Source organism: Centruroides vittatus, unplaced genomic scaffold, assembly GCF_030686945.1.
Source record: "Centruroides vittatus isolate TY-2023 unplaced genomic scaffold, ASM3068694v2 contig_904, whole genome shotgun sequence".
Classification (NCBI taxonomy): domain Eukaryota; kingdom Metazoa; phylum Arthropoda; class Arachnida; order Scorpiones; family Buthidae; genus Centruroides; species Centruroides vittatus.
The window spans coordinates 954,489-1,098,667 of NW_027122594.1; the positions used below are offsets into that span (position 1 = coordinate 954,489).

The 144,179-nt window shown below is 33.4% G+C and overlaps 7 protein-coding genes across 8 annotated transcripts in view; all 7 read left to right on the plus strand.

The window, feature by feature from the left end:
* Positions 1–651: 651 nt before the first annotated feature.
* On the plus strand, positions 652–11,932 carry LOC136984103 (E3 ubiquitin-protein ligase RING2-like). The gene is made up of 2 exons (XM_067281028.1): positions 652–1,548; positions 11,676–11,932. Exons 1-2 carry the CDS (start codon positions 711–713, stop codon positions 11,900–11,902), a joined length of 1,065 nt encoding a protein of 354 aa, XP_067137129.1. The 5' UTR covers positions 652–710; the 3' UTR covers positions 11,903–11,932.
* Positions 11,933–17,760: 5,828 nt separating this feature from the next.
* Adsl (adenylosuccinate lyase) lies at positions 17,761–25,542 on the plus strand. The gene is made up of 11 exons (XM_067281051.1): positions 17,761–18,026; positions 19,035–19,238; positions 19,325–19,369; positions 22,334–22,413; positions 22,521–22,692; positions 23,935–23,981; positions 24,054–24,144; positions 24,564–24,781; positions 24,851–25,031; positions 25,102–25,278; positions 25,361–25,542. The coding sequence occupies exons 1-11, from the start codon at positions 17,793–17,795 to the stop codon at positions 25,445–25,447; spliced, it is 1,536 nt and encodes a 511-aa protein (XP_067137152.1). The 5' UTR covers positions 17,761–17,792; the 3' UTR covers positions 25,448–25,542.
* Positions 25,543–27,958: 2,416 nt separating this feature from the next.
* Positions 27,959–30,159, plus strand: LOC136984135 (protein FAM200A-like). The gene is made up of 3 exons (XM_067281071.1): positions 27,959–28,123; positions 29,559–29,864; positions 29,977–30,159. The coding sequence occupies exons 1-3, from the start codon at positions 27,959–27,961 to the stop codon at positions 30,157–30,159; spliced, it is 654 nt and encodes a 217-aa protein (XP_067137172.1).
* A 3,011-nt stretch (positions 30,160–33,170) lies between these two features.
* On the plus strand, positions 33,171–94,536 carry LOC136984108 (UNC93-like protein MFSD11). The gene is made up of 13 exons (XM_067281032.1): positions 33,171–33,596; positions 50,140–50,201; positions 50,322–50,429; positions 53,372–53,451; positions 57,562–57,658; positions 57,739–57,906; positions 63,681–63,718; positions 64,137–64,202; positions 73,418–73,540; positions 73,631–73,799; positions 83,688–83,751; positions 94,087–94,158; positions 94,240–94,536. The coding sequence occupies exons 1-13, from the start codon at positions 33,504–33,506 to the stop codon at positions 94,417–94,419; spliced, it is 1,320 nt and encodes a 439-aa protein (XP_067137133.1). The 5' UTR covers positions 33,171–33,503; the 3' UTR covers positions 94,420–94,536.
* A 10,996-nt stretch (positions 94,537–105,532) lies between these two features.
* On the plus strand, positions 105,533–128,333 carry LOC136984146 (RNA-binding protein with serine-rich domain 1-like). 2 transcript variants are annotated; one of them, XM_067281081.1, is made up of 7 exons: positions 105,533–105,599; positions 111,530–111,564; positions 115,102–115,224; positions 121,982–122,179; positions 122,282–122,523; positions 124,143–124,287; positions 127,978–128,333. In XM_067281081.1, coding segments are annotated over exons 2-7 (840 nt in total). In that variant the 5' UTR covers positions 105,533–105,599; positions 111,530–111,562; the 3' UTR covers positions 128,108–128,333. The 2 variants fall into 2 exon arrangements, with proteins under 2 accessions (XP_067137182.1, XP_067137183.1); XM_067281082.1 differs by having other exon boundaries at positions 121,994–122,179.
* Positions 128,334–133,228: 4,895 nt separating this feature from the next.
* Positions 133,229–138,268, plus strand: LOC136984132 (CD9 antigen-like). The gene is made up of 7 exons (XM_067281067.1): positions 133,229–133,343; positions 135,303–135,509; positions 135,813–135,890; positions 135,971–136,045; positions 136,154–136,246; positions 136,499–136,582; positions 138,163–138,268. The coding sequence occupies exons 1-7, from the start codon at positions 133,299–133,301 to the stop codon at positions 138,205–138,207; spliced, it is 627 nt and encodes a 208-aa protein (XP_067137168.1). The 5' UTR covers positions 133,229–133,298; the 3' UTR covers positions 138,208–138,268.
* A 3,887-nt stretch (positions 138,269–142,155) lies between these two features.
* LOC136984136 (meteorin-like protein) overlaps positions 142,156–144,179 on the plus strand; it is a 5,311-nt gene continuing 3,287 nt past the window's right edge. The window contains exon 1 of the mRNA XM_067281072.1: positions 142,156–142,247. Coding sequence (XP_067137173.1) covers positions 142,156–142,247 — 92 coding nt within the window. The remainder of the gene's footprint in view (positions 142,248–144,179) is intronic.

Sequence of the window (144,179 nt, forward strand, 5' to 3'; positions counted from 1 at the left end):
GAAGTGCGTAATTATGTGAACTATTACATGAAAGTAGGATTAATGCAGTTAAATGCGCTCTTAAGCATTTCATTCAGTTTTAAAGAAGAAGAAACAATTTTTCTTGTCTAAAATTAATTAATTTATTTTTATATTAAAAATTAAATATATTAAAACGCATTTGAAAATAAAATAAAAATGATTTCATCTGTTTCTGACACGAAAATTTTTGACGAAATATGTTTAATATTGCACAAATTTTACTATTTTTGAACGTACTATTCGTATGGAATTAAAATAATATCACAATATACAAAAACAAAGCAAAATTTTACAAAAATTCAAAATATATAAAATTTAAAAATTTAAAAATAGCGCAAATTTAAAAGTATTTTGAAAGAAATTATTTTATTCGTCGTAACAAAAATTTTATGTTACGTCACATTCAGATTGATTGTAAATTCAGGGAAATTCCCTCGAGAAAGACAGCTTTTACTACATTTTCCGTAGAAAGGGAAAAAAGTAAGGATTAAAAGGAAAAATTTTGAAATATTTCATCGAATTATATTATTTTATTACCAGCCATTTATACAAAAATTATTTTAAAATAATTCATTTAAGTCTTTTATTCATTTACATTTTTATTTAAGTGTTACGTTTTGACAAAGATAGGAATTTATCCCTACAGATAGGGAAATACGATAAAAACATTTAAGAAGAAACAGACAACAATGTCGTGTTCGGATTCGCAATCGTCCAACAAAACGTGGGAATTAAGTCTGTACGAACTGCATAGAACTCCTCAGGATTTAATTACAGACAATACAGAAATAGCAGTGTTACCGAGGAGTCTTCGTACCGAGTTGAGATGCCCTATTTGTTTAGATTTATTAAAAAATACCATGACAACCAAAGAGTGTTTGCATCGCTTCTGTCAAGAATGCATCATAACAGCTCTGAGAAGTGGAAACAAAGAATGTCCGAACTGTAGGAAAAAACTTGTTTCGAAAAGATCGTTACGTCCCGATCCGAATTTTGACATGCTTATCTCGAAGATTTATCCCAGTAGAGAAGAATACGAAGCTCATCAAGAAAGAGAATTGGCAGAATTAAATGTCCAACATAGCCAGGCTGTTGCTCATAGCATAGAAGAAGGAATGAGAATGCAAGTATTGAATAGAACAAATCAAAAAGTTAAGAAACAGTTCGGCGAAGAGAACGGTTCCTTGCCCGTTCCGCTACCCGTTCCGGCGACCAAGCCGAATCCCACCGTTCCCGTCTCCATACCCGTTTCCATTCCGGTGCCGGTCTCCGTCGACGGCGCGTCGTCGCAGCCCCGTAAGAAACAGAAGTTGAGATTGGAAGTGGATTTGCCTTCGAGAGAACGGGACGATCACGACGGCGGAACGGAATCCGAGACCTCGGAAGCCGTCGGACAGGACGTGGAAATCGGTCCCGGAGCGCCAAACGAAATCGAACTCGTTTTCAAACCCCATCCCGACGACGTGGACGATACGGATCTGAATTTATTGCAAGTTAGATATATCAAGACTACTGCAAATGCTACAGGTAAAATATATTTTTAAATTATGTAATTTAAAAATTTATCTTAAAAAGAGAGAAATTAATTAGGAAGGTAAATGTGTTGGCGTCGTTTGAAGAAAAGGATAGACTTTTCCGAGATGTATTTTACAGAATCAAAAATTCAAAGTTATCAAATTCTTATTAATAAATTAAACTTTAAATGAATTTTAAATTTAATTTTGAATAATTGTTTTAGGTTTTGTCAGATGGTTCGTGGTAAATTATTTGCTGCATCTGTGAGGGTTCCGAATTGAAATCCAATCCAAACTCTTGTGAGTTTTCTACAGACGTTTTGGTTGCGTCGCTCTTCCTTCTCGTTAGTACTGGACAGTTTCGTTACTGGTTGGGCTCGTTGATAATGGACAAAACTACTACCGGCCAGAAAAGACACAATATACTAATAAACATTATGTATTAATATTAGTTAATATAGTTGCCAGTTATGTAATATTTGTTAATCCACAATATAGTAAGTATGGATTTCAAAATATTCAGGATTTGCAATTTTTATTATCCTATCTTGACTAATTGAAGAAATTTCACAAACAACAAAATAAGATCAAAGAGTAATTTTGATTTTATTTTTCGTATTCCATCTCGAGAATAATTTTTCTCTTTTTAAAACTAAATTCAATAAAAATCATATTAAATGACTTCTAAATGACCACTAATGAATATTATGAATTTATAACTATTATCAATAATTTCAAAATTATTAATATTGTATTTTGGTTGTTAGATCTTCTATTTTCTTAAAATATTTAAATTGTTACAGGCTTGTAATCCATATAGGCTACTCTGATGATTTAATGCTTATAAAACATATATAATTGAATTAAATACAAAATAAAGAAATAAACTATTGTTTTTTTTAATAAATTAATACATTTCAAGGCATTAAGCATAGGCGTGCCAGATGTTTAAAATGTCAAACTAGGACAGGTGATAGAAGCACCTCTCATCACTCATTACAATTCAACATATGTAAATTTTTTGCAACATGAGATTCTGTAATTATGATGAGAAAGCATTATGCTTACATAAAGAATAGTTAGCCACTAACTGACTTAATGCATATAGTATACTCTGAGTTTGAATGATTCTTCTAAGATTGACTGTGCATACAATGAAAAAATGCATTGACTTCTTAAATGCCATCTGTTGTGCATCTGAATCACCTATCACTCTCTTCTATTATGCTTGTGAGTTCTTGCTGTATTTGGTTATTATATATACAGTATAATCCCTACCTATTAACCATGGCATCCAAGAAGAGTGTGAAAGCAACAAAGCTAAGAGAAGATTGTAATATTGACGATTGAGGTGAAAAAGAAACTTATCACAAAGTGTGAAAGCTATATATATGTGTGGTAAATCTGGCGGCCACATTTAAGATGCCAAAGTTGATGCTGCGCATCATTCTTAAAAATGGGGAAGCAATAAAAGCAGCAAATATGGCTAAAAGTGCGACAATGTTGACTTCAGGAAAATTGCATGGTAGAGATGGAAAAAACACCGCCCAGTGTGGATAAATGAGAAGAAATTGGCTGGTGATTGCATTTCCGAGAGGATATTTGTGAGAAAGCCAAGCAAGTTACGTAGTGACCTTAAGAAATGAGATAACAGCACTTGTCACAGTTAGGATAAAGTTATACTAAATGCACTTTTTATTTTATTATGCAGTATTTACATATTTGTTGTTTGTGTTTTCATTTATTGGGCTGCAATTTGAAAAAATTGCAGACTTGTACAATCCCACTGTCATCTGTCCATCTGTCTCAATCTCAAGAACAGAGTTAGATAGATGTAAAGCTTAGGGATAGGAAGCTCCAATTAACTATATACGAATTTGTGATGCAATCAGAAAGTCACATTATTTCAATTCAAAACTATTCTCCTGAAAGTAGTTAATAGATGGCCAGCATGACACTGTTGCTAACAGGAAAAGTGTGATGTACAGGGGCAAGATACTACTAATTTGAGGTGGAGAGCATATATTTTAAATTAAATTAAAAAATTGCAGTCTGGCATTGTGACAATGCCACAATAAATAATCTCTAATTATTTATAGCATTTAATTGCATTATTTATACCTTAAATTATGTGTATTTGTTGTTTTAAGTTTAATAAAATGAGTATTATTTAGGTCTGAAAATGGATTAATTCACTTTCCATCATTTCTAATGGAAAAAATTGATTTGTACTTTAAAGCAGAGTTTGAATGGCCTCCCGAAACTAATTGAATTCAAAGTATTAGGCACCACTGTTTTTAAATGCAATTCAATATACAGTTTTTTTTTTTTTTTTTAAGAACCTTTTAGCTTGGACGCCCTTCTGCAAGAATTTTGCTTATAGCCAACCATTACATAGGTCAATTGTCTACTTTTTAAATGAGATTAGCTATATAGTTTTCTTTTATTAAGTTTATTATTCTATACAATTGAAATTGAATATTTGATGATGATCATCTTTATTTTTAATCTATATTAAAATTTTTTTTCACAGTGGCTAAGATTTAAACTTATTTAAATACTTTTACAACTTTTTATTACTGTAGTACTCTTTGTAATGTAATTTCCTGTGTATATCATAACATATTTATTAATATGGCAAACTCACTTTAAAACAAACACCAATAAAGCAAATTTTGCCATTACCCTGCAAAATACCATTGTCACAATATTAATTTTAACATGATAAAACAAACAAAGATTTTACTAGAATTCATTAAACCAAATTGTAAATTATCTTCACAACCCCCAAGAAATAACCCTATTTCCAATAATGATTTTATTATTCATGTTGAAAGTGTAAAAAGCAAAGTGGTACTGTAATAAATGTTTTATTTTTAGTAGAATAGAATTTATCATGATAAGAAAGTGGTAGGCAAAGAGAAATTCTACCTCAGATTGCAGAGCAATTCAAACAACTGGTTTTAGCAGACCATTCTATGTACTCAGAAAATAGGGGTTAAAGTTTAAAGACATCCACCCCTTTAACCCATTCTCAGTCATTGTCTTATCCCATACATCTATATACAATGATCACTTTTTTGCTTTGATGTAGGCTATACGTAAACAACAGTTGTAAGAGCTAAGTTTTTGCATATTTTTCATAAAAATTAATTATATATCAAATTAATATATCAAAATTAACTATATATCAAATCACTGACAAAAAATTGACAATTTTTGAATGATAAACCTGAAAAAAATTAGACCGAGAAGGAACCCATTAAATTGATTCGGTCTCATGCAAATATGTGATAGTTTGTATATCGGAGGGATGCAAAAAGTGATGCCAGGTCTGGCTACTTTGCACAAAATTTGGCTCCTATCTTATTCTTTTGGCACCATAATATATTTTCTATTTCTTCAAACAATCTTCAACAGAAAAATTATGGATTTCTTTTCATTTTGTTTTGTTTAACCGCTCTGATGTACTGCTCCACACTTAAACGGTGAATACTGTCCTGTCTCCTGCCACTAAACTTTTCATATGTGGTCTCGGCTTTCCTCTACATTCTCGAGATTAAGGAAGGATGGAAGATGACAGTGGAAATACATACATACATTTGTTACTTGTAAATGAAGACATGTCAAATCTTGCCCATGTACTCAAAGCATATCATTTTCATTTGTATTTTTTTTTCAAAGGACATTTAATATTAAAATATAGGTCTATTGCATGTAGATATATAGAGTGAAAATACTATAAAACTTAGACTTAGTGCCACCATTTGTTTACCTCTGAAATTAGTGTAAAATTGAGTATGGAAATATTTTAAAAATAATGATTATATATAGTAATACCATAAGTACACACATTTGGAATTTGAAGGTTGAAAGCTACATGATTTAATGTTAACAATGTTATCTGTAATGCTAAATTTATCAAAATGAACTACTATTATGGAGGCCACAGAAAAATATTAAGCTCAAAAAGGTCAAAAAAGGATTGAGAAACACTGCACTAAAGTGTAGAAAACAAGTGTAATGTGAATGGAAGTTGATTCCAAAACAGCAGTAGGCTGTGACATCTGCTTTTTACGATATCATCTACATGTGAGAAATGCTATTCAGAAAATTTTAAACAAAGAAACAGCGGTGGATTTAACAGCGTGCGCATTGGGCACATGCCCTGGGCCCAGACTTCTATTAGTTCAAAAATTTATGATTATTATTATGTTTTGTTAATTATATTATACATATATTATATTCAAATTTTATTGGAAATCAAACATTAATAGTATATAACCATATTTTTAAATAAATAAAAAATATTAACATGTATTTTTATTTTCCCTGTCTCCCTGAAAAAAGAGAGGCCTTCTGTGCCCAGGGTCTTAACCGACCTTAATCCACTCCTGAGAAGAAAGCCTGATAAAAAGTTTTTTTGCTATGGAGTTTTCGTATTTTTTATTTGTTAAATTTTCAGAGGATATGCACATTTACTTGCAAAAAGATACAATCAGTAAAATAATGAAAAATTTGATTAAGAATTTACACAGTTTTACATTTGACTTTTGTATTTAAATTAACAATTTTTATTTGATCAGTGCTTTCTATTGTCAATAGTTTCTAAAATTGCCTTTGCCATCTTTGCAAAAAGATACATTCAATTTATTTATGAAGTTTTTAAACAATTGTATTTATAGTTTTAAACCACGTTTTTCTTTAAATGTAGTTACTATTTATATATTTATAATTTAAATTTGGTTTTAGCTTGTTAAGTTAAATAGATATGTTTTTAAAATATAGGAAAGGCAAAGGACTGATGGATTGTGAAAAAAGACAAAATGATGACTTAAAAGATGATGGCAATTTATCAAATGGAAGAATTGTATTAAAAATATGAAAATCTTCTGTTGTCAACAGGTATTTAAAAACACTAAAAATTATGGAAAAAAAGAAGTGTGTTGGATGCCCTCACTCTGTCTTCATATGATAAATGCATCATTCTTTGAGAAATTTGACAACCAGGATCAACAACAAACAAAATACTAACCTCTGCAGAAGTCCCTTGTTCTTATTGGATCATTTATTGAGTTCTTAAGTCATCTTGGAATTTGAATACACAAGAAGAATGGAACAACTTGCTTGGAAGCCCCACCATATCACTGCTCGTGTTGATTTTGCATGACAACACAGTAAAAACCAGATTAATTGGAACACAATCATATTTTTTGATGAGAAGAAGTGAAACTTAGATGGTCTGAATGGAGTTCACGCCCCATAGGCACAACCTTAGATATGAATTGCAGTTATTTAAAAAACAAATTCAAGGCTGTGCATCTATTATGATTTAGGCTGGGTTTAGAAAAATTGGATAAACTGCCTTGTTGTTAATGAGAGAATGAATTTAAAAGATTAAATAAACATAATGGAAGAAATATTACTGCTTGGTGAAAGTACTGGAGATAAAGTTTGGATGTATCAATAGGATAATGCATCTATACATGTATCTAAGAATCTAAAGAGTAGTTTAAAATATTAAACTATAAAGAAATTATAGTATTCAAAACAGAGTTGTTCTTTAATGGATACTGATGATGACTGAATGTCCTATACAGGATGTTTAAAATGTTTTATCAATAAAAAACAAGCAGTTCTTATATTAAGACTGGTTACTTGTCATAATTTTATATGGTGCTGTGATTTACTGATTTTAAAGATATTAAACTAGAGACCAGTCAGCATTGAGTCCAGATCCAAACCTGATAGAAAACGTTTGATGAGGTATTGTTAAAGATATTTTATGGAGAAGGGAAATAGTTTCAAGATGTAACAAGTGCAATAATGAATGTTCATAATTCAATAACAGTTGAAACTCATCACAAATTAATTGATAGCATGGCTAATCTTATTAAACTTTTGGAAAGTGGTGGAGAGAATTAACATACTACAAAATTAAATCATCTATAAAATACAACCTTGCCACAACACCTGAGCATTTGCCATTATCAGATTCATAAGGTACCATAGGCCATTATCAGGTTCTAAATAAGTTTAAGAAAACATTCCACAATACAATGTTTTCTCTCTGCTGACTACACATGGTATGAATCTTCTGCAGAATTGGATTATAATTAAACATAAACACCTTCCAAACCTTGAATCAGTCCAGAGTCTTGAATTCACTTCAAGAACATTCTCAGAGAGTCTTCTTTTAAGATCTGTCTCAGGTTGAAATTTCTGGGATAGAATGTTTCAGGTTTAACATTCTAAAAAAGAATGCTCCTAAGTGCATTGACTTAATTTCTGTGACAGACCAATTGGATGTGTCACTCTTGGTTGATGTAATTGAGATCATAAAGATATGTTAGAAAGGGTTTGCCTTGCATAAAATGTGTTTTTTTGTTTTTAAAGTTAATGCATTGCCCTTGCTGGTCTGCTTTAAAAATTTCCAGTGCTTCCAGTTCTTTTATTTGGTCTGTATGCGCGCAGCATGTCTTACAATTGTCAACTGATGTAACTTTGCTTGTATGTCATTGTCATAACCATATATGAATGATAGTGGATTGCTTTTTGTGCTCTGCTAACCATTGTTATGGGCATCTTTTAGTGGAACCAATATTGATCCAAATCCATCTGGAACCTGTCATCCTGTAGTGGGATCATATAAACCCTGGTGCCCTATCAATGTTGATGGGGTCTTTTCCATTATGTGAAAGCTTATATATATAGTTGGATTACATCTGTTTGCATCTGTATACATTTGGGTGCCCTAAACTTTGCTATTTTTTTAAATATAGTATGACATAGCTTATTATTGTACAGTCAGAAATAGCCATACCATCCTCATTTCTACTTGGGCAACTATTCACATTAGAGTCAATGCATCCATGTTTTTGGATTACAGTAGACCCCCCTATAACACGATAGATACGTTCTGTGTTATATGAATTCCGTGTTGTACGAGTCACTTAAATACACGAGCCAATCACAGCCTGGCACGTGTGCAGTTTAGGGGCTACGGCTGTTTGAAAGGTTTTTATCCATAAAATTTATCGATTCTAGACTAATTTGACTCAACATTTCCAAATCACATATAAATTTTTGGGAATAATCCATATGAACTATGCTCAGCGGCGTAGCGTGGGTGTCAGCTGCCCGGGGCGGAGGAAAATTTCGCCGCCCCCTTATTTAGGTATTTTTACAAGATATTATTATTTATTGTGAAATTTTGCCGCCCCCTATAAGTGCCGCCCGGGGCGGGCCGCCCCCACTACGCTACGCCACTGACTATGCTATAAACAAAAAATTTTAGGATTACTTACCGAGTGTGCACTGTTCGACGACGCCATTGCTTAAGCTTGTTTTTATCACAGAGAGGCTCATCGAATGGCGAGTGCGCGTTTCCCGATAGGTTATTTTTCTGCGAAAAATTTGCCGAACTTTGGAGACATCATTAATATAAATATAATTTTTTATGGCCGTTAAATAATAAATGGCCGTTTTAGTAGGTCCGCTGCTCGTTTAAATTCAACGGTTTGTGCAATGTCTGCTATTGGTTCAGATTCAACCAATCCTGTCGTGACAAGAGTTGGCGATGACGTTTTACCGTGTTATGAGTCTCTTTTAGCGTGTTATACAAACATGATTGCAATTTTTTCGCTGTGTTACATGATTCCGTGTTATAGGGGGGTCTACTGTATATAGCTATGTGCTAGTTTATAGATTAAGTTGTTATGGTAGCCATGTGCACATGCCATTCCTGCAATTTGACGAAGTTCTATTTTTGTGTCCACTAGGCTAGTACAATGTGTGTGCGCCTTTTTTTCTGATGGCTCTAAATGCATCACTTTTGTAGCTGTATGGGCCATTACAGTTGGCAGAGATGTATATTGGGTGGAAATGTGGCTTATAGTATACTTTAGTATTAACATGGTTGTTAAGAAAAATTATATTTAAAGTCATGAAATGGACTTTAGTGTTGCTCATCTCGTTCATCTCAAATACTATGCCATAAGGGTTTACTAATTTACTAATGTCAGGTTTAACCTTCCAAATGATACAAACATAGACATTTGTATCATTTGGAACTGATCCACCACCACTCTATCCATATATGCCTATGACAGCAACATACAAGCAAAGTTACATCAGGCAACAATTGTACAGCATGCTACATACATAGACCAAATGAAAGAGTTGGAAACTGTGTTGGGGGAGTATGGTTAAAGATATTTATGGAGGAGGGAAATAGTTTTACAGTAAAAACCACTTGTAGTTGATTTTTGCATCACTCTTGGAATGTTCACAACTGCTGTCCACCAACATCCAATTATTATTTTTCTGCAATGCTACAACTCAATCATGCAGTCACAATGATGTGTTCTTGATCTATGACAGATCAGCAAGGGTGATGCATTAACTTTAAAGACAAAAAAAAAACATTTCATATATGTGGCAAGTCCTTTTTGACACTTCTTTATTATCTCAATTATGTCATTTGTGAGTGGTCACATCTGATTGGTCTGTTGTAGAATTTAAATTTAAATTAAGTTGATGTTAATCAACTTAATTTAAATTTAAATTCTTTTCTGAGGATGAATTGGCTATGATAGCTGTATCTTTTCTGAGGATGAATTGGCTATGATAGCTGTATCTTTGGATGAAAAAGAAAAATAAATGCAATCAAAAAACTGTCGCAAGTGGGTACATCAAGCATGGACAAAAAATATCAACAGAATGGGAGTTTCATAATCTTTATAAAAAACATTCTGTTTTAGAACATTAAACCCGAGGCAGATCATAGATCATCAAAAATCTTTGTGAAGTGAATTATACATCTTTGTACTGGGCTAATTCAAGATTTGGAAAGTGTTTATGTTTAATTAACATACTAATTGTTGCATTTTGGAAAGTGTTTTTTTATTTTTTTTATTCGTTTGTTCAATTTTGATAATATATATTAATAATATTTGCCTTGAAGCTGAATGCTATAGAAGATTTTTGATGATTTACATTAAGGAAGAAAATAGTTTAATTCAAGCAGTGAAGAATTTATTGTTGAACAATTTTTGTGATCTTTTAGAAATGTTTACTTTATAAGAGAGATTGTTATAATATATTAGTTTATATCTTTACAGGAAAAATTAGCCAAATGATCATGCTATAAGATATGCTGTTTTCAGGGATCCCAAGTTTGAATTAAGTTGAAAACATTATAAATTTATCATAGATAGCTAAGGTTAAGGCATTATTACCTATCCCTCATCTATCTGGCTAACCCTGTTGTGTATCAGGCCTGTCTGTAATAAGCATAATTGAGACAACTGTACAAACTATAGTGTTCGGGTGTTATGTGAGAAAAATTCAATCTGTCATCTACAGAAAAACTTACAATATGATTATTACAAATGTAGGATTATGATTCATTCGGTTATTTTATATTATATATTATTAACTTTATGGGTCCGTTTACGCACAACAGTGACGTGCTGGTACAGTGATGAGTATTTACACACAACAGTGACATGACCGTGCTGTTGGTGAGTGGTCGTGGACTTTTCTGAGGATGAATTGGCTATGATAGCTATATCTTTGGATGAAAAAGAAAAATAAATGCAATCAAAAAAGTGTTGCAAGTGGGTACATCAAGCATGGACAAAAAATATCAACAGAATGGGAGTTTCATAATCTTTATAAAAAATTGAGATGACGAATCTATATTTTTTGAATATTTTCAAATGACCCAACATGCATTTCATATTTTATTAAACAAAACAGAAAAATATTCATTTTGTACCCAGTGTCCATGTATTTCGAACGAGATAAATCAAATAAAACAGGGTGTTGATGCATGATTTCAATTAAATGTTTGTCATCCATTGGAAAATAAATTTACTATCAGTGAAAAAAATATCATTCCTGTCAAATATACTTTCACAGTACGGTCACGCCACTGTGACGGATGAGTCTGGACGGGATAGTTTAAAACTAGGTCAACGATTTCTCACCGGCAAAAAATCACTGAACTGAGCAGGCACTGCACTGTTGTGTGTAAATAGACCCTAAATTTGTTTCATAACTTATATATGTACATTATAAGAAAAATTATATTTTTATGTATGAAAGTAATAAATTTATCTTTTTTATTTTTTCTAGTGGACCATTTATCCAAATATCTTGCAACTAGGATAGCACTAGACAGAAGACAAGATGATCCCGCTTCCAGATTATTATCCGAGTTATCGCCCTTTTCTATTTTTATAGCAGTTTCTCACGGGCAGTTTCACCTATTGAAGGGAAGCTTAACCTTAGATCAAGTAAATGAAAAATATTGGAAAGTAAATAAACCTTTGGAAATGTACTATGCATTTAGAAAATCTTGAAATAAGTAAAAAGAAATCAAATTCAAATAACTCTATTTATTTTGTTAATACTTCATTATTCTATATAATTTTGCTATTGTCATATTCCAGTTTGATTACAATTACAAATTGTCTCCTTTAAAGTTTACAGTGCAAATATATTACAGGGTTCGAGTAGTTTGACTACATCTAACAGCTTATTCTTATAAAAATTCCATTAATAGTTTGTGCAAAAGTTTATTAAATCTTTATATGAATTTAAATCTTATTTTAATAATACAGAGTAATTTATAGCTGTATAATATCATACATTGAAAAATAAAATTGAAATTTAGAACAAAGAGTCTAAAAGTAATTAAGAATATTAAGAATACATAATTTTATAGACGATTCTTAATTATATTTTAAGAATATATCATCAAAGTTTTCAGTATCTCTTGGTTATCCGTGATTGCAAATTAATTGGGATGTCGAGCGAAACAATATGTGGCCGAAAGTAATTGAGATGTTGAAATAAAGACCGAGCAGAATAAGAGTAAAAAATATTATACAGAAAACTCTATTCTGTAAACATATATTTTGACCGTCCTGCTAATTTTTTGAAGGAATTCTGCAGGTCTGCACAAGTGACAGGAATACCACTAGTTGTCGACAGATGGCTATTATTATGTTCATCCAAAATGTGTCAATTTTTTAAGATTCCAGAGGTTTTGCTGCATTGGTTGGGCATGATGTTTCAGCACATCCCTTAAGTATTTGAATTGTTTAAAATCAGGAGAGCTTTGTAGCACTGACAGAATTACTAACAGTTGTGTTCTGATGCAATTTTCAAGTGACAATCTGCAGTTTGTTTGTTTATTTTTTTATCTGTCTCCAAGAAAATAATTGCAATTCTAAAATTAATTTATAATTTAAATAAATGTTTAACATGCTAAATTAATAAGTTTTATTTAAAATAACACTCACTTTAAGTGTTTGAAGCTTAGTTTTGATTTCAAAGCCTATAAAATAATATTAATTACTAAATGATTACACGATTTTTCATTAAGCTATATTCGTGCTATATAGCATGAATGCTGTTTGGTAATTCTAATACTGTATATTGGACATGTAAGTTATCTGTTAACCATAGTTATTCTGTAGTCAAACTCTTAATTTTGCACACTTCCATCAACAGAATATAGGTGAAGTATGTATGACTTTTGGATAAGGCCAACCCATTTGTTCATGGTCCATTTTGTCATTTTTGCTTGCCAAAGGCATCAATGTCAATAAACATTTGTTAGCATCGTACCCAAGAGAGTCTTTTGGTAAATATGACCAAATGCGAGAGTGTTTACTAGCCTGTGAACCATTGTTGAAATCAGCAGTCAGTTGAGCATTTGTTCACAATAACCTACACTGACCTTGTAACCGCGCAATCGTCGACAAGATGTGGATATCCAATGCCTTCTTATGTTTGTCGTTTGTCCATTTTTGCATCACTCTCGGAACGTTTACAAGCTGCTGTCCACAAACAACCAATTATTTTTTTTCTGCAATGCTACGACCCGGTCGTGCAGTCACGACGACGTGTCCTCGATCAAAGTCAAATAGATCTTTTCTCTGTCTTACACTATAAATTGATTGCACAAATGTCACGTAGAGTGCAAAAATTCAATGTTTGAAATCACTTAGACTTTTTCCATTATTATTTTATTTTACTTCATTAAGGGAATTTTTTTATTGTTATTATAAAAATAAACATTTGAAAAGTGACATAAAATAATGATCTATTATGAAGGAAACAACTAAACATAAAGAAAGTCCAAGTGATTTCAAACATGAATATTCGTTATTACAGACATTTGTGTGGTCTGCACTAGTCTCTTTCACTATTCAATTTAAATCAATTTTTTGTCATTTGTGTATAAATGGAAATTTTTAGTTCATTTTTATGGCATACGAGTTTCGTCGCAACTATATGAAATACATATATAATTTTTACAGACATCTCTTTGTAAATTTAACTGTATTTCCAAGAACATCATCTCATTTATAACACATTGCTTATAGAAAATATAACAACTCAATTAACAGTGGTTTACAGGAAACATTTAATCATAAAAATAGTTTTTCTGTATATAGATTTATATAGCTTTAACACAGTGGCGTGCCGTCATTGGAAGCAATGGAAGCGCGCTTCCACCTTCCGATGATTTTATGCAGATGGCAATTTAATAATATAAATTGTTTTTATATTCATTTTAGATAACTGAAATTTTATCAGATATATATGTTTTTTCAAAATAAAAAGAAATAATTAGAATCTTATTTACCGATTATCGAAAGTATATTGGTTTAAGTATATTAAATAAATCAGTCCCGACGAGATAATAAAACAAATTATTAGGACATATTCTCATTTCATCTGTTTATACCTGCATTATGCAGAAGTAAAGACTCCATCTTACACTTTGACTAACTAGAAATCTATTCAAACAGCCCGTACACTTTGACTGTTTTACATCAACTACCGCTTCATTCCATTTTTCAGATTCTCGTTTATGAATTTTTACAACTGGCTTATTGGTTAAGATTAACAAATTACAGAACTAAACCCCTCTTACTAACAAATAACAAAATTCTTTAATGGAATTTAAACTACATTATATATTAGTATTAGTTTTAATTGAAAATAAGAGATGTGAGAAATATTTGAAAATAATGTAATTGTAAAAAGTTTAGAAATGAATATTTTGTTATAAATCATTGGATGATTATACTTTATGGAGATCTAAATTAGTATATTCTGTTAATAATAATTTTACTTGAATTTATGTACATTGCAGAAGAGAAAGGCATTTTTGTTTAATTTTCGGAAAGGTATCAAGAACATATTTGAAAATTTTCCAGTCTGAAAAAATTCAACTATGATGCAATATAGTTATTTGTATGACAATACACTGTACTTAAATTTCTTTAGAGAAAAACTTGTTTACCATGTCGTGCATTGGCCGAAATCATTTCAGAACAGCAGCATTTATCCCAAAATTTGCTGTTTCTCGTATTTTTCTAGAGCAGTCTCCGTTTTCATTGTCTTAGTAACGTTTAAGGTGTTTTGCCTTGCATATACGAATGTTGTTATCACATGTTGCTGTGCTTTTTGCCGACTAACTGGGTTCATGAAACTTGATAACCTGTTTTTTTCTGTTAGAGACAGTTCTGTGTGGTTTGTTTTGAGCCATAATATAGGGCTGCAGAGCTGTAGATGAATAGATCTAATATTAGTTCAAATACAGCAGAACCTCGATTATCCGGATTGTTCAAAATAAAAATTTACGAATTTGCTGATTTGCACTTGGCGAATTGCGACACTGTTTATGTACAGTACGTGATGGAATACATAACTCGTGTTCCAACAACGTCTCACTCGGCACAGTGGTTGTAAAGTTTGCGTCGTAATAAAAATATAACTTGACATACATATTTATAAATAATTTATATTCAAATTACATCATTTCTATGGCCAAGGGCAGTGTAAGGCATGGGCGACGTGAGCCACCGCCTACGGCCTCGCGGCGAGGGTCCGAGGGGTCTCGCGCCTCGAAGGTTTATGCATTACGGTACTTGAAAGCCGTGAACGAGACGAAAAAAATTTACTCGTCATAAAACGATAAATAGTTTGCATTTTTATGAATAAATATTTGACAGTTTCAACTGCTTTTTATTTTATAAAATCCGTCTTCTTGCAACACCAGAGGGCCTGGCGAAATGTACTTTGCCCAGTGTTTAGATTCAGTGGTTCCCAACCGGTGTTCCGTAAGCATCTCCAAAGTGTTCCGCAGATTTAGTCGCAAATCGGAAAGTGTACAATCGTATTCGAGCCGCCGAATATCAAAAAATTAAAATCATAAAATTTTCATAAACTTAAATATATATGTACGACTCGTACTTATGGAGTGTACTACTGTTTCGAATAAGATAAAGGCAATGATAAAAACCGAATGAAATGTGTAAAAAAACATCAGGCACAAGTGTCCCATTAATCAAAAACTGTTGGTTTAGCTCTACTCTTGCTTGTTCTCAGTAGATAAAGAGAGCTTTAAATTATCAAAATGGAAATATAGTTTAAATTTCTTTTAAATTACTGTTTTTAAAATGAAAAAATAAACAATTTATTAATATTTAATAATAGAGTGTGTGCTGGACGCCGGAGGTGTGAGTGGACTTTTGCTGAAGATCAAATATTGGTTTTATAGCATTGGAAGGCCAGTATATAACGAAGAAAAAAAAAACGGTTTCGTTGGCAAGGAAATTCTCCAAATAGGGCCTAACTTCGTTCCGGGAGACGAAAACTCATGGCAAATTTCAATGGCGGAACTGGAAAAACGAATCTCAGAATTCAATGATTTAGAAAGGGATTTCTTCGAAGATTGTTCTCAAAGACCATGTCCGTAGAACAAAAAACATTGAAATGAAACAGCTGAAGCACGCAAAACAATGGTTAAATGACAATGATTTGGTCCTAACACGAGTTGGCAAAAGTAAACACCTAGTCATCATGAAAAGACAAATTACAACAAATCTTTAGAAGACGTTAGAAATTTGTTGCATCTGGGGTCGAAAACGTTAATGTTTCTTTAATAAAACGTTTCTCAGCATCAGGTGTTGGAGGATTTATTAAATATTTAAAGAGCTGAATAAGATATTTGGTTAAAAGAATACTTGTATTTAAATTTGCATTACGAAGAAATTAATAATAAAAAAATAAATAAATCTATGTAATGTGTTATTTAATACGCATCGATGTAGAGATGGCGCACGCAATTCTCTTTAGAATATTTTTAAAAACGTTCCGAAGTTTGTTCGTTTTTGCAGATTTTCGTTGTGTTCGAATTTTTTGGATATTTCCTGAAGAAGGTCGTTAAACACGACCGAAAACGTTCGTTTGTACCGAATAAACACGGCTGCAAATTTATAAAGTGTCATGAGTGTAGTGTTTTAATAAGATATGCAGTCTACGATGAGTTATAAATAAATCTATTTTTATGATATATTTTAATTTCTAATTATAAAAGTTTAATAGTCAATTTTTATTTTTTTTTATTAGCTCTTTCCCCGCCCTGTGGGCACTAAGAGGGCCTTTTTTAGTAGGCCCATTATGGGTTCGGCCAGGCCCACAATGGGACGACCGGGTGGTGAGGGACGGGGCCCGGCATATCCGAACGGACCACCCCCCGAAAAATTCCTGGGGATTATTCGATCCGTTCGGATTCGATCCCGGGTCCCCCAGAGCGGTAGGCTGCCACCTTGACCGCTCGGCCATCCGGCCTAATAGTCAATTTAAACTAATTGCTTTTATTAAAATTTTTTAATAAAAAGAATTTGTTATTTATTAAAAAGTTTTTAACAATTTTTCGATCAAAAACGCATATCATTTTTTAAAAATTTGTATGTAAAGTCTGCGAACAAAATCAATTTTTTAAAATTTCATCTAGTAATATTCTCGACTGCATTCTCTATGTACAGTTTAGGTGCAATTAGGTTAGAGAAACTGTATTTTAGCTGAAAGAGGGCGTAGGGCATTGTCTATTCTCACGTGATCAGCTTCTATTCGGTTAGCGTAAGAACGAAGACCGATTGTATACATGAGCGAAAAGAAAGAACGCCAAATTTCGAAGATCATTTTGTTGTAAAAATACATCAAATCGTAACGTTACACATATCATTATATAGAAAATGACAATATTTATCGGAAATCGAATAGTTTGGACAGGTGAGTGTCGATTTTAAATGAACCTAGTAAGTGATAGAGCACCTAACGAAATGCAGATGTCGCTTTAAAGAACTATAAATATGGGAGATGCACTGTGGGGATCATTGTAGTGGGAGGCGGCGCGTTGGAGTGCGTCATCGTATTTGTTAGGAAATGTCGGCGACGGACGACGAGACGCGTGCGGGGCATTCGGCCGACAAAGGTCTTCCGAGAAGCGAAGAAGCGGCGTTTTTGAACATTCCGGACGACGTGGATGACTTTCATCGCCGCTATCAATCTCCTCTGACGTCGAGATATGCCAGTCAGGAAATGGCCTACAACTTCAGCGATCATCGGAAATTCTCCACCTGGAGGCGACTCTGGATCATTCTGGCCAAAGCCGAGCAGGTAGGACCAACTGGTTAAATTTTCCCTAATTCCTTCCTTAAGCGTCTTGTGGCACCCTGTCAGAACTGTTCGGAGCGACACTGGGGCCGGGTCTGCCACCGTGGTGGTTCGGATGGCCGCGACGCTGGGGTCGGGTCTGCCACCGCGGTGGTTCGGATGGCCCGGCAGTAAGGTAAAATTGCTGATGCAAACAACGTCGTTGGGACCCAAACGGTGCCCTAGAGCAGTGTTCTGCAACCTTTTCCTACTTGTGGCACACCCATGACTCAACACTGCACACCAAAATGTTATTTCTCTCAAAATCATATGATATGATACTATTAATAGAATTACAAGCCACTAACCTATTGTTATCATTATTATTAAACAGACAACAACACCTGTGAGCAAATTTATTTTACATGTAATTTCTTAGAATACATAAAAATGTATGACATGTAATAAAGAATAAACAAATGTCATCTTATTTCATCAGTGCTGCAGCAGAGAATGAAATACAAGCACCAAGAAACAACAATGGTGATAAACATATGTAAATAAAACTTGAAATTAACAGAATATGTAAAAGTTCACGTCACCTTTCGCCACGTGATGGCACACCAGTTGCAGAACACTGTCCTAGAGCGTGTCCGTAGGACCAAAAAAACTAAGCGTACCTGTAACTGTGACCCTTGGCAAGATTTAATTATATAAATAACTTGTTTAATTATTCATATTTATATTTTATTAGCAAAAACTATCCAAAACACGAACAATGCTTTGTATTTGCATATTGTAATTGCATAGAATTTTTTCTGTAGATTGCAAAATTTAGGCACTTTGCTATGGGTGGTCCAGAAGGACCCATAGCAAAGTGGGAAGGACCCACTTTGCTATGGGTCCTTCAGTTTCTCGGATGCTTAGTCTCGTAAAGTTAGTTTTAAAGTCAACTGCTAAAATTATAGGATAAGTTTTCATTTATTTGAATTTAATTTTAAATTTTTTAATGTATTAAAAACTTGATTATAGAAATTAGGTATTCCCGTCACCAACGAACAAATTCGAGAAATGGAGAACTTTGTTGGCAAGATCGACTTTCGGCAGGCGGCCGAAGAAGAAAAACTGACCAGACACGATGTCATGGCTCACGTTCGCGTGTTTGGCAAGTGCTGCCCGGCGGCGGCTCCAATCATTCATCTCGGTGCCACGTCTTGTTACGTCGGAGATAATACGGTTGGTTAAAACATAATTATTTTAATAAATATTTGTTCATTTGCTGACGTTGTTGTCAATCAAAATGTTTTTTTTTTTTAATTCAGGATTTAATAATGATGAGAGATGGACTGAATATTTTGTTACCAAAAGTAAGTCTGTTCTGTCAAAATACATTTTTAATGTAAATATATATATATATATATATATATATATATTTACTATAAAATCAATATTATATTAGAAAACTTCCAAAACACTAATTCAAGCTCAAATTTTAAGAAAACTTATTTTATAGGAGTGACTTTAAATACCTAAACACTCTTAAGTCTATCTTATTTAACCCTAAAGAAAAACATTAAATGTTAATAATGACCTTTCAAAGTAATTAAGTTTGTGAAAGCAAGCAAAAGAGGTTTGGAAGCGTGTGTTCAAACATTTAAAATTTCTCTGACAAAAGCAAAGAAGACTATATTATTGATTTTGTATAATATGGTTTTGCATATTGTTTCGAATACTCGATTACTTGTCGGTCAATTTGATTAAAAATCCAGAAAATTCTGATGGTTTTCTGGGTTGGTAAGTGGCTGTGAAATCTTTGATTTCTGATTCAGACTGAATAGGATGTATAAAACTCTTCTCCTTTTTGATAGTTTTTAGTTATTGCATTTATATAATTATAAAAATTTGGAACTGTAGTTATTCATAATTTAATATATGTACTGTTTAAGAAAGCTAATTTGTGTTATTTACTGAAAAAGTATAATAGAATTTATAGACTGTAGGAAATGTCTGTACCGAGCATAGCCAATAAGTCAATTCTGATTGACTGGTCAATCGATGCACAATTTTTGATAAATCACAGATGATTTGGTCAGTTAAAATATGGAAAAAATTTTTATTTTCTGTGGGAATATAAATCGTTTGGCACTAACAGCCCATAGCAATAGCTAAGGGATGTTGGTTATGTGTCGTACGAGATAATGTGGAGTAGTCTTTGTTTCCAATTGCAATGTGGCAAAAAGCTATGTAGATATTGAAAGAGAAACACAGAATGGAACACACACACTTTTAGTTGTATGGTGGTCTCTTCAAATTTAATTTGTTCCGGGAGGCCATTTGAACTCTGGATTGTTTGCAATTTTGCAATCCAAATCAATTTTCCTCATTAGAAATAATGGCAAAAGATTTAATCCATTTCTAGACCCCTAAACAATTCTCATTTCTTTAAACTTAAACAGCAAATGTGCATAATTTAAAGTAAAAATATTACATGGCATTTAATTGCAGTAAAGTAAAACAAACAACAAATAAAATACATAAATGCAACTCATTTCATTATACAGTATTATTTAAAGTTACTATGCAGCTTGCTTGGCTTTCTCACAAATAATACTGTTGGAGGTATTATCACCAGCCAATTGCTTCTCATTTGCCCACATGGAAGTTTTTCCATTTTGGTAACATAATCTCCTAGAGGTCAGTTTTGTCATACCTTTAGCCATATTTGCTGCCTTTACTGCTTTCTTGTTTTTAAGAATGGCACACTCCATTGACTTTGGCATTTTAAATGTGGGCACCAGATTCACCAAATGTATACAGCTTTCACAGTTTGCAATAAGTTCCTTTTTCACCACAATCATGGTTACTACAACCTCTACTTAGGCCCTTCACTTTCACTCTTCTTGGATGCGATGGTTAATGGATAGGGATTATATAATATATAACTTAACGCACCAAAAAAAGCCAAAGAAGCATTGAAAAACGTGTAATGCAAGAAATACTTTTGCAGTGGGAGACAACTGACGCACAACAGAGGGTGTTTATGCAGCAAATGCACTTTTTCACTGCATGCACAGTTCAAAATGTAAAAGCATTGTTCAAATTCCTGGTTGAATTTCTTTAGAATTTGGCATTCAAACTCTGTACTTTGAACATTCCAGTGGTACCATACTTTGATGATATGGTTAGTTTAGAAATTGTCATCTTTTGTCTTAAATAATAATAGTTATGTACAAAATGATTACAAACAAATCTTGCTTCTCTTTGGTATAAAATGAATGGAAATAAAATTTGCTTTATTTTAGTGAATGATACAATTTGTTGAACTCTTTTTTGGTAATAAAGCTAATCTGGGATGTAAAGTATCTTGCAATAAATAAATACAGTAGAGTGTCGATAAGTGGAACCAATTGGGGACTGGGGTCCTTTCAGTTAATGATTTGTTCCAGTTTCCGACTTTGTACGAAAAAATACATTAACCTGTCCGATGTTCAAATTTTTCTCCGTTGCGTATCGCTTCCTGTTGAATTTTTCTCCGTTGCGTGTCGCTTCGTGTTGAATTTTCGTCGATTTTAAGCCTAACGAAAATTTTTATAATAATCATCGAGGCTATCGTATCGTTAAAAATTATTTCTGCATTTTGTACAAACAAAATAAATATATTAAAGAATATAAAAAACATGAAAATTATACTTTAGAAGTAAATTTAGTATCAAAAACATTCGATTCAGCACGACACAGTCCGACTGAAAATCGTTCCACTTTCCGGCCATTCCACTTACCGACGTTCCACTTACCGACGTTCCACTTATCGACGCTCTACTGTATAACTTTTTTTATTTCATAATTTTATAAGAGCAGGTTAATAGACTTTTTATATAGAATAAAAATATGATAGATTGTGTGTACTTTTGAATCACAAATTTTAATTATATTCTAAGTTGGCCAAATCTGGTGTACACCATGTTTAAAATCCAAATGATTAAAAATTCAAATTTGATAGATTAATACTAGATAAAGTACGATGAAAGAAACAAAAATATTCGAAAGGTGTGTATATTTAATTAATCTTTCTGATTAAATATCTAGTAACAGATTTAATGGACATATAAAGTAGTTTGTGATATATATTACATTCTCATACTTTTAATTTACTGTAAAGATTGTGTAAACTGAAAATTGTGAGGTCGACATTGTTTAAATAAGATACATTTATTATTACGTAATTATTTTATCAATATATAACTTCTTTGATTAAATATTTTAATAACATTAGCATGTTAATAAAATATTTAATTATAAAACATAACATATTTTTTGTTTTATTTGTGTAGTTAGCACGCTGCATCCACAAATTGGCAAAATTTGCTGAAGATTACAAGGACCTACCAACTCTTTCCTATACACACTTTCAGTAGGAAATCTTTATATAAAATGTTTGTTTAATCAAACATTAACGTAAATATAAAATTTGGAATTTTTTTTCTTTTTTTTTTTTTTTTTTTTTTTTTTTTGAATTAGACCGGCTCAGCTGACGACGGTCGGCAAACGTACCTGTCTCTGGGTGTCCGACTTACTCGCCGATCTCAGAAACTTAACCAGGGTGCGCGACGAATTAAAATTCAGAGGCGTGAAGGGAACGACAGGAACTCAAGCTAGCTTTCTACAGTTATTCAATGGTGACGAAGCAAAAGTACGTAAGACATTTCTTATTAGAGATTTTATAATCTGTTCTTAATATTTAAGTACAAAATTAAAACATTACAAAATTTTGAAAATGCACATTCATTGAAATGTTACAAAAAACTGATTAGGTTATAAATACAAAATAAAAACAAATATAATAATACAATATAATAAACAAAAAAATAAAATATAAATATAATATAATAATAACTATAATAATAACAATAAATATAATAAACAAAATAAAATAAATACAAATTAAAAACAAAAGCAATTTTTTATAATTTTGAATTTTTTTTGACATTACGTAAAATTGCAATGGTATTAAAGATAATTTTATTTGAATATTACATCAATTTCATATTGTTTCCATATTTTTGTCTTGAAAGTGAATTAAATTAGACATAAGTGTACGTACATCATTCCAACAAAATGAATATTCAAGATAGCTTTCAATTCTGTCATTCGGTATAATGTCACATTTCAAGATGTCAATTTTATATTAGATTAGAACTTATATTTCATTGTACTTTGTCACTTGAAGAATAAAAACTACAAATAAAACTTCATCTTACCAGAAATATCTTATTGTCTTTATTTCACGCTGGACTAGATATAGAATCGGTTACTACACTTTTTTTCATTTCAATTACGAAATCCATATCTATAAAATAACTGATATTTTAAAAGTTTACTTTAAACTTTATAAATTACAAGTTTTAATAAATTCCCGAATGAGTAAAATTATCTTAATGTTTAGAAGTAAAATTAAAATTGAAAATACCAGAATTTCCTTTTAATTTTTCAACTAATACCAATTATACACGACTTCAAAATTTATAAAAAGTTTGCATTTGTGTTCTGGACTGGTATACTTCTAGAAATGAATAATCTTATATAAAAATGTAGTAAGAAATCTTTTTCTATTCTTGAAATGTTTTACCTTACCAACTTCCCTTTCGGTATACTATATTAATTTTTGATATTGCGTTCCGAGCATTATTAAATAATTGAAATCTGCTCATATCTTGATATTTAATTAGACAGAAGTATCGTACTAGGAGAAATCAAAATCGGTTATCGTGTGCCTGCGGTTGAGATTTGCTATTGGGACAAATGTGGACGGTCAAACTCTAATGCTATGCAATGATATTTGATGATGATAAAAATGACATTTTACATCTAATTCATTTTTATAATTAAGTTTAAGATGAAAACAAAAATTTATTTTCAATTGATCAATTTTTAGGTCAAAGAATTGGATATGCTTGTGACAAAAATGGCTGGATTCAAAAGGTATTAAATCATTTTAAGAATTTTATAATATATACATTTTCTATAATACGTGTATTTATTTATATCGTATAGTTGTTATAAAATATGCGGACAGACATACAGTCGGAAGATCGACGTAGAAGTCCTTTCTGCTCTGGCGGGTTTAGGCGCATCGATTCACAAGGTAAATTGCCTCACTTAACAGGCTTTTCATCGACGAATTTATCTATTTATTAACGTATCAGTTTAAATAACAAAAATTAGTCAATACATCCTTGAACTTTGTTCCAACCAGAGATTTCCCCCTACTTTTAATCATCTTCATCTCATTCTTTTATAATATATATCAAACAAGTTAGACTTTGTCCAGCGATATCAAACAGCTTCAGAAATTTAAATTATCTTTTTTTATAAATTACTTAATATAATTTTTAATATGTGAACTGATAACAAAATAAGAATTGCAAAGTTTATTAACTGAAATTTTATTAAAGTTTTTAATAAGATTTATTTGTGTTATTTTACCTCGAAGTAAATGATAAATTATAGCGATTTTCATTACAAAAAAGTAAGTGTTTTTAATGATAAAAATTTTCATTTAAGATTTGTACAGATATTAGACTTTTATCGAACTTAAAAGAAGTAGAAGAGCCTTTTGAGAAAACACAAATAGGCTCCAGTGCTATGCCATATAAAAGAAATCCCATGCGATCCGAAAGATGTTGTTCCTTGGCACGACATCTAATGGATCTGGTCATGAATCCTTTGCATACGGCTGCTAATCAGTGGATGGAACGAACATTAGACGATAGCGCAAACAGGTATTCGACATAATGATTTAGAACTACTTTCCGAAAAAATTTGAGTTTAATAACGAGACTAAATTTCAGGCGCATTACTCTACCCGAAGCATTTTTAACAGCAGACATCATATTGCATACCCTACAGAACATATCAGAGCGTCTGGATATACATCCTATGGTAATAGAGCGACACGTAAATCAGGAATTGCCGTTCATGGCAACCGAAAATGTTATTATGGCAATGGTTAAAGCCGGAGGAAATAGACAAGTATGTGCCGTTTTGTAAAAAAAGACAAATTCTATACGTAAATCTCGACTTAACGTTTGAAAATTCACAGGACTGCCACGAAAAAATTCGAGTTCATTCGCATCAAGCCGCTGCGGTTGTGAAAGACGAAGGAAAAGATAACGACTTGGTAGAAAGAATCGAGAGGGATGCTTATTTTGCACCGATTCATAATGACTTGAGAAACCTCCTCGACCCAAAAACGTTCATCGGAAGAGCTCCGAATCAAGTAATTTCCAAAAAAAAAATAATAAATATATTTAATTCGCACCGTTTGAAGTATTAAAATATTTTAAAAAATAATTTTTTAGGTCAAAGAATTCTTGGAAGAGGAAGTGAAACCTGCTTTGAAACCATTTCAACGACTCTTAGATGCCCAAGCCGAATTAAATGTCTAAAATTTCACACCAAATTTCTTTCCACACGTTTTGGTACAATGAAATAATGCTTGAATACGAGAGAATAAATTTATAGTCTTTGGAATTCTATCAAATTTTGTTGTTTCTTCTTTGAATTTTCACTAGACTTTGAAATCGTAACAAATTAGAGCATATTACTAATATAAAAGCGTGTGTGTGTGTGTGAATTCCTTGACACTGCAATTTTTGTCCAATCCAGACGAAATTTTAGTTATATTCGTTTTGTTCTGACGGAAAATATAGGCTATTTATTTTGCGGAAGTATTAGCTATAGAACAGACGTACCGATTTCGGATGGGCGATGGCAGTGACGTCGGTGACCACGCATTAAGGGAAATTTCCCTCGAGTTGCATTTTTAAATATTTTGGCAAATGGCATATTTTAAACCTACTTCATTAAATTTAAACTTTAAAATGATAACACATCGTGTCACTTCTATAACAAATTTTTAAAAAAACTTTCCATAGTGATCGGGTGACGTAAGGGGGCGAGCGCCCCACCCTGGCTCATTTAGTCAAACGGAAAATTATAGGTCAATAGGTTATAATAGTATTGAGCGACAAGAAAGCTTGTTTGAATAGTGGCAGGAAGACGCTATCGTGTTGGTCTGTGACTGGAGCGCGCTCTGGTGAACCAATGGAGAACTGGCAGTTTAAGGTCTAGGTGACTCGATTGTAGAATGTTCGAGGTTCGGATTTAATGAGAAAGTTCTAGTACCGTCTGTTCCCCATTTAAGCGCCGCGATCAGGGCAATTGAGTCAATCGAGTGAGTTGACGCATTTGAGCTTGTTCAGAACACCTCGAGCGAGGTTTGTTTGAAATGTCGTTGCGTCCATGTGCAATACTGGATAAATTAATAAGTACTAAGCTGAACTTTGGCACATTTTTTTTTTTCCTTTCCATTAGTTGTACCAAACGCCTAACTGAAGGAGATAGCTGCACTATTTAAAGAAACGCAATCGTCCTATCCTACCATAAAACGGGCGCTACTTATCTCACTTGCACAGCCCTGCACAATGTTCACTGTCGAAAGATCCTTCAGCACCTTACGCAAGGTAAGAACTTGGGTACAGTCAACAATGACAGAAACTGCTTGTCGGTCTTTGTATGATAGGTGTGCATAAAAAAGGGTTTTGGGAGCTAAAAATAAATTTTGACAAGACTTAGACAGAACTCCCATAGGCTATTGCTGAAATAAAATCTAGATAGGTTGAAATAGCATTGCAACTAATTTTAGCGTTTTCAAATTTTCAAATAACGTTGTTTATTAAATAATGGTTTTATCTTTTTTTTTCTCCCTGGAGAGAATCCTGACTACGCCCTCGGGTGACGTTCTATTATCTAATCGGATGTAACAATCTAACTAACCCGTTATTTAGAAAGCGTTATCGCTCATGTAATTAAAGTATGTACAATTCATCTTTGTTTTTATGAACATAAAATTAAAGAGACACCTGTTTTCTAGGGGGGAAAATGCCTAGGGGAAAGTGAAATTGGTCAGGTAAATTCTAGATCTAAAAGAATAAGAACAACCTAGACCCTTAAAGTTCTCATCCTTTTTTCATTCGGGAGTTTCGGGTCCTTTATGTCCACTTAGAAATAGCGCTAACAAATGTAGATTACATCTCAACTTCCCCTGGTGACGACGGAAAAAATTGCCATATTGTCCTATGGCAATTTTGTTTTGTTTTTTTATTTTTACAAAAAATAAAAAATATAAAGACTGTCGTTCTAAAAAATTCTTAGGCGGCGATCATTTTATTTTCTTCATGTTCTAGAACAAAGTTTAGACCAGTGACTCTCAAAGTGGAGGTCGTAAAACATTTTTGAGGGGTCGTAGAAAAATTGATGACAGATCAATTGTTTTTCCAATATTTTATAAATTTACTATGGATTCATGTTTAGAAATAGTAGAAATCAAAAATATATAAAATAATTTTTACTTAAATAAATTGCACATATAAATAATAAACACAATATGAATATTTTAATACGAGCCTGAATATAACATTCAAAAATTTGTGCGCTATTGGGGAATCCCCCGAACCTCCCCCGCCTAAACTATGATAGAACAGCGTTGGCTAGCGGCACTGCATCTGTAGGCACGTGGCGTTAGAAATATTTACATTCCAAACAAAGTGCTTACTAACTAAACATTTCCATAGTATTTTATTGCTAATAATATATCAAAATAAATGTAATTAAAGTATTTTTATTTCTTTATTTATTTTTATTAGGAAAATTCTCCGTTGCATGTGACTCCATGTTGAATTTTGTCGATGTTAAGCCTAACGAAAATTACACGTTTTTTAAAAAATGTAATCGTGGCTATTTTATCGTCCGAAATTGTTTTTTTTTTTATTTTTCATGAACAAGATAGTTATAAAAACAAAAAAATTATATTAATATATTTATTTCGAAAGTTCGTTTTAATATAAAAATTATGACGCATAGTGACATCTAGTATAAAAAACGTTCGATGCTTAAATATGGATAAATGGTTGAAAAGAAAAGTTACGAGCGTAGATGCTAAAGATCTTGCTGAGGCGGGAAGCAGTAAGAAAACAGAAATGGAACCAGTGTCGGGACCAGCTCATAAAAAGAAGAGAACGTATAATGAATCATATTTACAATATGGTTTACATTTTCTGCCGGTAAGCATGACGAACAACTAAATTTATGCGGTTAATGTTACCTATGGTAGCGAACATGGCGGCCTTTCCGACTGTTCGAGCTCTCGACGGACTCCTCCCGGAGGGGTGCCGCCGGCAGGCCGCCACGTGTTTAACCCTTTCGCGGCTGGGGTACCGATCTATCGTTACCCTAATTGTTAAGCAAAAAGGTCAGGGTACCGATTGATCGTTACCCTGTTAACAATCGATTTTTATAAAATTTATCGACAACAGATGTGAGCACTTGACGGCATCGTCTGTTTCACATATTTTTGTCCAGGTGGTGTTTTGTTGACTTAAGGGAAAAAAACCGATAATAACAATTTTTTTAAGTTTTCATTTTCTGATAATTTTTTATTTCATTTATAGCATATTCATGCAATAATATTACTATAATAAGTTCATTCATGCTATAATAAGTTTATTCAGTTATAATACGTCAACGTGTTATAAATATTTAAGTTGTGACCTTCAGTTTTGATATTTTATATATTTTTTTTAATTCTTAATTTATATTTTAATCGAAAATATCAGAAAATGTTACATCTATTGCTACTGGTAATCATATGTTTATTACAAGAGGATATAATTTCGTTCGATATGACGTGAATAAAGTATATTAGTTTATTCTGCTATCAACTAATATAATGAAGTTTTGATTTCAAACAAATGTTTGATATAATGTGCGATAATTTCACAACAAGTAAATGTACAGTACATGCATAAGTGTTATATCGAATTGTACAAAACAATATTCTACATCGTTCTGGCTCAGTGCCAATAACAATGAAGTAACCGGACAATGTTGATTTTGACAAAAAGTAACAAATTTTCAAGTTTGAATGTCAGTTATGATATATATAATTTTTTTTTCTTATAAATTTTTCTAATAAAATGTATTGAAAAATATCGTATTTGAAACTAAGGATATTACTAAATGTACCTGATTTTTTTCATATAAATATAATGATAATTTAATTTTTGGTAAATTTTTAAAGTAATATTGCCTGATTCACCTATTTTGCCCTTGGCCGTTTTACAAAATAAACGTAAACAAGAGGGCGTAGGGTTAACGTCACTAGTTATTGATTCACGGTAGTTCTTGAACAAACTAAAAAAAAAAAAAAAGAAAGAAAACGTCTACTAAAAATATAGTTAATCTAACGGAAACGAAACTAACCTAACCGAAGCGCCACCATGTTCGCTACCATAGGTAACATTAACCCTTTATGCTTATTATGCAATGATATTCTGGCGGCTGAAAGCATGAAGCCTTCAAAATTACTGAGGCATTTCAACACGAAACATGCTGCTTATTCAAAAAAAAAAAAAAAAAAAACCTATAGAATATTTTCAAAGTTAATTAAAGTCATCAAATCAAAGCAAATGTTTGTTAGAAAAGTATGCCTTTACTCAGGAAAAATATCTTTTAGCATCTTACCAAGCATCATATTTAATAGCAAAGGCTAAAAAGCCATATACAATTGGAGAAGAACTTGTTTTACCTACTGCAGTACAAATTACAGAAACTATTCATGGTAAAAAGTATGCAGATGAATTGTGGAAAATTCCTCTGTCCAATGATATAGTTACTAGAAGGATTTCAGAAATTAGCTGTGATCAGTTTCAGCAACTTATACAAAGAATTAAAGAAAGTCCGAAATTTGCAATTCGGCTGGATGAATCGACAGATATTACAAATTTAGCTCAACTCTTAGTCTATGTTCGATATAGCTACGACTTTAATATACATGAAGATTTACTGTTTTGTCGGCCAATGAACAATCGTACAACAGGCGAAGATATTTTTTTTACAAGTTAATTATCTTTTCAAGGAAGAAGGATTAGACTGGAATAACTGTATTGGTGTATGTTCTGACGGTGCAGCAGCGACGAAGAAACAGCGCGTAGGATTTCTAGCAAAAGTTAAATCTATTACAAATGGACATATCATTCTTACCCATTGTATTATTCATCGAGAAGCATTAGTAGCTAAAAAAAACATCACCAGATCTTAATGTGGTCTTAAATGATGCCATACATATTATAAATTTCATAAATGTCGTGCACTTAATAGTCGTTTGTTTGCAAATTTATGTAAGGATATGGGGGCGGATTACGAACAACTTTTACTACATTCAGAAGTAAGGTGGTTGTCAAAGGGACGAGTTTTAAAACGACCAATAGGGTTAAAAGATGAGATAATGATATTTTTATCAGAAACAAAGTCCGATTTTTAAATCTCTTCCATAATGAAACTTGGGTTGGAAATCGCTGAGAGACCTGCACTGACGGATATTAAACCCAGGTTTAATTTATTGTGCCAAAATAAGCAGCCTCACCCATCACATTAAATTTAATTTAAAATATGTTTAACTTAACTAATTGAGTTTACTAATGTGGAAACATATACAGTACTGTACATAGAATATTTTGTTCAAAGATGTACCAAAGATAAGTTATTAATTTTTAATGATAGTAAAAATAAATCTGCTATTAAAATTATGAGTGTTTCAATGCAATTAAACAAACGAAATTAACTCCTCCTAATTTCCCCCTCTGTGATGTCTTTCTACACACCCATTTTCAGGGGTCCTTTGAAATTTTTAAGTGCAAAAGGGGGGTCGCGGACCAAAAAGTTTGAGAAACACTGCTTTAGACGACCAGACCTTCCTTTGTAGGCTACTTTTTTTTTAAAACTTTCCGCCCTGTGGGCACTAAGAGGGCCTCTTTCAGAAGGCCCATTATGGGTTCGGCCGGGCCCACAATGGGGCGACCGGGTGGTGAGGGACGGGGCCCGACATATCCGAACAGACCACCCCCCCGAAAAATTCCTGGGGATTATTCGACCCGTTCGGATTCGATCCCGGGTCCCCCAGAGCGGTAGGCTGCCACCTTGACCGCTCGCCCATCCGGCCGTCTTGTAGGCTACTTAGCCGTCCAGTTAAAACACTCCTTAAAATGGTGATAGTCGTTTTAAAAATTCTTAGGCTGTCTTTATTTTTACAAAATAAAAAAAAAAAAAATTGCCATCCGACGGAACTTCAAAAATTGTAAATTATCTGTTTTTGTATCCCACCATACTCTTGTACGCCGACGGCATTCAGCGACTACTTCTCTTGTGTAATCAGTACTTGTAGGTACTGTACTCGGTAACCCTGCCCGTTTAATGTAAACAAAATGTGACAGGGCAGTTTGTACATTATCGGTCCCGGGATCGTGCCAAATTTACTATCCGCTCCTGAACTGTTTAATAGCGAGGTTGAAGCCGAAGTTTTAACGTGTACGTCTGACGTTCAGCGCCGCTTTCCTGTAAGCCTAGAAGTTTGATAATGGTGTTTGGAAAGTCAGTGTAATCATGCTCGACGTTCCAAGCGCCATTGTCAAACTTCTAGGCTTACAGGAAAGCGGCGCTGAACGTCCGACGTACACGTTTTCGCGTTTAAAACTTCGGCCTCAACCTCGTTAATATAACTCTAACCGTAATTTGCATCTAGCTGAAGCATTTGCTCTGTAAAGGGTAAACGATTTGCTACGCCTTCTGTAAAGGGTAAACGAAACCCTCGCGGTACCCTACCTGTATAATGTCCGGCATTATATAACTGTCATGATCCAACGTTAATTTGTAAACTACGCTGTTCCATGGAAATGGATATCCGGTAATGAAACCTTACGATCATCATACACCCTGCTGGTAAATATAGGCTAATGCGCTATCTGTGGTCGCACCCGTTTGTCTATGTATCCCCACTCCTAAACGCCATTTTGTAATTGTCATCATATTCAACACTTGTATTTGTAGCTATTCTGTTACCACATACCTTTTCGTACATATGTAACACGCCATAGCTATCTGTACACTTATTATTTCTGTAACCTTTACATGTATTATTCTATTCAAATTGCGATGGTCGCGCTTATGATCTCTCCCATCTTCGCCACCTTTCCAATCACACTTTCACCCGACCTTATCCCTTCCCCTTCTTACTCTCCTTTTACACCTTAGGCGATACCTCCGAGCAGTCTTGGTCTTCCATCCTTTTCATGATGTAATACGTCCGTAATACGGTACCATCGACCAATCGGGAGTCTACGTCATCACGACATGGTGAGAAAATTGGCGGGAAACACGGTTTTTCGTACGTTCTCGTGCTACTTCATAAAGACCTAGAATATATGTGGAAATATTTATCAAAAACGTTCGAAAGTATTCGCATATCTACAACAAGAGCAGTTGCGTGGCGCCCGGTGCACGACACTTTATTGGCGACCTCCCCCCTCCAAAAACACATATAGTTTGTCTTGGAGACCATTTGGGCGCCCGGTGCATGATACATTCATTCATTCATTAAGTTTATTTAACGTAACATTTGTTTGTTACATGCCCTGATATCGCATACATACATACAGAAAACAATGGATACAATATACATGAAATTCTACATAAGATTGAAATGTATTTAAATATAAAATATAACAGTATAATATTAAATACAGTATTAACAATAATACATTCAAAGATGATGCATAGTACATAGTGTAGCATAAAAGATGTCAAAATATCACAATAACTAAGACACCGGTATTACAATAAGCAAGTACAATAAAACAACTTTAGTGGTACAACATACCACTAAAGTCCTGCTGCGCGTCATAGACGTAGCGAAGTGACAGGGAAAGTTTCTCTCACATCACTAAATCTTGCAGGTGCACCAGGGGGTGCACGAATACACCACCCTTGCACCCCATCGCTACGCCACTGGACAAGAGGCATCTCCATTATAAGAATGGATGCCTAGAACCAACGATATAGACGGCCATAGGAAAATCCTTCAGTTTTGGTGACTATATATATATAATAAAAAAGCTAAGCATAATAATGTGACGTATACAATCCCATCATGGCCGTAAAAACTTCGCGAACTTTACCCGAATCCGATTGAAAACGCATGTAGGTCACGTGATTAATTACGGCCAGTGTTTTTACGAAAGCGGACAAATACGCGGTAGCAGGTACGCCATCTGTCGTTAATTTCTGCAGCGCCTTTAAACTTAGTATTATTCTGGTTTAAATTATTCGCGGCATTAAAATCGTGGATTTCTTTAAATTTGCTTCCGTTTGGTATACAGACTCGGTGGAATACGCGTACATCTGATTACGTTCTTAAAATGTTTACGGAAGTGTGTCAGTGGAACCGCTGCTATTGATTTAGTGACACATGGCCCAGTTAGCGGACTAGGGTAGAGACTTATCGTCTGGTCGTATCGGCTATCACATGTTACGCTGCAAATCGTACTATAAAGATTGCGTACGTCGAGAAAATCTGCTTTGATTTAAGGGCCGAGCAAAGAAAACGTCGAAATGGGAATCAATCGTCAATTTCTTAATATCATAATTCTAGGCTTTGCATTTATGTTCGTTTTCACCGCATTTCAAACCGGAAGCATGATTCAGGTACGAACTTACTTCGGATATTTCTTTAGATAATTCCGTCAAGATGTTCGGCTCGTCAGATATTCTGAAATTTGGCAAAAAACTGTTAAAGTTTTCGTACTTTGGCGTGAACGTCCGTTTACGTTAATTACAAACGAATTTGTTATAGTTGTTACCTTTCGATTGTTTGCGTCCGTGTAACGGAGGTTTCGTCGGAAGTAAACGTTCTCTGTACCGTGGACGGGTTACAGATGTGTCGCGTTGATTAATTAGTTCGAGGTTTTGTGGAAATTTATACGTTTTCGTAGGCAACGTGAGATTGCCCGTGACATTTAATGTGTTCGTTTGACGAGGATGGTTGCCGGTGGCTAAATCGTTGGCGATGTTTGTACGATTACCGATCCGGCGCGTCGATTGTCTGGCCCGCTCTTGCCGCCCTGCTTCCCTTTCTGCAAAATCGTTGGCCGTGTCTCGGTATTTTGCCGGAGTATGGAGGCGCGTTCTTTTTGTTTCCGATCTGTTTGAGACCCGACGTCGGCGCGGGACGGACGTCTCCGGAGAGTCTGGTGGACGGGAAGAATTCTGTCTTCGACGGACGTCGTCCGCCTGTTTGAAGATGGAAGACCGCCTACTGCCGGTCCCGGTCCCCCGGGTCCCCGGGACGGAGAGGGTTGGAACTCTATGGAGCCGACCGGAAGACCGTCGGCATAAACTGTCGGGGTGCGGAAGGTGTCTCGGACGCGCAGAAGTCCCGTTTAGAAATTCGATGACGATGTCGTCTTTGGTGCGCTCGGTCTCTTTCGCTCCATTCGTATTCCATCTTTCGAAAGTTGTATATTCCATTTTACGTTTCGTCTTTGAACGCATAAACCCGATGACGCACATCAAATGTGGTCGAAAGGGTTCGTCGGCATGTAACGTTTTCTTGGTTTTTTGAGACGTTTCTTTTACCGGGTTTTGTTCCATAGCGTGTCGGTGTGCTGTGTTGTTTGGCTTTGAACCTGTACGCTCTCCTAACCCAGCATGTTTTCAAATCTAATTAATTAGTAATGCTATATTGTCTTTGATCGATGCTAAATGTACACTGCATTGCTGCTTATGGAATTTTTATATCGTATTTTTCTCGGAGGTGAAAAAGAAATGTCGGTGGTGTCAAAATAGCTTCGAAACGGAACGGGACCGAATTGAACTGACTGTAATTATTGGGTAAAAAAGAGCGACTTAGAATTTTATAGATGAGATTTGACTTTCATATTTCAGAGTCGGTCAGACCCTCGTTTATATAAATCTGTTTCTCGTCTCGTTTATAGAAGCCCTCGAGTAGTTGAGCGGATAAATTGTCAAACTTTGGTAGTCAGTTGTGAGTTTGCACCGACGGCCTGTTGGCCATCTGTGTGGAGTTTTCTGGTTTTCCTTCGTCTGTCTAGCACAGTGATTCCCAATCTTTTTCAATCCACCGCCGCCTTTGTTCCATAAAGGTATACTCAACGCCCCCTAACTCATTTTCTTATGTGTGAGAAAGGATTGGAAATATTATTAGGAAAACTTTTTTATGAATCTCACACTTTGTGCCCTTACCGTACATTGTTCTCAACATCTGGAAACCATTAAACACAATGTTTCCTCTTATCCGTTTAACAGAGGAAAGGGAATAGCTGTTAGTGACCCCAACTTTTGCCTTTGGTCACCGTTCACTACCCTCCCTCCAGCGTCTCCCTAGATTTACTTACTGCCCACAGGGGGGCAGTAGCACCCACTTTGAGAACCACTGGTCTAGCACATAAATAGGAGCTAGTTTTCCGTAGAAAGTCTCGGGCACGACCCTGAGTTATGTTGCCTTATCCAATTAAACCAAACCGTTTTATAAAAATATATTTAATTGCTTAATCTATAGTTTATTTGATTGTTTTGTCCATTAATCTATTCATTTTTAATTTTGATTATCAATTAAATATTACATATTTTAATTTCCAAAAAACACTTTAGATGGCTTAGTGTTGCAGTATTCGCAGGATATTTGTTATACAATTTGATATTTATCTAATAAATTAAGTAAATATTCAGAGAAAAATTACAAATTAAAGAAGTAATATTTTTGCTGGTAAAAATATTGTTATATAAATTTTAAAAATGTCAGAATATAATGTAAAAACCAGTTAGAGACTATATACAGAATTAATCTGTTTATAGCTTTCTTTTATATTTATTTTTAACAAAGATTTGAATCATCTACTGTTATAAAAACTAACACAATATTTTTTTCATACCAGCTTAAATAAACAAAAAAATTTAGTTTCTTATTTAAAATGTATTATTTCCTGTTCATATTCGAGAAAATATACTCATATTATTCAAAAACACTTTTTTTTCTGATTACTTTTAAATACTTGTGGCAAGAAGTAATTTGACTTTTATTAATTGCATATTTTATCTCGTTTTCATTCTATTGATGTTATATATCTTTCAATGATAATAATTTTATTTATTTGTTCGGTTTTCGTAGACAATAACGAGGTTGAGGCCGAAGTTTTAAACGCAAAAACGTGTACGTCGGACGTTCGCCGCCGCTTTCCCGCAGGCCTAGAAGTTTGATAATGGTGTTTGGGATGTCAGTGGAATCGTGCTCGACATTCCAAACACCATTGTCAAACTTCTAGGGTTACAGGAAAGCGGTGCCGAACGTCCGACGTACACGTTTTCGCGTTTAAAACTTCGGCCTCAACCTCTCTAACGTATCCATAATTTTTGCAACTCCTAAATAACAGAACGGCCCCAAGCCACGAGAACAAAACAGCAAGAATATTTTATGTTTTGCCTCCATCCGACGAATAGTAGAGCCGTTTAAAAATAAATTAACATTTAAACAAATATAATCATTTATTAGTCAAAGAGAATGCTTAATTTTATAATGGTTGAATTATAACAATATTAATGAAGTGAAATACGGTATTATGATGTTATTTTTTAAAAATTTTTTCTGTTTGTTATATATATATATAAGCATGAACTTAAAAAAATATTTTGTTAGTTACATTAAAGATTATAATTATAATATTGTTAAGTTAATTCTATTCACATCTATATCATATTTAAATTTAAAATGATTATAATTCAATGGGCATAAGAGACAGGTATTTGAATATTATAAAAATAAAATAAGCTAAATATATCTATCCTGAAAGGTATTTTGAAAATAAGAAACTAAGACACAATTTTTATTTTCATCATTTTCTCTTTTTTTAATTGTTTTATTTTTTGTATTATTTGATAAATTACGATTTTCAACTAATTATTATATTTACTTTTTTTCATTTAAAAGGAAAAGGATTCTTATTGAAGATATTAAATATAAATTATTGTGATATATACTTTTAAGAAACTGATTTCTCGAACAGTTTTGTTTTGGACCTGCTGTAATATAGGAAGTTGATTATCTTCCAACTTTGTAACCAGTTTGGTCTTTGACCCTCCTAATCAGAAACCTTTAAATTTATTTTAAGAAAACACTTTTAATATTTTAAATAATTTAGGTTAAATAATTTTAATACAATTGCTCTTACTCAAATGTAATATATCAATAAAATTAAAAACAATTTTTTTTTATAGGATGTCTGTTTAAATGTTATAAAGTGTAAAAATAATTGGCATAATCTGTCAAAAACTCATACAAAAAATACCTTTTCTCTTCCCTGCAGTATTTTAATAAAAACTAACATTTTCGGTCTCGAGTTCCATAATCCAAATGTGGAATGTTTAACATATATAGAATATTCGGTTAATGTTACCGTAGGTATACAAAATGGCGACTTGTCTCTGACTCCAGCATACAGAAGCGAGGAAACGGTGGGGACGCACATTTTCTAAACCTAACCTATTCTAATAAATTATCATAATTATTAGCAACTAAATTATTAGAATAGGTTATGATTAGAAAACGTGCATCCCCACTGTTTCTTTGCTTCTGTATGCTGAAGTCAGAAATGAGCTGCCATTTTGTATACCTAAGGTAACATTGATTGAATATTCTGATTTTTAATTTAAACCAATCAGCATTTTGTATTTGGAAAATTATCTGTTACATTCTGTTTTTGATAACATGATATAGTATGTGAGGGAGTCTGCAGAGTCACTTCAATGACTCTCAGTAGACTAAACGCACAATATAACATCTTAAAAAAGTATCAAAAATGGCAAAACTTTATTATATCTACCAGCTGCAAGTACCTACCTATATGAGAAAAAAGATCAATGTTACCCAACAATTGGTTAAAAATATTTCCTTATGTAACAAAAAGTGTTATAAAAATACTGCCTAAAAGTGTTAAATATCCCTGACAAAAAGTAACAGTAAAACTATGATTTAAGGATATTTTTATATTGCTTGTTAATTGGCGTCTTCTGTTATGATTTGCATCTCATTTATTTAAATATTTGTGTGTGTGGCTGTGTGATTAATTCTTACCCTCTTACTCAGAACTATCCAGCAATAGAAACCAAATTTTTAATATTGATATGAAAAATCATCCCACAAACATGTTTCTGGGATGATTTTTTTTAATCAGTTTCTGAATTGGGAACATAAATGTTTGTGCTTATAGCTTATCACTTGTAATTACGAGTTGAGCAAAGAATGTCAGATGGCTGATTGTGATAAGTGATTGCAGATCAACTGCAATTGCAGCAGCAATGTGTTCTCACTTGTACTTACTGCTCTTTTGCATAGCTTTTGGGCTTCAATTTCCCATTGTCTGTCCATTTTTCCTTAATTTTGAGAACAGAATTAGATAAATGAAATCTGAGACCAGATATGGAAACCTTAGGGGCAGGAGACACCAATTAACTATATAAGAACTTGTGATGCAAACCAAAAATCACATTCTTTCGATTCAAAACTTCCTCCCGGAAGGTGTTAGATAGATGACCGGCACGACTCGATTGTTAAAGGAAAAGTATGGTGTATGGGGGGCAAACCACCACTAATTTGAGGCGGAGAGCCTATATTTTAAATTAAATTAAAAATATGATTGTCACAATGCCGGGCTGCAATTTTTAATGTCACAATAAACAATTGTTTGTTCTCTTTTCTTTTGCTTCAGTCTGCATCAAGTTGTGAAAAGTTGGCAATCTTATGCAATTACAGACTTTTGTGATAAATTGCCCAAACAAATATTACAAATAAATTTTAATAATCAGTTCACTGAACTAAAGATATTTTAGGAAACAGTTCGGTTCTGCCAAATAAGTGTGTGGACCGGCCAAATCCCACCACTTATTATGGTTTCATACCAAATGCTGTTGGTTTGCCATTGAAACCTTGCATCAAAATCCATTTACCAATAAAGTATATTACTAGCATTTTGATAGGGACACAAGGGAGTGCCTTGACAATGCTTTCAAAAACATCATTAACTGTGCAAAATTTTGTAGTCATTCTATAAACAAATTCTTGAGAAACTGCTTGATAATGGGAAATTTACAGCCACAGAAATATTTGCGTAAATTGGATATTAAACTCATTAACTCAAAGTCAGGAGTTTTTTACCCTTTAAACTTTCTGTGTAAGCCTGAATACAATCCCTGAAAGATGTTGAAATCATTTGCTATTGTGTATTTGAAATTAAAAACATTATCCTTTTGGAAAAGTAAGTTTATGGCATGTTAATACATAGAAGTTCCAGTTTAGGAAGTACAGTCGATTCCGCTTAATTGGGACATTTTGGGACTAATCCATTTTGGCCCAATTAAGCGGCTGCCCCAATTAAATGAACTAATAATAAATTCTAAAATAAAATATGTAATACGTAGGTAAATAAATAAGTAGGTAAAAATAATAATTAGGTACCTTTAAAATAATAATTAGGTATTTATTAAACCAAAATACAGAATATATTTGTATTATAAATTTGCCGATGATAGATAACTGATTTGCGTCACGCTAGTGTTGCCAAATACAGTATTAGTAGTGACATCAAGGACGACGCCAACCAATGGGTAAGGGGGGGGCAAGATGATGTAAATTGATAGAGGATATGAATTGTATGTAGGTAAAATAAAAACGATTCATAAAGTTTTAATCATTTACTATGTACCGGAAAAGAAATATCTCAAATAAAACATTTTCTTTAACTTATAAGAAGCCTAAGAAGATTATTTTAATTAAAACTTAGCATTTAAATAACTTTTTCGAATTTCTAGGGGAGGGCAGCTGCCCCTCCCCCTGGCGACACCCTTGAGTGACGTACACAAGGGTTGACCGTTCGATTTGTTCCTGATCGAATGATTTTTTCTTTCTCCCTTTTTAGTTAGAACATGTTCTAACTAAAAAGGGAGAAAGGAAAGGGTTCATCCAAATGTCTCCTTACAGTCTTCCTTTGAGCATAGTTTCCTTTGTTTGGAAATGGGCCACTTTGGCACGAGCATCCATAGAATCCACCAGCTGCGGATGCCGGTCTGAACAGTCGGATGGCTGTTGTTTGAATCCAGACATAATTATGTACACTACCTTCCAAGGAAACTCTAGCTGTCTTCCAACTCAGTCGAGAGACCTTGAAAAATTGTCTGGGAAAAATTGTCCCTTTGCTTTTAAAGGGATCGTCCGGTCCATTCTAGAGCGGGTCAGTAGCTTGCATTCAGGTCCATCTCAGACGGGATATGTCCTGCTAAGGTGACTCTCTCCGGAAAAACTGAACTGCTTGAAAGAAAGACAAAATTGCTTTTTCTCCACCAACCGTTAGGATTACGTTTTCAGAAGATCCCTAAAATATCAAAAATTGCTAAATTCCTTTTCTGCTACTGTCCCAATTAAGCGATTAAATTATGTATTAATTTATTAGCTTGGTTTCTCTTCTTTGGGATTTGGCCCAATAAAGCAGCTGCCCAGACTGATCAGTGGCCCAATTAAATCGAATCAACTGTATTTCGAGGTTGTACCACATTTTTAATATCAACATAATAAATGCTTTAGTTAAAGTGATAGAAAATTATTTCTTCGAACCTGTAGATGACTGTTTAAAACAGAGGAAAACATTAGTTTTTGCTTTATTTAGTTATTTATTATTTGCGATTATTAGCTATATACATACAGCTGTGATTATTTATCTTAATAATGCCATTAGTTTGGTAGAGATGCGATAGAAAACTTTATTGGTATTTATAACTTTGAATTTCATTTTCACATTACATTATAAATGTAATTTGCATATATTTAGCCATATTATGTCAAAAATGAGTGTTTTCGTTTCCTACAGAAGCTTGCTTATTTTATATTTTGTAAATAAATACTTATAACCTGTAAAGGATGAAAATTTATTTGTAAATGTTATCTATTTATGATTTCTTATAATATTGATTAAAGTTGATTATCAAGTGTAGATTAGAAAGTTGTACTTTTGTAAATATTTCAAAACATATTTAAACTGTAACAAATTGAAAATATATTTAAAAAGGTATATTGCTAGAAAAAAGAAAGAAAGGTGTTGTGTAACTTAATATACACAAAGGTATTCAAAGATACAAATGCGCCTTTTTAAATATATTTTAATTGACCTCCTGGAAATTACAAGTCAGAAAATATATTGTTTTTGTATTCGTTATTTATATAGGCCTAAATAGCGCACAATTTTCGTAGCTGTGGTGTTTCTTTTTACTTTACCTTGTTAAGATTTTTCCAATTTTGAAGATTTTAATACATTTTATCCAGTAGTAAATTACAATGAATTGACATTTTTGTTTATTTTAACTTATTTCTGAATTTAGCATCAAAATTGTTATTTAAATCTAAGTTGTTTCTTTTTGAAACACGAACGTTTATAACAATTTAAATTTATTATTTTTCATAGCCAAAATTTCAGAATTCACTGAGGAAAATGTAAAAAGAAAAATAATTAATAATAATAATAATAATAATATCTTCTCAAAACTGTCTTTTTTAAATTAATATTACAAATTTTTCATATGTTTTAAAGTGTTAAATCATTTTATTAAAAAAATTTCATTAATTTAACTGATATAGCGAAAACAAAGCCCGGTTCAGAGGTCGCCAAATGATAACTAAATTGCCGCATTTTATCAAATAAACTCCGATAATGAAATCAGAACTAGAGATAAGCAAAGTCATCAATCTTGTGATAATTTTAATAATTACTTTGTTACTTGCGAATAATGAATACTCATTTTAATAATGAACGACAAAACCACAGTTTAAAATTTAAGAACTGATATTAATTTCAGAAGTAGCCTATTTTAGAAGTTGTCAGTTCGCTGCCATTTAGCTTATACAAATAAATTAGAATGAAGGAGTCGCTCTTCATTCTGATTTGTTTGTACAGTCGACGATGAACCGATAGGTACAAAAATGTTTACGAAATGAAAATAATTTGGTGGTGTGTCAGAATTTGAGTTCTTCGAAGGAAAATGGCACTAATGCCGATGAAAATTTTAAAATAAATTAATATGCAATTATTTTTACATGAAACGACTCAAGCTATCTCATGTTTTAATGAATTAAAATGTAAGTTTAGTTCTTACATTTCAAACTTGGGTTTTTATATTTTTAAAATTATTGGATAATAATTTTAGTTATTGCGTAGTTATTTTTTTTACACATATTTACAGTTTGACTTCAAAACAGTGTCACCCTTGTAAAGTACAAATGAGTACAGTGGTACCTCTTATTTCGAACGTTTCACAGTTCAATCTAATTATTTATTAGCCTGTGTGAAATTTCATAACAATAATAATGATTAAAATGCATTCATTATTATTTTATTACCTTTGTATGCAGCCTTGATCCATTGTTGCATACATTTTTTACGACTGATGAAAAATTGCCATTCATAATTATAAGAAATGTTTTTTTTTGTTTACATTATCTTATAATATATATATATATTTGTTGTTATTATTGCATGCAACAATATAAAGAATGATTACTTCAAAATATTGTGAAAATGAATAAGAGATATGGAAATTAGCAAGAATGTCAAAAACACGTTACTTTTTCGCTGTTATAAATAATAGCTGAAAAATATGGCAATTGGTCAAAAAATAACCCCCTTAGATTTTTTCATTTTTGGATTTAGGACCTCGAAACGTCGAGAAATGCAAAATAATTCGGGGGTTTCTTTTTATATGTGTGGACATTAGTGTGTCTGGAGAGCAGGATTTTGTTCACCCACTTTGAAGCTTAACATCTCCCGTGTTTTTTATCAGAAGTTTCTGAAATTTCACGTGGAGGTTTGTGTATTAGTGTGATTAATACCACTAAGTTTTGGTAATTAAAGGTGGAGGGAATGGGAAGATAGAGGAGATCACGTCGCGTCTCCGGTAGGTTCAGACGTTAATGAAAATCTTACTCTATTATAAATGTTTTGATTTGAGTTTTATAAAAAAAGATTATAAATGGATTACAATTTATAATTTTTTTATAAAATTCATCTCTACCCTGAAGATTAAATTTAGTTCCATTTTATACTAATTAATTACATAAAAAGTTTTTAAAATAAAATATCATAACAGATGCTATATTCGGCAAAAATTCACTTTGGAATTTGAACGATGCTTCACAATTCAAACAGTGCGCTCAGTGAAAAATGCACTCTAAGTGAAAAATAAGATTTTAAACAAAGAATATAATCTCAAATTAGCAAAAATATGTTACATTTCACACCTGTTGTAGTGTAGTTAAATCACACATCTATAGTATGTTAACTAGCCACAGCTGTTAAAAGTATGCAAAAACTTTCTATTTAACCCAATATCATCTTAACTTTATTAACCATGGCATCAAAGAAGTATATGGAAGCAACAAAGTCTAACAAGTAAGAGGAAGGCTGTAATTTCAGCAATTGAGGTAAAAAGGGAACTTATCAGAAAGTATGAAAGAGGTGTGTACACAAAGAGAATCTGGCAGCAATGTTTAAGATGTCTAAGTCAATGGTGTGCGACCAGTAAATGCAATTTTCATATTATTATACAATATTTGCTTTAAAAAAGCCTTCTAGATTTAAACAGTTTTAGCATTAATTGAGTAAAGAGATCAAACAGTAATGTACATATTTATTATTCTAACAGAGAAAAAAAAAGTTTGTAAAATACTGGAAACCAATATACTAAAAACTCTACACCTTATATACTTTTCCAGCAATATTTTAATATTTATATCAATGAAAACGAACATTTTCAATCCCGTTCAGAGGTCTCTCTCGGGCTAAAAGCATATAAATTACAAATTAATTAAAGAAAAAAGAACTGAGTTCTAATGGCAGAACTATAACAGCTTATTTCAAATTTACAACATTCAAAAACCTAATTTAAAATAAGTTTTTATAATTCTGCCATTAGAACTCGGTTCTTTTTTTCTTTAATTTATACGCTTTTAACCCTAGGCCGAAGGTCGATAATGAACAGGGTCGTAAATGTTTGTTTGTATTAAAATATTAATTTTTAATTTAAATATTCTATTATAAAAGAACTCTTGTAATTTAGATGGAATATGAGTTTAAATTTCTTAATTTATTCATTGTACTTAATGTAAGATTCTAAAGTTTACGATACAGTAACATCAATTTTACATAACACTTTATGTCTATTTGAGGTTATTTATATTAAATACCAATAAACCAGCAAAAATTTGCTGGTTTATTGGTATTTACATATAGTTGAGGTTATTCATATTAATTTATATCGGTAGTTTTGTAGAGATCGTATAACACTAATTTAGTAAATTTAATGTAGATAAAATGGCAGTTTTTGTAAGTAGCTGTTAAAGTCAATGAACTATTTAAATAATTTTGTTTGTGTAAAAATGATGATAAAGATAAATTTTTACTATAATGTTAAGTAATATGTTTATGTAATTTTAAGATATGTGGGATATGTATGTAAGTATACAATTCTGGAGTGGTTGTTCACCCCTCGGTTATCATTTCTGACCGTATTTTATATATAAATATTATTTTTAGTTTAGACTTCCTGATTTCTGATCTTAAGATTCAAAGGGAAATGCAATACGATGATAGCATTTTTTATTCTTATTTAATTTTCTATATTGTTTATTTATGTGTAGTTTTCAGAAAGTTAATATTTTGAATACGAAAATATTTGTTTTTACACTTTCTATATTACAATAAATTTTACTGGTATTAATAAGGAGTGAATTTTTCACTACCTGTATCATTTCCTCCATTTGTTTAAGATAGTTTTGACGATACCGGTAAAATCCAACCATTAAATTCTGGCAAAAGGTTTATTATAATAATAATAATATTTTCGACTAGGATCTACTGATCTTCAGTTACGTAACATTCGAAAGTAACATTGTAACATTAAAGAACGTAACTTGGAAAATTTAAATAATGTACGATATAAAAGGGAACATGAAAAATGAAATAAAAATCAGGAAATATAAAGGGAACATGATAGCTAGATTGGTGCGCGTTCTAGGTTATCTTAGGTACAATACATGTTAAATGATTCTATTTAGGAATATCACTTTTGTCAATTATTATAAAGTACAATAAGAGGAAAATACATTCTCTCTCTTGATAATTTCATGTCCAAAAATGGCATTGAGTCGTCCAAATGTGTAGGCATTTGCATGGATAGAGCAAAGGCCATGAAAGGAAAGATACAATGGACTTGTCAGTCACATTCAAAAGTAGTCCGGAAGCAAATTGGATGCATTATACTATCTACTGAGAAACATTGGTCACCAAGAAAATTCTCATGAACTTGCAAACTACCCTCAATGAATTGGTTAAAATTGTTAACTTTGTAAAGAGTAGGCCTATCAATGCAAAGATATGAACTGTTTTGCTGATTGTGTGCATGACAATAAAATATGAAAATAATGTTTAATTATGGAAACTAACTTTGTGCTTAAGATGCTTCTATATGAACACGTTGGATTGTCATTGCTCTTCAGTGATACAAGACGCATATGTAGAAGCCTCTACAGCAGCGGTTCCCAACCTTTTTTGGCCAGGGACCACTTTGATTTCATTGTTGTTAGCATGGACCACAAGGTTCAAGAAAAATAAACTGTGTCAATCTAAAAATAAACTTTAATCAAAACTTTTAACATAAGTAATCGTTAAACTCAAGAGCAACATGCTTTAACAGTACTATTATAATAGAAAACATAACATTTTTAGTAAAAATTAAATTCAGTTTGTATCAATGTGGGAATAATAATTTAAAATGAATAAAAGTTTTAAATCTCTTGCGGACCATATTTTAGCTCTTGCAGACCACTGGTTGGAAATTGCTGCTCTACAGCAAGCAGGTCAAACTCAAAGGCTAACTGGGCCAAATAAAGAAGGTTTAAGTTTATGTGGGCTGCAAAAAAACAAAAACTTTAATTTTTATAGTTTTCATATGTTTATTTTGAAAAGTATAGTATAAAAAATAGAACAATAACAATGATAAAATCAAATTCATTTGTACTTTTTAATGTCATTTTGTCGATTTTTAAGTCGTTAACCATCTGTCTCTAGTTGGATTATTAAAAAGGATTATTTGGTACTGATACAAATTTATCCGTATGGTCAAAAATTTATCCTTATGGTCAAATTTATCCTTGGAACTTTTTATTCATGTAAATAACAATGATAAAGTTAATGTTGTCTTCCAGATACTTGGCATATCTTCTCTGCTACTATCTTTCCTACTTCGGGGAAAATCTTGTTGACTCAAGGTGAATGTCAGTAATTCTGTATCTGACAAGAGAGTTATTTCCTTTCATAATTGTAAATAACTGCTCACACTGTTAAGTACTCCCAAACATGGAAATAATTGTGTGTGTGAATTTTTGAGTATTTTCAAACCTGGCAGGTAAATATCTGTTAAATCTAGGCATGCAACTTTGCTGAATTTTGCCTTCAAATCTGAATGGCACTGGATCTCAATTACTTCCATTTGCATTTGATTAGGTACAGATTCAATATTTATTGAAAAAATTGAAGAAAACAAAGAAAACTTGTCTTCCAAAAATATAAAGTCTGCAAACCTTGTTTCAATTTCAATTCTGAGGGTTAAAATTTTTTCTTCATATTTATGATACGATACAGTTTCACCTAAACTTGATTTGTTCATGTTGCATGTCTTTTGTTTTTATATCACACCGGTTATAGGTTCTAAGAGTGCAGTATTTTACACGTCCCGGTGTTCTCCAGTGTAGTGTAGTACATATTTCTTTTTTCAAGTCCCAGATTTGTTTAAGAACCTTGGAGCAGGATAGCCAATATATCTCGTATAGTAGGACAAACCGGAATAATTGCTGTCTAATTCACTTAAGAAAGCAGAGAATTGTCGCTGATTTAGGCTTTGAAGTCTTATGAAATTGATAATTTTTCTAATAGATGACAACACATTTTCCATGTTTATTACTATCACCCATAATACTTCTTGATGTATAATGTAATGTGTATGATAAATCTTAGATCTGTCATAAATTTCACTGTTTTGTTTTTGCAGTAATGCCACAAAACCAAAAAAATTAAATACCTTCTAAAACCGATAACCGGTGCGAACTATTTTTCGAAATGGCGAACGTTTTCGCTGCCCCTCCTGGGCTCTTCCTCAGGCCAATTCTGGATTTGATAATCGAACAGCATAAATAAATGGAACGTGTTCCGTAATTTAAACGATCGAGTACGTTGGGCAACCGCGTGCCGTTCCAAATATTTAAATTTCCTTTTATTCCGTTTGGGAAAACGATGCTGTTCGATTATCAAATCCAGAATTGGCCTGAGGAAGAGCCCAGGAGGGGCAGCGAAAACGTTCGCCATTTCGAAAAATAGTTCGCACCGGTTATCGGTTTTAGAAGGTATTTAATTTTTTTGTTTATACAACCCGGTGTGGGAGAAGCGTTAGTTTTGCCACAAAACCATTGTTTTTTCCGGTCATCAGCGGAGCTCCATCTGTAGCTACATAAGTTAATTTTGACACAGGTAGATTGTACTTTTGCAGAAGTTCAAAAACACAATTAAATATATCTTGTCCTGTACTAGTGTTATGCATTGGTACTAGTTCCAATAATTCCTCAAAAATGTTGAAATCCACGTTGCAAGCCCAGAAAGCTCAAAGAAACACAGCTAATTGAGCTACGTCCCCAGTGATCGTACTCTCATTGCAGACAATGGAAAAAGCTTTAAGACTAGATGATTTTGCTTTTTATTGAATACTTAAATTGTCAGCCAAATCAGTAACTCTTTCCACAACTGTATTTCAAGACAAAGAGGTTGCTTGAAAAGCCTTCACGTTTCTAGGACAAACAATTTTTGCAGCTTTAATTAGACATTACTTGATGAAATCACCTTCAGTGAAAGGTTTTGAGTGTTTAGCTATGACAAGACATAGCATGCATGCACCACCGCTTCACTTTCTTGTGATACTTTAGTAAACACAACTGTTGTTTTTTCAGTCCCAATTTGAGCTCTTTCAACTTTTCTTGTCTTGTTAATCCCTCATATTTATGGTTTTCATTGTGGTGATCAGGGCCGGATTTAACAAAGAGAGGGCCCGGGGGCACAAATATGGTGGGGGGCCCCCTATAAGAGTAGGCAAATGTGATGATTTAGAAAATTTACACGAAATACTGTACTTTCAACTAGATTTCAACTAGGAACTAGAAAATTTCATTTAAAAATAAGGTTATTGTAAACATACGTATATTTTATTGTGTAAAACTAATTATTTTAATTTAATTAAAAAATACCTATGTGAAATTTTTTCCCGAAATTTTCCGATATGCTTCATAGGTTTTTTCCCGGGTTTGGTTTTCTCTGCCTGAGGCTCTCATGATTAGGCCACACTAGGCTGTCGTGGTAATAGAAAAAAAAATTGTGTTTAAACATAGTTTTGTGGGGGCTCCTATTTTCTGGAGGCCCTGGGCACCGGCCCCAAATGCTCTTATGTAAATCCGGCCCTGGTGACGATTAATGTTGTATAACTTTGGAACACTAATAGCATTACTACATATCAAGCAGATTATTTTATTTTTTATTTCACGGCAGAAATACTCATTCCCACTTTTGAAAATTTCGATGTTTGTCAGCAATTTTTCGTTTATTTTTACTACCACTCGGTTTTGATAGACACATGCTGAATACAAAAGGCTGAAATAAATTAGTAATCATTAACATAAAATAATAGAACATTTTAATAAAAAAATAATAGTTTATTTTTAACATTAACTCACCAGACACTGAATAACTACAAAAATTAATAAGCATAACATAAATAAACCTATTTTTATTCTTCTCTGAAAGCAAAATATTTCTTGTTATGCACACTTAACGAGTCAGTACAAGACTAACGATGTGGCATTGGCATGTCATAGTAGGTATGTAATCAGCAGCTAAAATATTTGCTGCTAGTATTAGTGCGGGGAAATGGTGCACCACAAATAGATGCAACACAAATATAGTAATCAGTCATTGGCAAATGTAGTTCATTATTAATAATTATGCATAACACTATATTGTAAAAGTTAAGTTACAAAATTTTTATTAAAATGTTTCTTACGTGTTGTTATAATGGCTGGGCCGCAGAAATAATAGTTGTGAGTTGAATGCGGTCTGTGGGCCGCGAGTTTGACGTGCTTGCTCTACAGTCTTCACAAGGAGTACTCGGGATTTTCATATTTCTGTTCAAACAGTACGTGACCAGAAGAAGTTTGAGAATTTGAGAACCACTGATCTATATTAATATAATGTACAAACTCATCAATATATTGTACATGAATCAACTAATCAAGTACAGAAACTGCTATCAAGTATTCATAGATCAATTGTTTTATCTTAGATGTACACAAAACACATTTTAGTACAGTTAAGTATGATATTTCATTCAATGTCTACATTTTACATTCGTAATTATTATGCTATGGAAAGTTATGATATCAGGGACATTGAGTAATCGTCCTGGAAATCAAGTAATCATGGTATCAAGAATTATTTCATTATATACAGTTTCGGTATTGGTGCCCAGTGTAACTTTTAAAGAAAGATGTTTCAAGCACACACTTGATGGTGCATTCATTAAAATGTGATTTACACAATTTCTTTCACTGTTTCTTTAAAGTGTACAATACATAATGTGACCATAATTTTTTCAAATTGTATATAACCAAATAAATCTGTAATAAATGCACTGCCGAGCATGTGTTTGAAAACCTAAATATGTTTTTTTTTTTAAATAACATTGGGCACCGATACTAAAACTGTATATAATAAAATAATTTTTGATAACATGATTGCAGCTTTCAATGCTAGAATGATTACTTGACATCCCTGATATCACAACTTTCTACGGCAAAATAATTATGAATGTAAAACGTAGACATTGAATGAAATATTTTACTTAACTGCACTAAAGTGCATTTCATATATATCCATGATATGATGAAAACATTTGATCTATACGTGCTTGATGGCAGTTTCAACACCTGTAAGGTTTACAGGTATGTTTTAGGGATTATGTATTATTATAATATTAATAAATAAAAAATATTTTATTTTTATAATAATTATTGTTTTCATTTAAGTAAATTTATTATTTACAGAAAATTGTAATTAAAAGTATAAAGCATCAGAATCCATCTTACCATGGTGAAGGTTACACAAGGTTTGTTTTTCAATAATTTTATATATATAATTATAAATTGAATATTTCATCTGTCACATTTTAGTTAAAAGATATTACTTTAATTTGCTGAAACTAAAATTTGTGCTCTTTCTCGTGTAGCTTGGCAGTTATTTATGCAGTTCTTGCAGTATGTAACTGGCTTGCGCCATCAGCTATCTCATTTACTGGACCAAAATATGCAATGATTATTGGTGCTGTCACATATTGGTAAGTTTATTTTATTTATTAAATAACAGATTGTTCTATTGTTAATTAATCTGTATAAGTTTAAAATAAAAATAAATCTGCTATGATATTTAATGTTGAAGCTGCATGCAGATTAAATTTATTAATTAAATATACAAGGTTGTCGATACCAACCTTATATCTATTTTATTAGATAGTTAAAGTCCAAAAATTTAACAAAACTGAGATTTATTAACAACCAAATTTAATGTTCCACAAAAACTTCAAATAGTTATTTTATAATTAGTGAATATTCATTATTAAAGTTTAATTAACATTAAAACAGTCAAATTTACCATGAAACTTCAAGAACTTTATATTGTCAATTAAAGTTTACAAAACAGCGATGATTACAAAAGATGAAAATTACAACGTTAAAATATTTACAATGTAGGTTTTCACACACAAGAATAAACTAAAGTTCAAATAGTCCTCCAAAATCCTTACAGGTCCGTCAGAAAAATACCTTGCGAAGCAATCCCTGAGATTCGGCTAGTCACAAACTCCTTTGACGTCCAGCAATTAAACGGCGAGACGAAAGCAACCTTCTTAATCGAGTTCGTTTGACCAACCCTTTTCCCGCCAAAACTCAACCCTTTTATATGGATCGAAGATAGGATTGATTGATCAATCAGTGCTTTGTAGCTCTGTCGGAGGTCCAGCGATGTTTCAACGATAGGCGGCCAATCGGCGATCCTGCTTTCGAAACTAACGGTCATTTCTCCAGCGTCGACCGTTGCTTGTTTGAAATAGAGAAAAAGGTGGGAATCGTACGTCCAGACGATTCAAATCCCGACAAAAGCATTAGTTGATACAACTATAAATGTAGGAAAAAATTAATTCTGAACAAAATTACTAATTATTTCAAACAACAAAAGCAAAAGAATTTAATGGCATTTATCTAACAAGAAATGCATCGTAACTTCTAACATAAATCTACTTTACAAATGCAACTTTTCTCAAACCATTCATCTATTCTTCACAATTGGTGTCTGCTGGAAATTGTACTTCAGCTATTCTTTTAAAAACTGCATGTAACATCACATTTCTGACATCATTGATGCTCATCTACATATTTATTTGTCAACAATTATTTTACATATCTCTTCTTACTGACAATTTTCCTGTATAATATTTTACTAAATATTATTAAGTTGATTAAATTTTCCTGTGACATATCAATTTAATGACTATTTGTAATACACCATTTTTGACTAGGACTGGACTGGCTGTCATACAAGCAAAACAGGTATTGGGTAAAGCTATCGGTCTTTTAAATGGAGATTAATTTTGATTGGAGGGTGTGGGTTTTTTATCCGGTTAAGAAAACAAACTCCCAAAATAAGAAAGAAAAACTGAAACAAAATGTAATGGCTCCAGAAAATAAAATAACATTTGGGCTCAATTCCTCACAAATAGAAAAGATTATATTCTGATTTTCAAATTCCTACAATGGTAACAATAGTTGTAGTAGGAGTTTGAGTTTAGTCTCAATATGTAATAAGATACAAAATGCATTAATCCCTAATTTCACACACAAAACTATTGTGCCACAGCTATTCTGCTCGGTTTAACTATTTCCACGAAATTGACTCCTCTTTTCAATAACAATGGGTATATTCTGCCTACAGCTAGTTACCTTATCTCCTGTAACAAGACTAGTTGGGAAGGATAGGTCACCAGAGATATATGCAATTTCTATTCATGCCCCGGAGACAACACTTGCATGTATTATATTTGTGCCACCACAAGACAAATTAATAAGTGCATTAGAGAGCACCAGATGGCTGTTAATAAAAGTAATGGGAATATCCTGTTGGCAAGATGTGTTGGAGGATAACTTTATACCATACTGGGATGATGTAAAATTGCTTAAGAGCATAACTGACCCTAAACAATTTTTTGTACGGGAAACATTGTTTATTAAGCAGTTAGACCCTAATAATAACCAACTATATATCTTCCAGAATTTTGGTTAGATTTGCATGATTTAATACATTAAGTTTAATTATGAAAAAGCCCCCTTACCATACTTTCCACTTCATGCAGTTAAGTAATTTATGTTTTTTAGATTAAAAAATATGATGTTTAATAAGGTAAACAGTTAAATTTTAAATTATATTCTGTTCTGTTCTTAGCATGTGAAGATGATGTTACATAATGTTGAAGTTGTTTCAGCTTAAAGTAAAATAATTTTGTGAACTATTGTATATTGTTGTTTAAATTTTAAGACTATATACTGGGTTATAAACAATATTTCTTGAAAAATTATTTTTACAGAAATTTTTGCAAAAGTCACTGGATATTTCCATAAATATTTCTGTTCCAGATGTAAGTCTTTGATCTTTTTCCTTGATATTACTAGGCTTGCTTTTGGCTCCACAATTTTTGGAGATGTTCTTTGCTTTAGAGGAAACTGTCAAGAAATGAAGATGACCTTTCCAGACAATAGATCGGCATGGAAGACGACCAAATTAGATAATCATTTTGAAGTTTATTTCCATCGTTTTCTTGGTGTCAAAAGATAATTAATTGTTAAAAGTTTTGTACTTCTTGGAATAGCCAAAAATGGATTACAAAGGAGAAATTGAACATAAATGTAGATCAACATTGATTAGAGTTAGACAATTGAAAATAATGAAGAAGAAGAAAACAAGAATAATATAAAATGTGATGAATAAATTGATGAATATTACAATTCTTTGATTACAAACAATATAATTTTGTTAACAAGTAAGTTTCCGAAAGCAAGCCCAGACTTATTTTTATTGTTGGCATTTTCTATTAAACTCGCTCAATTTCTGCAATTAAACTAGTGTTTGTGGAAATATCCAGTAGAATGTTTTATAAAAATTTTATTTAGAATTTTAAAAAATGGAATGTTATGCTATTTTAAAATATTTAACTCCAAAAATGTATTTCAGCGTATTCATTGCAAACTTTTTATATCCAATGACATGGGGATTATATTTTTCATCTGTTCTCATTGGAATTGGTGCTGCATGTAAGTATTGCTATTTTATTTATCAAAATCTTCGGTAAGCTTGATTTCATTTAAATTTTTAATATTTTTTAAACTTTTTCTGATTTGTCATGTATCTAAAATAAAACATATTTTAATAAAGTTTGATGCCAAATTACATAAGTAACACATTAAAGAATGTCTTTCATCATTAAAAGCTTTTATATAAACATAAAATATATACAACACACACACACACAAATACACAAATACATTTTGTTTGATATTCCATTATTTTGCCTGATGATGATTGTAATATGTTGTCAGAAGTATTTGTGTTGTACATTTTATGTTTATGTAAATGCTTTTAATACCTAAAGAATGTTGTTTAATGTGTTATTTGAGTAAAACATTTAATAAATTTTAAAATGTCAAATATATATATTGTCTAATTATTACAGTTTGTTTTGCATATTCGTATTTAATTTTCAAATTTCAAAATAGAAAAAAATATATTTTACGTAGATAAAGTAATTTACACAAAAAGAGTTAACATAATATTAAAACTGTGTAATGTAACTGTCTATATAATGGGAAAACTGTACATAAACAGTTTTCCCATTATATAGAGTCAATATTCTTCTATGAGAATACATTGAAAAGTATATACAGTAGATTTCAAGCAGTATAGGCAGTGGTGATATTCAGCGGGTTCGCACAGGTTCGGCCGAACCCGTTGTTAAAATTTTCAGTTTTCCGAACCTTGTTAAACACACGGAACATTTCTCAGTGGTTTTGTTTTTTTTTAAAAATATATTAAAATATACATATTATACTCTGTAATACTACTAAACTAGAGCTTTATACTCCGTTCGTACTGAGCATTTCAATCTAGATTGTGAGCAAGGTCGGGGACTATGTCTTGGTGCGATCTCTCTCGACCGTTTCAATCTTGACCGAAACGAGGTTTAATTGCGATCGATTCAAGAGAGTTCTTGGAACTAGATCCAGTCATAAGAGAGATCTCACAATCTCATGCGTGCGAGATAATACAAGATGGCTGTGGAACACGTGTCGGGCTATGGACAGCGAAATAAAAAGGATATTGTATTTCGAGAGATGATGACATCCGTCTATTATCAGCAGTGCCATTCGGGGTGAAAAATTTCTCTGCCTAAAAGAAAAAGAAAAGAGTTGACAGCACTAATATACTATTGTTACCTGGTCTTCGCCCAGGGCTCGTTACGTTTCAAATACGCCACTGATTATTAGATATATCGCAAGAAAAGGTATTGTATTTATTTCTAGCCAAAACTTTCATTTTGTTTGTCGGTGATTGTCAGGGAAAAATTTTCTGCTAGCAAACCCTTTATTAAATGTTTCGAATATCACCACTGAGTATAGGTGAGATGGAAATTTGACAAGTACAAAATTTCATTACATTGAAACAGACTATATCTTATATCAATATTAATCTTATTAATAGGATTTAATGAGATAAGAATTAATAAGATTAATATCAATAAGAACTTTTTATTCTATCACTTTAGTTTCAAAATTACATAAGTGATATTCAGTGTTGACATCACTGCAACTATGTCATTGCACAACTTTGTCTTATCGCAATAGAATTTAGGCAGAGCCATAAAGAAAGTAGAGATTCCTGCACTTGTTATGCACAGAAGAAGCAATCCTTGTACCTGAAGGTTCCAGACAGGTGAACCTTGCACTTGTTTCCACAAAAGAGTTCCTTGTATAATATTTATGTATGTGGCTAGAGCATTTGATATCAGAAGCAAACTTAAATATGGTGACTTTCAGATAAGCCTTTCATAGTCTATTACAAATGTTAAAATTATAAAATCACTTTTCATTAATATAATGCATATTATATTCCATAACATAATTTTTATTATCTGTGGCAGTTTTCTATGAATTTATTAGTTTGCCCAAGTAACAATTTTGGAATTTTGGCACTTTATTATCTTGGCATCCTGGGCATGCTCTGCCCGTACCTTTCCGTGATCTTGCTTGTAACTGCCAGCCATAGGAGATGAGATCCTTGCACTGGTCAGATATGGAGAAACAATCCTAGAACAAAGCAATCACCATCGATCACTTTATTCTTGTGTTTCGTTTGATTTTTGCACCTATATACTTGTTTTTTATTTTTATTCCCTAAATTCTATTAGGAGCACTGAATGAAGTCAGGAACCATGGACATTGTCACTTTGACTCCACTGTTTATCGAAAAGGAAGTCACAGACCCTTATTTTTTACATTTTTGATTCCTTATTGCAGTTAATGGAAAATGGCAAAGTTTTATCAAATCGGTCCATCAAATTTTTATAACAAAATCATATTCTACAAGACTTATAAAAGACGTGCTAGCAACCTTGGGACATCACCCAACAAAATTGCGCTATTTGTGCAATATCGTTTTGTCCTCTCTCGTGTGCTTTGCGTGTTAATGCTATGACCTTTAATCTCTAAAACAAATATTATGGACCCCGATTTTTTTATAACATTTTTGGATTGCTCATTGTAATAAATGGGAAATTGCAAACTTTTATCAAAATCGTTGAATCAGATTTTGAGACGGAATGCAATGTTGTAAGCCACATAGAAGAGTCTTTGTACCTCAATGAATCTTTATTTTAAAATGCTGTTTCAGTCTGTCATTTTAAAATAATCATTGCTTTCATTCTGTTTTAGTAGCTATCATTACTTTTTGTTACAGTAATCACATATTAATAAATTTTGTTTTCTGTTACTTTTTTATCCATTTAGAGTTATTTACTACTAAATAACTTAACTTATTAGAATATGAATAAATAAAAGTAAAGAAAAAAGGAAAATCTAAAACTATTTTTCAAAAAATCCATTTAATAAATATATTAAGTATGTATGAAAATTATAAAAAAAATATATTTTTGAAGCTTGTTAAATAAATTTATTTAAGTATTAATTGTTAAGTCACCAGAAATCAATTTCAAAATTTACTTTTCTCAGAGTTTGTCAATTGGCAATTATATTTATAACAAGTTGAAGAAAGTCTTTTGTGTAACCATCTTATTTATTTTGTTATCTTAAATTTAATACAAATTTTTTAAATACAAATTAATAAATCACTTATTTTTTTAGAAATTTTTTTGATTGAAATTTAGTTTAAAAATAAAGAAATTTTAAATTTTGACCAACTCTATAAATATTTTAATTGTTCCAAACAAAACTAGAAAACAAAGTGGTAAAAGCAAGAGACAGTAATACACACAAAAACACCTTTTTTACTTACTCTAGCAATGTTTTTTGAAGGAAAGTAGTTTTTGTGCATATCAGTGTCTATTGAAAAGTTATAGTGTATTAATAATGGTGAATACTAGCTGCTTTGGGAGCTGACATTGCATTGTCGGCCTTAGTACCGGTGATCGAAGGTCGAGTCGACGAATACGACTATAGAAACGGTTGCACATTATTATCTGTGGTTTGGACACTTCCAAAGAAATAAATGACAACACGTGACCGTTCCAAACTAGTTTTAATTGTTTTAAAAATATTTGTATTAAAGTTTGATTTATGCTAGACGCGAAGGGTACAAAAGCAAAGAGAGCAAATGAGACCGGTGAAGCAAATTTTATTCTTGTTGCAAGGTTGTGTAAGGCAGTAAGCATGGTCACAGGTTGCAGTTTTGCATTTTTACCAATAGATGGCATTTTAAAAAATGTTATATATATTGCAATTGCCAGATTAATTTTCTTCTTTTTGTTTACTGTGTGGTGTAGGCTTATTGAAATTTAATTATATACCAGTAATATTTCAATATGGATCTTTTTAATTATTGGGTTCCTGTTCCTGTTGAGTTGAGAACTCTAGTCGAGATGAAAAAGTCAATTTCATTGGGTTGTGCTTGCTAATGTGCCCTAGCTGTCGCGTACTCCCATTGGCCGACATAAAAATTTTCAACTCGCTTTTCAAGGTTACGTATGCTGACATTTTGTCGATAGCTCTCTTTGCTTTTGTTAAGTTTTGTGCCCTTCATGCTAGTGTAAAACACACTTAACTGACTTTTACCACCCAATATATCATCCCAAATGAATGTAGTAATTTGTCAATTTGAATTTTTTGCATTTGACTTACTTTAAATTATTACAGTAATCTGGACAGGACAAGGAAATTTCCTCACTGTCAATTCAGATAGTGAAACAATATCTAGGAATAGTGGTATATTCTGGGCTATGCTACAATGTAGGTAAATATCTTTTTATAGGTAAAATAAATGTAATTTGTATTGAAATATTAAAAAGTAATTTATTTTGTGTTTTATTATAGTCTTCTATTTGGAAATTTGTTTGTGTTCTTTGAATTTAAAGGCGAAGAAATTATCCAAATTCACACGATAAATATAGTATTTGGTGGTTTATTAGGAGTGTGTTGTTTTGGAACCATTCTTTTCTTCGCACTACGTGCTACTACATCGACAACTGTAGCAATAACTGGGTATGACTTACATGTAAATATTTTTCTATTAAATTTAACATTTAAATTGTGAGTTTAAACAAACTGGAATAAGTAAAAGTAGAAATAAGTGATGACTTTTCTCAGCTCAATGTTTTCATGTTATCAATCTAAATTCATATATACAGTCAAACCTGTTTTTATGCGCTCTTTTTATGTGCGATTTTTATTTGTGCGATTTTTTTAATGCGAATTTTTAATTTGTGCGGTATAGTTGGCGACTAGTCTCGTGCGATTCGTCATGTCTTACGTTGACTTATTATAGCTAAATAAACTTATTATAGCATAAATGCACTTATTATAGTAATATTATTGCATGAATATGCGAAAAATGAAATAATTTACTTTTTAAGTCAACAAAACACCACCTGGACAAAAATATGTAAAACAGACGATAGACCAGACGATGCAGTCAAGTGCTGACATCTGTTGTCAATAAATTCTATTTCGTACGGTTTTGAGTTATTTTCTATGTGAGACTTTTTTTATGCGGTCCCTGTTGACCGCATAAAAAAAATATTTTTTAATTGTGTTGCGAAAACTATTTTTTACAGCCATTCGTGAAGTTTCGTGCGATTTTTTTAATGCGTCTTTTTTAATGCGGTCCCTATCCCCCGCATAAAAACAGGTTTGACTGTATATGAATTTTTGTCTATGTTCGATTTTCTGGCTTTACATATAGTGCTATCTATTGGCAGAAAGTTTAAGAAAATAATAAGCTAAATATAATTCTTACAAAAAGGAGATGATTTTTAAAAATGTATATTATAGTCACTTAATTACTGCTACAATAATATAGTGTGAAATGGATGCGCTGTTACGTCATTACTGCGACAGTAGCACATATACTACATCACAGAAGTATCCTGACACCTATAAGACGTTATAAGATACCTAGGAGTTTTTTAGGTATAACTCATTTCTCACATGAAATAGGAAAAAAAATAATGACAGATCTGAAATCCTCAACTTTTTTACACTAGAAAAAATATTTAAATATGCAAAAAACATCAATCGAAAAAAGAAATATAATTTTATTTTAAACTTTGAAAATTTTATGACACAAAGATATCCAGAAACAGGAAATAAATAATGAAAAAAAACTAAGTTTTATATGCTTAATAACGAGTTGGACCTCCTTTTGCCCTGAACACTGGTAGTCGGTCGTCAGTTTGTACATCACCAACAGACTGGCCACGTGGAATTCTCTAGGTTTTCTTAACAGTAGTAACAGCTAAATAGGTGGTGATGTTTTTAAGATCAGGTATATTTGTTATTGATTCTGTTCTGATGGTTTATTCAATGTTCAGTTGGGTCAAGGTCATGTGATTGTGGTGGCCACTTTTATACGGTGCATATCAAGAAACTCTTTTACCGATTTTGCAGAATGCCTCGGATTATTGTCACGAAAACAAACCCTCACTGTAACTTTAATTTTCTTACCGATTTATGAACATTTTCATTTAAAATCTGTTTATACACATATTGATTCATTATTTCATCAATGAATTCCAGAGTTCCAGCACTACTTGCAGACATACAACCTCAAACTAGCTCTGAACCACCTCCATATTTCACTACAGGATTCAGCTTTTTCATTTTTAAAGATTTTTCAGATTTTCTTCATACTTTTAGGCGACCATCTGAACCAAAGACATTGAATTTGGATTTGTTCAACCACAAAACTGAGTTCCAAAATGTTATTTTGTATAAAACTCTTTTGCAAACTTTATCAGCAAGAAAAAAATTAGCAAAAAAAGGTTAAACAGTTTTTTCTTAGTTGCATAATTTTCGCAGTTTAAAATAAAATTATATTTCTGTTTTTGGCATATTTAAATATTTTTTCTAGTGTAAAAAAGTCTGAGGATTTCAGATCTGTCATTATTTTTTTCTATTTCATATGAGAAATGAGTTATAACTAAAAGAACTTTTGCATGTTATAGCTGTCCAGATGCTTTTGTGACATAGTGTAGAACATGCCTGCGTGGAGTAGTGGTTTTCTCCTGTGCATCATACTTCTCCTGTTAGTAATAGTCATGCTGATTATGTATCTAACTCTGTTCAGGGGAAAATATTTGAATTGAAATAATGTGACTTACAGATCAAACTAGACATTTGTTATAGTTAATATGGGCATCCTGCTCTTAAGCTTTCCATATCTGGTCTCAATTGTTATTTATCTAACTTTGTTCTCAAGATTAAGATAGGACAGACAGCAGATGGACAACAGTGTGAATTTTTAGGTCTACAAATGTAGCCCACTAAGTACCCTCCAGTTACTGAGTGGATAAAACCACTGAACACTGGTAGTCGGTCGTCAATTTGTACATCACCAACAGACTGGCCACGTGGAATTCTCTAGGTTTTCTTAACAGTAGTAACAGCTAAATAATGGCCAGCTTTACATAAAAGTCTTTCTGGGATGCATTCTCTTTGGCAGATTGTTCATGTGTCACATTGCTGTAACCAAATAAACAAAATCAATTCTAATAATTTTTTTATAAACACAATATTTGTGAGGATATACTAAACTACCAAGAAACCTGGACACCCACCCTTCTCGATTTCATCTCCCCTTATTAACTCATAAACCCATTGCCCCAAAACTTCCTTCACTGATACTGCTTAAAGATATTCTAACATTCAGCCAAATTAATGTATGTGCAATGATTTTAAGGCACAAAAGTAGAGCTCAAAGTCTTTTTCTGTGCTGATGTTTATTTTTCCTATTTATTATCATGGCGACATTACTTCATTCAAAATTTCTTGTAGCTGTAATCTGCGTAATGTGCACTTTATTCACATTTTGAGACTTACTGTTAAATCTGCTTCCAGTAATATTATGCCACAAGTTTCAAAAGTTTCTTTAGTAAGATGTTTTTGCCGAGCTCTACTTTTTTAATCTTGTTTCACCAGTTTTTTTATGGGATCACATAAAAGCAATTATTCCCAAATTTTTACGAGAGTTTTTTTATTTAAACAAGTTTTATATGAAGTCTTTCGGACGTTAAGGTTAGCAACTTCGATTACATGCGGGGCCATCACAACCTATCCGACATGGATCACTTTTCAAATATTAATAGTAAACCTATATTAATCAATAGTAGTTGACCATTCTCTCTTCTGGGAGGAGGTCAACTACTACTTTTGGTTGAATTAACTTCAACTTTCTTCTGCAACAGTCCCTTCTTCCTATCAACAGACCCAGCGGTATGGTGACATTCAAATTGGAAAATTACATAATACAAGGTTACTGGCCAGCACAAAATATGTTGTAAGTGGTTTTTGAGGGTGTTGAGTTTAAATATTTGGTCTATATTTTGTGTGTGTTATATGAATAACAAATGTTACTGTAATATAAAACTTTAAAACAAAACAAAAACTAAATACATTTTTGTGGGTGTTGTACAGAAGTATTTGATTTTGCCATCCAATTTTGATGGTCCCAAAAGGTGACAAAAACAATGGATGAGTGTATGCTAAAGTACAATGACATTTAAATTTAACATTAGTGTAAAATTACAAGGTACTAAATACTGTTAACAATGTAAAATGCTTTAATAATGTGGCATTGTAAAAACAATGCCACATTATTAAAGCATTTTACGCAATTAAACCATTTTACGCTAATTTTATATGATAAGAGCTTTTAATGCTCTTATCATATAAAATTAAACATTCTTTTATTAGAAATACATTTATAGCTTTTAAAATCTGTGCACAAAATACATTTGACACTTCACATGCTTTCGATGATGTTACCAAAATAAAATCAACAGGAAGTGTTGAGGTGACATGGTGACTTGTATAGACAAGATCGATTGTGGATCTGCGAATGGATGTGTGCAAGTATGTTATCTGGAACAAGTATTACGTTAAAGTATCTTAAAAATAGAATGCAATTAAAGTAGGCAACTCTGTCATTGAATTTGGGTAATGCTAGTCTAGTTCCAGATAGATTACTTGAATTAGTAGCAAGTAAATTACTTAGTTTATTAATTAAGAAACAAACTTTAGATAAAACTAAAGTTATATTATGCAAAATGGATGGAGCTGCTAATTATTTATAAATACAGTCAAACATGTTTTCAAATGGCTCACTTTTGAACTCAGAATTGCACCAGTTGCAGAACAAGCTACTTGACAAGAGCCAGCCACAGATTAGAGGGACACAGATGGTTGACTCTCTCTATTTCCTGTGTTAAAGAAAGTTAATGGCTCGATTGATCAATGACAGGACTAATGATTCAGAAGGCACCAAGATTGCTCGCATCATTAGACATGACACAAATCATTAACGAAATTGCTATTTAAACTAGATTTCAATGCACATGCAAGAAAGATACCACTGCCATTTTTTGGTACATGCCATGGTTGAATTTATCAAATCAAATTAATATAATATTATATATATAATATAATATAATATATAATATTAAATAATATTATATTAATAAATATTAATATAATATTTAATACAGTAGACCCCCGTGTAACACTGCAGATATGTTTCGTGTTATATGAATTCCATGTTGTACGAGTCACTTAAATACACGAACCAATCACAGCCCGGCACGTGTGCAGTTTAGCGGCTACGGCTGTTTGAAAGGTTTTCTTCCATAAAATTAATCGATTCTAAACAAATTTGACTCGACATCTCCAAATCACATATAATTTTTTGGGAATAATCCATATAAAGTATGCTATAAACAAAAAATTGTAGGAAAGACGCCATTGCTTAAGCTTGTTTTCGTCGCGGAGCAGCTCATTGAACGGCGGACGCGTTTCCCAATAAGTTATTCTTTCTGCGAAAAATTTGCCGAACTTTGGAGACACGATTAATAGAAATATAATTTTTATGGCCGTTAAATAATAAATGGTTTTTAGTAGGTCCGCTGCTCGTTTAAACTCGACGGTTTGTGCAATGTCTGCTATTGGTTCAGATTCAACCAGTCTTGTCGCGACACGAGTTGGCGATGACATTTTACCATGTTATACAAGTCTCTTTTAGCGTATTATACGAACACGATCACAATTTTTTCGCCATGTTATATGAATCCGTGTTATATGAACCCATGTTATAGGGGGTTCTACTGTACATTATTATATTATATATAATATTACAATACTTTTGTAGGCATTTTTATGCATAAAAAACAGAAAAAAAAGGCTATTTTGGGGGTCACAAACAGATTAATCCATTTTTTATTGTTTCTCATGAAAAATTTGTTTTGGTTTAGAACAACTTTTAGAAATGAATCATATACAGTCTGTTTTTGAGTATGGAAACTATTTATATTACATATATCTTTAAGGATTACACAAATTATAAATTGAGTATTTTCTTTACAGAAGTTTAAAAGATTTAATAATAGCTATCTGAATACTATAATAATTATTTTCTAAAGTTTCAATAACTTTTTATTTTTTTTTCCCTCTACAAAGCATGTAAATTTTTCTATTTTTAATGCATTTCAGTCAAACACTTTAATTTTTCAAAAGTAAAATGATTAAGCTTCAATTGTTGGTTGATCCGGTTTGAATCATTAATATGATTTTATTATTATTTTTAATAAAATAATACTGGTTTGTTAAAGTATTCTTTTAGAACAACATTGTATTACTTTTTCATTTCAAAAGCATTAAAAAAATAATCATTTAGCTCTATAATACAATGTAAATTATTGCGATGTAAATATATAATTTTATTTAATAAATTTCATTCCATCTTGATTTAATTATACATTTAATTTCAGTGATTCCTCTGACAATGAAGGACCAATTAGAGCATTCGGTAACCTGATTTTTGCATTAATTTTTATATATTTAATGAGTTTACAACTGAAACTAGTAAATAGTATTTATTCTATAATTAATTATATATAAAGTGGGATAATTATTGCTAAGTGACCAGTATTTCATTAATGATTTTATAAATAACGAGAAACTATTTTCTGCGGATGAACAAGATGCAACCAGTTCTTAATTGACTGAAGTGGGTTTAAACCAATAAACGAAAGGGGATGTGTCTTGGTTTGTTTAGTAGGTGCCAACTTACAACAAATAGACTATAATGATCTTTAGAAGATGGGTTATAGGAACCAAAAAGTGCTAGGATAAAAACAATGTAAAGTCTATAAACACAACATTTTGAGTAAATAAATTCATATGTTAAATATAAAAATTTTTATATTATAAATATTTATTTTCAGTGAGAGCCTTTCGACTTTTTAAAACCTTAGATATGATATTACTGAGCATAACATTTTTTTATACAGGTAAGGGTAATATATAAAATCTAATCAATTTTTAGCATTATAAATACATAAGCTCTATATATTTATAAATAGAATAGTTTGTGTTTTTTGGAAATTTCGATAAAAATATTATACTCATGCCATTAACAAGATCTAAGGATATACTATTCCTCCAACTCTTCACTTTTTACTTAATTTCATATTTTGCGTTTTATTATCTAACATCATTACTACTTACCAAAGCAACTGTGCTTTAGTTTGTTATGCTTCAAAACTGAAATACTTCGTTAAATGAAGACAAACAACCAAAATCAGCACGAATTAACTCAAAATAGTACTTTACTAACATTTTCATCTGTTCGTGATAGATATCTTCAGGTAAAATACATACAACACAGAACTAATTGAACAAATTAAAATTGAATACCTATTTGATTTAATTTTAATGCATTTTACCTGAAGATGTCTGTTACAAACAAATGAAAATGTTACTAAAAAGCTATTTTGAGTTCATTTCTGTTGGTTTTGTATGTTTGTCTTCATTTATGTACTTTAGTTTACGAGAAATATTTAATCATTGAACTTTTGAAGTAATCAGAATAGGAAGAACTGTTGAATTTATTTCTATTTTCAACTTGTCAAATATTCTATTATACAGATGAAAACAAAGCATTTACTTGATAGTTATCAACATTAAAGCTTCTATTATTAATACAAACGAGAAGATTTTGACAATAATTTCTTAAAACCGTAATATGAGTAACTAGAATTGTAATCAATAAATAACATTAATTGTATTATTTTATTTTAATTTCTTTATATAACACATTAAAATATAATATTTAATATGTAGGATGTCCTCTTAATCATCTATATGAGACAAAAGAGATATTTCCAGCATTGGTTACTTTAGGTTAGGTTAGGTTACAGACTGCAGTGGACACAAATATACCAGATATTATGTCACTATGATGTGCATCTGTTCAGTTGATATCTGCAATCTGCACAATGTGCAGAGATGCTGTACAGCAATTTGAATGGTGCAACATAATTGATGAACATGTTAAATTTATGGCATGATAAACTGCAACTCTTCCAGCACATTTTATGGACCACAAAGCACTTTTTCCCAGAATGGAGCATATAATTGTCACAGTATGCACCACAATTCGCATGATGTACATGTCTCCAAATACATTTTACCCTAAAAATTTGGTGTGGAGTTTGGAGTGAGCAGCCTCTTGGTCACATACTCATTGATGGCATTCCAAATAGTAACTGATATTTGAACATCCTATACATGAGAGTGGACAAATGAGTTGATGAATTGTCACTGGCAAACTATGGTTACTTTGCTACTAGCACAATGATGCACCAGCTCACTTCCAGACAGATGTACATTTGTGGCTTGCAGAGTGGTTTGGCAACCACTGCATAGAGCAACACAGTCCTATTCCCATAGTCACAGGGAACCAAATCTACAGGGGTCGAGTCTAGGGAACTCCCCAGACCCCTGTAGATTATCTCAAGGGGTTGCCCGAAAGCATTGGCATGCAATGTCTTCCCAGCAGCATTGCACTGTATGGAATTGGAGAAATGCAAGTGCAAGGCCCATAAAACAGTAACATCAGGAATGCTAAGTGCCACCTATACATCTATATCTTTGTATTTATTTATTTATTTATTATGTATTGTATTAGACATATTTGTCCATTACAAGGGGAAATACATTAGTTCAAACATTGTTATTAGTATGCAAATTACAATATAATGAAATTTTACAATATACAAAAATATAATTATTGTGTTGGCCAATAAGTTTGTGTGGTTTTTACCAATGAATAGAGTTAAAAACTTCAATCACACAGGGATACATTAATTGTATATGTAGACTTTATTATTGTATACGGTGGAAATGTATTTCGGATCTGTTATCCCCTCTTCAGTCCTTATTACAGACAAGTCAAAAGGCCCGATGCAGGCATCGGGGCATACTAAATTACAAATAAAAATAACAATATACTGAGTGTTATACTGTAAAAATATAAATTAAATATAATTAATTAATTTAAATAATAGCTAGGGGTGCCCCTAATGGCCGTTTTTGGCATACCATCACAGAATGACAGAGACTACCCATTTTTTCAGCTTTATATAGTAGATCTTACTAAAACAAATATCGATATTAACACACATGGTTTACTTAAAATATTTAAGAGCATTAAAAATTAGAATAAGGGAACATTTACTTGCAATAAAATATACTTGCACCAATTCAGTGGTTGCCGTACATTGTAACCAGGAAGGTTGCGAGGTCTCACTAGATCAGAGGTCGCCAAAGTGATCGATATCGACCCCCAGGGGTCGATTATCAAGCTTAGGCTAAGGATCAAGCTTATCCATCTCACTGATTGTCAGTTACAAAAATTATTATTAACAAATATACGATAAATGAAAAGCAAATGCAAAATTAAAAGAAATGTATTAAAATAGTAAGTGCTTGGTTTTGCTTGTAACACAAACTTTTTGGTCTGGGTCGATGTGAGGTTTCGAAAACTTGTAGGGGGTCGACGATCAAAAAAGTTTGGTGACCCTTGCACTAGATGACGATAAAATTCTCAAAAAGAGAAAAAATATTATTAAAAGGAAACTGTGTGAACATTTGGAAATTATTAAAATAGAAAATAAAATGAATTTAAATGAAGGTATAGCCATTAGTGAAATCTCGCAACCACTTCTACATAATTGGTAGAGTCCATTGGAGATCCCTTTCCACCCTCTGTTTATAATACACAATGTCAATTTTGTTGATTCTCATACAGTGTAGTTTATGATTTTATGGTGGTTTAAAACCTTTTAATTTCAAGTTTTTTATAAAGGTTTTTCAAACCCAATTTTATAACAGTTCATTTATTTTATTTACTTAATTTTTTAAATCTTATCAATTGTATTTTTATCCATATACAGGTATAGGTATCCTTTGTACAACATGATACTTCTATAACACATTTTTGCTCTAACACGGTTAGGAAATCCTCTGTACAAAATTTCACAATTTTTAAGTGCAAATTCTGTTATTTGATATTTTTTATGTGAGTAAGCACACTTGTCGTCTCAAATTTGCACATGGAGTTTACAATATTGAAATTATTAATTTCTTTTGTGCCTTTCGTCAGATTTACTTTAATGAAAACTGACAGTGCAATGTTTTTCTTCCTTGTTGATAGGAAACCGGGTGTCTGTGTCGTCGTCGCTTTCAGACTTCAACATTTAAGACTGTCGTCGCGTTTTGTTTTTATTCATTAATCTTCGTTTTCTGTAAAGTTTATTTAAACATTTTTAGGTAAGTGTTATTAAACTTTTTTTAGCCTTAGAAAAGTAATCATTCATAAAAATGACAAATGAAATACAACGGTATCTTGGTATTCAAACACAAACTCTAGAAAAAATTCTCTCGGTACTCGACCGAACAATGTGACCTGTTAGAACAAATTTTCAATTAATAACTTATTTTTATTTTGTCATCTATAAAAATTTTTTGTGATAAAAATAAGTAAGTAATTTAAAAATAAAATGAAATCCTAGAGTTGCCTATCTTGGTGAGACAAAATTATAAAATTATACTTGATCCAGATTTTTTTTCTTTTACTTAATGTATGTGGAATGCAAGCATCATGTTTTGCAACCATTCCATGTCAATAAAGAGTTTCAACAATACCAGTCTGTGACACATTAAAATTTTTTGGAGGTTTACGACTTGTTATTCATCAATTTTTTATAACTTTTTCTGCAATTTTTCTTCGTGGACAGCTTTAGAGTGCCCCACACATTTTGTATCCAGTAGTTCAAAATTTAGGTGCATCTTTCCTACGTGCATTATGAATATTTTTTATAGTTTGTTCAGCACTACATCTTTTCTGAAACTCAAAAGGAATAACATGCCCAATATACTTTTTATTTGAAGACATTACAACAAAATATGAAGTAAAAAGTTTAAAATAAGCTTCTAAACAAAGAATTCAATCTCACTATCAGTAATGTATTAAATTTCCCAGAAGTTATAATTAAATTGCACACCCAAGTTAGGTAATGACAACTGTTAAAAATATTCAAAAACTTTTTGTTTAATCCAATAAAATTAATACAGATTAATACAAATTCCATACACAATACAAAGTGGCATACTTTGCCACTTTGTATTGTGTATGGAAACATTTCTTTTTTTAATAATTTAAGCATTTTATGCATATAAACTTTTTGTTAAATTTGTGGTAAATATTAGTTAAAATACCTTTATAAGTGTATTTTACAGGATCTGAAACGGATTAATCTAAGTACTGACATTATTCTCTACGGGAAAAATTTGTTTGGTATTTGAACAGCCTTCTAGAACAAATGAAGTTTGAGTACTGATTATCACTTTATTTCAATTATGTATGTGATACGTGAAATGTTAATTTATTTTTATATATATATTTATTGGTAAAACTATGTCTGATAGAAATAAAAAGTATCTCGTAAAAGGCATTTCATTTCACTAGAATTAAAAGTACAGATTTTGGATTGTCTGAAGAAAGGAGAAAAATATCATATATATATATATATATATATATACATATATACATATATACATATACACTGTATTTTAAATTAAATAAATTAAAAATATGATTAAAAATTGCATTCCAACATTGTGATGATGTCACAATAAATAATTGTTCGTTTATTATTTATTCATTTTAATCAAGGTTTTTTCATACATCCAGTTTAATTGCTCACTTTTAAATAATTGAATACTGTAAGTAAAAAAATTTTTGTAAATATTTTAAGTAAACCGTGTGTATGAAGTAATTTAATATCAATATTTGTTTTAATAAGCTCTGTAATGAGGACTAAAGACAAGTTAACAGAACCTGAAATGCATTTCCTCCATATACGATAATAAAGTCTACATATTAAAATTTATAAATGAGGATGTTAGTTTGTTTGTTTGCTTACCTATGTTAATTTTTGTAGTTATATAAATCAAATACTATAATATAGGGTTAGAAGTACAAAATAAGCTAATAACCTTAATGTTCGTTCTTATTTTTTCCCAGGCAACGCTGGGCTTATCTACTAGGTCAATTAATGTAATCCCTGTATGATTGAAGTTACTAAAAAAAGCCAAAATTTTGATTTAGTAAATTAAAATATATCATTTACTATTAATCTATTATAACGTAATTTGATACTTCTATCACTTTTTAAACATAATTCATTAGCATAGAATCTTAATTTCTATTTAATCATTCTAGTAACTATAGAATAATCATTTATAAAAATATTAGTACCTTTTAAATTTTTCATACGCTTATAAATTTTTATTTTCTGGCTTTATCAGCTTAGGCATAACTAGTCTTTTTTTGTAATTGGGAAAGCTTACCAACTCTATAAGCCTTCTTAATATTTACTTCAGAAACTTTTAAACTATCTTTAAATAAATTTTGCACCAAAACTACAGCATCACTTCTGTTATCTGGAAGATCAGAAATTACAATTGTTGTTATTTTTTTTTTTTTTTATCTTTTAACTTTAACAATCTATCAAATAAGTTTAGACAACAGTTTTTTCTTCAAATGATTTACTATTGTTTAAATTAGAATAACCATTTTTTTCGTCCTCTTCAAGTACTGAAAGTTGAAACTCCAAGTCTACAAGTACCGCATTGATGTTTTCCATCCGTGCCTGGATATTTGACAGTCATTCCACAAGAATTCGTAATTTATGATTAGAAGAAATTTGTAATTTAAGCAAAAAATGAATACTTTCCTGAACATCAATTTCTTTTTTAGCTTGAGTATATGAAAGAATCAATTGTTCTGTCTGGTCAGTTGTAATCCTTTCACCTTCATTCTGAGATTGCATTCTTACATTTCTAGCAAACGAATCTTGAGAAACTGACGTGAAAGTTTTTCTTTTCTCAAGCAATGTATTAGCCGTAAGTTTCAGAAAGAAAAATCACTAAATCCAAAATTACAACTGTTAAATTTCTTCACCAGCAACAACAATAGACAAACAGCATCCCATTATACCCTCTGTATTGTTGCCAAAGACAGTCATTTAGAACATGGCTAAAAAGATAAAGCTCATTTTTTGTATAAATTTTTGAAATGTCATTATGCTTTATGATCAGAAATTATAATTTTTGATTGATTATAATCAAAGAGAATGAATAAAATCAAATTATTTTAGTGCCAGAACAAGCATACACTATATGCTTATACTCATGCAATGCTGGAAAGAACTTTTCTCTCTCCATAGAGGCTAACATATTTTAACTTAAATTGTTATATTCATTTTAACATTAAAACATCTACTTGACATCTACTTTTGTCGCATAATTTAAATATGAATGAACTGATTTTAGCTTGAACTAAATATGTTCTGTAATCAGAAAAATCATTGAAATTTGATCTCCATAGTGTTTTTTCTTCCCCAAGATCTTGTGTATGATTTAAGATCATCTGGTTGACAGACATGACAATTGAAAAATAAACAATACAGTTATAAACTTTGAATGACAACAAACAACTAACAAAAGAATGGCAATATACTAAGTAGCTGGAGGAAGGGGAAAGAAGGAGGATGAGAAGATATGAGAAAGGACCCACTGAGAATGATGACAAACCTGAAATATTTGAGTTTTCTATTAAAACTCTTAACATAACTGAACTAATCAAATTAATACTTTTCTCATTAAAAAAGTGAGAACACACGTGATACGAACTGCGTGTAAAGGTAACAGAGTTGTTTAGATATGTTTTTATGGTATATGTGCCACATCACTTAAACCCAAACATAATTTAAACATCAACTTTTTAAAGGAGTGGAAAAGAATGAGAAGAGAAAATCTGATATTGGCAAGGAATATGGAATATTGACAAACAATAAAACATGCAGAAAACTAGTTTAATTTTTTGAGAACAGATTTCTATTACCCATTTGCACCAAGAAATTTTAATCAAATCTTTCATTTCATAATTGCTTTTAATAATGACTGAAAAAACAGGATTTGAAAAATTAAGTCAGAAATATGTACCTGTTCAGAAACATTTTAAAAGAAAAAAATATATACTTAAATATGATAACAAGTAACACTAGTAAATCTTACTGGAGTTAATATACTAAATAAATAAATGCCACCTTTAACTATCCAGCAAATTGTTTAATAAACAAAAATAAAAACGTTTTCAACCGTTTTTAACGGCCTTCTTCAGTTAACAAAAGAATACTAAAAATAGAACACAAAGAATTAAATATGAAAAACATGAACAGCGCTTGCGTAAATGTAATTAAGATGCGCATCAAGATTAACGACAAATAAATAAATAACATACAGTAAAAATAACATAAAAATATAACATAAGAAATAAATATATATAATAGCAAATACATAATAATAAAAAACATGGCTGCAAAGGAGTAACATCAGATAACTATATGCTATTCATGTATGTTACTGTAAAACGATTTCCATGCATTTGATAACATATGTGCATCTCTGTGATTAATGCATCCTGTTCTCAATTGCGCTTTATGTATTTCTAGTTTCTAGAGGTGCCCGATCGTATGTTTTTTGGTGGTAGCTCTGATAATGGAAGCCTGATCCCACAATACGTTAATTTCTTGTTGTTTGGCAAAAGACGCTAAAACTGTAGTGTCAGTGTTTCTACTAACAGAGTATTTGTGTTCTTTTATCCTTTGCTCTAAATTCCGTCTAGTTGCTCCTACATAAACCAGATCTGATCCAAAACGATGGTCCTTTAATGGTATAGCGTAAATTCCCGCCAAAGAGTTCTGTTCTTCTTTCTTCTTATCATTTATTAATAATTTGTAAACCATTGGATTTCATCGATAGATGATATGCAGCTTATTAATGTTAGCAATTTTCTTATGCATTTTGTTTAGAAATGGATAATAACTGAGTACCATTCTTCGTCTACTGTCAAGTGCGGGAGAATGTTTAGAATGGTTCTGGAATGTTGCGATAAGTTTTTCTATGATATTTCTTTGGTAACCCTATTTTGTTGCTGCCTTGAGAATGTAATCCAATTCTTTGTAGGTATCAGTGGATCCCAGACATATCAAGTAGGAAGCATTCCGGTCTTGGATTAAAAGAGCTTACACTCATTGTATGAACATTTGCGATACCTACAAAGAATTGGATTACATTCTCAAGGCAGCAACAAAATAGGGTTACCAAAGAAATATCATAGAAAAACTTATCGCAACATTCCAGAACCATTCTAAACATTCTCCCACACTTGACAATGGATGAAGAATGGTACTCAATTTTTATCCATTTCTAAACAAAATGCATAAGAAAATTGCTAACATTAATAAGCTGCATATCATCTATCGATGAAATCCAATGGTTTACAAATTATTAATAAATGATAAGAAGAAAGAAGAACAGAACTCTTTGGCGGGAATTTACGCTATACCATTAAAGGACCATCGTTTTGGATCAGATCTGGTTTATGTAGGAGCAACTAGACGGAATTTAGAGCAAAGGATAAAAGAACACAAATACTCTGTTAGTAGAAACACTGACACTACAGTTTTAGCGTCTTTTGCCAAACAACAAGAAATTAACGTATTGTGGGATCAGGCTTCCATTATCAGAGCTACCACCAAAAAACATACGATCGGGCACCTCTAGAAACTAGAAATACATAAAGCGCAATTGAGAACAGGATGCATTAATCACAGAGATGCACATATGTTATCAAATGCATGGAAATCGTTTTACAGTAACATACATGAATAGCATATAGTTATCTGATGTTACTCCTTTGCAGCCATGTTTTTTATTATTATGTATTTGCTATTATATATATTTATTTCTTATGTTATATTTTTATGTTATTTTTACTGTATGTTATTTATTTATTTGTCGTTAATCTTGATGCGCATCTTAATTACATTTACGCAAGCGCTGTTCGAGTTTTTCATATTTAATTCTTTGCGTTCTATTTTTAGTATTCTTTTGTTAACTGAAGAAAGCCGTTAAAAATGGTTGAAAACGTTTTTATTTTTGTTTATTAAACAATTTGCTGGATAGTTAAAGGTGGCATTTATTTATTTGATAACAAGTAACTGTTAAGTTTAGGAAAACTAAATATTTAACTGTGATACCTAGTTTCATGCAATTCTTTGATGATGATGATTTATTTATTTATTTATTTATTTAGGATTAGAGTTGTCATTTTTTAGCAGCGTATACGGCACGTGCATTGGTTTCACGAAACATTTCGATGATGCCGCAAAGTACGTTGGCATATCTGGAATATTAATCGGTGCCGGAGAAATCACAGGTAGATATAAATTACACCATTAAGTAATTATTTATGTAATTTACAAATGTGTGTATATAACATAATAATTAATATTACTTAATGCTATAGGAGGAACAGTATTTGGTTTATTTGGAAAGAAAACTAATAAATTTGGAAGGGATCCAGTTGTTCTACTTGGATATGTTATCCATATGATCACGTTTTTCGTAATATTTTTAAATCTTCCTCCTTCTTCACCTATGAATTTTAGCACCGAACCGACTTACATTAAAAGCAAGTAGGTTGAAATTTAATGATATTCTTTATTTAATTTTTTTACTTTTAAATTAAAAAATATGGGATAAATAAATTGTGGGTATAGAACCATAAGTGACAAACTGTGAATCTGTAATTATCAGAAAATATGATTTGAAAATTAGACCAACCAAAAATTTGATATTTTACATAATTATTTGGAATTTCACATATCTGCTTATGGTTCCAAATAGAACATACTGAATATAATGGGAATACTCTGTTTTCGGCCTCCACTAAGGCCTTCTTCAGGTTGAGAACTAAATGTCATCCCCCTCCAACACTGTAAAAGGTTTTTTGTCGGTGACTTTGTGTTACTCAATGCAGTGTTAACAATAGAAGACATTTATTGAATACTCTGTTATTGAAAAACTGCAAAATTTAGAGTTATCTATCCACTTATAGTTCTATACTCACAAAATTATATTTCTTCAAGAAATAATTTGAGAATAAAACTTAGAAATATTTGTTAATCGCATCATATATTCTTGGAGTTTTCATAATATATATATATATACAGTCAAACCTGTTTTTATGCGGGGGATAGGGACCGCATTAAAAAAAACGCATAAAAAAAATCTCACGAAACTTCACGAATGGCTGTAAATAATAGTTTTCGCGACACAATTAAAAAATATTTTTTTTATGCGGTCAACAGGGACCGCATAAAAAAAGTCTCACATAGAAAATAACTCAAAACCGTACGAAATAGAATTTATTGACAACAGATGTCAGCACTTGACTGCATCGTCTGGTCTATCGTCTGTTTTACATATTTTTGTCCAGGTGGTGTTTTGTTGACTTAAAAAGTAAATTATTTCATTTTTCGCATATTCATGCAATAATATTACTATAATAAGTGCATTTATGCTATAATAAGTTTATTTAGCTATAATAAGTCAACGTAAGACATGACGAATCGCACGAGACTAGTCGCCAACTATACCGCACAAATTAAAAATTCGCATTAAAAAAATCGCACATAAAAAGAGCGCATAAAAACAGGTTTGACTGTATATTTTATATTTTAGTGATTTAAATAATGAAATCATAAACTACCTTCTTTTAGCTAAATCATCGGATGTTAATGCTTAAGTGATAATGTAAAATATGTGAAAATGATTTCATCAAGTGCAAAAGTGCAAAATCCTCAAATTGTTTTTAAAATTTTCATTATTAATAATTAAACACAGTCAACTGTATATTATTCGTGGTAGTCCACGAACAAGATCAATTATAATGCCGCCTAAAATAATCATTCATCAAACTGAGTATGTTCCATTTTCACCAATGGGGATAATGAAAACACACAATAATTTATATTTGAATAAAGTAATTAGAATTATCGTGTTTTTTTTATTATTATTTTGCAAGTTTCATTAATATTTTCTTTTTACGCTATTAAATATGAAGTTGTTATAGTGTGGAAAAAAAATCACATTTTATCAATAATTGCTTAGTTCACCAAACTCTTCATTAACTATTGTCTATATTAATTTCTGGTTTAATTGGAACATTTTCAAAAGCTTTCAGTATCTAGCTAAATGTTTGCTGTCGACATAAGTGTTTGTAGTGTTTTTCACAATTTGTTTTATTTATTTTGATAATTAAGATAATTTCATAGGCAAGAAATATCTTTCCACAATAAACGATATAACATTCCTTCAAAAGCATACAAAAACATTATAGAAAACATGTAATACTATAATATATTATAATTCACAATAGATAAAATCAGATAAAAAGTACTTATACTAAAGTTAATAATATTTAAATTTAACATTAGTCTAAAATTACAAGGTACTAAATACTGTTAATAATGTAAAATGTTCCAATAATGAGGCATTGTTTTGTATGCTTTCATATATAAATTATACATCCTTTTATTAGAAATATATTTATAACTTTTAAAATCTGTTTGTGAAATACATTTGATACTTTATCTACAATGTCACCGAAATAAAATCTATAGGAAATATCATCGTGATTTATACAGACAAGATTGATTGTGGATTTGCCGAATGGATGTGTGCAAGTATGTTATTTGGAGCAAGTATTCCATTAAAATATTTTAAAAATAGAATGCAATTAAAGTAGGCAATTCTTTTGTTGAATTTGGGTAATCCTAGTCTAGTCCTACATAAGTTGGTGTAATTTGCAGCAGGTAAATTATTTAGTTTATTAATCAATAAATAAACTTATTTTATATGAAAAGGATAGAGCTGCTGATGCCCATATGAAGACACATTAATCATATTGAAAGTATATATGAAAAATTGATCTTAAGTCAGTTTGATGAAATAGTTTGATAACGTCACCATTATGTTCCCTAATGGATGTTTAGCTGTTTTATTTATATGAAGCCAAAAATTAACTCGCTATCAAATACGATACTCAGGTTATCTACAGATTGAACATACATAAAATTAATGTCATATAATGTAAATGTAGGCAAATGTAAATTTTGAACGTAAAAACAAATGGCAACTGTTTTAGTGATATTAATTGCTAGATTTAATGTTGGTAAGTTAGGACAAGGTTTGAAAGATCATCTTGCAACAGATTCAAATTTTTATTAACTAACATTATCTCAGTTGCATATGTAGACAATATAAAGGAGCATTAGCATAAGCTATAAAAAATGAATAGATCACCTTGTAACTCCAGCAATAGATTTAATAATAAATCATAATGTTTTTGATGTAATAGTATAGGTCTTCTTCGGTGAAATATGCCATTTAAAATAAAAGAATATAAGCATATCAAATTCAATGGAAATAATTATAAAAAAATTAAATAGTTTTTCTAAAGAGAACAATCATAGGGGAGAAATTAACATTTAATAATTACAAATAATAATCATATAATAATAATAACCTCTCCCATGGTCACCACCTGGTCGTGGTGGGAGAGCCCAGTAATTTTACTGATCCATAGGGCAATGCAGGCTGGAGCACAAGCTCCTGGTAGGGACACCCATGCCAGTAAGGTCTATGGGGAGAAATGAAGCTAAGAGTGACCACACACCCACATTCTGTGGAGATATGTATCATGGTAGTAACCAGATCTAAATGTGATACCGGCTCGGACGTCGCCCGGGTTAACAAGGTCCGCGTTCGTGGGTTAGGCAGAGGCTCACGTTCGAAAAATAGGCCACAGTCTCCCTTGGTTACCGGTGGCGAAAGCAGCACCGGCCCAAGCATGGCTACTGCAATGCCCTCAACAAATGTGAGGAACCAACCCAGCCTTGGTGTTTCTGTGGCAATGCATCCACAGACCACAAAGGCTGGAAAACCACGCCAACGGATGAAATGGACAGTAGAAATGAACGAGTTTATCATCCGTACTTATTACACGATCACAAAACTTGAAACAAACATGACAGCATACAGACAACAACTACACCATAAATTCACACAACAATATCCTCACCTCACTGTCACTGAACAAAGGGTTGTTGATCAAAAAAGAACAATTATACACAACAACCTTATTCCACAAACAACACTTGAACTTATCAAACAACAGGTTGCTGATCAAATACATCAACAGACAGAAACATCTAACATTAATGAAGATCATGTAACCTGTCAGGATAATCCAGCAACAAGCATTGATAATAACACACATACAACAATTACCACTAATGATACTACAGACACTTCCTCGTCCATCACTGATAACATAGACATGGATTTAGTTAATACGCTCTCACTTATATTTCAGGAAACACTCACTAAATATACAGGCACAGATCCCACACAACGACCACGAATACCAAAAATCAACACGTCAAAGGAAGTAGGAAAAACACTAAATTATGTAAACACTCACTTACTACCACACTACATTCATTCAATTTCTACACTCGCAGACATTCATACATTAGTTTATGCTGGGGCAGTCACAGTAGTGACACACCATGGACTGAAAGTACAATCACAGACAAATACACAGAAAACACAATTCTATCACAAGCCTGCCTGGCAGAGAAGAATAGAAATACAAATAAATGACATTAGACAGCAATTAGGCAGGCTGACACAATACACTAAAAACAACATAACACCCAAATTAAGGAAACAGCTCAAAAACATTTTCAAGAAAATAAAAACACACACAAAACATGAACATCACAACACACGCATTACAGAATACATTGATACACTAAAACAAAAACTTGCTGCCAAAGCACATAGACTCAAACGATACAAAACATGTACACTACGAAAACAACAAAATAAATTATTTACAAACAATGAAAAACTCTTTTACAGACAAATTAATAACAAAGCAAACACTGATACACAGCACAGTGGCACACCAACAGAAGAAGAACTCACAACATATTGGTCTTCTCTTTGGTCCAGTGCTGTCACGCACAATGCTGATGCAGGCTGGATCGAGGAGGAGAACAGAAACTTGCACAACATACCAACTATGCCCTGTGCTGAAATAAACATACATGATTTCCAATACACTGTTAACAGAACACACAACTGGAAGACACCTGGTGTAGACAACATTCACAATTTCTGGTACAAAAAGTTTACATCACTGCACCAGGAACTAGCTAAACATCTAACACACATCATCATCAATCCACAAGACATGCCAAATTTTCTTACTCAGGGCATCACCTACATGAAACCTAAAAACAACAATACCACAGACCCCACACAATACAGACCAATTACCTGTCTTCCAACACTCTACAAGTTATTGACATCCTGTATCGCAAACAAAATATACAAACATATTGAAGAACACAACATTCTAACAGAACAACAAAAAGGTTGTCGTAGAAATCACAGGGGATGCAAAGAACAGTTACTCATAGATTCAGTCATTCTACGGCAAGCACACAAACAACACAGAAACATACACATGGCATATATAGACTACAGAAAAGCATTCGACAGTGTTCCACACAGTTGGCTGCTACATATCCTACACATGTACAAAATACATCCATCACTCATTGCATTCTTTCAAAACACTATGCAGCACTGGAGAACAACACTACATCTCAGGGTTAGTAACACTTCCATACAAACAAACCAAATTTTTATTAGGCGAGGAATTTTTCAAGGAGATTCCTTGAGTCCTCTCTGGTTCTGCTTAGCCCTGAACCCATTATCCAACATGTTAAACAACACGCAATATGGTTACAATATCAGACATGAAAAAACAACACAGTATACACTGTCACATCTCATGTACATGGATGACATAAAACTTTATGCATCCACACAAAAACAACTTCATCAACTCCTACAAATCACACATTCATACACCAAGGACATACAAATGGAATTTGGCCTAGATAAATGCAAAACACTTCACATAGAAAAAGGAATCCTGAAGAAAGAAGATTCTTGCACTTGGAAATGGAGACCTTATTGAATCTATGGAAGAGGGCGAGTTCTACAAGTATTTAGGATTCCAACAAGCCAAACTGACAGAACATGCACAAATAAAGCAAAGATTAATTAAAGAATACCAAAGTAGGTTAAATGCTATTCTCAGAACACAGTTAAATGCAAAACACACAGTTAAAGCAATAAACACGTATGTCATCCCAGTACTCACATATTCTTTTGGAGTTATACATTGGACTCACACAGATCTTGAGCAACTCCAAAGGAAAACAAGAACAACACTTACTAAGCATAAACATCATCATCCTAAATCTGCCACAGAAAGATTAACCCTTCCACGTAAAGATGGCGGACGTGGCCTGATTGACATAGTTAACCTTCACTACAAACAAATACAGTCACTGCGAGAGTTTTTCTACAAAAAACAAGAAACATCACAATTACATAAAGCAGTAACTCTAGCAGACTCAAATAACACACCATTAAACTTACACTCACATCATATGGACACAACGCAACATATAAAAAGCATAGACACCATTAAGCAATCGTGGGCTCGAAAGGCACTCCATGGCAGGCATCCTTATGATCTGGCCCAGGATTTTGTTGACAAAACTGCGTCAAACAGCTGGTTAGCTCGGGGATGTCTCTTTGGGGAGACGGAAGGATTCATGATTGCCATACAGGATCAGGTCATAAATACTAAAAACTACAGAAAACACATACTCAAAGATGCAACACTCACGAATGACACGTGCAGAAAATGTCACATCATGCCAGAAACTATACAACACATAACTTCTGGTTGCAAGCTCTTGGCACAGACAGATTATTTACACAGACATAATCAAGTAGCAAATATAATACACCAAGAGCTTGCAAACAAACACAAATTAGTAGACATCCACGAACCATACTACAAATACATTCCACAGACAGTATTGGAAAACAACACGCACAAAATGTACTACGACAGAGCCATAATCACAGATAAAACAATTTACCACAACAGACCAGACATCACACTCATTGACAAACACAATAAAATCACATACGTTATAGACATATCCATTCCAAACACTCACAATATACAAAACGCATGCACTGAAAAAATTAGCAAGTACACAGAACTCGCCCAGGAAATAAGGCATCTGTGGAGGATGGATAGGGTGCTTATTGTACCTGTTGTTCTCTCCTCTACAGGTGTCATACCACACACACTACACAAAAGCCTGGGCACATTACAATTGAGTAGAAACACATACATCACACTACAGAAGGCCACTATATTGAATACATGTCATATTGTGAGAAAATTCCTGAATACAGACACACACACTGATACACTTCTTTAATTTCTGTTTTGGTTACTATGCCTTGACTTTGGTCCGGCATAGTACACAGCCACCGGTGTTAACCGAGTATATCTCACTTAACCCAACATAATAATAATGAAGTAGAATAAAAACAAGGGAGGGTGCTAATGAAAATTGCATTCTTAAATTACAAATAGTGGTTATAGTGGAAGAAAATTTAGCTCTTTCAGAAACAGGAAAAAAAATCTGCTTTTTGATCCACGATAAATATAAATTTGATAATCTTAAACTTTAAGGTTATTACTGAATGAGTTTTTGGAAAATACAGGCAAAATTGATCAAAAGAGTCAGGTATCATGAGAAAATATGAACGATATAAAAGTAGTTGTGGTTATAAATTTTACATTTTTCATAAAACTGTTTCTGAACGCAATGAACTTATAAAGTAGAGGGTTTCCAGATTTTTTCGTTTATTCTAAAATCTATGTAAAAGATTGCATAACTTTAAGAGTTATAAGGTGAACCATTGTTGCAGGAAATATCAATGGAGTCTAGAAAAATCGAATAAGTAATGTAGACTTTCTTAAAGCAAAATCTAATACCAATTGGAAAAAATGTTCAATCATAAGAGCAGAGACGATCCTGGCCTTACATTTCACTTAACACACATGTGGCTGAACAGATATTTGGTCAAAAAATAATTGGACAAACAAATATACATGTAGGAATTTTAATAATTTATTTAATTTACTTATATAAGGGAAAGAAAACAACTTAAAACACATTTAAAAGAACATATTGTAGACTTGTGATAGGTTAGGCAAAACTGTTTTTCATGAACGTTGTTTATTAAATAATTGTAATGTTGAAGAAAAAGATGTTAAGATCTTACATCACGAGTATAATGCAAAATGTAGAAACACTAAAATCTGAAAATAAAATTATTAAAAACCCGAGTGTGAAAATAAGTGATAATTGGCTTAAATTTTAAATTTTTTGAGAGCAATTACTCGCAATCTTTTAAATATTTAAGAATGTGATTTTTTTTATAGAAAATACAATAAAAATTATTTCATCCTTTAGTATATGTGCAATAAAATTTTTATATCATAATTATAATGATATTATCCTTATACCATTTTTACAGTTTGTTTTATAAAGCAGTTATGAAGGAAAAAGAAATACAAAAACAAACAAGATGTCAAATGTCAGTAAACTGGCATGCTGGTTTAAGTGAGGTTATATATCTGTCTCTACAGGGTGTGTAGTGAGTAGGAATCGCCGAGATTCAGACTTAACGTTGGTAAGGAATACAAGGGCCGTACAAAAGAAATATCGCACAAATACAAATTAAAGGACCAAAAAAAAACAGAAAACAATATTTATATATCTCGCAAAGATTTGATAATTAATACACTAGTACACTAATTACTATGATTACAATGACACTTAGCCTAATAATGATAATTACAGTATATACAAAGGCGAGTACGTGTTGGAATCATCGTTACATTCGTTGAATCTTGTTTATTCCAACAACAAGAAAAAAAACAGGAGAACTATACTCGAGTATGAATTATTTCCTTAATCTTCCTTTCTTAAACAACAGTCCTTCCACTCCAGATACAATTTTCCTCCCAATGCAAATGGATTTTCCCTTCGTCCAAAAAAACAAAGAGACAGCGTCTCGCCACTACTCTTCTCCTTTCCTCGCTAACCCTTCCACTCAACACCTCCTCCCCTTATCCCTCAAAGCCTTCCTCTGGTGTGTTCTCGACAAGTCCTCTGACGAGAAAAAAGATGCTTGCCCATGTTATACTCTTCTTTTTATAATCCCTGCCATCCAGGGCTTCCACCTTAGTCACATGATGTTTTTACAACCAACCCCGAGCCAACAAGTGGTTGCCAACATGTGACAAACGAAGCGCTTTACAAATAAACAGGTATCACAACAAGGAAGAAAATCCAATACAGAAATGGTACTGATATACAAAATATATAATTACAAAAAAAAAAAAGGGAACAATTTAGTGACAGAGCACTACAGGTGTGTGAAAAAAATGAGTGTTTATTCTAAAACTGTAAAACTGTCAGCACAACATGTCAGAAACTATGATTACATGTGTAATTTCTGCAGTTTGCCTTCTTTCTAATGATGTAAAATACTCATGGAATACCAAAAGTGCTTTTTTTTATGTTTATTTTATTCTAATATGATCAAAAAACAGAAAAATAAACATTTCAAATTTCAGAAACTTACTATAAATTATCTCAACTTACAGGGATTAATATCCTCTTTGTATGAAGTTTGAGAGGAAGGTGCTATCTTTTAAGGTCAGGGTAGGTTTTTGCTGCACCTTGCACTGACTAACTACTACTACAAGTAACATCAATAAGCCACTAATTGATTTATTGACCTTAACTGGAAACTCTCTTCCTGATTATCAGTCAGTCAAATTAAAATGTTATTATTTAACAACTTGTTTTGTTAGATTTGATGAGTTTTTTTTACTAGTCACAGTTTAACTGGCATTCCGGTAACCCTATTGTGTCCAGCATGCTGGTCTTTCCCAGCATGCTGGACACAATAGGCATGCCGGCAAATGGCATGCCGGTCAATTTGCAAAAATACAGTACAAATTCTTTATTTTGTTATGATCTAAGAACAAAATGCTAATAATTTATAATTTTCTTTCTCATTTTAAACATACCACATTTTAATTAAATTTATAAAACCAAATTTTCTTTTTCCTTGTGAAAAAAGGACTGGTGAGGTCAACAATCATTGTGTGGTGTCAACAGCATCATCACTATTAAATAGTGTTTCCCAATTGGGACAAAATGACTTTGTTGGGGTTTAAATAATTGTTTAATGCAAAATTTAAATTGTAAACTAAAGAATTTTTATAACTTTTTAAGTGATTTCTTTTACTCATCCTCATCGTGTGTGATTTCGATAATTAAATGTTTAATTTTTTATTTAAATGAACTCGTTACTGTAAATATTATATATTTATCTCCTTATTTTCATATTCTAAAATTATTTTTAAAATGACATATGAATTGTAATACAATAGTTAAAGCCTAAATTAAATTATAAAATTGATTTATTTAAATATTTTTGAATACGCAAAAATTTTATAAGGTTATTAATATTAATGTTTTTCATTTCAGTGTTTATTTAGCTCTATTTTGCAGTTTTTTGCTTGGATTTGGAGATTCTTGTTTTAATACCCAGGTAATTTCATATAAATACAATAGAAATTTATTAATTCTGTACCCAGTAATCTAGAATGCCTGGTAATTTTTGACACTTTCCAAAATGCAGAATTTTTTGATGATGGTCTGGCACACTAGAGTTCTGCAAATTCAAATTTATTTGAACATATGTTTATATAATAATTACACTTAAGTGTTGTGGCGTTACCAAAATAAACTTTTGAAAATTGAAAATGTTCTGCAGTACTTTCAGTAACATAAAGTCACCATTGTCGGGTGAAAATTGAATACAATAGCTATCGAATTTTAAGCTTTCGAACAATTTTAAAATTATAATTCAGTTTACAATTTTAGTTTCCTTTTTGCATAGTCGTTTTTGCTTTAGCTATTGCTCGCTATGTAACTTCGGGTAAATTACGTCACTCCTATTTTCCGTTTTATAATTTTTAGAACATCATTCTAATTCAAATTTGTTCTATATTCCATCCACGTGCTGCTTATAATTTTAAAATTGTTTGAAAACTTAAAATTTGATAGCTATTGTATTCAATTTTCACCTGATGACGGTGACTTTATGTTACTGAAAGTACTAGCAAACATGTTCATTTTTTAAAAGTTTATTTTGGTAATACCACAACACTTAAGTGTAATTATTATATATACAACAGCTGGCGTAAAGTGCAAGTTCTTTTATTGTGGAACATACATTGTGCTAATGACCCTGGAGGGATTGTGGCCGTGCATATTGCTACATATTGAGAGATTGACTATGGGATCATGAGTAGTAACGTATCCAGGATTTTGAGAATATGGTAGATTTGAGAGGTACAGGAGGGTTTAATGATGTGTTCACTTGTTTATAATCGATCAGCGCCGCCATAACTTATCCGTTACAATTCCCAGACACTCACCTGTTATCAAAGAGTTGACCGTTACGATTCGACCGTTACGAGATTGACGGTTGCGATTTGCGCTGATCGATTATAAACAAGTGAACACATCATTAGACCCTCCTGTACAAAGGCATTTGTCCATCAATTTTTGGAAAATATTACTCAGTTATTGTTTTTATATATTCACAAATTCTAATGTTTTAATTATAAGTTTACTTTTCTTGCATTATAACTTCTTTCTTTCTTCTTTTCAGTTTACATGTAGTTATTTACACAATATGTTAACATTTACATGTATTTATATTAATATATAAACAATATGTTTGGATTGCTTAAAACTTCACCATATTTTGCAGAAATACAAAAATGCCTAGAAATCTAGTACCATTCTGGTGTCATAGGTGCCAGATTATTAAACTATGGTAGAAGTTCATTACTCGAATAAAATGCTCAGAGTTTTAAAACAATACTATTCAGACACCTTATACCTCTGAGAAATTATTAATTTAATTATGCAAACGTTTTCCACCTGTTCCACAGGTCATCTTCAAGCAATTTCTTACTTCTGGAATGTTATCTCGTGCAGGTTCGAATATATATGAGCACGATATTTCAAAATTTTTAAAAAAACCGTTGGAACATTCCATGTAAAATTTAAAATATAAACAATAATAAAAACATTAATAAAATTGATTCAATAAACATATTGATCCGCTAAATAATAATTTAAGGGACGTAAACTAACATAATATATAACTATATTTTTATAGGGGATGAGGATATGCTATATGCTTGATTAAATGGGGTGTTTGTCAATCATGAATTTCCACGCAGTTGGCAAATTCGTTGCGTCTTTATAGTTCAAACATCTACCTGTTGTCCCTGATTTGTATATTTCAAATTTTTCCATGGTTAATGCTAACGATGGTGAGCGTACTTGTTGGATAACTTTGGCTTCATTCCAATTAATTACTGATCCCTCAGTTTGTGCCATTTTTGATAAGGTGGTAGTGCAGTGCCCTTTACTGATGTCATACATATGTTCTTTTAGTCTTTTGTTTAAGCCTCTGTTAGTGACTCCTATGTATTCTTTATTCAGGTCCAATTGATCATTTTCGTATGGGATTTTATAGACCCCAGAGCATTCATCCGCTTTTGTGCTATCTTTGTCGTTCCTGAGGACACTGTAGATGGTGGGTGCGCGCTTATAAATCAGCTTTGCATTCTTACATTTGGCTATTTCCTTCATTATCGTGGACAATCCTTCTCTGTACGTGAATTTAGTTATTTCCCCGTTTGCATTCCCTTTCGGTTTCTTTTTATTAGGTGTTATGTAAGAGTTTATTAGGTTTTCGACTATTGATTTTTTAAATCCTAGGGTTTTTGCAATGGTTCTAATTCTATTCAACTCTTGTATTCTGTCATACACGTTGGAGCAATAGGCAAATGCTCTTCTAATAATGGCCCTAAACGCCGATAGTTTGTAAGTGGGCGGATCGTTTGATGTGGAGGGAATGTATAGTGGGTCATGCGTGGGTTTGATATATACTTTCGTAAATAAGGAACCTTCTTTAAATGTAACACTGATATCCAAAAAATGTACTTCTGTTGTGCTGAGCTGTTCCAGTTTTAGCATCAGGCCATGGTTATTCGAATTCATCGCATTCAAAAAATGTTGTATCTTTTCGTCTTTTTTCCATACAATTAGTATGTCGTCGACGTATCGTTTGTATAAAACGATATCATCTTTAAATGTTCTAATAGTAGTTTGCTCCAATTTACGTATCACCAATTCACACAGTAGCCCAGACATTGGGCTGCCCATGGGCACACCTTTCTTTTGCTTATAAATCTTGCCATCGAAAGCGAACACTGAATGGTAACATATTAGGTCAGCCAGTAGTTTCATGTCTTCGGGGTAGGCTGTTACCCTTGGGTCTAACGTGCTGAGGGTGTCCACCAAAGCTTGAAAACATGCATCCAGTTTAATTGATGGATATAGATTTTCGAAATCCATAACTGAAGCAATTTCTTCTTCTACTAAAGATATGTTTTGGAGATCGTTAACCACGTTCAACGGGTTCTTTGTGACATATTGGTTATTCTCAATGTGCTCGGACAAATATCTATGTAGGTTCTTTTCTAGTTTGTAAGTTGGTCCTTTGTGCTTTTCAACCACTGGTCTAATCTGCTTTTTATCTTTATGCGTTTTAGCGAATCCGAAGAGTCTCGGTACACTTGGGCCTGTTACACTTGTTCCTTTGAGAAATGGAAGTATTTTGGTGATTGGTGATTTCTGTAATTTTTTGACCTTCCTGTCTAGGTTATCAATTATATTATGATCCACCCTTTCGCATTCTGTATTTCTTATATATTCTTCCAGTGTGTTGACATAATGTCGCTTATCCATTATTACTAAATGTTTGCTTTTGTCTGCTCGTGTCAATATTAAGTTGTTGTCGGCCAACCACCGTTTCGTGCGCTTAATTTGTTTCACCTCTGTTTGCCTTGGTCTTTGGTTCATGCTCTTAAGGGTTGTTTTCCAACGAAAATAGTCTTTGTTCCCTTCTTCCATGCCTCTGATTCCTCTTTCAATTTCTGCCATGGTGTTTTTCCAGTCTTTGGTATTGTCCAGGGCATAGTTGGGGCCTTTTTCTAGTACGCTTTTAACATCCGGTGGAATCGATATCTGGTGCCATAATATATACGGAACTGGCTTTTCCTTTGTAATCTTCTTTATTTGCTTGGCACATAACCAACTAAATTTTTTCTTATACTTCATTCTTAATTTATGTTGTAGTTTGTCCGTTAATTTGGTAACACCCGCGTTGATATCCACAAGCACACTGCGGTCCTGTACATTTATTTGATTCTCTAGTTGAATAATTTTATTTAGAGTTTTATACCTTATATTCTTGGTGTGTCTGACTGACCTATTTAAGCAAATCTCTTGTATTCTTCTTCTTACTGATTTGCATTCTTCTGGCAGTTTGATCCGAAATATTGACATCGGGTACACCCCATTTAATTTGCATTCCTTCAGGAATTCCAACTTGGTATCCATTCTTATCATTTTAACTGCTATCTTCCTGTAGCTCCTATACAATGCGGCCGGTGATGCCATTTCTATACTCGAATAAAATGCTCAGAGTTTTAAAACAATACTATTCAGACACCTTATACCTCTGAGAAATTATTAATTTAATTATGCAAACGTTTTCCACCTGTTCCACAGGTCATCTTCAAGCAATTTCTTACTTCTGGAATGTTATCTCGTGCAGGTTCGAATATATATGAGCACGATATTTCAAAATTTTTAAAAAAACCGTTGGAACATTCCATGTAAAATTTAAAATATAAACAATAATAAAAACATTAATAAAATTGATTCAATAAACATATTGATCCGCTAAATAATAATTTAAGGGACGTAAACTAACATAATATATAACTATATTTTTATAGGGGATGAGGATATGCTATATGCTTGATTAAATGGGGTGTTTGTCAATCATGAATTTCCACGCAGTTGGCAAATTCGTTGCGTCTTTATAGTTCAAACATCTACCTGTTGTCCCTGATTTGTATATTTCAAATTTTTCCATGGTTAATGCTAACGATGGTGAGCGTACTTGTTGGATAACTTTGGCTTCATTCCAATTAATTACTGATCCCTCAGTTTGTGCCATTTTTGATAAGGTACAGGAAGATAGCAGTTAAAATGATAAGAATGGATACCAAGTTGGAATTCCTGAAGGAATGCAAATTAAATGGGGTGTACCCGATGTCAATATTTCGGATCAAACTGCCAGAAGAATGCAAATCAGTAAGAAGAAGAATACAAGAGATTTGCTTAAATAGGTCAGTCAGACACACCAAGAATATAAGGTATAAAACTCTAAATAAAATTATTCAACTAGAGAATCAAATAAATGTACAGGACCGCAGTGTGCTTGTGGATATCAACGCGGGTGTTACCAAATTAACGGACAAACTACAACATAAATTAAGAATGAAGTATAAGAAAAAATTTAGTTGGTTATGTGCCAAGCAAATAAAGAAGATTACAAAGGAAAAGCCAGTTCCGTATATATTATGGCACCAGATATCGATTCCACCGGATGTTAAAAGCGTACTAGAAAAAGGCCCCAACTATGCCCTGGACAATACCAAAGACTGGAAAAACACCATGGCAGAAATTGAAAGAGGAATCAGAGGCATGGAAGAAGGGAACAAAGACTATTTTCGTTGGAAAACAACCCTTAAGAGCATGAACCAAAGACCAAGGCAAACAGAGGTGAAACAAATTAAGCGCACGAAACGGTGGTTGGCCGACAACAACTTAATATTGACACGAGCAGACAAAAGCAAACATTTAGTAATAATGGATAAGCGACATTATGTCAACACACTGGAAGAATATATAAGAAATACAGAATGCGAAAGGGTGGATCATAATATAATTGATAACCTAGACAGGAAGGTCAAAAAATTACAGAAATCACCAATCACCAAAATACTTCCATTTCTCAAAGGAACAAGTGTAACAGGCCCAAGTGTACCGAGACTCTTCGGATTCGCTAAAACGCATAAAGATAAAAAGCAGATTAGACCAGTGGTTGAAAAGCACAAAGGACCAACTTACAAACTAGAAAAGAACCTACATAGATATTTGTCCGAGCACATTGAGAATAACCAATATGTCACAAAGAACCCGTTGAACGTGGTTAACGATCTCCAAAACATATCTTTAGTAGAAGAAGAAATTGCTTCAGTTATGGATTTCGAAAATCTATATCCATCAATTAAACTGGATGCATGTTTTCAAGCTTTGGTGGACACCCTCAGCACGTTAGACCCAAGGGTAACAGCCTACCCCGAAGACATGAAACTACTGGCTGACCTAATATGTTACCATTCAGTGTTCGCTTTCGATGGCAAGATTTATAAGCAAAAGAAAGGTGTGCCCATGGGCAGCCCAATGTCTGGGCTACTGTGTGAATTGGTGATACGTAAATTGGAGCAAACTACTATTAGAACATTTAAAGATGATATCGTTTTATACAAACGATACGTCGACGACATACTAATTGTATGGAAAAAAGACGAAAAGATACAACATTTTTTGAATGCGATGAATTCGAATAACCATGGCCTGATGCTAAAACTGGAACAGCTCAGCACAACAGAAGTACATTTTTTGGATATCAGTGTTACATTTAAAGAAGGTTCCTTATCTACGAAAGTATATATCAAACCCACGCATGACCCACTATACATTCCCTCCACATCAAACGATCCGCCCACTTACAAACTATCGGCGTTTAGGGCCATTATTAGAAGAGCATTTGCCTATTGCTCCAACGTGTATGACAGAATACAAGAGTTGAATAGAATTAGAACCATTGCAAAAACCCTAGGATTTAAAAAATCAATAGTCGAAAACCTAATAAACTCTTACATAACACCTAATAAAAAGAAACCGAAAGGGAATGCAAACGGGGAAATAACTAAATTCACGTACAGAGAAGGATTGTCCACGATAATGAAGGAAATAGCCAAATGTAAGAATGCAAAGCTGATTTATAAGCGCGCACCCACCATCTACAGTGTCCTCAGGAACGACAAAGATAGCACAAAAGCGGATGAATGCTCTGGGGTCTATAAAATCCCATACGAAAATGATCAATTGGACCTGAATAAAGAATACATAGGAGTCACTAACAGAGGCTTAAACAAAAGACTAAAAGAACATATGTATGACATCAGTAAAGGGCACTGCACTACCACCTTATCAAAAATGGCACAAACTGAGGGATCAGTAATTAATTGGAATGAAGCCAAAGTTATCCAACAAGTACGCTCACCATCGTTAGCATTAACCATGGAAAAATTTGAAATATACAAATCAGGGACAACAGGTAGATGTTTGAACTATAAAGACGCAACGAATTTGCCAACTGCGTGGAAATTCATGATTGACAAACACCCCATTTAATCAAGCATATAGCATATCCTCATCCCCTATAAAAATATAGTTATATATTATGTTAGTTTACGTCCCTTAAATTATTATTTAGCGGATCAATATGTTTATTGAATCAATTTTATTAATGTTTTTATTATTGTTTATATTTTAAATTTTACATGGAATGTTCCAACGGTTTTTTTAAAAATTTTGAAATATCGTGCTCATATATATTCGAACCTGCACGAGATAACATTCCAGAAGTAAGAAATTGCTTGAAGATGACCTGTGGAACAGGTGGAAAACGTTTGCATAATTAAATTAATAATTTCTCAGAGGTATAAGGTGTCTGAATAGTAGAAGTTCATTAATTATTAAAGTTGTATTTAATTATTAAATATTTATAAAGATATACCTAAATATTACTATTAACAAGGGAAACCCAGAAGGCCGTCATCACTAATTTTGATGAAATTTTGTGGATGTGTAGTAGTTACTTGTATTCAAACTCTGCCAAAGCTGCAGTATCCACTATTCACGCATTCTTGAGAAAATCATGATTAAGGTTTTTCCAGAATTATTAACACCTATGCAGAAGTGCCATTTATGTGTTGGGATTAGTTATGGCATTGCATGAAGAGTGTTGATATTTGGGCTGAAATTCCATATGAGAAATTGTTTTACATTTATAATTTAATCTTATTGTTATTAAATTTGTTATGTACATTTTTTATGCCATGTTTAATTATTGAATTTTAAATTTATTATTATTTATAAAATATCAAGGAATTCAAAAAATATTTTTCAACAATTTAAAGTTTTCACCACAAAAAATATACATGCAATAAATACTTACAATTACTGTTTCACGAGAATGTGACAACATTTTGGATGATATTTATCATAAAAACAGTTAAAACATAATGATCATGTCCAAATAGTCATTGCTACTTCATTCGTTGTCCTGGGATTTACCTTCGCTCTCCGATGTCATCCTGATTTGACCAGGTCCACATCACTCAAAGCTGTACTGTGCACCCCGGGGCTGTCGATCTTCTTACCGTCCTCACAGGACCGAAGAAAAATGATGACCAGAACATTTGGACTATTGTTCAGACTTGTTTCTTGCTCCTTGAGCTGTGTCACAACTTAATTTAAAGAATTATAAGAAAACTTTTTATTTTATTAAATGGATTAATGATGGAAAGCCTGTCTCAGAGGGTTTTTTACACTCACACGTGATAGTCGTGACCTCTCAACTGTCCTGAATAACACACCCAGTTGGCCAACCTCCTACTTCCGCTTCTTTTCCATCGTTTTAACACACCAGTGACAGTCCACAAAAATTCACAAACATGGAGATGACCTTTCTTTTGAGTCTGCCTCTGCAGTAAAATGCAAAAAATGGAAAATATATTATTAAGTGATTGGCAAGAGGATGCTGTTTTTCAGTTTTTGCATTTTAGAAAGGTTGTCTCCATACTTGTGAATTTTTGTGGATGTTGCTGGTGTGTTAAAATGATGGAAAAGAAATGGAACCAAAGTTTTACTTTGTATATACATAATATTTTTTAATTTTTTACTTAAGTGAATTTTAATTGCCAATTGTGAAAATGCTATTTCTCTATATCACTCTTCTTGGTTCCATAAAGTTATACCCAACATCATCTAATCCATTTTCTCTTGTGTGAGAAAGGCTATTCTGAGTAAGGAATATTTCCTTAAAAAGTTTTTCTAGGAAATATTCCTAGAAAATCTTTTTTATATATTATCACATTTTGTGTCCTTACTGTACATTGTTCACCACATCTGGAACTCATTAAACACCATCTGTCTTCTTACCAGTTTTAAAAGAGGAAAGGTTGTCAGTGACCCCAACTGTCTTCTATGATCATCGTTCAGTACCCTGCCTCTAGTACAGTACTTCCTTGCCGCCCACTTGTTTCTTATTTACTCACTGCCCATAAGAGAATGGTAGCACCCACTTTAGAAACCACTGGTCTAGAGAGCACACATGCCTGCTCACCACATTAACATGGAGGAATCTTGGAACATGGGTTTGGCATTAATCATGTTATTCACTTCTCCATTCCCTAATTTACTTTTTATGATATATTAATGGCCATCAAATTACACATCTGGATACTTTCAACAATTTAGGCGCCATTTTTGATTTTATTACTTTCAATCAGCATATTCAATCCTTAATTAAAAATCTATTAATTGGGTGACTGATGTTTTGGTGCAACTATAAATCAATATTTATCTTATAAGTACTTCACTCCCTGTGTTATGCTAATGTTCTGTTTCTTATTGACTATAGTCTTTCAGTTTGGGCCATGACTTCTGACACCACTCTGGCATTAAACTCAAGTTGCTCTTAACAAAACCTATCTGTTAACAAAATTTGTCACCTTTGTACTGAAAATAGCAATGCTGCACTTATGCTCCTTGGTCTCACTCTTCTGTTCATTTGCATTTGTTTCTTTGATGCTATGTTATTTTATAAATATTTTAACAGTACAGTAGAACCCCCTATAACATGGCAGATACGTTCCGTGTTATATGAATTCCATGTAGATTCTACAAATACACGAGCCGTTCACAGTCCGGCACAGTCTGGTGCAGTTTAGGGGTACGGCTGTTTGAAAGGTTTTTCTTCCATAAAATTAATCGATTCTAGATTAATTTGACTCGAACATTTCCAAATCACGTATAATTTTTGGGGAATAATCCATATAAACTATGCTATAAACAAAAAATTGTAGGATTACTTACCGAGTGTGCACCATTCGAAGACACCATTGCTTAAGCTTGTTTTTGTCGCGGAGCGGCTCATCGAACGGCGGACGCGTTTCCCGATAAGTTATTCTTTCTGCGAAAAATTCGCCGAACTTTGGAGACATCATTAATAGAAATATAATTTTTATGGCCATTGAATAATAAATGTTTTTTAGTAGGTTCATTTCTCATTTAAACTCAACAGTTTGTGCAATGTCCACTATCAGTCCAGATTCAACCAATCCTGTCGAGACACGAGTTGGCCATGACGATCTGTCTCATTCTTTTAATGTGTTATACGAGCCTTTTTTAGCGTGTTATACGAACACGATCGCAATTTTTCTGCCGTGTTATACGAATCCGTCTTATATGAACCCATGTTATAGGGGGGTCTACTGTATTTTAAATCCAAATCTTATTTTACTTTGCATTTCTCTTTTTAATTTGCATAATTTTAGTTGTATAGCTACTCCATTCACTAGTCTGACTTACATAAAAAGTTTATTTTGTTATGTTCCCCAAATTCTATCAGATTTATTGAACATCAGTTGTACTTATTCATACTTTAAAATAATTTTTACAGTATTTTTTTTTCTACGAAATGTTATGTTATTATAATTCTCTAGCATTTTATTATATTTCTATAATTTTATTATAATTCTTCTATGATTAATCAATGTTAATATCAACCAATTATTTTATTTTGCATTAGATATATTCAATTCTTGGTTTTATGTATTCCAACGAAAGTACACCTGCATTTGCATTATTTAAATTCGTACAGGTATGAATTCCAATTTTTGCATAATAGTTCGTTATTTCAAAATTAATATAATTCTTGTCCCATTTTTATTATCGTTTATAGTCGGTCGCTGCTGCAGCTGCATTTTTCTACTCTAACAAATTCAGTCTGCCCATTCAGTTATTGATATTGGTGATAACCGGCACCTTTGGATGTTTTTCTTTCTTTGTAGTCGAGTGGAAACTCAGTGGATCTTCCAATCAAGAGGTAAACACACAGAAATCAATAAACAACGAAAACTGATTTAAAAGGGACAAACAAAACGTATGCGGGAGAATTAGAATTATGACTAGAGAAGCTAATTGTGAAAGCATTTTAAAATAAATTTAAGAAATTCAGAATTAAAATTGTAAAATTTTATTGTGAATTATTGATAGAGGGAATAATGTATTTATAAATTTCAAGGATTATACATTAATATATGATAGAAAATATAACTTAATTTACAGTAAGTACTATAAATTTATTAAAAATATTTCATACTGCAATTATTTACTGCTGAAATTAATATACCTATATAACTTCAATATGTACAGTGTTTTGCAAAAGTATATGCAAGAAAGAATTCACAGCAAATAGCATAAAAATTCAGCTACGAATCTTATTTTTATATCTATCCAGTATGATGAACCATTCAAAATTTTTGTTGTTTAATAATAATAAAAAACTAAATTTAATTTCTTAGGAAACTTACGAAAACAAAAATGATTAAATATCTATTTATCTTAAGATCTTATACAGATTGCAAAATAAAAATTAGAGAAAATGCTAAGAAATATGAGCTTATGACCGACGATTAAATAACATGATACATGATGTGCCAAAATTATATTCATGTCATTTAGTGTAGTTATAAATATCAAAATTGTTTTGTAAAAAAGTATAATAGATTGAAGAAAAGAAGTGTTTTTAAAAGAAGTAACAAATAATTTTGTTTCCGTTCTTTGTAAGCCTGAATCATTGTGTATCTTTTTAAAACTGCATTCATAGTTATATCTAAATATGTAATATATAAAATTATTCATTATAATTTTCATATATATATACATGGTGATTTATATTGATTCAAACTCAAATTTTTTATTATAAATCTTAAATGGATGAATGGAGAACTGTGAGATTTTCATTCTTTCACTTATGCTGAATACATGACATCACAGAAAGTATTGGAAGTAGTCACCGTCTTTTGTCGAACGTGTGTTAACATGTAGCTGCATGTTGTTGATAACATGTTTCAATGTTGCATCATCAATGTTTTGGATCCAGGGGCAAATCCTGACCAAACTTTTTTGGGCACGCTGAAAGTTATAATAAGAATAATAGGCCTATCTCTAGCACTAAACAATAGGCAGAAACGTTATTTGGTGTGAATAAAAAAGTATAGATTATTATAAAGCCCATTATATCTACACATGAAATATATTATAATGAAAAAGTATTAAAATGTTGTGATTCCAATTTTGTGGGCCCTTGACACTGGGGGCCTAGGGTTTAAGCCCTATTAATCTCTATGTAGATCCGCCCCTGTACACAATACATGTATGCTGACTGGGTGCCATAAGCTTTCGATACAATCTGGCCATGTTAAATGCTTCAAATGACGTCATGCGCGCACACTTGTTTGCGGTGGCAAACCTCCACACGAGCGAGCGATCGAGTTCCCGCAAGCATAGCACTGACTTAAAATGGCTAGCCGCTACTGCCAGTGTAAAAGGAAACACAAATGATTACACATTAGAATAAATTATTAGTGGCATATCTGTACTTATATAAAAGTATATTGACAGTCAAAACTTTCTCTTAAGCATTTGGCGCATGCTAAGGAAGCCCAGAGAATTCACCCCTGTTTGGATCTCATTTTCTAATGTTATCCTCTAAAATGTCAATCATGCAGGGTTTGTCATGATACACTCTTTCCTTAAGATAACCTCACAAAAGAAGTCCTGGCTGGTAAGATTGGGTGACCGTGGCAATCACATTTTTGGAGATGCTTCGGTCCCTAAAAAAAGCTCTGGATTGTTACCATAGACTTCTATGATGTGCAGCAAATTACACTGTCTTGCTGGAAGTAATCCAGTGTCAGTTCCACATCATCAAGTTTTTCAACAGTTTGTGAAAATCTGCACATTAGACAGTGGTGTTTAGCATTTCTCTAAACAAAAAGGAATCAGGTTGTGCTTTTGCTATTACCTAATGGCCAGTTACGCACTCAATGTGATCAATATAAGTAGAGGCACACTTTTCAAAAATTTATTAATTTCCAATCATTCCATTTTTAAATAATAAAATTTGGGTCCAGGTCTACATGAATTATCCTGTATATATGTACACATGCACACACACAATGGTTGCTTTTTGAATTTCAGTAATCTCATCACTCCTTAATTTTTCATATAGCTAACGTTTACATGGAAATAAGTAATAAATACATGGAGTAGGCCAATAGTATCATTTCACATTTTAGACGCTTTCGATCAAATCATCTGTTACGAGCGTTGCATAAACTTAGTCGTTTTATAACGATTGATCCAAACATTGACTAAAAGATGTGCACGCATATTTATATCGGGCAACATTACTTCACTTACATTGCACATCAGTTAAGATAACACACACTTTCTTCTCTATTTGAAGAATTTTGTTGTTAAATCTAATTTTCTTGTCAAAAATGATTCGTGGATACAAAAATAATTGCATCTTTAATCTGGGCCTTTTACGCTCTTTTAAGCCAACTTCGTTCTTGCATATAATTTTGCACTCCATATTTATTTGCTCACCTTATGCATGTGCAATATGATTAATCTTGCATAATTATTTATATATAATTAATTCATTTTAAGAATATTTGTTAGACATTTAGTAAAATTGAAAATTCAAGCTTTGTACAGTGTCGGTTTGGTGTATTAACTCAGAATTATGATAATTAAATATTTTTTAAATTTATACATTTATATGTTATATTACAATTTTTATTTATTGACTGATAATAACAAACACAGAAATTAATTTTTTGTGTAATAAGTCCTATTTCATTATCAATTTTGAACAAATACCTGTACGATTTTCTTAAAATACTTTTATATTTGCATTATATTATTGTCACAGATCTTAAAGTAGCCCAACATATTTTCTTTGTATATTATTAATAAAAATTTGAAAAGATTTATTGCCGAAATACTTAGGAGTTTAAACGGGATACGACATCGAAGTCGGTAATGATAGTAAACATTCAAAATAAATAGAAAATAGCTACAAAAAGATATTTTCAATATAATTACACCATACAAAATATCGATCAAATGAAAACTAGTAGGCGAATAGGCTCCATTTAAGTACATTGCAGAAGTAATGTTCCCACACCAAGTTCCCATTCTAACACATTTTAAAAATTCTTTAAATTAGATAATAAATAGAGGAATAAATAATTTTTAATTTAAAATGTGTTAGATTGGTTACTCGGTGTGATAGAGTCTTACATAAGATAACCTTTGTAGTTATATAAATCAAATACTATATAACAACCATTAAAACGATAACCGTGTAAAGTTTGGTTATTTCGGCCTGCCATTGTTAACATTTATCATGATACTCGGACGGTACGAAATTGCAGTGCCGTAACTAGGGTGGTGCCCAGGCACAGGGCGTAGACCCCAGTGGGGCGCAGAAGTGACCCGGACCAAGTTTTTGGTCGTAGTTTTGGGGCGTAGTTACAGAAGCTTGCACTGGGCGCATAAAAGGCTAGTTACGGCACTGCGAAATGGCACAAATCCAATGGTCATGTAGACAGGAATTGAAAATATATCTTAAATTTTTCAGCTATCATAATATTTTCTAATGTTAACTCTAAGAAACTACCATTCACGGCCCACCAGTGACCAAGCGATTCCGTTCCCCAAACGGTGGTGGGTTGGCCACGTGGAGTTTTCAGGGTTTTCTCCACGTCTGTAACGCCTACATAGGGGCCAGTTACCCTTAAAAAGACCACCCGGAGGAATCCCCTAGGCCCAAGTGTTGTGTTGCCATAACTTAACAAATCAAACAAACTGTACCATTCACAGCCAAATATCAAACGGTGATCTTCTAATCAAATTTCGGAAAAAAACGGACCAAATATTTCGGCACCCTCAAAAACCTCTTAATTCGTATTTTGTGCTGGCAGATAACCTCGTATTATGTAATTTTCCTATTTAAATGCCGTCATACCGCTGGTTCGATAGGAAGAAGGGACGGTTGCGGAAGAGGGTTGAAATAATTCGACCAAACGAAATTCGTTGACCTCCTCCCAGAAGAGAGGATGATCAACGACTACTCATTAATACTGTCTAAAGTGATCCGTGTTAGACAGATTGTGATAATCCCGCACGTGTTCGAAGTTCGAAAACCTTCATGTAAAACTTGTTTAAATAAAAAAAAATGCTTAAATAATTCTTTTATACAAGAGGATAAAGTGTTTAAATTTTGGCAACAGATTGTAAAAGCTACGTGGAAAATATGCTATTGTAAATATTGCGTTTATAGAAAAATTATCGGGCTGCAATCTGAAAAAATTGTAGACCTATAAATTCTGACTGTCGTCCCCTGACTGATGTCTGTCCGTCCTTCCTTAATCTCAAGAATGCTGTTAGTTACATGAAAGCCCTGACCAGATGTTGAAAGCTTAAGGGCAGAGGGTCCGGATTAACTGTATAAGAACTTTTTCTCTGTACTGGATGTCACGTGATTTCAATTTAAATGTTTTCTTTGAGTGGATTTACATAAATAACCGACGTGACTGAAAAATAAGAGAGAGAGCAAATTTTGAGATAAATGTTGCTGTTCTGAAATGGTTTCGGCCAATGCACGACACGAATTTAATTTATATTTTTTATAAACACAAAGAATAAGGATTATCTGCAAATATCTTATTTATAGAAATTCAATTAAAACTTATTTAATACTAACTTTAAATACGAATTCCATCGCAATTGTAATTAAAATGTACTCTGGTAACGTTGATGGACGGAGACCGTATTCTGAAGCATGGCATGTTCCTTCGATACGTCAAAAATTTCATTCTTTGGCCTCCGACTTCTCCGTGCAATTTATGTATTAGTTACAACGCTTTTCAACGGCTTATTTTGCCAGAATTAAATTGTCTGCAAACACATCTAATACTAATACACTTAACAGTCATGCAGAGCCGTATTTGAGGCGATTGGAGCCAATCGGGCCCCGCATCACATCAAAATTTATATATTAATTTTAAAAATAGTACGTTACAAAAATAAATATCTAGGTATATTGTTATGAAAAATAAAACAACATATTTCAATATGTAAATTAACTGTTAATTAATGTTGTTATTTAAAGTTTGAGGGGCCCCGCAAAAAAAAAAAAAAAATTCAATCGGGCCTCGCAACTATTGGATCCGGTGCTGCAGTCATGGACACAAAGAATTCTTTTCCTTAAGCTCTGTCTCTTTCCACAGCGTGGTCTTTTCTGAGCGCAGTCCATCTTCCACACTTACGTAGCCCTCTGCCAATGCTTTGTGCCACTTAAACGTTCGTGTCGCGAATGGCGAGTTCGGCTGTGGGCACATTTCGCTTTATCGTACGTTTGTGTCGACTCGTTCGGAATTTCTTTGCACGAAACTCTTAAATGCCGTCGTTGCGTTTATGTGACGCCGTTTGTACGCACGTTAGAGTAAATTGCTCTCGATCTCGAGCCCAAGTCATGCATGCGGAAAAGGGACTCGTACTTGATCTCGAGCCCGGGTCGTTACGAGTCGGGCTCGAGATCGAGTACGAGTGCCTTTTCCGCATGGCTACGTGCGGCGTGTTTTTCGTTCCGGGTCGGTCGTCTCTGCTGCAAATACAGTTCGAACGTTCTAGCAATTTCCGGTAGGATCTAACGCCAGCTATCCGAATTCCGATCCGTTGTGAGTGTAATCTTGAACTTTTTCTGCGTTAAGTATATCCGAATCCCATTAATATATATATATATATATATATATATATATATAATTTGTTTCTTTACAGAATGAAGAGCTGGCGGTTTTGGCAGTGGCTGCGGCCCAAGAACATGAAATGTGAAGGGCATTTTCCTTTCGCAGTCGATGAAGAGAGGGCCTTTTTTCTCTCTGAGCTGGGAGAGGAACTGTCTTCCATCGATTGTGGAAGGAGTTCTTTCTTCACGGGATCGCCTTCAGAAATAGCCGGTGTCGACAACATTCTCTGTTCCGCGTTGAACGGAGAGGAGGCATTGCCATTCGGACGTGTTCCGAAAAGTGAAATGTCTCCATGTTGACGACATCATCTTTGCCGCACTGGGAGGGGAGGAATGTTTCGATCATTTCTCCCTTTTCCAACGAGTGGGATCCTCTCGTTCGGTGTGGGCAAGGATGCAAAGGAAAAAGCGTCGCTTCGCAAGAGATGTGAACGACTTTTTCCTTTGCTATTTCTGAAGTATGCATTTAAATTTAAGGTTTTAGTTTCAATTTACTAACGTAGGATAAGAAGGCAAGAGGTTTTTAATTTTTTTTCCTTTTGTCGTACTTACGTTAGGTTAGTAATTCATATCCACGCACAGAGACATTACCACCCGTCACGCTGAAACACACAGTTCAAATAACGACACGTTCGTTGCACCCAATCACCAACGATTCTATTCACGTGCATTATAAACAACCCGAACACGCTTCCAAAAATCCAACCTCTGGGTCCACGTCCCGGAAAGCGGTAACACCGTCCAGTGACGTAGCGTGGGTGTCAGCCGCCCGGGGCGAAGGAAAATTTCGCCGCCCCCTTATTTAGGTATCTCAATTTAAAAGACTAAAATATACAGTAATTCTAAAGAACTTTTCCGCAAAAACAATCATCATTATTGTGTATTGTATTATTATTATTTATTGTGAAATTTTTCCGCTCCCACTATGCTACGCCACTGCATCGGTCGCAACGGCTGATGGCCAAAGAGGATCTGGTAACAATTTACTTTCGATATAAAAATCTGAATTTGAATACTTATAAAGAAATCATTTACTTGTATCCAAATAATTTTTATTATTTATACATATATAGACACATACACACACAGTGGAACTTGTCAATGTGACCATCTCGTTGACACGGCTACCTTCTTATAGTGACCAATTTTATTTGGCCTGAAATTTACTCGATAGATTTTAGGGATAATTTTCCCTCGTATAGCAATCACCTGCTTATTGTGTAATGCGGCCACTGTTGGATATGGTTTTCCTGAAATGTGACTTGTTAAAGTGATCACTTTATAGAAAAAAGATGGTGGGTTGTGGGTTTTTGGGTTACTGGCGACCCACGTGGCGTGGACAAGAAGAAATTCTACTTGCAGGTCAAAATCTGCCTCCCACATGTCGTAGTATTTTCCATTATCAGACGTTGCTTCAATATATAATACGGCAGCTACCGTGAGAAACTAAATTCAATTCACATTTCAGTAAGAACATTAAATAAATGTTCAGAAAACTGATAAAGTAGAAATAATTTTCTTACATCTGAAAGCTGCTTTTATATGTTTTTTCAGGTAAACATTATTGTTGCCACTAGGTCGGTTTTCGCCCGTACAAGCCGGTTTTTAAATTCATGGTCCGGATTATTTATTTATTTGTTCGGTTTTCATAGACAATAGCGAGGTTGAGGCCGAAGTTTTAAACGCGAAAACGTGTACGTCGGACGTTCAGCGTCGCTTTCCTGTAAGCCTAGAAGTTTGACAATGGTGTTTGGAAAGTCAGTGAAATCATGCTCGACGTTCCAAGCGCCATCGTCAAACTTCTAGGCTTACAGGAAAGCGGTGCTGAACGTATGACGTACACGTTTTCGCGTTTAAAACTTCGGCCTCAACCTCGGTAATTACGATGGTAAGATTTTACCTACGTGCATCGTCACGGCCACACTTCTGTAATCTCGACAACAAGCGTCGTTTGAATTTCAATGTAGGCGGCGCTGTTAGTAAATTTTAATAATTCTATTGGTCTCGACCGCCGCCACGACAATGCAATGCTAGCAAGAACTTATTTCTAAAATAAAACAAAAAATTTAACTGTTACTCACGATTAACATACCTTTAATCAAGTGTATTCCGCTTCTTGCAACTAAAACTTGATACTCCATCTGCAGTGATAATCTACGTTGTTGATTTTTTTCCTTTACGTTCCTTTTTTCCTTTACCACACGTTTCTTTTTTCTTTCTCTTTGCATTTTCCTTCTTGGGTATCGCTTTCAGGGCTGTTGCAACAGTTTTCGGCTCTCCATATTGGCACACGGCTGGCTCCTAGATAAATGAAGAAGAAACAATTCGAATCGTTCTCCTGTTTTTAGTTTTTCCCATCTCAGAATCTTCTTGTACATGAAGGCGTATAAATATGAATCACGCAGATCCTCAGTATAACACGTTGGAACGTTTTTTGTTTTTGTTCTTCAAACAACGCCACAAGCGTTCAATGTTTTGTGTATGAACGCCTGTAACCGGATTAACGAAATTTTCAATATGTTTTACTGTTTCATGATTAATATTGAGTCCTTATAAATTATCGATATGATTATAACCCTTCCATTTGTCTGTGTAGATGATGGTTCCTGAATGAACAAACGCACTAATGACCCAATTAAGGCTAGCTTCAAACCTATTATTTACTTTGCATACGAAACATGATTTGTCCTCTCGGCAAATTTCACCTACAACCCACCTTGTTCCTTTTAATATCCTCCTTTTACTTACAGCAGTTTCGTCGATCTCGACAATCTTTTCGGGTCCACCAATTTTCATTTTTGTTAAATTGTGCAAGGAAATCATCATGACGTGTCTTATAAAATTTGCTCAGTCGACAGTCGTTCGAGAACTCACTCCTACGTGGCATTCAACGGGAACTCGATGCAAATGAGATGTCATACGAATGAAAAATTAATACCCCACGAATTTTTGCCGAAATTACCTTTAAAGGTTCCTTCAAACGCTTAACTGCTTGCCTTACATTTTTGACATCGAAAAAAAAAAAAAATGGAATCACTGCTTTTTCTACATAATAGTTTACGCCAACCATCGCATTTGTCGCAATCTGCGTCAACAGGTTGTAAGCCGAACTTAATCGCAAACTTTACATCAGACGAAATTCTCTCGTCAACACCTACTTCAGGAAAATCTGATTCTGAACATAGAAGATAAATCCTTCGAGGTCCACTTTACCTAAGATTTTACCTATGTGCGGCCGTGACGGTGCACATGTAGAATCTTATTATCACGATGAACATTTATTATTATTCAATTCTAATAAATCTGGTTCCTGTGTATATAAACATTAATAAATTATTATATTAATGGTTAAATCATCAGTCTCTCGGATCTGTCACAGAGAAAACTGAACAATTTTATACCATTGGCTATCGAATTTTTACATTTCGATGCTAAACATCAAACCATTTTTAAAATACCGGTATACAGATATAATAAGAAATCCAACTAATTCAGATGAAAGAAACAAACAATCATATTCTCTCTAGGAACACCGTACACATCGAAAAAGACTCAAAATGGCGACTGCCGCGATGCATCACGGTATCGTGTCTAGACATTATGTTTATGGGTACGTTCGTTAAGTCGAACGAGTTAAACGCGTTAGTAACGAATCGTTCGAAAAGTAGTAGTCTCGCTCAGTGCGCATGCTCCGCGGTGATGACGTATCGAACGAAACCCTAACGAAGCTCACGAAGGAAAGAGTTAGTTTACTTCGTTAAGAAAATGGCGCCCGACGATATCGATGTTTCTAGATCTACTCGAGTGTTTAAATTGTGAATTAAAAAGTGAAATGATTGAAATAACTGTCCATCCGAAGCAACCTAAGAAAAATATTTTGGATAAGGCTGCACTAGCAACATTCATATCTTCGATTTTAGAAACAGCCATTTAGTTACAACGAATCGTTCGAAAAGTCTAACGAAACAAGAATAACGATGACGTCATTCTCGTTTAACTCGTTTGACTTAACGAATGTACCCTATAGACTTGGGGTGCATATACTTTTGGAATGAAACTGATCCAAGATCAATTCGATCGTCCAAATTGTGTATACAAAAGAACTACTGCGATTCGATCAATCTCTATTTGCGTATACAAACGCCATCTAGGATCAACTGGATCGCGATCAAACTAATCCGAGCGGAGGGTAGGATCGTTTGGATCGGATAAGAGATTAAAGATGGCGGCTTCCATGGTCAAAGTTAAGCTTACAGTAAATAACGAAGAAACACGTTGAATTGTTGACAAGGAAACTTATTTAAAACTTATAAATGACAAGTAAAAACATCATTATTAAAATGTCCGATAAACTGAGATGAAAAAATAAGTATTTAGAAACAATTTTGCTAGATTGTACAGCAAGAATGTATGGCGTACACTTTCACCTTTTATTGCAAGTTTTATTTTTAAGTTTGTAAAATTTTTTATTTAAATTTTATTTTGTGGAAAACAATTTTATTCACAGAGTAATACGATTTAAAAATTCGTATGAATGAGCACAAACAATTTTGTCAAATAAACGATAAATCATAACAGCGTATAGTACCAACTACTGTTTTAGTATCGAGGGATAAAATGGATTATTTTAATTTAATTAATTGATCCTTGTTTTTTTTTTTTTTTTTTAACTCTTTCCGCCCTGTGGGCACTAAGAGGGCCTCTTTTAGTAGGCCCATTATGGGTTCGGCCAGGCCCACAACGGGGCGACCGGATGGTGAGGGACGGGGCCCGACATATCCGAACGGACCACCCCCCGAAAAATTCCTGGGGATTATTCGACCCGTTCGGATTCGATCCCGGGTCCCCCAGAGCGGTAGGCTGCCACCTTGACCGCTCGGCCATCCGGCCGTCAATTGATCCTTGTTAGTTAACATATACAGAGTTTCAAAGATATTATACGTATAATATTTTTAAAAATCAGTATATGTTAACTAACAAGCAGAGACTATTATTAACTAACAAATGTTTGTCGCCATCTTCGATCCTACTTGTATATTTTCTGCTGTGACAGAATCTATCTGTATCACGTGACAAGGGCTGATCCGATTTTACAGATCGATCCATACAAAACGAAAAGTATATGCACCCTTGGATACCACCCTACTACTCCGCCAGAGGACGGGAAAGCAAGCAAGCAAACTTCTAAAATAATTTTTAAAATATATATATATACATATGCATATATTTAAGTACATATTTATGTATGCACTTAAAATTTTAAAATAAATACTCGTAATAATTATAAGTTATTTTTGATTCGAAAAATTCTATTTAAAACATTTTTTATTTTTATTTTACGAAGTTGAATGGAGTTGGCAACACGGTCAACGCGAGTGTAGACAAATCGAAAAGTGGAAAACATAAAGCTACAAAAATTCGCTAATTATTAAAATCAGGTAAACGACTTGTAATTTCAGTTATAAACAGTTTTTTAATGAGTACTTTAGTTAGTTTTATCGAAATAATAGTTTTAATCCAATAATTACTGTCTCGTTTCAAATTTAGAAACTCTAGCACTCACTTCGGTACAATTATATCTAAGGTTAGAAATAATTGGAGTTTAATGTTACCTTAGGTAGCCAAGATGGCGGCTCGTCTCTAATTTCAGCGAGGAAACAGTGGGACGCACATTCTAACTTAACCTAACCTAACCTATTCTAATAAATTACCATAATTATTGCCAACCAAATTATTAGAATTGGGGAAATTTATTAGAACAGGTTAGGTTAGAATGTGCATCCCACTGTTTCAGAGACGAGCCACCATGTTTGCTACCATAGGTGACATTAACTTCGAAGGATTTTTATTTTAAACGATTAACAATGTATAATACCTTAAAGACCAAATAATAGCTTCAGATGTTGGACAGCATGGAAACAGTTCTCAGAAGGTGAAGAATAGTACCCTAGATGCTGCACTTTGGATTAGGATGCTATTCTAGTCAAAGAGAAAGATAATTCTGAAGTAAATATCCTTGCTGAAAGGAATCATCTTTACAAATCCACTGGAGCAGCACAAGGGGGAAAAAACAGACCTAGAAGACTGGAAAAATGGGTGTGGACTGACAGAAAAATGGATGACGACTGACTAAAAACAGATGATGACTGATTGAGGATGGATTATCTTGTTAATTCTTGCAGATTTAATCATATTGATCTTAGGAAATTTCTTTTATCAGTAACTGGTATTTTTTTTTCTGCCTGATTTTTCTGATGCCAAATATGCTGTAAGGTTATTCAGGAATTTTCGTTAGTGTAAGGAAAAAGTCATGGAAAATTAGGGAATTTGACAAAAATTGTCAAAAAGTTAGGGAATTTGCATCCTTGTCTGCCTTGTTGATTTTTTTTGCTCACAATAACATAGACTAAGTGTAGTCATCTGCAGGCAGCAAGCAATAATGTGGTACAATGCAACTTATGAAAAGGCACTACTGCCCCGGCCCGTTCTCCAACCAACGGGCCAGGGGCACGGATAACACCTCTATTACCCAGAGGGCTTCTGACAGGGCTCAGAATCATGACCCTAATGTTAAGCACATTGTAATAGAATACAACCAACACATACATGCTTTATATAAGGAAATGGCAGGCATAATGAGTACCAAGCTGGCTTACAAAAGGTCCCAATCAATATATGCTTTATTACAAATTGCAAAGGTCAAACCTGATGATCTTAGAACCCCAGGTGTGTATGGTGTTCAGGTGAGGGACGACAGGTTCCAGAGAGACTTAGTTTACATCAGTTCCACCAAACGTTCCATCTGATGGGCAAGTGTGTCAATTTTAAGGACGGTAACACGTTATCGTATACCTGGTGTTACTTGTGTGAGGAGCATAGCAACACTAACATACAACTTATATTATTTACTGATATACTGCACCCTTGAATAATAAGTACACAGATTGCATTATATGTATATGGTGAACTCGTGTATTTACAACTGTTAAGTCTGTATTTTATATGTTCGAAATATTTTAAATTTAATGTTCAAAAACATTCTATTCCTAGCATTTTGTTTTTGGAATTGTTCTATAATCTGAAGCAGGTCTTGGGTAAGGTCAAAAGCATTCGTTTAACGATTTATTGAAGTTTTGTCACCAGAAGTAAAGTTTATTTTATTGTTATTATTATTACCAGTGATTAAGTTAGACGATATCTTTATTTAAGTTAAATTATTTTAACTAAAGTTAATAGTTCAAATTGTTAATAGGGAAAATTACATACATTTACAATTTAAATAACTTCATTAAAACATTATAATTTTTTGAAATGACTTGAAATTTTAAAATAATACAAGTTGGGTCTGGGCCATGGTAATTAATACTGGCTTTTTTATATGTTTAGCCCCATCAATGTCTTAGTGGATAAAACACTGGTAGTTGGTTGTAGGTTTGCATTCCACCAGTGCACGTGAAGTTTTTCCAGTTATCTTCATAAATCTAACACCTAAATAGAGTCAGTTTTTTGTAGAAAGTCTTCCTGGGAGGCATTTCTTCTTGCAGCATTTCCAGATGTTGCATTGCCTTCTCCCATAAATTATTCATTCTGAGATACTTAACTGCTTTCTTTATTTGACATCATTGAAAGCATCATCTAAAACACTGAAAATTTTTGCATTGTGTAGTGCTGAATAGTAGAAATTTTCATGTCCAGGTTGTTGAGATAATTTGGATAGCAGATTTCTCAAAAATGGTGTCCACAGATTCTTGCGGGTCTAGGCAATTATATTGACGGCAAACTATGCAAATTAGGTAAATGGCGTATTAAAATTTATTAAACAAGTGTATCAAAAGTAAAGTTTTCGAAACACTAGGTTAATGTATGTCATTGGGGTATTTTGTACTTAGACATGTAGTTTTTCTAGTTTTTAAAGAATTGTATTAAGTTTTTTTTTACAGTTTAAATAAAGATGCACTGTTGGTAATAGGAATATTAAAATTATTACAGTGAAATGTTGACTTAATTTGTTGGGTGTGTAATAGTGTAAGAATGCACAAGTGCTATTCATCAATTCTTATTTTTTATTTTTTGATACTATACCTAAAGACCAAGTTTGAAAGCAGGTCTTTAAACTTTGCAAACCATATTAATTTTTACATCAAAATATAAATAAAATATATTTATTTCTAAATATGTAAATAGATAAATTTAAAAATTAAAAGTCTATAAAGTCCTATAACATAAATAATAGTTAGGTAAATTAATTAAATTTCCAAGAAACTTGTACTTTATTATCAAGTGCCCGTTTTGTTAAAGCTGTAGCACATTTTTTGTCATTTAATACAGATTCATAATGCTCTTTTAGGCATTGCCACAGGGTTCTGTACGTCAGTCCTGTGTAATAGAAGCTAGGGTTTCTCATTTCCTGGTCTTTTGTTTGTTCCGGGATTTCAAGAAAAAGTATTTTGTTTCCCGGGATATAATTAATTATTTTTAAGATATAAAATAAATCTCGAAATCGAATGATATTAATTATTACTTATTAATGATATTACTTTAAAAAATGAAAAATAATTATGTTCTGCAACCTCCAAAATAATAATAATAATGCTGTGTAAAATATGTATTAAAAATTACCTTTGAATTACATAGAAATTTTCACAAATAGAAAAAATTTATTAAAGTTTGTTGGAAACTGTTTACAACAACAAAAAAAAAAATGCCTTTGAATTGAGTTGAAAATTTGAAGAAAAAAATGAATTTAGATCAAATTTCTAACTTGGAAGGTAATTTTTGGGTTTTAAAACACGGCTTGCACATAAATTCAACCTCAAAATACAGCCACGTACTGAGCCACTATTGCCACAATATTATTTTTGCAACAGAAGATATTTTATTCATTTCTTTAATAAAATGTATTTTGAAAAAAATGGCATTTACAATGTTATCGCAGTATACACTTTATTTATCTTCTTTGTCTTCTCCTGTTAGGAGGTTGACAACCATCACTTTATTTATAGGAGTTGATTAAGTAATCTTAGTTTTTTTTAAAGACGGATATAACAAGACATGACAAAATCATTAATAATCTGTAGTTGGTTTTATTATGATGCTGTTACTCTATAGTTATTTCTTTTTAACTTTGAGAAAAAATGGAGAAAGACAAAAATGAAAGCAGTTTTCTTTGGAAGAGAATAAAAAAATTAGATAGTATGCAGAAAGGAATTAAACACAAAATTCTCAACACCCAGAAACACATTACCCAAAATTGTCTGTAGAAAGATTAATTAACTCTACCTCATAAAGAAGGTGGCCATGGCCTGACGTATAATTAACCTGCACTACAAACAAATTCTGACACTGCAGGAGTTTTTTCACAAAAAACGAGAAACATCAAGATTACATAAAGCTATAATTCTGGTAGATAGTAACCACATACCTTTAAGCTTACACTCTGGACATAGCTCAACACATAAATAACATAGACACCACGAAACAGTTGTGGGCACAAAAGGCACTTCATTGCATGTGCGCCTATGACCTAGCTCAGGACTATGTTGACAAAACTGCATCAAACTATTAACTGACTATGGCCTGCCTGTTTGGAAAGACTGAGGGGTTTATGGTTGCCGTTTGAAATCAGGGGTCATATTCTGGTCATTTATCTCTCATCTCGTCTTTCAGAGATGAATGACATCAAAATGAGAGACAAAATTTGTCTCTCAGAGACAGAGGCGATTCTGGTCACTTTTAACAATCTCGTCTTTGTTGTTGATGTCACAATTCTATTAGGTTGATTATACATGTTTGAGTTTTCTGCATGCGCAAGACTGTATAGAATTTTAACCAATAAAATTGTAAAATTTTTGAAAATCCAGAGTATGTAATTATAGATCATATGGTAAGGAAAGCACTAGTTCAAATTTTGTCAAAGATATGTTGTTTGTTTTATAAAATTTTTACAGATTGTAATGTCAAATTGTCTCTTTACAAATAAAAATTTTAATAACCTAAGTTAGAAAAGCATACATACTTAGTTAAGGAGAAATTAGATGGTAATATTTCGGAAAATACTTAGAGAGATGGATAAGATTAACATCATATTCAATAGTTTAATAATTGATGTAGGATAATTAAAAACGATGAAATCAGTGGCATTCCCAAGTAGGCACTGGAAAAATTGGAAGCATTTTCTCTCTCAAAATATTTTTTTCCGAGATAGAGAGCATTCTCTAATACGATTGTACAGTGCAAGTAGCATCCAGTCATCCATATTGCATATAATGAAATCAAGGCAAAAGATGAAAAACTAGTCAAAAGACAACTATCTGCTTGTTTCTGAGAGATGAGAGAATCTTCAAGAGAAAAAGTTGTCCGGAATCGAGTATGGAGAGACTCAAGACGTAAACAAATGATTAATCAATCAGCGACAGGCTTGTGATGTAGATACTATGTCTGAGACGAGAGACGATGACCAGAATACAGCCCCAGGTCATAAATACTAAAAACTACAGAAAACATTCTGAAGGATATATCACACAAATGACTCTTGCAGAAAATGCCACATTCTGCCAGAAATAATACATATAATCTCTGGTTGCAAGCTTGTAGCACAAACAGACTATTTACATAGGCATAATCAACTAGTGAATATAATACACTAAGAGCTTGCGCAAACACAAACACAGATAATTAAATACCCAGGTACTATACTACAAATATACTCCAAGGCAGTATTAGAAAATGACATACAAAATATACTATGACAGAGCCATAATCACAGATAAAACTGATTACATAATCACAATAGACCTGACATCACTTTCATTGACAAATGTAGTAAGATTTGAGTATATAATAGACATCTCTGTTCCAAACATTCAACCTACAAAATATTCACACTGAAAAAAAATCAACAAGTACACTCCACTCGTTCGAGAAATAAGGCAGCTGTACAGGATGGATAAGGTATTTATTGTACCTGTTGTCCTCTCTTCTACTGGTGTTATACCAGATAACTACACAAAAGTCTAGAAACATTAAACCTTAATAAAAACATATGGATTTTGATCTACTGGATTTTGCTAATACAGTTAATAACAATAATAAATAAATAAATCTGGTAAATTATTATTAATCCAAATACCATTTTTATAGAAAATATTTTAGAGTGCTAATTTACAACATCCCAAACTGTCATATACATAATCTATCTTACTAATAATTTTTAATGAACCATTTTCAATTGATCCTGGCGTTGATACTGAACACTTTGGGGACTCCCAATCTGTATAGCAATTGGATACAATGTTTTAATTCTCTTGGTTGAATTTATATTACAATAAATGTTTAACTGATAAAACTGATACTTTTTCTTTTTGTACAGAATTGTTGGAAAAAGAAGAATTTAAAGAGAACAATGTAAGTTGATTATTAATTTCAATAAGATATAATATATCTGTAATATATTGTAATGTTAATAATTATAATTATTATTAATACTTTTATTACAAGTTATAATACCATATTTACTCGCATATAAGACGATCTCGCATATAGGACGAGGTGTGACTTTAAAGATCAAAATGAAGAAAATTAGATTTATTAATACAATTCTAATTTTATTTCGTTTAATCACAAAGAAAATATTAAATGCACATAAATGCACACAAGAACGACTCAAATGACCCAGATAAACTACTACTGTTTTTAAACACCAGAAGGTGAGAATGTGGTAAAATATGCAAATACACAGTTTACAAAAGATTATTGCAAAAACGAAAAGAATCCTTTGCTTGTACGTATAGGACGACCTAGGTTTTTGAAGCAGTGAAAAACGAATAAAAACCTTGTCTTATATGCAAGTAAATATACTGTATTTATAATAATAATTATCCTTTTTAAAATTTATTTCATAAAATCTCTCAGATTATTTTAAAATTACTTTTCGTGTGATATATGATAAGTAAAAAGTTTATTTTAAACTTCTTTTTACTTATACAAAATATAATTTATACAGAATGCTTTATTTAAAGTATAAAATGAAAATAAAAAATTATTTTAGTATTTTTGGGTTATGACAGTGATAAGTGCCGCGAGATTTTTGAAGTGTGCCGCCACTGCGAATAACCATACATAAGCGACGTCAGTCAAGTTCAGTTCTACCTTGTAACTGGTGTTATCGGTAACTGCCGGTAGTTACCAAGGTGTTTAGAAAATGTACCTAAGTAACCAACTGCGTTTGAAAAATCACTATTATGATGTCACCGGTTGTCCTGCGGTACTGACCGAAGTAACCGCGTAAGTAACTGCTGCAAATTTTTAAATTATTAAGTGTACCGTGATGAAAAAAGGTTGAGAATCACTGGGTTATGACATTCACATTCAGAAGTTTAATGGCCATTCTTGCTGTTAAACTTTTGAAAATGCATACAGTGGTATCTCATACTTCAAACAACTCTAACTTTGAATGTTTCCAAGTTCGAACACTAAATTCATATTATTCTTGTCCCTTGAAAATAGCTGTTTTGTTGGGTAAACATTAGAAAAAAATTTCTGTTTTATCTGCATTGAACACATTCACAGGCTTGTAACCTTGAGCAAGAGAAGGGAGCTCTTTGAGCTACTCTTCGCAAACGCTTTTGCCACAAAGTTTCCTGAAGACACTATCGTGTATACATCTAAAGTTCTCGAGCCATCTATTACCGGCTTTAAATTCACTATGGCAAAGTCTTTTGGCAAAATCTCAGCTTTCCTTTGTAACATCATTTTGCTAATAAGAACTCTTGGTCACAACATTGCACAAACCATTTTCTAACATTTATCTATTTCTGGAAAAGAACATTTTTGATTTTTTTTCCCATATTTTTGTTGTTGTTTTCAAAGTTCTTTTCTACTGAATCTCTGTTTTTTATCATCATTGAAAGAGTACTTGATGGAATACCAAACTTGGTTGCAACTTCATTCTTTCTCATCCTGAAGATCTCTGTCCAAAAGCTTCCAGATTTTTATTTTTATTTTTCAAATGAAAGGACATTCGACTTTCTTTTCACACCAGCCATTTGCTTCTCTTAATGTTGCAATCACAAACTTAAAGGATGTCAAAAAAACCATTGGTCAAGGAAAGTTTGTTAAAATCTGTTATAGCACATCACTTAGAATAATAACTAATAAGGCACAAGTCAAATGCGTAGCCAATCAAAGAAAAGCAGTTTGAATTGCAACTATGTACTATATTGTGAGAGATGTTTCTCAACTACACTGCTTGATATCAAAACGTAGTCACCAGGCTTTGAATTTGTCATTGACATTTCAGTCCATAAGTCAAGTTATAGAGGTTTTGGGAGAAAATTATTCAAGATAAACATGAAAAATATATTGGATTTATGCTGCAAGTGCCTAAATCCAAATAGATTTTGAAATAGAGAGATTTTCTAGATGAACAGGTTTGAGATAGACATGTTTGACTGTACCAATAAATCAGCAAAAAATAAATGAAATAAAATGAAAACAAGCATTTTATTCCATTTTAAACAGTCATTCTCAAGTACAAAGAACACAGATATAAATAAATGTGTTTTTTAAAAAAACAAGATAACAAAAATTTAAAAGTTGTGAACATTGCAAAATACACACATGTCTAAGTCTATTGCAGTGTTTAACATTGTGCTTTAATTTGGACATGTTAAGTAATCACTTAACATATTATCCAAAACCACTTAAAAATAAAAGAATTTTACAATATATAAAATACAGTAGACCCCCCATAACACAAATTCGTATAACACGGTGAAAAAATTGCGATCGTGTTCATATAACACGCTAAAAGAGACTCGTGTCGCGACAGGATTGGTCAAATCTGGACCGATAGTGCATATTGTACAAACCGTTGAGTTTAAACGAGCACTCGACCAACTAAAAAACATTTATTTTTCAATGGCCATAAAAATTATATTTTTTATTAATGATGTCTCCAAAGTTAAGTTATTTTTCTGCGAAAAATTTGCTGATCGGGAAACACAAACACACATCCGCCGTTCGATGAGCCACTCCATGACGAAAACAAGCTTAAGCAATGGCGTCGTCGAACGGTTTGCACTCGGTAAGTAATCCTACAATTTTTTGTTTATAGCATAGTTTATATGGATTATTCCCAAAAAATTATACGTGATTTGGAAATGTTGAGTCAAATTAGTCTAGAATCGATAAATTTTATGGAAGAAAACCTTTCAGACAGCCGTAGCCCCTAAACTGCACGTGTGTCGAGCTGTGATTGGCTCATGTATTTAAGTGACTTGTACAACACAGAACGTATCTACCGTGTTATAGGGGTTTTACTATATACATCTTAATTTGAGACTTTTGCAAGGTCATAGAACACTCTCCATGTGGTTGCAAGAGAGGCCAACCTTATGAGATGTTCGTTAGAGAGTTAATTATAATTTTACTTCATTACTTTGTAATGGCTCTGAATATTTCTAATTGTTTAAGATATTTCAAGCTGGTTGGGTCTTTCACAGTGGTGTAATAAGTGAGCATTATCAAATTTAACCTGATTGTCATTATCATTGGTAAAGTAGCTAGTGCAGTTGTGGAGAGCCTCTTTTGAATTGCATATTGATGCTCCTTAATCCTCATATTCAGGCATTAAGCAGTGGTCTCAATATATTTGCACAGAATAGTCAAGATCCTTAGCCTGCAGCTCCTCCAACAGATTTGTATCATTTCTGAGACTGGAAAAAACAGTAGGAAATATCTTTAACAATTAGAAATATTTAAGGTCCTTAAAAGTGTGACAGTGGTTAATTATAAGGAGATGGACTATCTTGCAACCTTGTGGAGGATGTTTTATGACTTTCACTGTGTTCCCTGTGTGATTAGTTCCCTTCAGCAAATTTATGCTTATCATTAAAGAACTTCAAATCTTAAAGTGAATATTGAATGTCATGCATTATTTAGGGTTCAAAGTCGAAATTCGACTAGAAAAGATGATGACGTAACCGTAAAGAAGGAGCGCGGAAGAACAAGAGAAAGAAAGAAAAGAAGTGTATCATCTAGTTCTACTGGAAGCAGTAGTGGAAGGTAAATATTTTAAATATATTTCTCATGACTTGATAAATAGCTTTATTTTGGAGAAATCTTCACTTTTATAGATGCTGCAAGTTAATTTAGATATTTCCTTATGAAAACTTTGTCTACAAAATTTTTTCTTAAATACTGGTATCCATCATACAACATGGTTTCACTCTCAGAATTTGGGAATCCTCAGTACAATATTTCACAGTTTTAAGGGCAAACTCCATTATTCTGTATTTTTGTTTTTTTTTTTAATTCAAGTAAGCATGTGTGTTGTCTGAAATTTGCCCACAGTTTTTTAGAATATTGAAATTCTCAGTTCATGTCCTTTGTCAGGTTTACTTTAATGAAAACTGATAGGAAAACTAGGACAAGGAAGAAAAAATTGCAGTCAACGAGGTGTCATTATCATTGTTTTTAGACTTTAGCCTTTAAGACTGTCACTGTGTTTTGTTTTCATAGATTAATATTTGTATTTAGTAAGGTTTGTTTAAACATTTTTTTAACTATAGGTGTAAATAATCATTCATAAAAATGACAAATGAAATACAGCGGTACTCGAACAATTCGATATTCAAACACAAATTCTCGAGAAAAAATCACTCGGTACTCAACTGAACAAATGAAACTTGCTAGAACACATTTTCGATTAATAACTTATTTTTATCATCCATAAAAAATTATGATTATGCTGATATTTCTGATCAAGATCAACAAAAAAGTTCAGATGATGATAATACTTTGTAAAAAGAAAACACCCTCATTTAAATAAAATTATTATTAATGCATAATACAGTACTTTTAATTGTGATTGTTAGTTAATTATCGATTGGAAATAAATTATCAATTGCTTTCATAAACATATTTGTCTTAGTAACAAAAAAGAATAATATACTTTTTTAACTTTTGGAACCTAACTTTATGTTTTGAACTAGTCCTTTGTTTTGTATAGTGTGTAACGTGGCAATTTTTTGAAATGTAACTATCATGTTTTACGAGAAATACCTGTAATAGTTTCATTAAGAAGTAGAACTTTACTTGCTACTCACTCTGAAATAGATGAACATAAAACTTTTACTGTTGTACTTGCTCAGTCTTAAATCTGCTTAATGCTTATTATTATTCAAATTAGCTTAACAGTAACTGTGATATTATATTGCATCTCCAAACAGTAACATTCATTCAAATTTACCAAATAGAAACATTGGGTCTAAAGTAGGATTTAAATCCATAATCAGCAAATTAGGAACAATTCCTTAACAGATTCTACCACAAAATTCAGTAAAATATATTTTTGTCTCCCAGAAAGATTTTATTGCAGTCTTTTTAAAATGAAATGAAAATAGTGTTGTTAGAAGTTGTAGTGTAACAGAGTTAGATTTATTAATATACCTAATTATGTTTATTTGATACTTTCTATTTTGATTTTGGAATGTTATCAAATTTTACTCCAGAAAGATTTTTGGACATAACAAAAGTTAATCAAATTCAAACTCCATTTTGATTTGATTTTTTTTTTTTTTTTTTATGAAATTGGTTTTGCTTTAGCACTAAACAAAGAGGGCTATTGTTTACAATGAGAAAAATGGTTTGAAATTTTATTAAAACTTCAATATGAAATTCCTAAGATTTTGAAATTATATATGAAAAATATATACGGTGTAAATGATTTAATAAATTGAGATTGTTATTTGATGCTTATACGGTAAGATCCCGCTTAACGCGGGGATGCGTTCCTAGATGACAGAGCGCTAAACGAAACAGCGTTAAACGGGGTCATCTTAACACGTAAATAATGGGGATACGTGAAACAGAACAGAGAATAAGAAAATTTATCAGTTTTGTTTTTTTGTTTTATGTTGTAACATTTATTGTTAAATACTTCTTTATTACATTAATTATAGACTTATTTATTGCTAATATCGATATTGATTCATATGACATTCATAAAAATAAAAGTTCAAGTAAAGAAGTTATGTTTGCGAGGAAGGTTCTTCCTCATTTGACATTTTTTGTTTCTTTGTGAAGAAGTCATCTAACGTCGTTTGCCTTTTCCTGTTTTGTTCAGCAAGCAGTTGTCGATAGCAAGATATCGCATTCATGACGTCGTCTTGCCTTTAAACTTCTATCAAAATTGAAATCATTTTGTATAAACTGATCCATAATTTTCGTTATAGTGCCTAAACTTTTTTTAGAAAATTCATTGAAAGTTCCTTTTGTTCCTCATCTTCAGAAATGCTAATTTCGTCATCTTCATGCACCTGTTCTACTAATTCTTTAAGATCGTTGTTGGAAAAACTTTCTCCAGTTGTAACTTGCAATAATTCTTCAATATCCTGTGCATTTATATTATCTAACCCTGTTCCATTAGCTAGCTTGACAATTTCGTCAACATCAACAATGGATTCTCTTGTGTCAACATCCTTGCTTAGCTCCGGCCATACATTCTTTCATACTCCTTTCAAACATTTCTCGGTCACCTCATTTCAGAAAAGATTGATATTGTCTACAGCATTCATGATATAGTTTTTCCAAAAGTCTCTAATGGATTGTTTATCTGCTCCATCTGTTTTCTCAACCAGTTGTCGGATTGTCTGCCGCAGATGATACGCTTTAAAATTCGATATTATGCGTTGATCCGTTGGTTAGATTAACAAAGTTGTATTTGGCGGCAGGAAAACCACTTCTACTGGAATGCATGTTGTTAAGTCAGGCAAATGTTGGATGGCTTGGAGCATTATCGATCGAAAGTAGAGCTTTCGGTTCTAGTTTTTTAAATTCACAGTAGCATTTAACAGATGGGCAAAAATGTTTGGTAAACCAGTTCTGGAAAATTTTCATAGTGATCCAAGATCTTTTACTGGACTCCCAAATTACTGGTAAAGATGATTTTGAAATTTCCCTCATTACTCTTGGGGTTTTGGAATGATAAACAAGCAGTGGTTTTAATTTAAAGTCTCCATTAGCATTACCACCCAGTAGAAGTGTTAAACAATCTTTTGTAGCTTTAAATCCTGATGCTTGCTTTTCTTCACAGGATAAAAATGTACAGTACATTTGTTTTGGCATTCTCTTCCAAAAAAAGGCCCGTTTCATCAACATTGAAAACTAATTCAGGAGGATAATTTCTTCGTTCAATGATTGCTCTTAATGTTGCTGGAAATGCTGCAGCTGCTTTTGTATCTCCACTTGCCGCTTCTCCAGTAACTTGTATGTTATGAAGATTGTTTCTATTTTTAAATCGATTAAACCACCCATGATTAGCTACGAAGTTTTCACTCGTGTCGCTTTTTTCATTCTGAATATGGTTAAAAATTTTTCTCACTTTTTCCATTATAATTGCTTGACTTAATGGCATATTGCGTTCAACTTCATCGTCAATCCAGATGGAAAGTTGTTTTTCTATTTCCTCAAACACATTGCTTCTGGTACTGGTAATTTTTGTTGCCGAAGTCGTCGTGGTTGTAGTTGCTAATGATATGATTTTTTCTTTATTTTTTAAAATTGTCCGTATTGTTGAAGTTGACAAATTTAATGCAGTGCCGATATCAGATTGCCATTCACCTGCATCTAATCGTCTGAGCACCTGCATTTTAGTTTTCAGAGAAATGCTTTTTCTTGTTGCTTTACTTTCTTTTTCTTTGCAATCAGCCATTGTAAAACTAAAAAATGCCGTATTTATCACAATAAAATAAAATATGTTTATGTCTTTATACACACAATAAAGTTGATGACCAATCATAAATCAACTGTGATGCAGCAAACATGCATTCGGGGAATCCCAACGCTGCATGCGACCTCGGGGAATTCCAATACTACCGCGTAATACCGAAACAGCATTAAGCGGGGTCTTACTGTATATTACATTTTTTATGTATTCTGATGTTTTCATACTGTTTATCTACAACCATTCTTTCTTAATTTTGTGGGACATCTGCCATTGCAACAATGTCCCATTAGTGCAGTGGTTCCCAACCTTTTCTAGGATGCGGAACACTTTTGTGAGCAATTTTCTTTAGCGGAACACTTACTTAAGTTAATATGAAATATATAGCTTGTCATCAGTTATTTTATTAGAATTGAGCAGTTATAGTTCAAATTCTCTACTCATATTATTAATGCCAATTCTAAAACAGGAAAAAATATACCTAAATAACTTTAATGGGAAACTTGTGCCTGATGCTTTTTACATATTTCATTCAGTTTTTATCATTGCCTTTATCTTATTCGAAACAGTAGTACACTCCATAAGTACGAGTCGTACATATATATTTAAGTTTATGAAAATTTTATGATTTTAATTTTTTGATATTTGGCGGCTCGAATACGATTGTACACTTTCTGATTTGCGAATAAATCTGCGGAACACTTGGGAGATACTTACGGAACACCATTGTTCCGCGGAACACCGGTTGGGAACCACTGCATTAGTGTAACAGTTAATTTTGCACTAATGAATTATATTGTATTAGAAATTGTAATATTGTTTTTAAATGTAAAATTAGAAATAATATTACAACTAATAATAATAATAATAATAATAAGTCACACTTCCACAATATTTCCAGCAAAACAGTTCTCGATAAAAATTCTAGAAAACAAACATTTTTGGCTAACTTAAGTGGCCTGCTTTGGGTTTTAACAGTCCAAAATCAAACATCTAAATAGAATACAAATTTAGAATATTACCAATGTTCTTATGACCTCATTGTTTTCAAAGTATATTTTCTACGTACAGTCAAGATCATTTCAAAGTTGACAACTGAAAAAATTGTTTTTTTTTAGCATTTCTGATCTGTTAACTACTCTGTATATTGTAATAGTCTTGTTAATTGGCATAAAACAATAGATAACTGATTAGTTTGTTTCACTAATAAACAATTGAAGAGCGACAAGTAAAATATTATTGTATCAATTGAAAGTTGACAACGAAGAAAACATTGTAAATACAGTAAGAAATTAATTTCAAATTGGTTATAACACAAAATTTAATTCCAGAGTTGTCAATTAAATAGTTTTTAGTATCAATAAGAAAGTATGTTAAAGAAGAGAGAATTGAGTCTCGAAGAAAGAGTGCAGATTGTACGAGTGGAAAAAATGGCGATTCTCCTATTATTGCAAAAAAGCATCAAATATCACAAAAAGGAGTTGGAAAAATAGTGGTCAAATATTTAAATGACAATACGGTGAGAGATTTACTGCGGGGACACTGCCCTAAGGCCACATCATCAAGAGAAAATGCCATGATTTTCCGTGAGACTGCCAAAAATTCTTTTATAACAGCCAAAGAAATAAAAGAAGAGCTTACACTTGAAGTCAGTGTTTTAACTATTAAGAGAAGAATAAATAAAAAAAGTTTCCATGGAAGAGTGGCTCGTAAAAAACCAATGATTTCAGCAGTGAATTAGAAGAAAAGATTAGCTTTTGCCAAAAAATTTGTGGACAAGCCCCTAAAGTTTTGGAAGTGTGATATTTGGAGTAATAAGTTAAAACAAGAGTTGCAGGATGCTAAAAGACAAATTTGTTTGGAGAAAGAAAAATCAAGCATTCGATAAAAATAAAACTGTGGGAACAATATAACACTTGCCTTACGTGATAGTTTGGTGGTGTTTTTCAGGGTTCGAAATGGGCAATATTGTTCAAATTCATGATCGCGTGAAAGCAGTAGATTACAAACAGATACTTAAAGACAATTTAATGGCATCGGCAAGGAAGATAGAAATCGAAAATAAATTTGTCTTTCAATGAGACAATGATTCCAAACATACAGCATTGCTTCTCAGAAAATATTTCAATGAAAATGATATTAAAGTTCTTGAATGACCACCACAGTCACCAGACTTAAATTTAATAGAACATTTATGGGAGAAATTAGACTGCTGTATTCCTCTTAGCCATAGAAAATCGTCATCGTTGTACAAAGAATTATTATTTAAGGTTTGGTCAGAAATTGGGCAGGATATCATTCATAAATTAATTAACAGTATGCAAAATCGACTTCTTGTAATTCAGGCCAAAGGTGGTCCAACAAAGTCCTGATTTGACTCTTTCTGAATGCTTTATTTCGTGTTAACTTTGAAATGGTTTTGCCATACAACACAAATTTACAATTCATAAAACACATAATATTTTCTTCAAAGTTTTTTGATGGATTTAATAAAAAAAATTAAGGTTAATTTAATTTTTACATATTGCTAGTGGTTGTATTATGAATCTTTATATCAGACTGTTTGCTATTAAAAAAATTAACAGTTTTGAAAACAAACTCTGTTCACGCAATAAACATAATGTCTATTATTGAACAATAGAAACTTCGTCTATTTTTAATTATTCTAAAGTTGACAAATTAAATGTTTTTGTGCACTGCCTTTTCATCTAAAATTGATGTGTTATATTACTGAATTACAGGTAGACAAAGTTGGCTTTTTATATATATTGAGCATAGCTAAAATATTAAAAATGATTAATTCACAAAAAACAAAATTAATTCAGTACAAAACACAAATTATTTTTTAAAACATACTTTCAAATGTGTGTCAATTGTTATGGTTGGCTTTAAAAAAACACATTCTGTGTTGATCGTCAACTGTGTTTGAAATTTACTTGGTAGGATCCATATTTTATACGAACTTTCCAAATCGGAATTAATAAACGGTAGATTAAAGATAATATGCAAAGTGAATATTTGATTAAAGAAGATTGTGGTCTTTTTTTAATGATTTAATACAATTTGTTCTGCTTATGTAACTATAATAATATGCAGTTCATCTCGAAGCCGTTCCAGTTCTTCGTCGGGATCTAGCAGCAGCAGTTCTGCGAGTGGAAGTTCTTCTTCTAGCAGCACTACAAGTCGAGCCCGATCGCGTTCCAGTTCTTCTTCTTCGTCGTCTTCGTCGTCGAGATCGTCTTCGGTTTCTCCTCGTCGACGTACTACTGTCAGAGATAAAAGAAAGCCATCTGGGTAATTTATAAATATAATATATGCAAGATTAACATTAAATCATAAATAAAAACAATTATTAAATAGTAATTATTCATAATTAATAAGTAAATTACTACTTAGATCGGTTTCTCCCAGAAGAAGAAAGCGAAGCCCCACACCTCGCCCGACAAAGATCCATGTGGGTCGCCTAACAAGAAATGTTACACGAGATCATATATTTGAAATATTCAGCACTTATGGAGTTGTAAAAAATGTCGATATTCCTCCAGATCGCATTCATACACATTTATCAAGAGGTTTTGCTTATATTGAATTTGACAATTCTGATGATGCTGAAAAAGCTATGAAACACATGGATGGAGGTATAGAATTATTTTTACATTCCGACACAAACGATACTATTGAATAAATTTCTATAAGACTTACAAAAGAATTTTAATAATACATTTAAAATTTTGTAATACTCTGTATATAAATTAATTATTATTAATATAATAGATTTTAAAAAATTGTTTATAAGAAATTATTATAATAAAAAATGCTCAATAATGATTCGATTGTTCAAAAAATCACGAAAGTATGAGAGAGATAAATAAATAATGTTAGTAGCAGTGCTAAAGAAACATAATATAGCATACATGGTTAAGACTAATAGTATAGAAAGAGTATATGGTATTGCAGCCCTTTACCAATAGTCCATACCAGTTGGAATTTGCAACAACTATGCACTTTACAGAATGGCAGCACCAATATCAAACTGCACCACAATTGAATAGTGAGCTGTTTAGTTTTTGGCAGCCAAAGGCATTACACTTACAAATTAGTGAGATAATCACAGGTTGTGTGAACAATACGGGATTGTGTATGTCACTGTAAAAGTTTCCATGTGGGTTCAAGAGTTCAAGGAAGGTTGAAAAAACACAATGGACTATGTAGACTTGAACCCATCATATACTCTTTTAGTATATTCTTATTCAGAGTATATTCTTACTTGATTATCGTATACTCTCAGTACAGGTACTCCTCACTTTATGACCTATCTGCTTAACGACCACTCGCACTTACGACCAATTGAGTTTCGACCTGTAATTTGGGGAATCCCCTTTCTCAGCTTGAGTGTCGGTCAGTGGCGAATGGTGACACGCGCACTAAGCGTACTATAATAGGCTTGCGTGTACTATAATAGGCTAATAGCATACTATAATAGTCTTTTTATGAATAAATTTGAAGTATGTTGCATAATTTGTATAATTTTACAACGATCCTATATTCTCGGCGCAAGCTCCTCACTTATCGACCACTTCGCTTAACGACGTAGTCGTCAGAATGGAACTCGGTCGTAAAGTGAGGAGTACCTGTATTATTAGTCTCAACTTTGTAAACTATGTTAATTTTCTTTAATAATACTACTAACATTATTGAATCTGTCCTGTACGTAATCTAAATTAACGTTAAATGCATAGAACATATGGAAGAATAACAACTTATTATAAAATGTATCCTATCTATGAAAACTATTAATAAAAATCTTAATGATGTGATACGCCATCATATTAAATCTTTACAGCTTTAATATACTGGTGAAAATGTTGGCTAATGAAAATATTCAGCCAGGTGGTTATATGGTAAGATATTGGAAAATCTAGTCTAAACTTTGATTACGTTCTCCATAATTTATCATTTGTTGTATGAGTTGGAGATATCCTTCCTCATTCCTTTTCTATGCTGACTAATTTCATTCCAGGTCAGGCCATTCATAATGGACACATCTGTGGCTAAATAGATTTAAAATATTAGTCCTTTTGTATTAGTCAGTCAGCATCTAGTTTCTTAAATATCTTAATTTCTTCAGTAAAGTTTAGTTTGGTAAATTTTACTGAAGAAATTAAGATACTATTTATCCAAATTTATAATTTATATCAGTTTTTAAGATATCTTTCAAATTCTATAAATTATGTAATTTTTTCAAATATAACTTTAGGGCAAATTGATGGTCAAGAAGTAACTGCTGCTCCAGTTCTTGTACCAAAATCTAGACCACCTCTGCCCAGACGACCGTCACCGCCGCCACGTCGTCTTCCTCCGCCACCTTGGCGTTCTAGACCAAGAGAACGTGACCGAAGAAGGTATGTGGGGTGGGAGGTCTATTTCAATAATTTAAAATTTTATGTATATGTTTGCATTGACCACACATTATACAATATCTAATTTAAAAATTAATATTCAAAATAATTTTAATTAATGCAGTTATTTGTAATATGTTTTAAATCTTAAATTCTTGCTTATAAAGTTTTATGTGCTATTACAACTAAATGATGAAGTATGGATGTTGTACTCAATATCATTCAAATCAATATTTGAGAGATATTAAGTATATTGCCATGTGTTCAGTATGTTTGCCTCCAACTTCAGTCTTCTTGTTCTTTGTATCCCAGAGTTTCATATTACACTGAGAAATGTCTTTTGAAAAAGGGCAAAAATTTCACACTTGATAGATGTTTCAAAGATTTGTTTAGTTTACTCTGTTATTGATATATTGACATGATATAACGTCCTTAAGGCTTTAGATTACATGTTCTCCACATCTAGTCTATTGACTTCTTTTCTTGTTTCATGAATCAAACTTCATTGAAATTCAGAGCAGATATACTGAACAAAATGTAATATGACTTCCTCATATTTATGCATTTATTATTCAGTTGCCATAAACCATTAAACTTGATAGCTTTGTTTTGGGCAACTCTAATTATGTGAAATTGTAGTACTGTTACTAGGTGTGAAAATGCCAAAAACAGTTGCATGTGAAAGTATGAAAAACTGAAAAGCGTGAGAAAATTAAACCAGATATTTAAGTTAGATTGAATATCAAAATATATACTCAATATAATGTGTTATATTAGAATTATGAATAATAAGTATCTTATGTTATAAAATAACATCCTCATTCTGTGCATGTTACTTTTATACCATAAATCACACAATATTTGGTTGTTGCTTGATGCTAAAGATTGTGCAGTATTTTATAGTGTCATAGATTTTTATATAACACACTATGAAAATCCTCTTTAATTTGAACTCACATAGTTTGAAATCTTGCTAGTTTGTAACTGTACTTTTGTCCCGGCTGAAAATATACAAACTTACATGTTAAGTAATTTGGTTAGTTCAAAATACATCTACTTTGAAAATCAAAGTGAAAATTCTGTCCATACTGTAATATGTGTATGTTAACTCATTCATTTAGATCAAAGTGCCTCCATGCTATAAGAGAACAATAGACCTAGAACAACTGTAAATCTGGTCAATGTGGCTTTGCTTTTACAGTAATATATTTTTGGGTGTCACCTTACCTACGGACAACCCTTTTTTCTCTTATTTCATAAAATATGGCTTAGTTTTTAGGATTGAAAGATTGGGCAACAGATAGCAGATTGAGATATTTGTAGGGCTCTAGGCAGAGCTGATGCTAGAGTCTGTGCTGTCTGTGACAAGACATGCATTTGACACCCCTTATCCCCATACATAAAATGAAAAAATTTTTTGAAATGCCATACCTTACTTTGTCAACTAATATTCAACTCATGCCATGTAATACAAATAAAAATAAAAAAATACTAAAAATGAATAAATATGAAAATTTTGTGTAAATTTATGAAAATTTGCTGCCCTGGGCAAATTCCCAGTTTGCTTATGTCTGCCTTGGCTCTAGGCTACTAAATTTGGGCAACTTACTACTATTTGGGCCACTTTAAAAATAGTTGTGGCTACATTTTGAGGAATTTTGCTTTATTTTTTATACAAAGTATCTGGAAATGCTGTTTATCTGCAGTTTACTCATATTATTATAATTAATTATTAATTAACAAAAATAGCATTCTGTATTATGTAGCTATATTTCGTTTGCTTAAAATTAGAAGAGCTAATGAATTACAAGAAAATCAATTCAACAAACTGTTAGCAAAAGTTTCACCCAGAGTAAAAAAAATCTGATCAAAAGAAAATATGTTAACAGTTGTTCTAGCTTCTCTCTTTTTATAGACTTCACATCGTAAATTCCAAAAACATACTTTTTCATAAACATTAATTAATTTTTCCTTAGACCTCTACTTTGTCACCATTTTAAAATATTAGGTGTACCATTTAGCCATAACTTGTAACCAGTGAGTTCTGAAGAAAATTTTTTTATGCCACTTTTTAACATAATCCTCCTCTTTGTCAAGATACACTTGGCATCTCTAATCATGTGTCAAAGCATTGTGTGAATTTGTTTTCTGGAGTTCTTTGGAACCACAGGACAACTACACTACCAAGAGCAGACCTTGATGAATAATGCATACCACAGAGATGAATCCTTCAGGTTTGTAAACAGCCTTAAGTCGCATGAAGCCAGATCTGATGAGTACAGAGGATGCAGAAAGATTTTGATGGCCTTTTCTATCAGAAAATCTCTGACGACTTGAGCTCTGTGCATCGAAGTATTGTCCCAGGTCAAGACAAAATTTATGATGGCAAAATTGGGATGCCGTTCATGAATTGCAGGCATTAAACGTTTGTCCAGCATATCTCTTGCATATTGACCAGTAATCACGTCAGTTTTCAGGAGACGTAGCAGTGGCCAGGCGACCAGAATGTGGCTCATCTTTGGTGGAGTTTCTTTTGCCTGAAAATTTTCGAATTCACTTGTGAAATGTGCAGTCAGCAAAAACAGACTCCCCTCAGCATCCATTAACTGCTAGTGAATATCTATCACTGTTCACCATGAACAAAATAAAAATTTGATGCCAGCCCACTGCTCACGAACTGAACACTCCATGCTTTTGGGCACATTCAAGAACAAGTTTACAAGAAATGTAAATTACTTAGCATCTGCTCCTGGCACACTAATGGAACTTCACAAGTGACCGGCGAAGGCTTGTTCAAATTTGTCCCAAGAGGGCCATCTTACATAGTTCGCTTGCAACCCCATAGAGAGAAACAGTACCTAATTCTGGTATGCATCATTTACACAACTAAATGCAAAAGTTAAACATATTTTAACTCAGACTTTATTCAATTTTGTTGATTATCTGAATTGAATTATTGGGGTTTAGATGTTCAATTTGTGATCAAGTCAATTGAATTTGTCCGAGTTGATTGGCTAACTTGTGAAAATGCACCTTTAGGGCTGCTATTTTACGGATCTTGAATGTTGTTCAGTATTGCTTAGAGTTGGTTTACAAAATTCAAAATTTTAATTTTCCAAATTTTCTTAATAATAATATAAAAATATATATCAGGGATTAAGCTGTTTTCTGTTGCTAAATTTGCAATTTGTGAAAAATTCATTCATCTGATTACTTTTATAATCTGGCGATTGGAGTGGCAAATAGCCACAGAGCAGTGTGCAAAAAAGGTCACTTTGTGAAAATGGATTATCAGGCAGCTTTTGAAACATGGCTGAGCAGCTACCAAAGATTCAGTTTTACTCAGATGTGCTGCTCTCACTATAACACAAATTTTACTGTTAATAAACAATAAAGTTGCTTGAGAAACTCAGTCATAAAAACTGCTTTGTTTATGTTGTGGATCATCCTTTCATTTCTGGTTGGCACAAAAAGTCACAGTAAGTGAAAAGTAATCTGGTGAATAACTTTACATTTAGGTGAATAAAAAATGTATCTGGCAAATAGATTGCTGATTTCTATTAAAAAAAAAAGCCAGAATTACCCATATAGTATAATAAATACGCTTGTTATTTTTTATTGTATTAAAATTTTAAAAGTTACATTAAATTTATCGACACTATTCAAAATTAAATAGGAAATTTTATTTTTCAGTTTTCATCATTTTGGAAGATCTCCCCCGAGGCGCAGATCGCCAAGAAGACACTCGAGATCCCGTTCGAGGACAAGATCGCCCATTCGCAGGAGAAGAGACGACCGCTCCAGTTCCAGTTCGTCTCGTTGAATTGCAACAAAAGAAAGTACATAATTGGAGTGACCCCATGGGTTTCCAAAGAAGCATAACTACTTGGCAAAATAGTATTTCATTTGCCACAATAAATGTTTGTAATAGATAAAATATTTTCCAATGCAACAGAATTCTCATTTTTTTAAACCACATGTCTTTAATAATTAATCTGAAATTTATCATCATTTGAAATAAAAGTCAATTTTACTTTAAAAATAGATAATTTACTGTATTTTATATAATTGGTATTATTCCAGTTTTAATTGCTAATATAACAGGCACATTAAGATAAATATCAATAAACAAACATTATTTCAATTATGTTATTTACATTTGCATATCTACACATGATGTAATTAAAGGCAAGGGAGAAATTTTCGTTTATATACATTTAGTAATCGAGCTTTCCATCGATTTTACAATAAATTATCGTTAGTTAAATAAGTTGATACTTCGCAAATTTAAGTCAATATTGATAGAATGTATTTTTGTTTACAGAATTTAATCAATTTACGAGGGGCAGCATGATGTTGAGGTTTCCGACTTTGCATCTCCAACAACTGACGTGTGCCAAGCAGTAAGTTGCAACACTCAAAATTAAATGAGAAAATTCAGGGTGAAAATTGCAAATTACAGAACCATTAGAATTTCAAACATAGTGGCCAGTAGCTCGGTGGGGGTGCACCGGATTTGTGATCATAGAGGTTAGTGTTTTGAATATCGTTAGCGAGTTTTTTCCCATAAAACTATAATTTTTATTTTATTCTTGGTACTTTTTAATTTAATATATTGTCGGAGAGAAAATTTATTTATATTTAAAAAACTACAAATGCACAATAAACGGGATAATAACAAAATCCATCTGTTTCAAGAAACAAGTTGACCTCAGAAGCAATTAACAAATTCTACCTGCCTGACAATACTTATTTAAAAACAAAACATTTTCTGTTTATTCCTGTACAGTATGTATTTACTCTGGCAACAAAGTCATTGTTTAACCTAAATATGCCTATAATTGTATCTTCGTTCGCTTAAGAACGAAAAAAGATGACTCTGATATCTTGTGAATCACTGCACAAAAATATTACAAAATTTACATATTGGAAAGCATCCTTCGAGGCGTAATTACAGCCGAGAGTCCAAGTTTGGAAGTCACGAAGTCGGTAGAAAAACATTAAGCATAGATACTTTCAAATGCAAAACGGTATGCGCGATTTCTGCAAATTAGTCGACGACGGAGAAGTGTTTTTAAACGTTAATCAAGTTTGTTTTTCCGGCGAGATGTGTAAATCTTATTGGGAAAATCTGCATATATTCAATGCGCACACTACAGAAATGATTGTTTCACGTGCTTTACAACAATTATCATCCACAAAACTGTGCTTCCAGAAAGCAAACACATTAATAATGTTAATAAAAATGTTGTTTTTATTAACAAAATTGACCTGGAATAATGATAATTTTGTCTACATCTTAGCGTCTTCCCAAATAAATTAAAAAATACCAAGAATAAAGCGAAAATTATAGTTTTAGGGGGGAAAAAAATTAAACTTTACTAACGAGATTCAAGCCACCAGTCTCTAAATGTTGGAATTACTAACTGTTGTGTTTTGCAATTTTTAACCTCAATTTTCTCGGTTAATTTTGAGTATTAGCCGTACTGCTTGGCACGTCAGTCGTCAGAGATGCACTATAGCCTCACCGAGTTTGATGAAAATCGATCACCCCAAACGTCGTGCGCTCCCTCTGGTTACATTTTGAAAGATATAATTGATTAGTTGATACATTTAACATTGAATTTGCAAATAAGTATTGGAAATTGTTCATTTAGAAAATTTAGTAGAACCTAAGAATATAAAAGATATTGTTAAGTCAAACACAGAAAACACATCGCCCACACGGAATTCTTATTTTCAAATTAAAAAATGAAACAATTGTTACAAAATGTGAGAGTGAATCCAATTAATAATAGGCTGGAGACATTACAATTTTTAACAACAACAATTTTAAATACAGTTAAGGCTCATTTATATTCCTAATTATTAATACTGGTAGCATTTTCAGAATATTACGATACGTCTTTTCTACTTTGTTACAGGGACAATCAAATGGGTTACGAACAAAATTTTGAACGCCGTATTTGTCCCAGTTGCCAAACAAGATATTCGGCAAGAGCCGTCCTCAGACGATCCTATACGTCCTGTGTTAAAGTCGACAGCCCGACCTATCAACGACGGAACTACCGATTCGGACGTTAGTGGCGCCGAGTCAGACGTAACGATGACGTTACGATTTAAAAAGATTTCCATGCGCGTGCGGGAAAGATACTATTTCCGTTTTTCTGTATGCGCCGCTCCTTCTGTGAAGAAAGTTACGTTTTGGGAAATGCCCGCAAGGGGCGCGCTCGTCATTATGTATGTAATTTTAATTCTACTTTTTTTAAAAATTTTGGACAAGAGTTTAAATAACAATATTGAACTTATTTAAAATACATTAATCTATATTAAGGTAACGTTCGAACTGTGGATTAGAGGTGGGTAAAATCCTGTTACGCAACTGGAACTGGAACTGATCCTAGTGCGAAAATATTCCAACGGAACGGTTTCTCGGAACTGCTTAGTCTGCTGGACTAGACAGTAGCGAGGTTGAGGCCGAAGTTTTAAACGCGAAAGCGTGTACATCTGACGTTCAGCGCCGCTTTCCTGTAAGCCTAGAAATTTGACAATGGCGTTTGGAAAATCAGTGGAATTATGCTCAACGTTCCAAACGCCATTGCCAAACTTCTCGGCTTACAGGAAAGCGGCGCTGAACGTCAGACGTGTACACGTTTTCGCGTTTAAAACTTCTGCCTCAACCTGCTAGTTTCATGGTACAATCATTACAGAGGTTGAGGCGCAAGTACAAACGTTAAACTTGTACGGCAAGCAGAAGTACACGTTTGACGTTTTAAGTCCAAGTAAAAGACCTGGCGCTGCTGGTTCACAACATCACGTGACTCAGTGAACGTCGCGCATTGACTCACGGGAAATTTATTGAAAAAATGGCGATACAGTTGACATCGAGGGTTACCAGCGAAGGTAAATAAACAAATTAAACTGTTTAAAAGTATTTATAGGATGCTTAATAACACTAAATAATTATTTTTAATTCTCCTACCGTACGATCAAACGATAAGACTACCTCATAATTTTGTCGAAGGAAGTAGTGGCTTATGTAAATTCGGAAAATAAATTTTTAGAAAACTTACAAACGTATTACGCTGTTGATGGTAGAAGATGCCGTGGAAGAACAAACCTACCTTAAGATAAGCTATTATGAAGACAAATATATATAGCGGCCGGATGGCCGAGCGGTCAAGGTTAGCAGCCAACCGCCCTGGGGGACCCGGGATCGAATCCGGACGGGTCAAGAAATCCCCAGGAATTTTTCGGGGGGTGGTCCGTCCGGATATGTCGGTCCCCGTCCTTCACCACCCGGCCGCCCCATTGTGGGCCTGGCCAAGCCCATAATGGGCTTGCTATAAGAGGCCCACTGGGCGGAAAGAGTTACAAAAAAAAAACGACGACAAATATATGTAAATTATATAGGCACTTCGCATCACTCGCTAAAAAATTGAATAATTAAATAATTTCGGGATTAAAATCGTCTGTTTCTTTACAGTATTATTCGTAAATTCTTAAATAATCATTATTTTTAATAAAATACGTCATAATTTTAACCACAAACACAAAAAAATGAAGTTTATGCCGATCGGCTACTCGCCACTCTGCACGTAGCAAACGCCATTATCCACTTTCTAGAATTGCCAAATGGCGGCACTCGTCCGTCCGCCGTTCACGTTTTGGGCTAAATACGTGCGCCTCGACCTTTCTACGAGAGTGGATCAAATATAAACGGGATTTATTTTGTTTTGAAATTATTTATTAAAAAATAAGAAAACATTATGATTTATTTTTCTACATAGCTTCCTGCTATAGAAATACATTTTTTTCCAGCGAGAAGGGAGGTTTCTTATTCCAGTATCGTAGAATGAAGTTGGTTGCGTCAGGAGCCAATTGCGCACGAATTCCTCCACTCCTGCATCATCGAATCGCTGCCCTCCTATAGCTTCTTTAATCGGCTCAAACAAATGAAAATCGCAGGGCTATAGGGAGGATTATCAAGTGCAGTCCAATGCATTTCGTTAAGTTTTGAGACTGTTAGAGCTGCAATATGGGGCCTGGCGTTGTCATGGAGGAGAATGACATCTCGATCGCTTGACAGCTTCCATAACTTATTCCTACCTTGTCTACAAATTTGCAAACTCCGATTCGTTTCTCCTCTTCAATAATGTCTCGAAACGCTCGAATGTTTTCGCTTGTGATGCTGGTCCGAGGATGGCGATCGTGTTTCTGACTTTCCACTCGTGTCCGTCTTTCCTTGAACTTTTTATGCCAGGCAAACACACGAGTACTTGACAGTGTTTGATCCCCAAACTGTGCAGTCATCTGCGAAAAATTTCTGTCGCGTTGACTCCTTCACGAGCAACAAATTGTATGATTATGCGTTGCGCAACAGATGTGTGTACTGTACCTGTTGCACCGATATCGTGAGCACTACTGACGAATTGGTTGAAAGTATAAAACGGCTGGCGTTCCCCACTCCTAACGACCCTACCTAATCAGACTAGACGCGCGGGCCCTGTATTGCCAACCTTAGTTGCTCAGGAACAAAAATTCTATTTATATTTGATCCACCCTCATATTACGTTCTGTCGGAATTGCTGTTGAACTACCGTTTCTCATCGGTTATATGTATATAATATTTGAGTCTCTCTATTCTTAGCTTTTTGGTGGATCTTCACCAATTGTTTTTTTTTTTTTTTTTTCTTCTGGGATTCTGAAGGAAATTTAGACTACCGTTAAACCTGGATATTCCACCATCCCTATGCTGATTTCCATATGTCTCTACGTTTGATTTACTTGTTTTATTTACACGTAGCGCCATCTATTATCAATTATAAACTTAAGAATATAATAGACTAAATATAGTATTTAAAAAAAAAAAAAAAAAAAACTAATATTGCGTATCTCGTGAGATAATTATTTGGAATCTTTTGTAATTCGAAATTTCTTCGGAAATATCGAACCGATTTCAACGAAGTTCGAATTTTTAAAAAGATAGATGAACTTTGTGCGTAGCGTTTACCATGATAGTCAAGTTTATTTTGTTTGCTAATAATATAATAACACTCGTAAGTAATGCATTTATACGTATAAACTAATTACCAAGTATTTTATTTTTAAATTTATACTAATTTTACTTTATATAAAATACAAGGGAAGCATTTTAAAATTCTAATTGACTAACAGTTGAATCCGAGTTGATGACACAGGTATGATATCGCTCCGATGGGAATCCCACGAAGGTAGAAACGTGCAGTTTGACAGTACTGTACTTAAGAACTCAATTTATACAAAAGAAAAGCAAACTTACTTGTGTCGACATCGAAGCAAAGCAGCGATGCATAAAGGGGGGGGACGAAAACGTTTAATAAGTCATAAATGCATAAAGTATATATGTATTATTTAGTTTATCGTTTACTATTCTATTATTGGCCAGACAAAGGATTCTTTGTTCTATTGGTTGCATTTCGAACCGAGTTACTGGAAGATGATGATCCTGGTTGGTTTTATTACGTCTAAACAAATGTTCTCCGTCCGGTTTTAAGACGGTCAGATGACAATGTTATTGTATTGGAAAGAATGTTGACTTTCCTATTTAACAATTAGTATTATCAATTTTTTTGTCAAATGAGTGAAAATTATTATAAAAACTTTTATGGAAGCGGCTGAAATAAATTAATATTCATTTTATACTGAAAAACTTTAACACTGCGTCTCTATACTTTAACGCTTTCTAGATCCAGTAGTTTCTTCTCTACCAGCGTGTGAAGTGCTGGATGAAGGAAGAGAAGAAAACACTGTTTCGTGCTTATATTTCGACAATCGTTGTACAGAAAATCTTGAAATTTCTCACACTTCTTAAGAAAACAATTTTATTTCGAACGAGATATTCGGAATTACAGTAGAACCCCCTATAACACGGTAGATAACGTTCCATGAATCCGTGTTGTACGAATCTTAAATACATGAGCCAATCACAGTCCGGCACTTGTGCAGTTTAGGGGTACGGCTATTTGAAAGGTTTTCTTCCATGAAATTAATCGATTCTAGACTAATTTGACTCGACATTTTCAAATCACGTATAATCCATACACACTATGCTACAAACAAAAAATTGTAGGATTACTTACCGAGTGTGCACTGTTCGACGACGCCATTGCTTAAGCTCGTTTTCGTCGCGGAGCGGCTCGTCATCGGCGGACGCGTGTGTCCTTATCAGCGAATTTTTAGCAGAAAAATAACTTAACTTTGGAGACACCATTAATAAAAATATAATTTTTATGGCCGTTGAATAATAAGTGTTTTTTAGTAGGTCCAGTGCTCGTTTAAACTCAACGATTTGTGCAATATCCGCTATTGGTCCAGATTCGACCGATCCTGTCGCGACACGAGTCGGCGATGACGTTTTACCGTGTTATACGAGTCTTTTTTAGCGTGTTATACGAATACGATCGCAATTTTTTCGCCGTGTTATACGAATCCGTGTTATATGAACCCGTGTTATCGAGGGGTCTACTGTACTTCAGGTGCTTAGGGAAAGAAACATCGACTTCCTAAAACCCGAAACTCTGGGCTGCAATTTGAAAAATTGTAGAACCTATAAATTCCGACCGGTCGTCGTCCGTCTGTCATTCCTTAATTTTAAGAATGGAGTTAGATGAAATCGGAGACCAGATATGGAAATCTTAGTGTTACGGGGGCCCCGATTAACTACGATGCAAACCGGAAATGACGTTCTTTCAATTCAAAACTCTCCCGAAAGCAGCGAAAAGATGACAAGTACGACTCTATTGTTAAAGGAAAAGTATGATGCGCAGGGGCAAGACACTACGGTAGTAATTTGAGATGGAGAACATATAATTAAATGAAATAAATTAAAAATATGATTAAAAATTGCAGCCCGGCACATTGTGACCATGTCACAATAAATAAATTTCTCGTTCCTGTATATAAATATAGAATTAATAATGGAGTTTAATTTACAACACTAATAACGTATTCGGTAAAACAGAATTGATTGCTTTTAGGTTTTCGGTATAATCGTCACAATAACTGGAGTATGGATATTAAAAGATCCTCAAGTGATGAAGTTATTCATAGACGAACCGCTAAAGTCGATCGAATTATTGAGAGTTGCTTCGTATCTGATTATTGTCGTCGGACTTACCGCCTTCTTCATAGGATTTCTCGGATGTTGCGGAGTGTGTCTAGAAAGTTTACTACTGTTATGTTGCGTAAGCACGTTTACGTATATTAGCGAGGTTGAGGCCGAAGTTTTAAACGCGAAAACGTGTACGTCGGACGTTCGTCGCAGCTTTCCTGTAAGTCTAGAAGTTTGACAATGGCGTTTGGAATGTCGAGCGTGATTCTACTGACGTTCCAAACGCCATTGTCAAACTTCTAGGCTTACGGGAAAGCTGCGACGAACGTCCGACGTACACGTGTTCGCGTTTAAAACTTCGGTCTCAATCTCGGTATTATTAGCTAAATAATTACCACTTAATTTATATTGAAAAAAAATACAATTTTCGATCTAGTTTGTCAGTTCGTTGTTTATTCCTCTAATCCTTTGTGTAATAGTAATCTCTATAACAATGTATTTGACCGGAAAAAAGGTTTGAATAATTAAAAATTAATTTGCATAAATACATTTGTTAGTCTATTAATTTTTCTAATTTTCTAATTAACAAAACAGATAAAATATGCCGTAGAAAAGCAGTTGCTCGGCTATTTGCTCAATACAAAATTCTTCACTTCTATTGAATTTTTGGTAAGTATCATACGTATTTTTAATTAAAGAATATTTTAAATTAATTAATTTAAAATGAAAAGTAAATTTTAATATTAACTTAAACCTAAAATTCTGTCATCTCAATAGTTGAAATGTTGTGGTGTGACAGGAGAACTAGATTACAAGGGAAATGTAACCATGTCTTGTCGAGTTAATAAAATGGAGATTAAACACCCAAAAGTAAGTTTTAAATAAATTACCCAGTGAAATTATTTTAAATAGCTCGTGCTTAATTACATAAAACGCCTTAATTAACAAGAACGTTTTCCATTGCCACGTCCCATTAAATCAATTGTGTGACTATGAGTCCCTCTGGAAACTACAGTATAATTAATAATGTAATAATTAAAATTTTAATATTAATATACACAACACACACTGTATATGTTATATGTGTATATTATACTGTTCTAATCTTCTAATATATTGTAGGGTTGTCTAGACAAACTGTCGGAAATATTGGGGGATAAAGCACAAATAGTATATGGAATGACCACTACAATAGCAATTTTAATAGTAAGTGAAATGACAAATTTTAATACATTAAATAAAGGGTGAGGTGAAAAACAAGAAACGTCACTAAGTTTTAATTACGAGGTATTTAAATTCTAATCATAAATATTCTGATAACTTTTACACTAGAAGGTAAGCCCGGTGTTGCCCAGGCAAAAGATAAGAACAAACATTGAGATTATTAGATTATTTCGTACTTCTAACCCTTCTATTGTATTATAGTATTTGATTTCTATTTACAAAGCTTATCTTAACCTAAAGGTTTATCACACCGATTTGGCTGAACGTTAGAATATCTTTAAGCAGTATAAGGGGAGATGGAATCGGGAAGGGGAGAGGTGTCCAGGTTTCGTGATAGTTAAGTATGTCCTGGTAAATAGCGAGGTTGAGTCCGAAGTTTTAAACGCGAAAACGGACGTTCAGCGCCACAATGCTGTAAGCCTAGAAGTTTGACAATGGCGTTTGGAACGTCGAGCATGATTACAATGAGTTTCAAACGCCATTGTCAAACTTCTAGGCTTACAGGAAAGAGGCGCTGAACGTCCGACGTTCACGTTTTCGCGTTGAAAACGTCGACCGCAACCTCTCTAATATCTCCAAAACCGATGAATCGATTTGGATGAAATTTAAAATACAGGTATCTCTCGTACAACACGGTAATTCTAGAACGCGATTTCGCTCTAACACGGTTTGAAAATTGTGAATATCCCTACAACACGACTTCCGGTTTTGCTCTAAAACATTTTTGGAAATTTTCAGTACAAAATTTCACGTATACGATACTTTTTTTTTATTCGAGTAATCACGCGTGTCGGGCCCAGTCTCTCACCTCCCGGCCGCTCCATTGTGGGCCTGGTCGAACCCATAATGGCCTGCTAAAAAGAGGCCTTCTTGGTGCCCACAGGGCGGAAAGAGTTACCTGCTGGGTCATGACTTAACATGGTTCACGACCCAAGTTCTATAAGTCGTTTGTTTTTCACAAGAACGTGGCATTACACCTGGTTATTTCTATTATTGTTGTTGATTTGGTTTTATTGGTTTTATTTAAAAGTACAGCATCGAATATCTACAAAACAATAGTTCATTTTTTAAATTTTAACGTATTATTGGTCACACAGTTATCTCGCGACACGATGACTGTAGGCTGTCAAGGGAATATAAAATTATCATGAAAACTATTCTATTATGCAGTTATTGATGATTGTGAAATCCTTGAAATTCCATAAAAAACTGGCGAAACAGCTTTTAAAGTAAGGCTCGGTAAACGTGTCTAGATAAAGGAAACGTTTATAAGTTGTGGCGTAAGAATACTGGAAACAGATTTTATGGTAATCAATGTGAAAGTAAGGTGCACAACTGCAGGCTCGAAGGTGCTCTAATGTTCGGCCACATTATTATAAGTGCAACGACTTATACATATATATATATAACCTGTATACTTATAATTTTAATTATCCTATATGCAACTACTGCGTAACGACTTTGACAAAATCACAGTATCTTAAAAAATGTGACATAACTTGTTTCTCTCTTCGCACCTCGAAATACGAAGTCATTTTTATATAATTTTGCTTTTTTTCAAGGTTATTTCAATTGCATTGGCTTTTTATATCAGAAGAAGGACATAATAATTTTTCGCCTGGCTTAAAATTAAGTTTCTCTTAACAAAACACAGGGAAAACAATGTAATTATTTGTAGTTTTTCGTCTTAATTCGAAATGTTATCAATAATAAAATAATAATATGACTAAGGTGATGGAGTGGCTGAAGATCTGACACAAGAAAACGATTTAATACGAAGCTAAAAATAGTAGTATTTGCCGGATATATTCACTCACTCTTGTAAATATTTTGAATGAAATTCCTTTGTTTCCATTCAATTTTATAAGCGTTTAAGCCGTAAAACCGAATTAGCTTTATGGGAAACTCCCGTGAACTTCGGCCCATCGTCTCGGAAGTTTGGCGAGGACCTCAAAGATAACCAGAAGATGTTTAAGTTTAAAATTTGACCTTTCAAGTAGTTTTTTTCTCTACGAGGATCTGCAGTATCGGATGAAAAAACGGAGGAGGAGGAGATGAAAATGGCGATTTTTCCTCCTTTCTATTGCTTATATTTCGGTAATCGCTTTATAGAAAATCTTGAAATTTTTCACATTACATAAGAAAACAATTGTCTTTCCAACTAGATATTCGGAATTACTTCGGGTGTTTGGGGACGGAGAAATCGACTTCCGAAAACCGGCAACTCCGATTCCTGTATAGGTAGTCATCGGCTATCTTTTTACTTAGGCGTTACTGTTGACTCCCGATAATACCTATTTATAATTTGGTACAGGAATGTATATAAAATTAATTTTACTTAGTATTATTTCTCAATTATTTTTAAAGATAAAATAACGGAAAAAAACGTATGGGATATCGCCCCTAGATTGACAGTCACGTTGCCATCCTATTGAGGAATGCGTAATTGGTTTCTAAGCAAATATCACACTAAAATTATTTAATATTATTTAAATAATTGAACGGTAAAGAAAATATAATTAAATCGATATTTATTAAAACACTGGTCCTTCTGTATATTCGTCCGTCGATGAATTAATCGGACTAAATATAATCGAGATGGGTTGATAATAATAATAATAAGCGCAGAGCCCAAACGGTTAGGTGTTGGAAGTTGAAATTTGGTACAGTTAGGATACGTCACGAGAATGTACAGTACATTAAAAAAGGGTTTTTTCCAATTCCCCCCACGCGGGGAGAGGGAGAGGGTTAATTTTGTAACTGGTCTGTTCACAAGAACACAATAATAAATTGCATTTCTTTCTAAATGTACAGCTAACAGCAGTAGTGGATCTGTTAAGTATTGTATTGTATAAAAGTATTGTAAATACGAAATTTATAATAGACGAAACTATGATAACTTTCGAGTAGGGCTCGACGGGTACGAGGAACTCTGCGAGTATAAACTACGCGCGATTTTTACGTACAGTACGTCGGAATTGTCTTTAATATTCGACGGTAACAAAATCCGGTACCGTATTGGCACCGAGATCTTTTTACGCGTGGCGCAATAGAAAGGAGTAGGAAACTATCACCTAGACGACGACGTCGGCAGTATTTACACAAACATTAATTGCTTTAATGGGATAATGGTTTAAAGAAAAAGTTTAGAGACGACGGGCCGTGACCTTCTTTAAGGCGGAGACTTTTCTTCGGGGTCTCGACCCGTCGCCCACGCCAAATATTACAGACGGCGTCTCTCTCCCCGGCCGCTTTTACCGGTTTGTCCCCTAACAAAGCCTCCTTCCCCAGAAGACGTCGCGCCCGTTTGTCCTTAATCCTGCCATTTTCTCTTCGTCCTTTATTTTCTCCGTCGTGGGAGGGACAGACGGCACGTGAGATGGCGTCGAGACGAAGTTTTTTTTGGGGGGGACCGGACGACGACTTTTCGGCAAATGGGGAATTACGAGAAAAGAGTGGGAAGGCGACGAACCCGGGTCTCCGGGGTCAAACCGGTTACGCCCTCTACTGTTTGGTCGCCGGCCGATTCCAAAGGAGCCGCCACCGGTCGGATCGCCTCGACCTTCGACCCCGTTCGACGAGGAGGACGAGCGCAGTCGGCGATCCACCCGCCGTCCAACCGGTCGACGTCGTATACAAAAGGCGGTAGGAGGTGGAAAATTTCCGTCGGAGGGTGAATTGTCGATCGACATTTAACATGCAGGCGAGCAGAGAAAATAATCGGCAATCGAGCCGGGTTAAAGAAAGCAATAGAGCTAAATCCGCTAGTTTACAATCACGCCGACGGTGGGGGGGGAATACGGTAAGGGAGAAACGGTTAACGTTTGGCTCCGGCCGTTATTAATAGGAATTTCCTGCCGTCCGGGACGAATGCGGTCACGGAAAACAATAAGTTCGTCTTACCGGCCGAAGTAAATTAGAATAAGCGGACGACCGGTTAATCGATTAATTATGGGTTACGCCGGCGGTCGACCGGTTAATAGGTGAGAAAAAGTCATTTTTAGGACGGCTAAGGTCCGGGCCGGGCAGTCGGATGGAATAATACAAAACTTACGTCAGAATCGGCGGTAGAGAGGAGGGCGGCCGGCTCTACCCCCGTCGTCCGGAGCGGAAAAGACATTTTGCCAACGCGAAGTGACGAAATGACTCGGAGGACGGCGCTCTTTAACAATATCGACCCGGAGGAACCGAGTGCGGAAGAATCTGCTACCGATTCCGCCGCGGGGAAAGGCAAAAAAGTTTTCCTCGGCTGGAAAAACTGTTTTCCGTAATTACACGCGGCTCTATCTACATTTCCTCCTTTCGGCAAAATTACTATTCCCACATCCCACAATTTACTATTTTGACCTGTTCGGTAAATAAAACTCTGTAAATTGTCCTTTACCAAATACTTTTAAAACCTGATCGCCCGTCCCTTTGGCAAAATTTCCAAAGCTTAGAAACTGTAAAACTCGACCCTCGGCGCCGAAAGGTAATCGGGGCATCCCCTCCGCCCGGCCCCCGTTTCCAAACCATTTCCCATGCCGTCGGGCCTTAATCGGTTCCGAAAACATAAACCGATGCTAAACGCAGCCGCGGACTAAACTCCGCACTCAAGAATGACCAAGTCCGTCCCCGTCCGTTCTCCGGACTCCCACCCCGGCTGCCGAAAACAGCGGGTATCCCCGGAAGACGGCAAAATTCCTCTTTCGCGGCCCGTTTATTTCCTCTTCCGTACTTCCCGGGCCCCCTCCCCACTTACCGACGGCGGAGAGACGCTTCCCTCCGCTCCTCTAGCCGGTACTTACCTCCCTTCCGCGCCCAAGGCCCGTTCCGGAAGAAGAGGCCCTCTTTCCCCTCTCGATGGCTTTTGACCTCTCCCCACGCGCCGCCGGGGATCTCCGGCCTCTTCTGTTTCTTATTCTACCGTTTACCGGAAGCTACCCGCGGGTGCCATCACCCGTCGCCAGCGCGCGCGCGAAGACGTCTCCGACGGAAAACCCGCCGATGGCCTTTTCGGCCGGAGAACGGGCTAAGGAGGGGAAGCGGAAGAGCGCCCTTCCGTCCCGCTCCCGCACCTCGACCGCCGAAAAAAGCCGCCGTCGCCCCCCCCTGACGGAGACCGTCCCCGCGCCCGCCGGAAGAAGAAACGCGCAGCCTCCCGAAGAGCCGCCGTCGGCCCACGCCTTCCGCCGCCGGGCCCGTCCGTTCCCCCCGTGTCGGAGCGCGCGGTGCGGAACCGTCCGCCGCGGCCCGGCCCGGTCCGCGCGCCGCGGGACGGCGGAGGACGGAACGACGCGCGCCGCGGGACCGGACGGCCGCCCTCCGGAAACTGACGGGAGTCCGGGACGGGACGGCCGAGACGCCGCGCGGTCGACCTCTTCCTCCCTCCGTCGAATGGACTCGTCCGTCATCCCCCCGAGTGGACCGGTCCCGACCGCCGCCCGGAGCGAACGGGCGCCGCCGACTCATTCGGTCCATGGATGGTGACGCGGTGGACGGTCGACGGCGTCCGGCTCCCGGCCGGGCTTCTACGGCGGGCGGCGGTGGCGCGCTCCGGTCGGCCCGCGCTTAGGATGCGGGCGGCCACCGCCTGGACCCTGGTGACGCTGGTGGCCCTGTGCCCCCGGAGGTCCCGCGCCTCCGACGGATGCGACTGGACCGGAAGGTGAGTGGTTTTCCTCTTTCCGCGGGCGGCAGACCCCGGGCCTCCGGACGGAGGGGTACGGGGGGAGAAAACGGAGAAAAGAGAGGAACGGTCGGGGGTGGCCACCGGGAAGACGGGAGCGAACCCTTTTGGGCCGGAAGCCCGACCCAGGGCGGCGGCACCGCCGCCAAAGCCCGCTGGAAGTCGAAATACCGAGAGTTGCGGGCGGGAGGGAGACGCGCGACGGGTCGAAGGCCGAGAGAAGATGTCGTCGCGCGCCGCACCCACGCCTCTAATCCGCCACGCGTCGTTCCGTCCCGAGCGCGTTGGTGACGCACGCGGCGTGAGTAAAGGTTGCTTTTTCGGTAGAAGCGCGCCAATACTCTTCTCGCCTCGCACATCATTCCATGGTCCACGCGGTCCACCCCGAGAAAGTCCTATTAACGGTCGCAGTTTTTCCCCGTTTCGTTAAATATTAAGTCCGACGTAATGTAAACAGCCGCGCGTCGCCTCCGGACCGGCCCGTCCGACGCGGGTTGCCGGGTCAAATAGTAAATGCGTCGGCAGATTTTGGCACTAAGCAGTAGTGTGACGTGGATTGCGCCTGGCCCTGGAAGAACGTTAGTGGCGTCACGCGAGCGGGCGTAGTTTAACAAAGGCGAATGTAATAGAGTAAAATAGCTTAGGGGTGGAAAAACAAGTACAAAACGGTGGGAAAAGGACGGAGCGTAAAAACGTAAACTTTAAAAATACCGTAACGTAATTTATATTAAGTGATACTCTTCCGTCGGGCCGTCATTTTCTATTCCGGGTCAGGCGTTTTATTTCCATTTGTTCCGTCTTCTATTTTAATTATCGACTTTCGTCCGGAGGCGGGTGGGAGAGGAATCGAGCTTTACTCCGGAGGGAGAGTTAGTTCGATATTATTTAATTCTCCCGTTTTGCCAGACGGATTCTCTGCAGTCGCTAGTGAATAACGCCGGAAGTTATTAACTATTGGTACAACCGGAAGAGTGTAGCCGTAGGTGGTTCGAGGCATTACGTTATTCGCTTATTTTATTACCTAGATAACATTTATCTTTATTTCCTCTTTATAAATTTGTGGCTCTCCATCGAAACTTGTTTTATATAAATATTGCGTATTCTATGAATTTTATCAATTCTGTGGTATTCCAACACGTGAGATACTTAAAACATACTTCAACATACTTAGCCTAATATAGAGCAACATCATCTATCTGCCAGTTTCGAGGTCAAGTTTCCGGTATAAAAGTAATTGCGAGAAAAAGTCACCCATTATCTGTAAAGGTGAGAGTATAAGAGCAAAGGTAGAGAGAGTGTGGGCAGAAGATGTCTGATGTTGCCGGGCAGCGTGGCTCGAACGGGTCCACAGTAGAGCGCGATACTGTATAATCAAAAAGACTCGAGCAGCTAAAGGAGTAACAAAAATCACATCCGAGAAATAAAGAACATTGAAGAGCTCATAATGGAACCCGAAACTGATCCGACGACAGAAGAACGTCAAGAGACTCGGCGGGATATGTTTTCTTCTGGAAAAGAGGATTAATGCCGACGTCCGCTATTAAAGATCTTTTGAAGGATGTCAGAACAACGGTCTTAGAATGGCATCCAAATCAGGTTAATCGGCTTGGGGTTCTCTACAATACGGTGCTATTAATTACTTGTGAAAAATCCCGAAGAAGAGAGAAAAGCAATCGACATTAGACATTCTTTAACCCCCACAAACGGAAAAATCGTGACTAATAAAAATGCAAGACTGTATATGTATTTTTATTATTACGTATAAATAAACGTAGTAAGAAAGTATATATTTTTTATTGTTTGGAGTTTCCAGAACGAATTAATCAAATTCCCATAAAAACCTATGGTAAATCGATAATCGGTTAACGAACGATTCGGTTAGCGAACAAAGTCTTGGAACGGATTACGTTC

Excerpts from the sequence above, each read along its gene's own strand:
- LOC136984146 (XM_067281081.1), top strand. Across the intron at positions 115,225-121,981 it reads ACTGGAAGCAGTAGTGGAAG|TTCATCTCGAAGCCGTTCCA; the intron begins GTAAATATTTTA and ends AATAATATGCAG. Across the intron at positions 124,288-127,977 it reads AGAGAACGTGACCGAAGAAG|TTTTCATCATTTTGGAAGAT; the intron begins GTATGTGGGGTG and ends TTTATTTTTCAG.
- LOC136984132 (XM_067281067.1), top strand. The coding sequence starts at position 133,299 with ATGATAGTCAAGTTTATTTTGTTTGCTAATAATATAATAACACTC. Across the intron at positions 133,344-135,302 it reads CTAATAATATAATAACACTC|GTTTTCGGTATAATCGTCAC; the intron begins GTAAGTAATGCA and ends GATTGCTTTTAG. Across the intron at positions 136,583-138,162 it reads CTACAATAGCAATTTTAATA|GTTATTTCAATTGCATTGGC; the intron begins GTAAGTGAAATG and ends CTTTTTTTCAAG.
- LOC136984135 (XM_067281071.1), top strand. The coding sequence starts at position 27,959 with ATGGATAAATGGTTGAAAAGAAAAGTTACGAGCGTAGATGCTAAAGAT. Across the intron at positions 28,124-29,558 it reads ATGGTTTACATTTTCTGCCG|GAAAAATATCTTTTAGCATC; the intron begins GTAAGCATGACG and ends GCCTTTACTCAG. Across the intron at positions 29,865-29,976 it reads TAGCTCAACTCTTAGTCTAT|GAAGAAGGATTAGACTGGAA; the intron begins GTTCGATATAGC and ends TATCTTTTCAAG.
- LOC136984108 (XM_067281032.1), top strand. The coding sequence starts at position 33,504 with ATGGGAATCAATCGTCAATTTCTTAATATCATAATTCTAGGCTTTGCA. Across the intron at positions 57,907-63,680 it reads ACAACTGTAGCAATAACTGG|TGATTCCTCTGACAATGAAG; the intron begins GTATGACTTACA and ends ATTTAATTTCAG. Across the intron at positions 94,159-94,239 it reads CATTATTTAAATTCGTACAG|TCGGTCGCTGCTGCAGCTGC; the intron begins GTATGAATTCCA and ends TATCGTTTATAG.
- LOC136984103 (XM_067281028.1), top strand. The coding sequence starts at position 711 with ATGTCGTGTTCGGATTCGCAATCGTCCAACAAAACGTGGGAATTAAGT. Across the intron at positions 1,549-11,675 it reads GACTACTGCAAATGCTACAG|TGGACCATTTATCCAAATAT; the intron begins GTAAAATATATT and ends TATTTTTTCTAG.
- Adsl (XM_067281051.1), top strand. The coding sequence starts at position 17,793 with ATGTCGGCGACGGACGACGAGACGCGTGCGGGGCATTCGGCCGACAAA. Across the intron at positions 19,239-19,324 it reads GTTACGTCGGAGATAATACG|GATTTAATAATGATGAGAGA; the intron begins GTTGGTTAAAAC and ends TTTTTAATTCAG. Across the intron at positions 24,145-24,563 it reads TAGGCGCATCGATTCACAAG|ATTTGTACAGATATTAGACT; the intron begins GTAAATTGCCTC and ends TTTTCATTTAAG.